This window comes from Lethenteron reissneri, chromosome 3, assembly GCF_015708825.2.
Source record: "Lethenteron reissneri isolate LAM-NWPU_2019-01 chromosome 3, ASM1570882v1, whole genome shotgun sequence".
NCBI classification, from domain to species: domain Eukaryota; kingdom Metazoa; phylum Chordata; class Hyperoartia; order Petromyzontiformes; family Petromyzontidae; genus Lethenteron; species Lethenteron reissneri.
Window position 1 is genome coordinate 4669687 of NC_083781.1, and position 112335 is coordinate 4782021.

At 49.1% G+C, this 112335-nt stretch overlaps 2 protein-coding genes across 3 annotated transcripts; both read left to right on the forward strand.

Moving 5' to 3' along the window:
* Positions 1–562: 562 nt before the first annotated feature.
* On the forward strand, positions 563–74584 carry LOC133345297 (uncharacterized). Of its 2 annotated transcripts, none has more exons than XM_061555945.1 (46): positions 563–1031; positions 4362–4965; positions 8211–8659; positions 11996–12124; positions 12813–13010; positions 14604–14765; positions 16196–16441; positions 16776–16953; positions 18393–18568; positions 19520–19648; positions 20418–20602; positions 22941–23152; positions 23784–24008; positions 25659–25765; positions 27724–27945; positions 28206–28344; positions 28893–29175; positions 30247–30394; positions 32957–33137; positions 33863–34082; positions 34549–34675; positions 37028–37147; positions 38128–38287; positions 39757–39869; positions 40434–40587; positions 40870–41112; positions 43141–43359; positions 44261–44439; positions 45339–45543; positions 48365–48507; positions 49171–49355; positions 50483–50751; positions 51886–52114; positions 52445–52649; positions 53970–54096; positions 54928–54993; positions 60781–60951; positions 61123–61400; positions 62641–62819; positions 65767–65860; positions 67058–67166; positions 67999–68127; positions 68681–68926; positions 69323–69539; positions 70476–70978; positions 71262–74584. In XM_061555945.1, exons 2-46 carry the CDS (start codon positions 4371–4373, stop codon positions 71513–71515), a joined length of 9108 nt encoding a protein of 3035 aa, XP_061411929.1. In that variant the 5' UTR covers positions 563–1031; positions 4362–4370; the 3' UTR covers positions 71516–74584. The 2 variants fall into 2 exon arrangements, with proteins under 2 accessions (XP_061411929.1, XP_061411920.1); XM_061555936.1 differs by having other exon boundaries at positions 563–973.
* Positions 74585–87860: 13276 nt separating this feature from the next.
* On the forward strand, positions 87861–90580 carry LOC133347804 (uncharacterized). The gene is made up of 5 exons (XM_061560430.1): positions 87861–87947; positions 88365–88425; positions 89589–89706; positions 90011–90198; positions 90450–90580. The coding sequence occupies exons 1-5, from the start codon at positions 87861–87863 to the stop codon at positions 90578–90580; spliced, it is 585 nt and encodes a 194-aa protein (XP_061416414.1).
* Positions 90581–112335: the final 21755 nt, after the last annotated feature.

The following is a 112335-nucleotide window of genomic DNA, read 5'->3' on the forward strand; positions in this document are numbered from 1 at the left end:
GGGGGGGGGGCGTGATGGTGGTGGAGGGGGGGGGCGTGATGGTGGTGGAGGGGGGGGGGGGCGTGATGGTGGTGGAGGGGGGGGGGGCGTGATGGTGGTGGAGGGGGGGGGGCGTGATGGTGGTGGAGGGGGGGGGCGTGATGGTGGTGGAGGAGGGGGGGCGTGATGGTGGTGGAGGGGGGGGGGCGTGATGGTGGTGGAGGGGGGGGGGCGTGATGGTGGTGGAGGGGGGGGGGGCGTGATGGTGGTGGAGGGGGGGGGGCGTGATGGTGGTGGAGGGGGGGGGGCGTGATGGTGGTGGAGGGGGGGGGCGTGATGGTGGTGGAGGGGGGGGGCGTGATGGTGGTGGAGGGGGGGGCGTGATGGTGGTGGAGGGGGGGGGGCGTGATGGTGGTGGAGGGGGGGGGGCGTGATGGTGGTGGAGGGGGGGGGGGGCGTGATGGTGGTGGGGGGGAGGGGTGGAGGGTGGGGGGGGCGTGATGGTGGGGTGATGGTGGTGGGGGGGCGTGATGGTGGGGGGAGGGGAGGGGTGGAGGGTGGGGGGGGCGTGAGTCTTCCCGGAAGCCGCTCGCTGCTCTGAGCTGGCCACGTGCGTCACTGCTGCTCAAAACATTTCGCCCGGCTTGGGTTTCGCCGTGCTGCGTGCGCGGCTGGTTGGGGAAGCCGTCTGCCTATTTAAACTCGTTCTCCCTCGCTCGCCTCACTCGTGACCACACGGAAGAGGAGGAGGAGCAGTAATAAAAGGCTCGCCAGCCTTGGCTTTGGGTGGAAGGGAGTTGTTTTAACACCTCGGCATTGTCAAGTTGCTGACGGCGCCCTCGTTCTTTGGTGGTTTGGAGGCTTCTCCCTCCCCTCCTCCTTGTGTGGCGCAGAGGGATTTTGACTGTCGAGACGAGGAGGAGGAGGAAGAAGAGGAAGACGCGAGAGAGAGAGAGACAGAGAGAGAGACAGAGAGAGAGATTGGCCTGCCATGGTTCGTACCCTCCGCCGCCGCCGTCACCGTCACCACCGCCTTTTGTTTGGAGATTGAGGTTGTTGTTTTTGTTGTGTCGTGACTTTAAAAAAAATGGTTGGTTATAGTTGTGTGTGAGCAACTGGTGGAGAAAAATAACGAACAGAAAAAGCACCTCGGTGCATTTCATTAACACCGCTGGTTTAAAATAAAAACTAAGGCGACGTTTCGGGCAATGGCCCTTTCGTCGTAGCGCTTAAAGAGGGAAGGCAGAACGAAGGGCCATGGCCCGAAACGTCGCCTATTTTTCCTCCTTTAAGGCCAGAGTGTTATTGACAAACGTGTTGAGTTGTTTGTTTGATGTTGTTGCCTGCATCGTTCGGTACTTATCGATGCTTCCTTTCAAACCGGAACGACCCGAAAATTATTTTTTTGGCACACGTCACACGCCATCTCGTCGTAATGTTGCCATTACACATTTTGTTCTCAACGTTTTAGGATGAGAAGTCGGAAGGATATTTATAACTAATGTTTGAAAATGTGTTATAATTAGTTTTATACACTTATCGGACGTGGGTTGCAATGTGCGATGCGCGGTTTGGTGCCCTGGGACTTGCAAATCCACAGGTCGCAAGTTTGCGTGAGATCCTCTCTGCGTTTAACAAAGATAACTAAAAATATTCGAAGTTCTCACCACCTCTTGCGAAACGTAGAAAAGAGTAGGCCAAACACCCCCCCCCCCCCCCTCGAGAGAGAGAGAGAGACACAAGCTTTTACTGGTAGGAACCTCCTGGTTACACCAGCCCACAGGGGATTATTGTGTCCGTCCGTCGTGCATCTAAAATGGGAGGGGTGGGGCTGGATGGAGAGGGGAGGGGCTGGGTGGGGAGAGTGGGGAGGGGCTGGGTAGGGTGGGGCTGGGTGGGGAGGGGCTGGTCACCCCGTGGTGCCCTTATAAAACTCAACGTTTAACCTACTCACGCCGGCTTGTGCCCGCCCTCAGTCGGGCATATTTGTGGAATACACCACGCCACCGTTGACCCTGCAGGCCATTGACCGAGCAACCCAACGTTCCTACCAGCTCCCTCCGCAGGAATGTGTTCTCGAGCTGACCAACAACAGTGGCGTGAGAAATGCTCTAAGAGTAAAATTAGTTTTTTTTTATCTCTTATACAAATGATCATCAATCGCTATCGATTACCTCCTTCGTTATCACCGACTCGCCGCGTTTCGTGAGGCCGTCATCCTGCCAGTTGATTGATCAAAGCGCCGCGGATCGATTGATGCAAAGACGATTTGTAAACATAGCAACGTTAAATTTCGATTTAAAGCTTTCGTGACTGCAAGGATTCATCTTCTTGGTTCTTTCGGTAAAGTCACGTAGAAGGGAAGTAATAAAATAATAAAAATAATGTTTTATTTTTATTATTTAATGACTTCCCTTCTACGTGACTTTTATTTTTATTATTTTATTACTTCCCTTCTACGTGACTTTACCGAAAGAACCAAGAAGACATAGCAACGTTGTTGAGTGTCACGGCGGGATTGTTTGACCATACTTCACCACGCTGGCACACCTGCCAACCCCATACGGTTTATCCCTATTATTGTACAGGGGAATTGAGTGGGGAGGGGAAATGTCTTAGTTTGTGTTCTCCCTTGTGATGGGACTTTGTAGAATGAACGTTGAGATGTATAAGGGCACGGGGTGACCAATAAGGTTTGAATTGGTCTGTAATAAGATTGGCACTGATAAGGGATTGACAGGTATGATTATAGACAGATACCCATAGCTATACATAGAGACCCACAGAGATACATAGAGACCCATAGAGATACATAAAGACCCACAGAGACCCATAGAGATACATAGAGACCCACAGAGATACATAGATAATGCATAGCTGTCAACCCATATGGTTTACCCCCTATTCTTGTACCGGGAAGTTTAGTTTTCAGGTCCATACTGTGTACAGCCGTTTCAAAACGGGCACAACAAAACACATTTGTGTGTGTTTCTCCCTTGTGATGTAACTTTGTGGGATGAACCTTGAGATTTAAAGGACACAGGGTGACCAATAAGGTCTGAATTGATTTGAAGCTTTCGTGACTGCAGGAATCCATACTCTTTGGTTCTTTCGGTAAAGTCACGTAGATATAAAATAAATCACGACGTTTCGGGCGCAACACAAGCGTCCATCATCAGGTGGGAAAGCGTGGCCTGCTGCTGAGGCAGACTATTTTAAAAGGTTTGAAATGAGTAGCCCAAGGGTCATAAAGAAGTGGCCGGGGATTGTGATGTCAATGTGAGAAATTAGCGTGTAACTGTAAGATAGGAGAGCGGCCTCCTGGACGAGGGCACGGAAGTGGCTATGTTAATGTGAGAGATTAGCATGGTAATGTGAAATCTAAGAGTGGTGCAATCCAAAGGCATGAGTGAAACCCAACGGGTGCAATCCAAAGGGCATGTGAGTAAGAGAGTGCAATCCAAAGGCATGAGAGTGCAATGCAAAGGACATGTGAGCATGAGAGATCTAAGAGAGAGGCATAGAGAGAGAGACACACACACATAGAGTTGGAAATAACAGCTGTTATTTCGTCTAGGGGGCCGTTTTGATTTGCACCACTCTTCGATTTCACGTTAACATGATAATTTCTCACATTAACATCACTAGCCCCGGCCACTTCTTTATGACCCTTGGGTTACACCCATTTCAAACCTTTTTCAAACAGTCTGCCTCAGCAGCAGACCATGCTTTCCCACCTGATGACAGACGCTTGTGTTGCGCCCGAAACGTCGTGATTTATTTTATTTTATACCTAGGTGACTTTACCGAAATACCCAAAGAGTAAGGTCTGAATTGGTCTGCAATAAGGTAGGCAACTAATAAGCGGTTGACAGGTATGTGATGGTCAGTGCGAGTTGGTAACGGCAGGTGTAGGGGTTGGGTGGCGCACCATACCACAGGTGTTTGTCTTGATCCTGGTACAGATTTTACGCAATGCATACCACGTCGATATCGAGAGAGATCGGCTGTCTCGGGAACTTGCGGAAGTTTAAAACCAGAAGCAGGTGGATGGCTTCACTATTCTGGCAAATCGCCCATGCCTGAACAGAATTCCTGTTTGCACAACAACTGCGCATGGATAAAGTAGGCCAATTACCCTCTAGAGAGCTCGATTTAAACGTTCAGTAGTGGAAGTCCTTCCATCAACAGTGACGTGAGGAATATACATTGGAGGGCTGCATCTTTGCCACATTCAATTGCGTTTGCGTGACCACACAGTTGGATACTTTTGCACGGGGACCGAGAACCCCCTTGTTTGCTCTCGCACTCCGCTCAAGACGGATCCAAGAGGTAATCGTGTGTGTGCGTGCACCATTTGCGCTGTCGTCTTTTGTACATAGGCCACCATCATGGACGACGACTGGAGGCAGAAGGTGCTGACCCTGCTGACGGAGATGCCCGAGGGCTGCACAGTGGGCGAACTGTGCACGCACTACACGCAGCGCTACCACCTCAGCCTCGCTCCCAAGAAGCACGGCTTCATCAACACAAAGAACATGCTGAAGTCTTTGGGGGGCCACATCGACCACAGTTGTCTCACCAAAGGGGTCGCTAAACTGAGCGGGATGCCGCCGTCCGCGGCACAACAAGATGAGGGTCCTCCTCCCAAAGCAAGATGGAGGCAATTGGAGGACGGAAGCGACGACCATCGGCGAGAGGGCGCGGAATTTCAACGGCGAGGAGGATCGTCGTTCGAGGTGGAGTCGTCGCTTCCCGTCGCGGAAGGGGCGAGCAGAGGCAACCCGCGCTCGACCCCGCAGGGTTCGATGGTGGACATCGGCCCTGCAGGAGCCGTGCAGATGCGTTGCCAGCAGAGTCCGGCGGGGCTCGCACTAGGAGGGACACTGGCAGCGGCGGTGCAGCAGCAGCCGCAGCAGCAGCCACCTCTCATAGGTGACGGTGTGTCACCCTGGGTGAAGAAGTTGATCGACACACAGATTCCAGGTATTGGGATGTTGCAATGGGTTGTCATATACATATACCATACGTACCGAATTTTGTTTTGGATTGCTCAACGTGTAAAATTGAGATGGACGTTTTTTAAACACTTGTTTGTTTGAGAATGGATGCGTTGTCTTGGATGTAAGATAAAACTTGTTTTTCGTGCAGTTAAATCATGGTTCGGCACTCGAGAGGAAACCGTTTGAGATAATATTTTGCTGTTGAAATAATGGGCAAGGTATTTTTCAAATCGCTCGGCACCTGTGCCCAACCGGCAGTGTAAGAGTGTAGTAACAGTGAGGTGATAGGCAGGTCGTGTGTGGGTGGGTGGGTTAAATTGTGGGCACTACCACCTCTTAAAAGATGCATGACCAGTATGGAAAATTATGGTAAAATATCCTCTCGAGGGGGCTAGTTAGAATGCCTTCTGGTGGAGGCCTTTCCAACAGCAGTGGCGTGGGCAAGAAATTGCAGGGTCTGCATCTTTGCGTTTCGTTATATTGGCCTTGATCAGTTCTATCCAGAGTTTGATTGTCACCGCAACCGCTAGACCCGTGAACCTCCGGTGTGTTGAGAAAGTCAGGTTGCCAGATAAAAGAGTAAAAAACCAATTATCATATTTTGCTACTGGCAAAGTAGGTTACAATGGTGTAAATGCTTACCCCGAGCTCTCATACTCTGATGGTGCATTGTCTTTGAGTTGTGCGCCTTTTGGCGTCATCTGGTCCAACACCATGTGAGACTAGGCTCTAAGAAAAGCTGTCTCGGGTGTGGACGAATCAATTTCAAGGACAGTGCATACATTATCGGAGTTGTGTTTTTTTGCATTCCGACCGCAGGTATTGTGGTCAATGCAAACATGACTCCTTGTAAAAAAAAGGTGTCAGTTTTGTTGCCAGATAAAAAGGTAAAAATACAATTAATCAAAGTTAGGTTGGTTGAACAAACTCTTTGGGGAAGATGCTACCACTGCTCTTTTTGACCACTCGATGAGGTGTCTCTTACCCAGCACCAGTTATAACATTTAAATTTATAGTTGCTACTATTTTTGTCCTTCCAAGTGCGGTGTGTTTTTTTCTTGTGGCTGTTTTGCATATTCACTACGAATATATTGTGCTGTACCTGTACTCTTCGAAAGTCGGGGGGGCTTTGCAGTTCGAAAGAAAACTAATTTATGTAGAAAATAATTTCTTTAGAACTGCTTTTTGTGCTTAGTTTTACCTTCCCCCTCCCTGCACCTCCAATGAGCACGGTTGGCTGCGTACGGTGCGAAAGAAGTTCAATATAAGTGCGATCTATATATAAAAGGGAAATTTGTGAATATGTGTATCTGTTCGAAATGTTTAGCATACTTCCCGACATGCAACAAACTTGAAATTTAGCGTGTGGGTACTTTCCAGACTGTACACAAAAATTATAAAAATAGACTTTTGTATTTTTGGGGGGGGGGGCACAATAATGGATATATTTTGCATGGCAAGTGAGCTGTGACGTCACATCTGTGATGTCACCCGCATGCGGAAGCGTCACGCAGTGTGCCTGCTGATGTCACGCATACCTCCCCCCCCCAACCCTCTGCGAGTAAAGTGCCATACAAATGTGTTGCAGGTCTAAGGTCTTCTTCGCACAGAATTGGTTTATTATTTGACTCGTTTACTGCCGTACGCACCCTGAAAGTTGTGTGTGTCTGCAGCAAGCGCGTGTATGTGTACCAATGGACACGCGCGTGTGTGTGGGGGGAGCGGTAGTGTAGTGGTTAGCATGCTGCGCTACGAATCCGGCGACCCGAGTTCGATTCCCGTTCACGGCCACCACCGGTGACAATTATTTAAACCGGTCCTGGGCCTCCCCTAGGTCGACTCAGCCTCAAACGAGTAATTGGCGTGGTGTGTGAACATCGCCACTGAGGAGACAAAGGCGGCCGGCCGTGGTGAATCCAAGTCCCGGACGAAGCTGGGTAGTAAAGCTCGTACTGTATAAATTTTGGCGGCCGTAGCTCGCTATTACATGACAAGTACTGCACGGCAAGTCCTCGCTTCCCGCGTGTTCATACTATAACGCGTTTTCACTATAACGCGGTTTCTTTAATTTAGGGAATGCTTTTCGCACAGCGCGGAAAGCGCACCGTGAGAACGCGCTTTCTGAGCGGTCGACGACGAACTACTTTCTTGAGCTGCGCGGTTGAGCGAGATGATAGGGTAACGTGGCGGCGTCCCCTCTGTCCCCCCCCATCTTACTGTGCGTGACATTATTTATTAGGAAAATAGTTTTTGCTTCACGCGGCACTTTTCAGAAACGCATCTACCGCGTTAAACGAGGACCTGCTGTACAGGTGCTGTGCACACTGTATTGACCCTGGAGAAATCCGAAGCGCTATCAAGCTCTTCACAGATGTCCAGTAAGGGGCGGTGGGGGTCAACAAGTGACACAGCTTGTCCGTGGAGTAGATCGTGAGGGTGCCAACGTTGCCTACGCAACGCCGCTCTCCCTCTGGCTCTGCCTGCCTCGCTCTGTACACGTGAGGTGCAAATTTGTCGCAAGCACTGTACGTGTTGTGTTACTGTTCACCCTCAGCTAAGTTTAAATAATACAGTATAACATTCATTTATTCGTTAATATTTGCACTTTTAAAAATATGTTTACGTTCATCATTATTAAAGGTGAGTTAAATAATACTACACAATGTGGTCATTAATTTTTACGTACAGTTGATGTGTTTAAACGTAATTGTAGTTTATGCCCCGAGCTCTTTTCTCCTCATGAGCTTTTGAGTGATATACACGGAATTTATATTCTCGCCCTTTTACAGAATGTATCCCCGCGAATATATGAAGGGTTTGCCGTATACCATCTCAGGCTTTTGCCACGCACCGCTGCGGCCATCTCCCAGGAGTTGAATTCGGTGATCAACTCGTCTAGTGCTCGCCAGAGGTCGTAACCGGGTACCCGATACCCGTACCCTACCCGATACCCGGCTACCCGTACCCGGCCGGGTACGGGTAGCCGTTTGCGACCTTGGTGCGGCCGGGTACGGGTACGGGTAGGCCGTGAGTCACCGGTGAGTAACCGTTTGTCTGAATTTAGGGTAAGGTACGGGTACCCATTTGCGACCCTGGTGCGGCCGGGTATGGGTAAGGAATCAAAACCCGTTTGCGACCTCTGGTGCTCGCACTCGTATACAGCTTGCCCTGAAGTCTGCTAAACTCACCACCCGTGCTTTCTTTTCTACCTATTTTTTTTAAATGCAGCAATGGCTGCTGCCGCCACCGCTTCCTCACAAGAATGGCCGTCCATCCTGCGCATGAGCAAAAGTGAACTCAAGGAAATGCAGAGCAAGCAGAACTCGCCCGTGAAGAACGTCGATTCGCAGTGTGGTGCTGCGTCTCAGCAGCTGCCGACTGCACAATTGGGTGCCATGGCCCAACCGCAGAATCGAGAGCAGCTGCTGGCCACGCCGGAAATAAAAGAGGTGGTACAAAAGAAACCCAAGAAAATCCTAAGCGCGGCCGAGAAGCAAGATGCGGACAGGTACCACGCCAGCATGCGACAGGTCCACCATGGCGTGATGCAGGGGAGCCCCAGAGTGGATCCAGGCAGGAGGCCAACTAGGCACATGAGCGTGGAGCGCGTGAACGAGATCGCCGCTGACTGCATCAAGACGCTCGGAGAGACTGAGCAGCATGTGTCGCCAGAGAAGGTGAGAAGCCTCCCACTTTTGTCGTGAAATCGAAAAGCGAATTCCTGCTCAAATGAACAGAGATACGGTGCTCATTTCTTTTTTTAAATCCTTTATATTAAGTTCACTTGCTTGCTTGCGTGCTTACGACCGTGCAAATCTTTCGGTCGTTTTTTAACCCACTTCCCGTGATCCAATCGAGCTGACATTTTGCACACAGACTCGTTGTGCGTGACTGTATTTTCGTGAACATTTTTTCCAAAATTTTACACTTTATAGGAAAAAATAAATTATATTTAATTACCAATTGCTTAATGGTGGCAGGCAATCATCTGACCCATAGGTGGCAGCCATCTCAAGCCAGAGGACGAGAGGACTCTAGCCGCCACGCATATAAAGGATTTATAGTGAAAAACTTTGTTTTTACGGGTAAATTTTTTACTATCCTGAACCGGTCATGGAAATTCCACATTCCTATGATGGGGGGGTTGGGGAGGGGTTGAGTCTCTGCATAGGACAACCACTGTTAGTTCTTTCGGTAAAGTCACGTAGAAGGGAGATAATAAAATAATAAAAATAAAACATAATAAAATAATTTCACGACTGTTTCGGCCACAACGCAAGCAGCCGTCCTCAGGTGAAGAGCAGGTCTGTCGGAAAGACAGCGTCTGAAGTCTTTCTGACAGACCTGTTCTTCACCTGAGGACGGCTGCTTGCGTTGTGGCCGAAACGTCGTGAATTATTTTATTATGTTTTATTTGTATTATTTTATTAGTTCCCTTCTACGTGACTTTACCGAAAGAACCAAGAAGATGAATCCCTGCAGTCACGAAAGCTTTAAATCGAAATTTAACCACTGTTATCTTCCCCACAAAGTTTTATCGATAAGGGAAATGATTAGCTGATACTATTTTCTACTAGGTGATACAATTCGATACCCTAATATTTCTAATGACATGACAATTTTTACGATGTTAGTTTGCCATAACTTTAAATGGTATATCATCATTTTATATATTTTTTGTGCTATGCTGGCCAGCCAGCCAAAGATTACGTAAACCGCATTTCAGTCAACTTAAGTGTGCCATAAGTATTTAATGATTACAATCTATAGTTCTTATAACACACATGCTGCCAAAAGTTCTAGAAACAATAACATGAATTTAATGTACCTCAAAATAACTGCTGTTCTATTAATTACTCCGATAATCTATAGTGAAGCACTCATTTTATGGGCGACAGCTATTTATGTACAACCTTAATTCTTGCACTTTTGTTAATCGTTAACATTTCGGTCAGGAATGATATACTTTTAAGATATTTTATCAAGCTACGATAGTTTGCAAAACAGACGATGGAAAACTTGTGGATGTTTTATTTTGCGGTATGTGGATATGTGCCACTGAAACCGCAAGAACTCAATAATGATGACTCGTGTTGAGTATTTAATCTGCAAGCAATGAGCCCATCACAGGTTCGGAAATGTTAGAATGGAAGCAATTAAATTAATTAAAAAATTTTGCTCTGCCATTTGATTTTAAATTACGACTCTTCAAAGGGCTTTGGTTGTAATAACCAATGTTTGAATTTGTTTAAACGACCTGTATTCTCTTACAACATGCTCTACATTCCTAGGCATTAAATGTGTACTAAAGATTCAGATTAATTGTAAATCTAATGGGACCACTTTAATCGATGTCCGTTAATATTTGTAGGCATGGTAAGGTTTCGAGACACACTTGGCGATGTGAATGAGATGGGGCTGCGTGAAATGCAGTCCGTGTTCTTCCTCGTCCATTTGTCTTCATTCCAACGTCAACATTTGATCTGCCTGTCTCTGTCATTAAGGCCACTTGGCCACAGTATCTCTTAGTTCTTGCAAGCTAAGCTGGAGTCATTCTCTTTTCGACATATGTCCCACCCAATTCTGTAATAATGTTCCAGTTTCTCTATATGTTTTAAATATAGATTTAAATCAATATATTAAAATATATATTTATTTCCACAAATCTGGTTGCCGGCTGATGAGGCTGGTTGTAATTACTGTCGAAATGTCGTACTCAGATTGTAAATGTTGTGGCTTTGCTCTCTAACACACAACCGGTGTGCTGTACTGGTAACGAATTGGCACGTTCTGTTTAAGTGACAAACCTTACTAATTGGCTGTGTCGGGTGGTGGTGGGTTTAACGACACATTTATATATTTACACGCTCTAACCCAAAAAACCTGTATTATGAAAACATATATTTATTTTTCCCCTATCGCTTTTTGGACAGTTTCCAATCTCTAACGTCTTTCAAATTGTTCCGATGTACAGTGCTACATTTCAAATTATTTTTGCAACGGGTTGTTTAAAATATATTTAAATGGTGTAGATGCATGTTTAAACTCGCTTACAAACCGCATTCAGCATTTTCTTCTTGAAGTCATCTGTAACCACAATTGGTACATCGATGCACTACCCATTTGATTATGGTTTGTTGACCTTCATTTATCAATTTAAATGTTATTGAGTGTGCCAAATCCTAAAGTGCGGTCTTTGAGTAGACCTTATTTATTTTATATTCACATCTGATTTGCCTGTGCACATGAATGTAATCCGGTTAGACTCTCTTCGTGGTGTAGATCACATGGCTTGTATAGCAACCATAAACAAACACAAGAACCCGTAGTCCGGGTGACTCTCAATCCATGACTCACTATGCCAGTGGCCGAGGTTTCACTCTGGACTCTCTAGCCTGTGTGGCATGAATAAAACGCACCTGTAAATATCCTAGATAAGTTTGACCTGACATTATTGCATAACAATTTCCCCACCTCCATGGGATGTTTATCCTCCAATGTGTACCTGGCTTTGACCTGAATTATATAAAAGTGTGGCTCTGCAACTGCTTGGTCACACCACCGCTGGTGGAAGGACCTTCATGAGAGCGAACTTTACGAGTACTGTATTTGGTCTACTTTTCCATGTTGACCAGATGTGTTGGAAGAGCTGGCCGACACCCACACTTTGCTGCATCACACGCAACTTTCCGCATCAGCTAACTGTGGTGTACCCATTTTGCAACCTCTGGTCTGTGAGTTCAGTATACTAACTATTAACAGCATGGCAGCTTCCTAATTTGCTTGTGTGACAATTAACCTGTGTCATTATCTCCTGTGATTTACTGCCATGTCAACACAGCCTGAAATAAGTATTGGCGGGAGGGAAGGAAATGATTACTCACCCACCTGCACCTGCCTTGTACTCCAAAACACCTAAGGGCCTTACTACCGCTGTGAGAAATTGACGGGCGTAGACTGCTGCATGGCGATGATGTATTCACGTCATCTCTGCTGTGTTTCTCTTTTGCTAGGTGATTCAATTGGTGTGCCAACACCTCCAGGTGCAGTTCCTGAAGGACGTGGGCATTCGGGACATGTTCGTTTTGCCTGTGATGAATGAGTTTGTCCGAACACACAGGGAAGTCAACCTGTTCATTGAGGTGCGTTTCCCATGTTTATTTCACTCGATTGGTCGTCTGTTTGCTAGGTCATGCTGCGCCCAGAGGTCACCCAATCAGTTTTTTGACCGTAACATTACAGTCACTTGGGTTTGGTGATCCATTCAACAGGGAAAACTATTTGTAAGAAACGTGAACGTACGAACGTGGCAACGTGATAATTGAATAACAGTAGCATGAACATGAGCGGACTCCAAGGAAAGAAGTACAACACCAAGTGCGGCTTCAAACTTGTGTCGGAGTGATTCGCATCGTCACCGCCGGTGATTCGATGAATTGTTGTAATTGGGAGTTGCGGCTCTAGTGGCTACAAGGGGATGTGAACCCATTACTTAATGTATACGAATCTAAAAACATGAACTGTATTACAGAAGTGTTTTATGCTTCCCATCGGCCGCACAGCCTTTTGGGAGTGCATCTTAGCACCATTGCTTCTCCCGCGCCGTACGTGCAAAAGAAGTTCAACATTCTCTGGACCGGTGTTGACATTCATTGTCTCATGAGCAGGCCCAAGCGTTCTCCAACCAATGCTGGTGGACTGCCTGATGTTTAGAGGCAAGGACCTTCTCTGCTAGATATGGGTCCTTGGCTATAAGACTACTGAGCCATCAAATTTAAGTGTAAACATCACCCTGAGTTTGTATTTTTTTTGGTGGGGTGGGCTTTGCAGGCCTTCGAGAAAGTGCGATGCATCAGCACGCTGTACGAGCTGGGCCAGTGTTTGGCCGCCCTGAAGGAAAAGCAGTTCTTTCGCGAGATCGGCCTGGGACCGCTGTGCCGCCACCCTCTGGTGCAGCGCCTCTTCAAAGTGCCACACTCACTCCGCGATGAGGACATCTACGAGATCACCACCGTGGATATCCTCCAGGTCTTGCCCACTTAACCCTTTTCCATCGTTTTTTTTTTCAAACTTATTTTGTTAATGATTTGAGAGCCCTGCAGTGGTGTAACGGTTAGCAAACTGGAGTTGCCAATCCTGAGGCTGCCAAATTCAATTCCATCTTCCGGAACAGTAGTTGAAATAATTGGCAAGTTTGTCAAATCCCTATGCCTGTGTCCACCCCGCAGTTTAAATGGATTGACGGAAGGTATGCATTCGATCGGCAAGTCTTGTGTGGTGGGGTAAAGTGTGGGTATGTCCACCTCTTCTAATAGGTGGTAGGAGTTTTCAGGCCTGAGAGAAAGCCCCCGCCCCATCACACAAGCCCCCCCCCCCTGCCCCACCATCACCAGCCCCCCCCCTCCCCGGCACGAACCACCACCAGCCCCCACTGGCCCGACCACCACCAGCCCCCCCTGCCCCACCACCATCCTGCCCCACCAACCGCCCCCCCCCCCCCCCCCGCGCCACCACCACCAGCTCCCTGCTGGCACGAACCACCACAAGCCCCCCCCCCCCGCGCCACCACTACCAGCCCCCCGCTGGCATGAACCACCACTAGCCCCCGCTGGCCCCACCACCACCAGCCCCCCCACCCCACCACAACCAGCCCCCCGCCCCACCACCACCAGCCCCCCCTCCGCCCCACCACCACCAGCCCCCCTCCCCCCGCCTCACTACCACCAGCCTGCCCCACCACCACCACCGGCCCCACCAACACCATCCCCCCCCCCCCCCACCAGCCCACCCCCTCGCATGCAATTGCAGGGCTGCACAACCTACAACCTATATGATTTGCGTTGGCAGCAGTGCACAAGCACAATTAAAGTCCCAACACATTTGTCGGTAACACTGTGGCCCAAAAATTTCACGTGCTAATAGACAATCTTCGGACAATTGCCCTGCTTGATAGAACATAAGCCACGGAAATCTAGTGGGTAATAAGCAGTTGGAGGCTACACTTTACACCATGGGGCTGGGTATGATTTCTTAACATGTTTTTTGATCGTTTTTTTTTTATTTTGCATATAAATGGTTACCTAAAAGCTGTTGAGAAACGGTAATCGCTGTGAAGTGCAGTCTCCAATTCTTATTGTCCACTCAATTGTTCTGGCCTTTCTATGCAATATGAAGAAGGGTCATTGCCCAAAACGTCGCTTATTGTATTTTTTTCCCCTTTTAAGGCTGCAGTGCTACTGACACATGCATTTTTTGTCTATTAAATTATATGAAAGCTCGGCAAGTCATTCCTTGCAGATGTAAGCAGAAGCCATACGCGCCCACCCCAACCACCCCTGTCGCGACTCAATCGATTATCGCGATTGAGTGCTCGTGAATCAACTCAAGATTCAACGCCTTTTTAAAAACGTGGTGAATGCAGCAGGCTCTAGTGGCTGGAGTGGGGGTGGGTGTTGGAACATGTGAACCAATTTCATGCAACGTATACGAATCGAAAACATCGATTCTTATGCACGCGATCCGGTGTGCATATCGCGAGCTTGAGGATGAATAATCAAGTCCGAATCGTTGCTCCCCGAGCATGCGCTCTGCGTAACGTGCTCATGTTGTTGTTTGCGGCAGAGTTTGAGGACTTTCATGGCCAAGAGCCGCAGCTCCCGAGGCAAAGGAGTGACGGCACGTTTGGAGATGCCGGACTTCCTGAAGCATCTCATGGAACAGTACGGGGCTCCGGATATTTACGATCTGGGCATCCGAATCACAAGCATGCCCCTGGGAATTTCCGTACGTGCCGTGCCTGCTGTGTACGAGCGTGTGTGTGTGTGTATGCATTGCGTCGCTTGTTGACTGCGTGAATTGTATTATTCAGTGCGTGAAGTACGTATAAATGCGTTCTGGAATTGTTGACGCACAGCCAAAGCATACGTGGCGCTGTGTTCCGACCTGAGAGTGACACTGCATGCCTTTTACCACTCCCCCCCCCCCACCTTGCATTTGCCTTACACGGCCACAATGCTGAGATATCATCAGTTGCTCAGGCACAGAAGTTTTACACCGCGTCTCCCTCTCAAGTGAATAGGGTGTATCTTTTTTCATGCAGTCTGAGACAGACTTACTACAGGACTTAAGTTTTGTGAGTGCAGTGCTGTGACATGAGCATTGAAGTAACTGCTCGTGTAAGTATATGTTAATATATATCGTATTGAAGGCTGAGGCCTATTTTAATGTCCCGCTTCTTCCAGAAATCTACTTTCCTGAGTGGTTGTGCATTTGTCGCTTGTTTCAGAGATTCGCGATTCGAGCCCAGGAGTCGCCCTAGTTAATACTGTGGGTGTATTAACCAAAACTGCATTTCCATATGCTTCACAAATAATGTAAAAAATATCCCGTGATGTTATTCATAAATGAGGACATTTGTGCCGGTGTCACCATCGAAATGAGCAAATCTAAACAAATACTCAGAAATTCTGGGATTAAAAGGGTAAAAACCTACTACTATATTTTGCCACTGGGCAAAGAGATCTCATAGTGTAAATGCTTACCCCGAGCTCTCAATACTCTGATATTGCACTGTGTTTGAGTTGTACGCCTTCTGGTGTCATCTGGTCCAACACCAATGGGGACTAGGCTCTAAAGAAAGCCGTCTCGGGTGTGGACCAATCAACTTCAAGGACAGTGCATATCATTATCATTATCAGAGTTGCTTCTTTTTGTTTGCATTTTTGACTACTTGTGTTGTGGTTATTGCAAACATGATGCCTTGAATAAAGGTGTCAGTTTTGTACCAGTTGAAAAGGGTAAAAACCTACTACTATGTTGAACTTCTTTCGCACTGTAAGTAGCCAACCGTGCTAATCAGAAGTGTGGGGAAGGGCAACAAACTGAACACAAGATGCAGTTCTAAAGAAATGAGTTTTCAATTTATTTAAAAGTGCATAGCTCCAGTGGCTTCCTAATATCAGAAGGAAGTGCATTCCAGTTGGCCACAGAATTGCATCTGAAATCGAGTGGTGTGCTGACTTTGTTGGCTCGCCACAAGCCACTGCTGCTAGGATGATCCACCAACCCATCTCTCGATTGCAATCGTGCATTGCCAGCACACCGCGCATTCGCCGTTGAACCACTCGTCCATCATGTGTTCCATCATTGCAACTACAGCACTGCCCTGCGCACCTGTGGCCACCACAGTTGCTCACATTGTGTTGTTTGTTTAGGTGATCGGCAAGGCCCAGAAAGGCGAGCGGGAGGTGATGGACCGTGGGCTGGCTCGCATCGAGACTGACATCAAGCAGGAGGTGGAGGGCCGGCTACACAAGATCAAGAAACACTTGATGGAGTCGTTCCCCTTGCCAGGGACGAGCGCCGATCTCCGCCGACAGTTCACGACACAGCCGGCGGCCGAGATTGTGCTGCAGGTCTTCCAGAACGCCGAGGACATCTTTGTGAATAAGCTGAAGAAGGTGGGGGCAGTGGCATTCGGACATAAAACAAATTTACCGTGCGAGAAAAATAATGTATCTGCTTAGATTTTTCATAATACATTTGTCCTTGGAATTATTTAATGGGTGATAATCGCCATGCGTTTCAAGTCTGTGGATACTTCCACCAGTATCAAAAGACTTTCTCTACCACTGAATTAACACTCTCATCTATAATATTTAGGGTCATCGCTTTTACAAAATTCAGTCACACGATGAAATCGGTAGGACATCTATGCATGCATCACCCTCTATTTGTCCCAAGAGTGTGATATGGCTGCACGTGGTTTGGGTCCTTTGTTGTCTCCACCGACAGTGTGTGCAGGACTTCCTGCGGCAGGTGAAAGGGGACACGCTGGCCCGGAAGCTGTTTCAGTTGGCCCTGTGCTGTGGCTCGCTCGAGACTCCTCGTGACCTCGTGGTCAAGGAGAAACCGGCCGCGTTTCTCGGCAACATCAGCACTCCCGACACCAGACCGCCGCCTCCTCCGGAGAGTAAGGAGACAAATTTGCATATATAATAGACTCTCGATTATCCACGCTAATGACAGGGAGGATGGCTGCAGATAATAAAATATCTCGGATGATCCAAAAATATCTATTTTCTGCGGATCTCTATGCCAAAAACTAATGATCGACCGATCAATGCACGTGCTTGGTGATAAAACTTTCCTGCTCCTGAGCAGAAGATTCGGCCCTCCTAAGTGGATAGCAGAGCCATGCCAATCGCCATCAATCAAACTCCACCCACTGTTGTAAAGATATGCAACTACTGTACTGTTGAGGGTGATCATGTAGATTTCAGATTCACTGGAGCACATACTTGTTCAGTTTAAGCATGTGACTTGTAACAAACATTTCCAAGAATAACAATGTATAGCTATCTTTAGATTGTTAATTTGGGCTGAAGGGAATATCCATGAGTTATTAATAAGTCAATCTCAGGTGCGTGGTTGTGTGGGACAAGGTGATGCAGCGCTGGGCTGCAAGTGGGCATTAGTTCAGCGTATGACGCATTGATTTGTCAAATTGATGTCGAGATGGCACGGGTGGCTGAGAGTGATTGTTAGCGCTGAGCTGGAAACGGCTGAGACCTGGGGTTCGAATCCGGGTAACTGCCTTTGATAAAACTTGCTTTTGTCAAGTGCAGCCAGTTGATTATCTCAGCCCGGGCATTAATGACTGTAAAAAACACCCAAAACATAAAAAATAAATGGCTGTGCACTCAATATGACCAAGTCCAATATCGGCTCAACTTTCATGCGATGGACATTACTCTGATGTTCAGAGTGAGATGGAATGTGCTTCCCTTTACTGTGTGGACCAGAGGTCACTAGAAGCGATGTCAGAGATAGCTTTGTGATGTTCTCTTCTGTGGGCCATTCTCCAATACGACAGGTTCCGCTGCTCTGTGAGAGATCTGAGTGGATCCTCCGTCTCATGACACGATATCTAAAGCACAATCTGAATAAAATGTAGTTTCTTGTATTGTACATAAGGGGTCAGACCACGGAGGACCTTCAGAATGCTGAGTGTGAACTTGAAATTTATCCTGGACTGGTTTGGGGGATAGTTGAACAATTGAAATATTGGGGCGATATTGTCTTGCATGTGGGAGTGAGTGAGAAGTCTTCCAGCAGATTTTTGAGTCCATAATCGAGATTTTTGGGTTAGATCACGTAAATATGCACTTAATAATACGCGTTAATATGCACTTCATGCGACCTAACCAAAAAAAAAATCTCTATTGCGAATAATATTGGTTGCAAAGGCCTAAGTATTAAACAGTTTTTTTGTCATCTGGAGTGTGATGATGAAACTTATCGGGAGGCCGTAGATGAGACGGGGGAGGGGAGTGGCAGTTGTCGAGCCTATTTGAGTGAGTTACAACATCGTTGTCTTCTCTACAATGGTATTGCTCCTCTCCTTCGCAGAGGCGGTAGCCGAGCAGCTGGTCCGTCTGCTGAGCCACGCAAGTAAGATGGCAGAGCCCCTGGGCCTGCCCGCGCTGTCACGCGTGGAGAAGCAGCTTGCCGAGCACTTTGACTCGCGCGACCTCCCCAGCCTGGGCCTCGGCTCCTTCTTGGACATCCTGCATCGCAACACCCAGGTGCGTACGTGGCGTGCGTGAGCCCACCCGCCTCCAGCTGGTAAGAGGCAGTACAGCAAGTAGGTGTGCGACACTGCTTGTGCGAAGTTTGAGTCTACTTGCCGCCTCCGAGTGGCGCGCAAACTTAAGTTCGTTTCCAAAATTGTGCGCGCTAATATTAGTTTAATATTATTAACTTAAAACTCGTTTGTCGATAACTCGAATATGTTGAATCACTGCCAATGCAGAGCACATACACGTTTCAAGTAAGTTGCATGGGTTTTCTCTTGTCACTCTTAAACATATATAGGAATTTGGCAAACATCCCAGAAATAGGTATTGAAAATTCGCCTTTAAAAGTGAGCGTACAGCAGTAACATTAAGGAAAAATATATCAAAACACAAAATATGCGAAGTGACCAAGTGGCTCGGAGAGCAAAGGCAATAATGAGGTTCTGGACTTGAATCTGGATTTTGACCGCTTGGGATGAAACCGAGGTCTCAAGTCTAGCAAGTCGATCGTCCGAGCCCAGTCACCAGCGACTGCACAAAACATCAATCTTATTAAACTTGGGTTTTGCACTTTATTTTCCTAATTCCAGCTCTGAGAATAATAATTTTAGCTTGACTCTCGTGCGCCGCACAATCTCATAGCAATCTCATAGCTAATGTGAAAGCATTGGCTCCTATTGTGTAAAAGATACAAGGCCACCCAGAGCATTTTAATGAGACATGGTTTGCATGGCTATGCAAGATTTCCGAATGGATTATCGTCTCTTGACATTTTGAAAACAAAAATTGAGAACGGATTTGGTTTTAATATTCAAACTTAAATCTCTAATATTTTATCAGTTTTCGTGCACTGCATTGTGAGAAGCAGCTCCATGCGTATCGTTCAGCATTAAGCCGGTGTTTGCCTTGCGATCGCCTCGGTGTCAACCAACCGATGTTGATTTGTTGTGTCTGTGGCAGCTGTTGGAGGAGACTGGGGTTGTGATCTCTGCCCTGGGCGGATCTGGAGCCACGGCGGGAAGCTTCTGCCCCAAGCGCGACGAGCTGCTGGAGTTCATCCGCCAGTGCGGCAGCCTCGACACCGCAGCGGTGAGACGCGAGCCACTACAGGGCCCACCGGGGCGGCTCGGAGATGGGGATCAGGATTTGTAGATATAGGGCGCTCGCTGAAATAAACTCGGCAACTCAAAGCGCCGTACAGCAACGTCTCATCTCAACCATTCCATTGCCCTGCGGCAGTCTAGCCTCCCCAATGGCAGCTGTTCCTGTTTGGCACGTGGTGCGTGCACTAGCGGCCTGTGAATGGACATATCTGCCATTAGGCAGCGATGTTCGATTTTCTTACGTGGTTTTCCCCGATAAAGTAATGTTCAAGTATTTTATCGGATTTGGCAAATTTGGAACATGATCCGGTTACACGTGGCCAATTCTTTTTTTAAATACAGTGTCACGGGATTATTATAATACATTGTGAAACAGACCACTTTGTTCATGGCAAAATTAACCAGGGCAGATCCTGAGTTTGAACCGAGAACCACCACTCGGCCATCTTTCCATAAATTCGTGCAGTCACATTGACGCTTTTCACGTCGTACGCAATGGACCCTTCATTATTAGCACCACCTCTGGCCCTGTTTGGCCCCTAGACCATTTTGAAAAGTCTTGTAAGGGCGGCGTATTACAGTTTGATTTTATATCGGCACGGCAAATAGCCAGTGGAAAACCACCCGTTCCGTGGGGGGCCTTCGCGCTGACACGGATCGGATACGCCAGCGGAAAAGGGCTGCTAGAAACTCGGCCGCCTCCAAACGAAAGAGAGAGGGTTCCAGGTCTCTGTTGTTTGCCGTGTGCTCTGCAGCTGCCGGCCGTGGACTGCGCTGTGGGGCAGCACTACGGCGTGCATTCCTGCCGCAACCTTGGGCACGGCCCCGTGGCCAACCTGGTGAAACTGGTGCAGAAAGCCAAGCCCGGTGGCAGCGGCGGCGGCGGTGTCCATCGGTGCGCCGTCTTGTACGAGACGGCGCTGTGTGCTCGCGACTCGAGGTTTGGCAGCCCCTTCCAAAGTGCCCCCCTCCTCACCCCTCTGCTCACCTTGTGAACTGCCTGACTGCCACGGGTCGCTGCTCAAAATTGTTGGGAGTTGGCGACAGACACTTAGGGTTCTTTAGTTTTTCACATCAAAGGCTCAGTGAACCACACCAATATGTCATTGGGAATGGAATTGGGGAGCCAAACTGAAGATTGTGTGTGTAACACCCCTTGCGCAATCCACTGCCTGATGAAGGCCTCGCCACGTTGCTTTGGTCATGGGGATTGTTGTTGCAGGGGGTGGGGATTAGGCTCAGCACTGGTTCAGATATCAATTACTGACGTTAGCCATGGCAGGAATCGGATCGCCTCGTTTGTATCGCAGTGCACCAAACATTGCAGCAATGCTTCAGAAAGAATTCTGAAGTTGCTTCGTATTGCACACAGTTTAAATAAGCCTTCATCAATTAATGCCGCCTTAATACAGGAGATATATTTTGATTTTATATTTTACTGTACATGCTTAGATCGTAATAAAGAGTTGTGCTAGTTAGTAGTAACAGCGCGATACATCGGTGAAATCGATTCATATTTATTAAGCTGACAATTCATGTATTGAATTGCACGTGTAAGTATCAACTTTTTTTAATTTTTATCCCTTTTTATTTTCATAGTTTCATGTTACCACTGCAGACAGTCGACATTCTCAGTGTAAGTTCAAAAGAACTGACAAACACCTTGTGAAAGACCCAACGCAGAAGATCCCTGGCTTTGATCTTCCACGAAGCTCATGGTCCACCCTTAAACCGCATTCGCACAAACCATGGCAGATGTGGATACCTGATGCACAAATAAAACATTAAAAACTCTCCAGTGTGCGACTGGTCATCCAGAACAGATCATACAATGTGAAACGGCGCAATGCCCCGATCCACAAATACGAAGGAGACATCACAACGATGCACTCCGCTCGCTCCTCCTGGCTTTACCACCTCAATGTGAAATTGTTGTTGTTGCTCTGCATCTACATCAGTCATACGAAAGAAGAAGAGAAGTAGCAAAAATTTACATTCACAACAATCATCTCTCGTCCATGACGGAAGTGGTGCATTGATTCCTTTTGACCAGGCAAATGCTGAACTGTGTGTGACAGAAAAATAAATGTTTCCTTCTTCAGTCACTCTCAACTGCGCCCGTATTGTTTAGAGACCTCAACAATGTACCTTGCCACCAACATAGGTCCCGATCCCCCTTTTGGGATGACGGTTGTCACCATCTTATAATAACGCAGTCGTCCAGAATAAACACCTCATTAGATACCCACACATTGCACCTCCTGGCTTTGACATTCCTCCATCAACCTCATCATAACAGCGACAAGCCAATGCTCACATCTCTTTCATAAATAGAAAATTAAGTCAAGCCACAGTGCGATTTAAGACTATGCAACCCAAGATACGCATGATATAGTAACCCACTGTAGTCTGTCTTCAACGGAGTAGGAATAGTAAACCTGCACAAAGTTTATTCTGAAGCCCTCTCGTTGTGACCAGCAGACCTCGGACATTGGCATCTGGCTCCTGAACATGTTGCCCTTATGCACAAGAATCGAATAGCTCAGGGGTTGCTAACCTGCGGCTCCCGGTGCCGCATGCGGCTCTTTAAAGGCTGTTCTTTGGGTCTTTCGGTAAAGCCACGTAGATAGAAAAATAATAAAAATATCACGACGTTTCGATCGCAACACAAGCAATTGTCATCAGGTGGAAAAAATATATAGCGGGAGAGTTGCTGAAGCAGGATGTTATATCGGTTTGAGATGGGTTTAGCCCAAGGGTAAGTGGGCGGGGCTAGAGATGGAATTTGCACGTAAATGTAAGATCGGAGAGCTGATGCACCTCCACGACTACGCAGCTGTGGAGGTGGCCATTGTAGCCCCACCCACTTACCCTTGGGCTAAACCCCTCTCAAATCTATATAACATCCTGCCTCAGCAGCTCTCCCGCTATATATATATTTCCACCTGATGAGGATTGCTTGTGTTGCGATCAAAACGTCATGATATTTTTATTATTTTTCTATCTACGTGGCTTGACCGAAAGACCCAAAGAATATGAATTCCTGCAGTCATGAAAGCTTTAAGTCTTTAAAGACTGGTGATGTTATTAAGGACCACTGTATCACAATCACCACAGTGCATTGCGCCTCTTGAAATGTTGAGTTATTTTCCAAATTCGATGAAAATGTATCTTGTTGTTGGTTGCCGACTCCTGGAATAGCTGCACTCCCATAACCATTGCTCTTGTAGGTGCTGCTCCTGATTTTGTTATCAATGGGTGTCACTCCATCCCTTCAGACAGGACTTCCTGTTGGAACGTGTCACAGTGGGCCTACAAGGCGACGTAGGGGAGGAGCAGGCCCTGCGTTGCCTGCTCGGTGCGCCTCTCCTGGAGGACCTGGCCACGTGGTCACACTGGGAGCTGCTCTTTGAGCCTCAGCTCGGAGCTCTCAAGAAGTTCATCGAGAGGGGCTACTCGGGAAAAGTGGCCCAGCTGCTGGCCAAGAGTGGTATGTGTTTTTCCCAGGGCTTCGTTTCAGGCCGAGGTCTGTCTGGGCCGGCAATATGGTTGCCACCGATTGAGGCTCAAACAAAGTTGGACATCTGTAATCTTCTCAGTAGCCTAGTGACTAGGCCTGTTCAGCCATTAGTGTTCACCTATGATGTGACACAAGTGTTCACTGGTGCTGGCTCGTTTATCTAACATTACAGACCATGATACAGCACGTGACCTCTTTAGTGTTTTATCTAATATCTCTTTTCAACTGACCAACTGAGCTGCATCATAGCTGTGTCGAGCCAGCCCAGTGTGTATTTACACTGCAGAAGCCATATTACGCCGATGAGATGGCAGGAAATGAATGACAAGTCAAGGCATGGGCAGATGACCTGATCACGTCCTTTTACTGACTAATTTCATGCACAATTAATGTCTTTCGCCCCCGTCATTGGTTTGGCTCCGAACCAGATTCCGATGTCTTGTGAGGCCAGCGTAGCACGGTTTGGTTTCAGCTCAGCTCAGCAATGGGCCAGCGAAAAACCACCCCCATACCATGAGCACCTCCACCCTGGCACAGCTCTGATATGCCAGTGTAAAATGGGATCCTATGTCCTCTTGCGTGCACCGCACTGTCCACAAAGGTTTCTCCGAGCTCCTCGTCCTGGAGATGAAACCAGGGCTCCTGCTCCGCCTCGACCCCGACCCCTCCCCCGACAAGTTCGACGAGGCCGCCCTCCGCCACGACCCCGTGGTCGTCGCCGGGCAGCTGGTCTCCATGGTGACAGCCGATGGACTGGGACATGCCCCCCTGGCCCTGCTAGCCAATCGGATGGAATCTGTCCTTGCGTCTATGGCGGTGGGCAGAGGTGAGCTTTAAACAATAGTTTTTTTGTAAGTATGCATAATAATAGCTTTCATGTTGATTGCATACCTATGGGGCTCACTACGTTGTTTAAGACTATGTCCTGGACCTGTGTTACATACTCGAGTAAACAAGTCCGACTGCTGATGAGGCCCTGATCGTCAAAACTGGTCCAGAGTTTCCCTGCTGAAACAAATTCTGCTGGTTAATATCGATCTGAAATACCAACAGGCTGATGGACTGCAACATGTGTTTCCTTATGTGGAAATACATAACAGAGTTCTGCTTGTATATGATAAATGTAATGGATTTATGTTTAATATAAATATATCAATGTGCCTAATCGAGAGTTTTCAATCGCTGCGTATGACCTCTTCCCTGGCATATGGATCAGGAACAAACGTTGAATGAAACAAACGTTTTAAAGTTCATAGCGAAGTATGGAGAGGTCCATGCTGGAAATTACATTTATGAACAGTGAGGAACATATGGATCGGAGAACAATCGCAAGTTAAGAGACCTCACGTTCATTTTTATTAAAAGTAAGTGGGCTTGGGTAGGACACGGCACCAAAATAGATGATGGCCGGTTGAGACTAACGAAGGATTGGCAGCCGAAGGAGGGATCACTCCCGAGAGGTCGTGTGCCAAAGAGATGGAGCGCCGAGATCGGCTCGTGGGCAGGAGTCGCATGGATTGTTGCATCGTGTGGCTGTGATGTACGGTGACGACTCGGGGAGGCCTTCATCCAGCAGTGGATTGATCGCGGCTGATGATGACGGATTTTATGCGGCCATCTGGAACGTTCGTCCTTCCGATATTAGGAAGCCACTGGAGCTATGCACTTTTAAATCTAGATTGAAAACTAATTTATTTTGAAGTGCTTTTTGTGTTTAGTTTGTTGTCCTTCCCCCGCACCTCCGATTAGCACGGTTGACTGCGTAATATGGGCAAGATGTTCAACATACACACACGTGTGATTAGATCTCTATGAATGCGATTAGAGATCGGGTTATAATCCAACACAGTGTTGCCGTCTTTCTGCTCTGTGCCTCACGATAATTATCTCTGGAGGCTGCAGGAATTAATATTCTTGGGTCTTTCGGTAAAGTCACATAGATAGGTTCAAAGAAAATAACAAAAAACTACGACGTTTCAATCGCAACACAAGCGGTCATCTCCAGGAAAAAGGGGGTTAGCTTCCAAGGCAAACTGTTTGTAAGGGTTTGAAATGGGCGTAGCCCAAATGTCAGCAGCCAATGATAATGTAAGTTGTGGGCAGCCAACCCGACGGTGATTGGTTTTCCACCAATCAAGAGGCTGCCAGGTGAAAATTATCATGTTAATGGGAGATTAGCATGTTAATGGGAGATCGCAGAGCCGCAACGCACGGGTCGGCGCGCGAAGTGGCTGTGTTAGTGTGAACCCTGTGAAAGTGCAAGTTTGAAATGGGCGTAAAGCACAACGAGCATCGGAAGGTGGTACTATGGGAACATCACAGCCAGTAATGACTTAAACTGGTTGATAGCGTCCTTCCAATGATTGCTCAGTTTGTACCCATATTCTCAGTCAAGATTTAGGCTGCGGGAATCTTGAGTACAGGGGATAATTTTGGTTAAATTTGAGCATCGTGCCAATGCCTGGTGCGTGTGCAGAGTCCAGCATGGAGGATGAGGAGTCGTCGGGCAAGCTGGCCGCGAGGTTCGTCTTGGACTGCCTGTGCCGCATTCCTCTCCGCTTGTGCAAGGCTTTGGCTCCACAGGTGAGGATGAGCTTCATCATCATCCCCATTTTCATCACTTCCCCATTGGCCTCCAAAATCTTTACATCGTATATTTTCTGTAATTGTTCTTGAGTTATTGATTCACCTAAATGGCGGCACTTTCCCATGCGTTGTTACAAGAGATGTGGTTTTTTTTCGTGTGGAGGTCAAACCGAGATGGTAATTTTTCTGTTTATTCTTAGAGCCAGAATTTTTTCCAAAACCAACGATTTAAAAATATCTTTTTTTTATTTTGGTCACCGAGCAAAAACCATGAACTCACGACACTTGAAAGTCTGGTTTAACGAAACCCCAGGATCTTAGCATAGGTGACCTCCACTGATACAGATTTAATAATTTTAATTATGCAATTTATCACGCACACAATATGTCAGGACATCTGAGGTGCGGAGCCAAACTCGGTGTTTCGCTCGAAAGCCAGGCAAGAGAGATGAGGCCTTCAAGTGTCTCTTAGAAGTTGGTGTAGATTGAACTCTGGTGCTGCTGCTAGTGCTGCTCTTTTTGATACTGCACATATGCAGTGGGATAGCATTCAGATGGCGGGGGCTGCCACAGAGAAACGAAGGCCGGTCCTGGTCCTTGGTGTAGAGAGGAGAAGGAGGTTGCGAGTCGCTTCTACTGCCGCTGCAGAGAGTTCTACCATGAGCTGCAATGCAGGCTGACAGAAGAGCGAAGATATGCCGTGGACGATCGGAAGTAGAAGTGCGGCGGCAAAGGCAGGCGATCTAGTAGCTGACCCTGCTAAGGAGTGGAGAGATAGGGGTTGTTGTACGTTACACATTTCACTGCCAAACGTATTGTACAGAAGAGATTGGAACATTAAAATAACTTTGGATTTGTTCGGTAATGTTTTAGACAAACTATTCAGTACGTAGAGAAGGCCTATAGGAATGTGTAGGCTGTTACGGCATGCCAGGAAATAATGTCTGAATACTTAAAAACTTGTCTAATACAACACGGGCCTGTGTGTGGTTTGAAGCAAGCAAAGACACCAGAGTGGTTTTAGGTAAGGAGCCTGTTGAACAGGGGGTTTTATTACAGTCACCTACATAAGTCCATTGTCAAGCTGGACCGTGTTTTCACTAAAACCGTAGATATTGTAACTACAGCCAAATTCCCAATGTTTACACCACTGCACAGAGACAGCTCTGCCCCTGCTGGTCATCATCAACTCCATTCGGCAGTACACTGTCACCAGATTGTTTCCTACGACACGCTCCCCGCAGTTTAGTGTTGCCACTCAGCCACACACCCAGCTTCCCAACCATACACCCACGTTCAACTGATTTCTGGTCAATGTATGTAACTTGTCACAGATTTTTAATTTAAAGCTTTCGTGACTGCAGGGAAATAATAATAAAAATAAAACAATTAAATTCTCACGACGTTTCGATTGCAACACAAGCAATAATCATACCTGATGATGATTGCTTGTGTTGCAATCGAAACGTCGTGAGAATTTAATTGTTTTATTTGTATTGTTTTATTATTTCCCTTCTACGTGACTTTACCGAAAGAACCAAGAATATTGTCACTGATTGTCAACCAGTGCTGCAGGAAGAGATTATTAATTCAGCTGGTAAGACCCAAGTGAGCCAAGTAGGCCTGTTACAAAAATAACCACATCCCAAGACCATAGGCAGTGGTGGCAATTACAGTACCTTGCAGGATGGAGTAAATGTGTAAACTATTGTGAGCAAAAACATTTTTTTTTTACATGAAACCCACGAGAATTTACTGAAAACATGGTAAGTAAATAAATAGTGCCTGAAACAAATCAATGTCACTCTAGATGGAAATGTCATGGTCACAATAGCCTTTGTGCTATAAGAATGGCACACGTACCACACGTCCTAATTGACGTGTTACTTGCTCCGAGCGTCCACCAGGCTTACCGAGCGGGGGTCGTTGTTCCTTCTGCGCATTTGCGCCCGCAGGTGCTGCTGGAGCCTTGCGGCCGCGCCCTGGGCCAGACGCGCTCCCGGGAGCTCTTGGGGCGCGTCGCCACGGACCCGCGTGACCGCCTCCGCCTGCAGCAGCTGGGCCTGTTGCTCGGCATCACCGAGTGGAGCCGCGAGCTGCAGCGCCGAATGCAGGCGGAGCCCCACGCAGCGCCACGCGCGCCGCTCCGTCCCGTCGCGATGCGTGCTCTAAACGAGGTGGGCGCGTCTGGCGTGTGTGCGGGGGTGCGTGTATGTCGATGCGCGCCCGTGTGTGTGTGCACGTCGCGGCCCTTCTATCGCTCCAGCTGCCGGACGACGAGCGCCGCCTCCCACGCTGTTGCTGGTCGCCGGGGGGGGTATCTCGCCACGCTTGTGTATGAGCAAATATAATGTGGCACACACTTGGAAAACAATGTTATTTAAAATGTGTAAAATAATCTCGCTTTATTTTGTTATTTTTGTCTTTCATTTGTCAGGCATTCAAATCTGCTGCTGCTGCTGCTTCAGACTCTGACCTGACCAATGGCAGTGAGGAGGAGGAGGAGAGCGGATCCGTGGAGTCCGAGTCCAAGTCAGATTCTGAGTCCGAGGATGAAGAGACCTCCGACTCGTCCGGTAGCTATGACCCTGATACAGCCGCACTCAGGGGGCAGCAGTGGTGCTCACAGAGCTCGTGCATCACTTGCATCAGTGCACCGCATCAAAAAGATGTACTGGGTGGAAGAGTCGTGCTTTCACAAGAGGTGAAATCAGGTCCCCGTGTGTAAAGAGCTCATTGTCTGAACCCCCCAAACCAATGACTCCACCTGACTTTCCCTCCCTCCCCTCCCTCCTTTTTTGAGTGATTTTATGGATTGTTGTGATTTGATTCAGGAGTCGATTCTTATTTTCGTCTCGTTTGTATTGTTGCTCATTGTTTCCCCATCTCCTTGCACCGTTATGTTTGTCATCATTACCGTAAGTGTAACATATCATTTGAATATGATTTGCATAAACCGGAACCTATGTATTCTCAAAAGGACTCCTCAATGGACGTATAATAAGCATAAAGTTTATATTTAAATGCATGGATTGATGTGTAATTGCATGCCTGCTGCTCAGACCATGGTTGTTGATGATTGATGATGATGACGACATTGTAACCGAATGAAACTGAAATCCAGGGGATGAAGAGGAGGATTGTCAGAAGTTCGCCCTTGCGCCTTCGACCTACGAGGAGGTGGAGGAGAAGACTGACGAGGTGGAGGAGAAGAAAGACGAGGTGGTGGAGGAGGTCGCCTCGGACGTAGTGGCCGACGTGGACGGAGCAGCCGCGTCCGAGGGTGAGGGGACAGCCGAGGCGACGAACGCCGACGGAGACGTGGAGGAGGGGGAGGAGGCGCCACTCGCGGAGGAGATCCCCCCAACGGTGGAGGATCCGTGCAGAGCCATCGTGGAGGACATCCGGTGAGGAGCTGCCTCCACGCCAGCGCGCATCGCAACCGAACAAGCCGTACACTCGGCAGTAGGACCGGCCAAACAATTCAGTGTGAAAAAGGTTTCTTGAGACTCACAATGGTTTTTCCTGGGTAAGTAATTGGCGGTATTACTACAGTCCACATTATGATGATGATGATATGCGTCATGTGATTTGTGGCTTAGTTAACGTAGCTGGACAGTGCACTGCGCTTTTGCAGAGGATCAAGTACATATGCTGAACTTCTTTTGCACCGTATGTGGTAATTAGAGGTGCGGGGGAAGGACAACAAATTAAACACAAAAATCAGTTAATGAGTAATGTCAATAAACAGACAAAAATCTCTTCATTGCTACATCTGAATGGGGTCCATTTCTTAAGTGGATGGTTTTTGCCGATCACATTTCGGCCAAAAAATCCCACAGACACGATCTCTGCTAATGGTCAGATGTATCCGGATGATCCAAAAGCACCTCAGAAAATGACGTGGCAAATATGATGTCGCTTCTGTGCTTCTGACAATAGTGGGGTTACCATGACATCGGGTGACGTCTCTTGTTAGCAGACGCGGTAAATGGTCCCACAGTTAAAATAATTCGAAATTGTTCTGTAGTTGTCCTTAAAAATCTTGAAATCTGAAAAGGTGGCATGAGAAACATCCCTCGTATGAGTATTCAGGATGGGTTTCTGATATAAAAACTAGGGTCTTGAAATCTTTATCAAAAATGTTGTATCCTTTTTAGATTTTAGGATAATTAAAAATTACTATTGGCAGGAAAAGCGCGGAAACGTCGCCGCATTAATGACGCACATTATTATGATTATTAATATAGTGACGTCATTAATAATGTCACTTCCAGTTATTTGATTAATCCGAAATATTATGTATTTCACCAAAACGTTGTAATTTGGGCCATATTTTTTCCCACAGCCCGGAAGCTCCCGGCAGCCATTAATAGCAAGTATATCCACCGTATATCGTAGGCCATGCAATTAGGACGTTTTTGCTAATGGGGGAACGCATCCCTGGGCACTTGCCTGTCTTTCCCGGCGGAGTGCAGGAGGCACGAGTTCGGGATCGGCGTCGAGTTGAGCGAGGACGCAGCACGGCTCATGGAGGTACAGCAGAGCCGCATCGGGCGCAGCCTCGAGCGCCTGTCCTCGGAGCTCTACAGCAAAGACACGCACTTCGTCCTGGAGCTCGTGCAGGCAAGACGCTCTGCCTGCGCTCTTGCAAACCAGCACACACACCAACAACACACACCAACAACAACGACCGTCATTCTCCGCTAAGTGGCTGTGACGTCACTACGGTGCTTGTGCCAGGCTATGTGCACCTTGAGACCACGTGAAGTGTCGAACGTCGAACGCCCGCTGGCAGGAGGTCACGGGACAGACCCAGCAGGTGCCACGGGTCGACTGACTGAGATGACCAAGATGACTGGCTGATGCACCACTTGTGCCCCCAACTGTGCCAACTTTACTGTGCTTTAACCACCCGGCGCTCCACTCGTTGTGAGCGTCGCTCCTCCGCCCTCCGTTGTTGTTGGAGGGCGACTGCCTCCAACTGCCCAGCAGCAGCAGCGTCCTTCACGAGCGTCCTCCACAGCCGATCTTGACACTGCTGGTATCAGTCATGGCAAGTCCACTCAGCTCCACGTCCTCCTGTACCACGTTACTCCATCTCTTCTCTAGCCCGTGCCACGCCCATTTAGCCCCCTCTATCCAGCCGAACAAAATCTGTTTAGGCATCCGGTGGCTGAGCATGCTGGCTACATAACCCAGCCAATGGAGCCTTGCCTGTCTGAGGAGCTCACCGATGGGACTTTGTCCAGATCTTTCAAAGATTTGTGAGCTCCTCACACAATCCAGGCTGGTTAAACCCTGGATTGATCATAGGCAGGCCAGCCTAAATTTTTCTAACCGGCAAAGATGTTCCATTTGGGGGGGTCCACGTTTCGCAAGCGTAGAGAAGGGAGGGCATGATCCTCACTGAGAAGACCCAAAGCTTCGTGTGGAGCGACAGACCAGATAGCTTCCACACAGCATTACGCAAGCGATGAAAAGATATTGCTGCTCGACTGATTTGGAGTGAGACCTCTGCTGCCAAACCGGAGCCGGTCATGAGCACACTGCCCAGGTATGGGAAACTCTCCACTCTCTCCACAACTGCCCCATCAGCGATTGGGAGTTATGGGGGTGGAGTGTCCGATGGTACAAAATACCAGGCAGGTGCTTAGTTTTGGTGGGGCTGATGGTAAAGCCCCACCTCTTAGTGGCACACTCCAGTTTCAGCAGTAGCGTCTCTAACTCCTCAGAATGAGCAGCAATTACCAAATCATCGGCACACATAACTTGGTTGACCAATAGGGAGCCATCCCTTGACCGCACTTGGGCAGCGATCAGCCTCCCATTATATCTGTACCAAATGGAAATTCCCCCAGTACAGCTATTGGAAGCTTCACGAACTACGTGGTCAAAATAGATGTTAAATAATGTGGGAGCCAGAGGACAACCCTGTAGCACCCCAAGGTGTACAGGGAATGGCTCTGACTCCCGGCCACGTTGTTTTACCCGGGCCCGCTCACCATCATGAAGGTCCTTAATGATCGTGAGCAGAGGGTCAGGGACTCCGAAAGTACGAAGAACCAACCCAGGGCCTAGGCCTTTTGATGGTATCATAGGCCTTGACCAGGTCAATAAAGCAGAGATGTAGGTCTTTTTGGAATTCCCTACACCTCTGCTGTAGCAGACGGACAGAAAATATGGCATCTGTGCAAGACCACCCTTTCCTGTACACATACACACACGCACACGTATGAGTGTGCTTTCATTACCTTCCCCAATCCGCACTGATCATCTGTGGTGAAGTATGGTCAAACAACCACCAAAACTGATGCGGTGTGGGGGGAGGACTTCACCTCGCAGGGCATTGACGAAGGGCTGTCCTCGTTTTTATCATACTGTGAGCTAAAGAGGAAATCTATCATCAATTTCTGAATACTATAGATTTTTTTTGTATATACTTTGGCTCTTGCCAAGTGTATTCTGTCATGGACTTCCATCTTCCAGACCCTCTCATGTTATGTAAAAAAAGTATCGCACTTAGCGAGCACAGGCTCAAAGGTCCAAAATGCCAAGCGGCGAGTAACACGTGGCACTGTTCATGGTGTTTATCGAAGGGAGTCGATATGTTTCTTAAATTAAGCAAGGTTATTCTTGTAAAAACTTGTCGAAAAGAGACAATGGGAGGGAAAATTGCACTGTGGAGCAGTGCGAGGGAAGAAGCAAAAAGAGAAGTGTTGTGACCAGCAGTGTGGTGGTGGTTAAATAAGCACAGAGGAGATGAACTAAGTCTTCAATATTGTTGGAGGAATCGATGATTGAAGTTCACATGAACCATAACCATGGCAGGAGCAATAGAATAGTGAGCGGGGGGTGACTGACCGCCCGTGAGCGAGTGACTGAAGAGTGAATCGGTGATAGATGGATCATCGATAAACCTGACAGCTTTACGTATCCACCTTGGAAATGTTAGATGACTTTTTCCTGCTTTGAGATGTTCCTCGAATTTCTGTTGTCGTTATCGTGGCCTCGCATGCGCATTCATTTGGGCGCCGTTGTGGCGAGATGTTAACGAGTATTTGCCTGCTATAGATTTCCACGTGATAATTCACTTCATTTAGTTGTCATTTATGGTCACGTTGCTTCTGAGAAAGAGCAATGTAGCTTAGTGGGCCTTTACCTAGTGAAATTGTTCTTAAATTTCAGAACGCAGACGACAACAGCTATCCGAGCGGGCCAGACGCGCAGCCACCGAGCCTCCTCTTCGTGGTGGAGAACGACCGCGTGACGCTGCTTAACAACGAGGTTGGCTTCAGCGAGCGCAACGTGCGCTACATCTGCGACATTGGCAAGAGCACCAAGGGCAAGCACAAGTACGGCTATATCGGTAAGCCCCCCCCCCCTCTCCCTCCGGTGTCAATGGCGCCAGGTCGTGCCGACGTTAACGGTGCCATCGCCCTCTCGATCGCTCACGCCGTCGCGCGCTTCGAATTCCGCGCGGCATGAGAATGCGTTGATTGTGATTTCTTTAGTGGGGAGCGGCAGTGCATTGGTCTGCATGCACATCGCTCCGGCCCCCGAACACCCGAGTCCAATTACTGCTCGCGGCCAACATCGGCGATGTATTTCTGAGCTGCTCTTGTGCCCTCCCATAGGTTTGCTCGGCCTTAAATGCGTACCTGGTCCAGTGTGTAAATATCAGCGCTCAGGAGATAAAGGCAGCCTGATGTGCTGTTGGCTACCCGCCTCTTCGTGTGCCATGCCGACCTTAATAGGAGCTTGCTAACAAACATTTGCTCCAAAAGTCAACAAAGACTATATGGAGTATCTTTGTTTTTTTCTTTCTACAAATGATGACAATGAGGTGGTACAGTGGTACATTGGTGAGCATGCTTGCTGCTTTCTGAACCTAGCAACCCGCTTTTGATTCCAAACCGGGGATAACTAATGTCAGTGGTGAGCGATGTCAGAGTCCATCCTGACACGTACACAGCCGTCACGCGTGCGAATGCGATCACCGTTAACTGTCTCGACTGTTCCTCTCCCATTCGCCTGCCCTCTGACCCATTCAGCTGTCGTGTGCACTCTTCTTCCACACCGCCGCGAGTACAGGGCAGAAGGGCATAGGATTCAAGTCGGTGTTCAAGGTCACGGACAGGCCCGAGATCCACTCCAACGGCTTCCACCTTCGCTTCGACCGGCGCAGTGGCCCCATGGGCCTCATCCTGCCGCACTGGGTGGACGAAGGGCGGGCCGAGGTGGGAGAGGGTGAGGAGGAGGTGGGCTGCCGGCGGCCTCTGGACCTCACTGGGGTGCCTGGCGAGGAGGACAGGTGGGTGGCTGCTGGCGCTGTGGGCACAGGGAATAAAAGGGTGACGTGACATGCTTCCCTAACGTTTGCCAAGTACCTTGGGGAAGTTTTATAGCAACCGTCCCTGGCGACAAGATTTGTTGACCTCTGCACGCCTTGCGGATTGTGGAGGTCATTTTACCATACTTCACCACGCTAGTCAGTGCGGGTTTGTGAAGGCAGGGAGCATGCACGGGGGGGGGGGGGCGGGGAGGATAGTGGTACAGTACAACTATGGATTTTTCTACACTGCCCTCTACTGTCCATAACCTCTGCAGCCATAACCACCTGTCTGTTTTATGGATGGGCGGGTGACCCATCCAAGTATTATCCAGGCTCAACCCTGCTTTAGCATCCGAGATTGGGCGCATCCTGGGTGCGTTGGTCATGGGCGACAGTTGATTTGCTGGGAGAGCCACGCGTGACCACGAGCATTGCGTCTCCGCAGTTGGATGACCCGCATCGTTCTGCCTCTCAAGTCGGAAAGCCACCAGACAAGGAACCTGTTCCGTGACGTGCACCCCTCCCTGCTGCTCTTCCTGCACCGGCTGCGGGTCATCACCATAGTCAACAAGGTGACATCGCACGATTGCCACGACGCAGCACCGGGACCGGGCCCCTTGATGCTTTGTTATCCTCTCGCTCAACCACCCAGATCCGATTCACCCACCCCAACCACCGCTGGCCAGGTTAACTATTGCCTGCCGCTCGCGACTCGCTTCTGGGTGTCTCTCTCATGCATTGTTAGAGGACGCATCTTGTCTCACACACACACACACACACCAACTGAATGCACACCATCCCATTCCTCCGCACCTCACAAACACAAGCCATCTCCACATATAAACTAAATGAAAGAATTGTTTTTATTTTACCAGGTAAGGCCTAATGAGCTATGTAGCTCTTTTTCAGAAGCGACCTGGCCACAAATGATAGCTCAACAAAGTGGCTTATCACGTGGAAATTTATAGCAGTCAAATACTCTAAACGCGTGTTTGTTTATAAATGTGGAGGGAAGAACCCGGTAGACGTGTAGAAAAATCCACGCGACCACGCTGAGAACATGCAATCTCCAAATATAAACCACGTACCCACACCACCATGCCAGGACAGATAGCCCACTCGGCCAGTCAAAGGGCGTCAACAATCAGAGCCAGCAATGCACAGGTTTAGTTGAAGGATCGCTTGTTTGTTGCGTTTCAAATTGTGTCAAGTATCCGCTTGTTTGCTGGTTCATGAATCGTCGTGTTGGTATAATGTCAACATTTTAAACTATAACCCACCAACACTCGACGGAGCCAATCAAATCAAGTTGTCATGTCGGCAAAAATTTGCCAATTCACTTAGTTTTTTTAGCAAATCGGGGGAATGTTAAAAAGTAAGTACAATTTGACTATTCAGATTCCAGCCTTGTAGCCCTATGATACAGGCGGTTTTTGAAGTAAAATTACATACATTTAAAAAATAATATAACACGCAAATCTTCTCGAAGGGTTTGTTGTCGCTGTAGTGTATTAGTTTACACAATGGTGCAAGGTTCTCTACTCCCCCTCCCCGCGCCCCTCTGTGCACTCAGCAGCGTGAATGGGTTCACCGCATATAGTCGATCGCCAGGTTGCGTGCGGTGGGATAAAGCGCTCCGACTCTTTCAAAACATCTGGCCAGCGTGGACGAGTCGGCCAAATACCCGCTAGAGGGGCTCTAGAGAAGTGTTTCTCAACCGGGAGGGTACGTGGATCCCTCGGGGTTCGTGGCAATTGTCTCGGGGGGGGGAGGGGTACGTGAAGTAATTTATAATTGTGTGAAATGATATCATACATTAGAGTTATTGGTGAATAATCATGTATGAATCTGCCAATATAAAATAACTACGATAATATTTAAATCCATATAGTAACCTTAATTGATATAAAAATCCTTTCTAAACTCATTGATCGTAAACAATGCGGGTTTCCAAGAGTAACCAGCGAGCGCGAACAAAAGACGTCCGTTGATTCGATTTTTATATCCTTTATATTAAGTTTGCTTGCTTGCTTAGGACCGTGCAAATCTTTCGGTCGTTTTTTAACCCACTTCCCATGATCCAATCGAGCTGACATTTTCCACACAGACTCGTTGTGCGTGACAATTAATGTTCGTGAAATTTTTTTTCCAAAATTTTCCACTTTTTAGAAAAAAAAAAATCTCATATTTAATTTAAAATACCAATGTGAAAAAATGAAACTCTTACTCAAGAAAAACAGAAATGAATAATAAAATAAAACCGATGCCACGCGCATATAAAGGATTTATAGTGAAAAACTTTGTTTTTACGGGTTACTTTTTTTTATTCTCTTGCAATTACTAGCTAGTTAGGATACCTCACAAAATGGACAATTGGTTTCTCAGAGCCATGTTGGGTCAGGCAAGGGCACGTACGGTTGGAACAAAATTCAACAAGGGGGGGTACACCACTGGAACCTCCTTTGCCAGTAGCAAAATATGATAATTGGTTGTTTACCCTTTTATCTGGCAACAAAACTGACACCTTTTTTATATATGATAACCAATTATCATATTTTGCTACTGGCAAAGGAGGTTCCAATGGTGTAAATGCTTACCCTGAGCTCTCACTCTGATGGTGCATTGTCTTTGAGTTGTGCGCCTTTTGGTGTCATCTGGTCCAACACCATGTGAGACTAGGCTCTAAGAAAACCTGTCTGGGGTGTCAGTTTTGTTGCCAGATGATAAAAGGGTAAAAAACCAATGATCAAGGGGGATACAGTCTCCAAAAAAGTTTGGAAAACCACCGCTCTAGATTATCCCTCAAACTGCCAACAGTGGAGCGACCAAGCGATTTTGTAGCCGCGCCTTCTCCCTATGTATTTATTTGTGTAAAGTACACGTGACCCGTCGTTGCTTCGCCGCCGTGTGCTCGCGAGCTGCAGGTGGATGGCAGCGTGCAGTTCATGCAGCAGAGGGAGCTTGGGGACGGCGTGGTGGAGATCGAGCACTCGACGGGCTGCGACAGATGGCTGCTCGTCAAAAAAACGCTCAACGCCGCCAAGGTGCCGTCTACGCTTCCCGCTCGCGTGCCGTTTGCGTGCTCCGTGTCAATGTACATGTCTATATCTATGTTGAACTTCTTTCGCGCTACTTTTTGGTTCTTTCCGTAAAGTCGCGTAGAAAGAAAATAAATTAAATAATGGAATGCGACGTTTAGATTGCAACACAAGCAATCATTATCAGGTACGAATGAATGAAAAAACAAAGCTAGTGAACTTAGAAATATAATGCAATACAACACAGAGAGTCAGCTAACATAACAGCCAAACACCCTACCTGGTTGATTATGTTCTTCCAAAGATTGCTAAATTTGAGAGAGAGACAAAACAGAACAGGAGACACATAGACAAACACATAAGCAGAGAGAGACAACACAGAAACACACAGCGAGACACACACATAGGCACACAGAGAAACAACGCCTCTGTGTCGAGGCCTTAAATAGAGAGAGAGGGGGGCAGAGAGAGAGGGGGGGGTGGAGAAATTAACATGTCAATGAGAGATTTGGAGCTTTCGTGACTGCAGGAATTACTAGAGAGACAACACAGAGACACACAGAGAGAGCGAAAACAAACTTAATAAAGCAAAATAGTACAATTTGGAAATGTAATGTTCTTTCGCGCTGTATGTCGCCTACCATGCTAATCGGGGGTGTGGAGGAAGGACAACACGCAAGCTCTAGTAGCGGCGCAAGACCTACAATTACACCGGCACTCTTTTATCTTGGCGAATTCTTATGAAATGCATTTGTGCGCTGGCGTGTGTCAGTCATTGCGCAGTGCTGGCCTTCTTAGGCGCTCGCTAACAGCACTTGTGTAAAATATCAGCGTGGAGGAGACAAAGGTGGCCAAGAATGGTGCCGGCCTCCCACTACCTCATGTGCCACGGCGGCTTTTAATAAGTGCTCACGAACAGCACTTGCCCCAACAGTCGGTTATAGGCTAGTAATCCTTTGCCTTTGTTGCCACGTGTGCTCCGTCAGATGAAGGAGAACGTGGAAGCCACGGAGCTGGCGTTGGCGTTCCCTCTGGAGCAGGCGGAGCCGGGCGAGCGCTCGGGGGGATTGCCATCACTCCTGGACAAGCAGCCCGTGTTCGCCTTCCTGCCGCTCCGCAGCTACGGTTTCCGCTTCATCATTCAGGGTGCGTTGCCCGACTACGCTCGCCCTGCATCCACCTCGCCAAAAATTAGATGGACAAACGCATTCGTAACACCTCCTCCTTTTTCATCCGAACCATTTCATCATTCGCTTCCTCTCACCTCCTGTTCACTTGCTCCTCCATTCACATGCTGATGCTTGAAGCCAATGCTTAAAAAAAAACCTGTAATCGAATTCCATGGCTCTGGGTTTGTAGAGCAGTGAACTTCCCACTGCACTGGCACTCCGGCATTATGCACACGTACGCTGTAGCACACCAAGAAGATCAGCCCACACGGGATGTTGGTGGTTGTGAGCGTTCTTGCTTCATCAAATCTCAGTTGGCCCCTACGTGACTCTGCTAGTTTATTTTTATTCAAATTTAGAGGTGAGACGTGGTTGAAATCGGTTGCTTTGAACGTGTTGGTCTCTTCGGGAAGCCAGCCTACGTGTGCCTCCTTACATAAAAGTGGTGAGGCTTAAAATTCCAGCAATTGTTGACCCAATTTTTGGATTAAAGCTATGCAAGCGTTTAACGAAGAATTTTTAAAAAAGTAGGTAAAAAAACGAGCTTTTAAATGCACACACTTTTATTTGCACTTAGAATTTAAAAATACATTATTTTTATCCCAGAATTAATCAGATTTGATGTCTTCAATAAAAAATGGGAGGCTTCCTTTCGAATTGTCACATGAGATGAGTCTGTGTGTAAATATTTTACCTCGTTAGGCTTGGTAAGGACGAAGATATTAACCATCAAAGATTTCAAAGAATATATAAAATGCGGGAAGTTCAATAAAAGTGTAAAAAAATCGCACGCATCCATGAATTCTTTGACCCTTTTCAATCTGCGCTTGAAATATTTAATGAGCAAGAGGGAACTATGCGTTCCGGGCCATCGTTCGACATGTGACGCAGTGGGCTGACATCGCGCATAAACGGCGTCATCCTTGGAGCGCTAGTGTTGGATCCGTTTCGGGCAACCCTTTCATCAATGCAGCCCATTTACCCTCGGGCAACACGACTTTACATGAGCAATGAATTGACATTCAATCATCTTTACGAGACAGTCTGTGTGCCCCCAGTACAGGCACAAAGGGGTACGGGCAGAACTGATGCGTTAATGCTTTCAACATAAGTTGGAGAGAGTTGAGCCTTTCAAGGAATTCGACAATGCTTTCCCACCTGTGACTGCTCCCGATATGACTTGAGAGAATGTAGGTTTTGCTTGCTGGCCACACACACGAATAATGTGTTTGGTATTATCTCATGGAAAACATAATAAATTGCACAAGGGCCAGGGTCATGCCCCATTCATTCTGAACGTTTGAACCAAACTGACCCAAGTTCACACACGAGAGCAGAGAGGTTGGCTGCAGGGTGACGTACGCGAAGAACGCGTCGCTGTGAAAGAGTTATAAGGTTCCCCTTCGTACCTTCTTGCTCTCTCTCCCACCCCCTCCTTCCGGTCAGGTGATTTTGAAGTGCCGTCGTCACGCGAGGACGTGGACCGAGACAGCGCGTGGAACCAGTGGCTGCGCTCCGAGATCCCGGGGCTTTTCCTGCAGGCCCTGCACGCGTTTACCGTGAGTCGGCGCAGATGTGGCCTTGCGACTGGGGCAGCCACCTGTCCGCGTTTGACCCCCGGACAATGTTCGGGTGGCAGCAGGAATTGATTTGTGCCGAGATCTCGTACCCCCGGGTATGGCTGTGGTTGAATTTTATCACTGTGAACTGCACAGTTTTAACAATAGACCTGGGCTCGGTGAGAAATGTGCCTGGGTTTGCTCTGTCGTAGAAATGGTAGCAGCTGTACTTGGGGCATGGGCACGTTTATTTGTGCTCAGACTCCATTTACACCGATAGTCACGTGCTCGTCTCGTGTGGGGAGTGGTGGTATAGCGGTTAGCACGCGCTGCGCTACGAAGCCGGCGACCTGAGTTCGATTTTCGCTCATGGCCAACACCGGCGACGATTATCTGAACCGGTTCTGGTCCTCCCCTAGGTCGACTCGGCCTCATATAAGTACCTGGTGCGGTGTGTAAACATGCCCTCATGTGCTGTGTCGGCCTTCATAGGTGCTCGCTAACAGCACTTGCCCCAACAGTCTGTTACGTCTATATCGGGTATCTTTGTCTTTGTGTTTGCAGCACCACTCGAGCCTGGACATACTGGAGGGCCTGTCTCAGCTGCTGCGCTTTGTGCCGCTTCCCGACGAGATCCTCGATTTCTTCCGTCCTGTTGTGAAGCAGATCCTCCAGCAGCTCAAGGCTACGCCCTGCCTGCCCATCCAGGGGCCGTCTGGTAACCTTCACCTCTGCAGCCCTTCCGTTACCGCGAGGTCACAAAGCTGTCCGGTGCTCCGATGTGTCGCATCGTTTCATTCCATCATCTGCTGGGAGTCTCTTCAACAGCTGAAGACTTCGGCACGTGTAGCAAAATGTCAAACATCGTGCTGAACAACACGGGGTGCAACCCGAAAATGCGTCTAACCGTAACAATGTTTAACCCCATTAGTGGGTCTGACTATAATCGCCTTGGCCCCAACGTCACCCCCAACCCCTCCGCGCGCGTTCACTCTCCCAGGCGAGCCGCTGGAGTTCCGCCCTCCGTCGGAGACGACGGTGGCACGGGACGAGCTGGTGCGCGAGGTCGTGTCGCCCGCGCTGCTGGCGCAGCACCTGGGCCTGGCGTACCTTCACCCGGCGGTGGCGCGCGGCGCCCTGAGCCCCGCGCTCGCGCGCGAGCTGGGCGTGCACACGCTGAGCGCGGACGACGTACTCGCGGTGGCACGCGCCATCCTGCGGGAAGCGGACGCTGCCAGGAAGGGTGAGTACGGCATCGGCGGTCTCTATGTACACTGAACTTCTTTCGCACCGTACATAGCCAACCGTGCTAATTGGAGGTGCGGGGAGAAAGACAACAAACTAAATGTAAAGAGCAGTTTGAAATAAGTTAGTTTTCAATCTAGATTTAATGGCTTCCTAATTTCGGAAGGAAGAGTGTTCCAGACGGCCGCAGAAGCGCATCTGAACGTGCGTGATGCGGTGACCATCTTTATTCAATGGCTAGCCAAAAGCCGTTGCGAGGATGAGTTCGCATGATGGTTTATGCTCCTTGACGAGATCGGCAAGGTGTTGCGGTTCATTTGTGGCAAGCACTTGGTGCGTATTGAGTGCGGTGCTCGCCACCGTTCTTCTTTCGCTGGCGCATTCAGAGCTGTTGCCGCGTCGATCCCGGTGCACCGCGGGACCAGAGCCGTGCCGCTGACGTCACTCGCAATGAACGGGTCGAGTCGCCTGTAGATGACGCGGTGACGCTGCATCCTCGCAGTGTTACTGGCTGATGTCACATGCATAGAACGCGTCATCAGCCTTGCCTGGTCCTAAGCTAGATTCAGATGTTTTGGTTCTGGCTCCGAACAGCAAACATAGCCAGTGGAACACCAGCTGTACCATGAGGGCTTTTGCGCTGACATGGTTTAGATGCGCCTGTGGAAAAGAAGTGGTAGCTGGGGAAGAGAATTCTGAACAGCAGAATGCAACAAAGTGGAAGGGGCAACCGACATCGCCTCGTGTGGGGGTTGAGTTGTGGGTTTCACCAAGAAGCCGAGATGCAATTTCCAAATTATCAATTTTAACGAGAGCTGTCGAATGTCACCTCTCTGGCAGCAGCAGGGGCAGTGATTATTCTTGGGCAGACAGTTCTCAAAATTATAAGTCCCTCGCCTCCTTGTCACTATGCATACATAGCCTAATCCAGCCTATGTTGGGCATGCTATACCAAAGGCAATAATAAAAAAAAATAAACTTGTAATGCGCCTCTCAGTCTACGCTCACTCTTGATAAGAGAGAATGAGTTGGAGGCGCTAGGAACCATCGGCAAGCGGGAAGGCAACCAAGCGGTGAGCTGGTGCCAACAATTCCCCAAGCTCTGCAGTTCTTTAGATGTTTCAGCCAATGAATGAGTGCTAACATGTGGTTGGAAACCGGAGCACTCAGAGAAAACCCACATGTGCGAGGGGGCGATGCTTTCCCGTAAAGACACACGAGTGGAGGCCACACTGTGGCCATCTGGCGAGCCCAGGGGTACAGCTCCACACTTAAAAAGTGCTGGATTACAGGTGTGCGCCACCGCCGCCCAGATAAGTTGGCAAAACTCAGCATTGCTCTGCCTGGGTTATATACATCATATATATTCAGCTATCGGCATTATATGATGTAAAATAAAATAATTGGCGTGTGATGTTCAAACATTAACCACACATACTTGTGTATGTTTTGCCACAAGTACTTGTGTATGTTTTGCCACAAGTATGTGCAGTTAATGCAGACTTGATTCCTTCCAAAAGGTACCTATTTGGTGTTTGGAACATCTTAATACCTGTATTCATTGGATCTTTCGTTAAAGTCATGTAGATAGGTTCAAAGAAGATAACAAAAATGATTTTTAAAACTACGAAGTTTTGATCGCAACACAAGCGTTCGTCATCAGGAAGAAAAAAGAGGGAGCCCCCATATTTTTTTTTTCCTGTGTTGCGATCGAAACTTTGTAGTTTTTTAGTTTTTTTTTTTTATTGTTTTTTATTATTTTTTTTGAACCTATCTACGTGACTTACCGAAAGACCCAAAGAATATGAATTCCTGCAGTCACAAAAGCTTTTAGTCAAAATTTTAATGCTTCTTTTATTGCCAGAAAGGGTAAAACCTATTCATAATTTTTAAATACTGGAAGAAAGATCCCATAGATATTGCCGTGTGATTTGATGGAGGCGCTGTTGATCTGACTGCACGGTGCTGCTGCTGCTGCTGTTGTTGCTGTCGCTGCGTGCCATGTGCGCCACCGTCTCCTCCGCAGCCCTCCCGCTGGACGAGGTGGCGCGTCTGCTGGTCTGCGTCTACCGCTGCCTGGAGCAGCAAGCGGACGGCGAGGAGGAGACCCACGCTGCACTGCGCTCCCTTCCCATCATCCCCCTGGCCGATGGGCGCATGGTGGCGTTGGCCGACCAGGAGGTGTTTTTCCCTCCCGGGTGGCAGGAGGGTGCAGCTGCCAACCAAAAGAAAGTCCAGATGCACGGTCAGTTGACTTCATTATAAAGTGACAGTCTTGTTACATTGGTTCTTTGGGATATATAAAGACAGAGGCCTTTTTGTGTTTAGTTTGTTGTCCTTCCGATTAGCATGGTTGGCGACGTCTGGTGCGAAAGAAGTTCAACATACTTATCAGACTGTTGGGGCAAGTGTTGTTCGCGAGCACCTAGAAAGGCCGGCATGGCACACGAGGGGGTGGGTGGCCAGCACCATGCCTGGCTGCCTCTGTTTCCCCAGTGGCGATGTTTACACATCGCCCTAATTTGAGGCTGAGTCAACCTAGGGGAGGCCCAGGACCGATTCAGATGATTGTCACAGGTGTTGGCTGTGAGCGGGAATCGAACTCTGGTCACCGGCTTCTTAGCTCAGCACAATAACTGTTACACTACTGCTGTATACTGTATATACATACATATGACAATACGGCAGTCAAGTTTTAATTGCAAGCCTTACACGAATATGGATGCCACCATCATATCATGGTTAGTTCCTTGGACTTGCAATTCAGAGGTCTCGGTTCAATTCCATCCCCCCGGTGCGGCAGTTGAAACAATGGGACAAGGTTCTTAAATCCCCACCCACTGCCACCAATAAACGCCCAGCGGTGTGAACGGCCGTACCACAGTTAGTCAAACGGCAGGTCACGTGTGGCGGGGTAAAGTGTGGCCTTCATGGAAGAGTAGGCCAAATACCCTCTTAGACGGGATCTCTAGGGTTCCTTCTCGTTGAGGCCCTTCCAGCAGCAGGTAGAATATTTTAACAAATAAAATTTAGAAATTCCCGTGGCATTTAGGTTTTCCTGCACCGCACTTCTCGGCATGCCCGAGTCTCTCGTGCAGCCCTCACATTCTCCTCCCCCCCCACTTCTCTCCCTCCTCACCGTGCAGGCGTTGAGCTGCTGAAGGTGGACCTGTGCGTGCTGCACCCGGACCTACTGTGCTGCGTCGACGCGCTGTGCTCCTCGCAGCTCGTGCGTCTTCTCGAGCGACTGCACGTGCGGCGCGTGACGCCCGCCCAGGTCATCGCTCGCCATGTCAAGCCAATCCTGGAAAGCGGTGCTTGGAAGGTATTGTGCGCCGGTTGGAAGGAGAATTGTTTTTGTTAGTCGAAAGAAAGATTCTGATTCTGTCATCATCATCATCATCATCACTTGGGCGGTGGTGGATTCGCATGCCTGTAATCCAGTGCTGTAGAGGCGAGGGTGGTGGATCGTGTAAATCAGGGGTCGGCAACCAAAATAACAAGAAGAGCCATTTCTTTCCAATTCGGTACAAAATTCAGTATTTCAAGAGCCGCAATGCATACTGTACATACGTACATATCGTCAAGAAGCAGCCCGTAAAGAGCCACATGCGGCTCCGGAGCCGTAGGTTGCCGACCCCTGGTGTAAATAATATGAATCGCCCTTCTCGTGGGCGTCGATGAGGTGCCATACCCCGACTTGCCAGGAGAAGGCGGCATGGCAAATTTGGATCCTACCCGCCCACGTGTAGGTTTTCTCCGGGTGCTCCGGTTTCCTCCCAAATGCAAACACTTTTTCATTGGCCGATACCCCCTTCATATATAGAGGACCGCAGAGCTTGGGCAGTTGTTGGCACTGGCTCATCACGTGGCTACCTTTCTGCTTATTGTCTGGTTGCTCGCTCCTCTGAGTCGTTCACTCTCTTCGAGAGTGAGCGAATGCTGCGGCAGGTTAAAAGTTTAAATAAGAATTCGTCGGTGATTTTCAGCCCGGGGGGGAGCGGTGACGTGACCGAGCGGTTGCACATTTGCCCCTTGTCACAGAGGTTCACGGTCCAGCGGCTGCCCAGGGGTGCATCAACAGTGGAAGTTCAAGATCCTGTGACATTGTTTGAAAATTAGTAGGCCATGCGTGGCATCGGCAAGGTCCAAATGCGCTCCATTCGATAAATTACCTGCTATCTTCATTTGTGTCTGTGTGACCCCCCCCCCCCCTGTGTACAGGACAAGCCAAATGAGGTGGTGATCAGCTACCTGGCGTATGTGAAGGCGCAGTGCGAGCACGACGCGTCCGTCTGCAACCTGTCGGAGCTGCGCGCCACGCTGCCGGTGCTCACCTCGAGCGGCGCCTTTGTGCGGCCGGTGGACACCAGCGTGTACTTCTCCACGTTCTATGGGAACAAGTTGGACCTGCCCACCAACCTGCCAGGTGGCTATTGCAATAGAACAAGGGGGAGGGTGCTCCGCCGAGGGGAATGGGGTGAATTTGGGATGCGCCTCGCAGTATACGCTCATTCTCGGTGGGAGAGAATGACTTGGAGGTGCGAGGAACCGCAGGCAAGCGGTGAGCTGACGCCAACGATTTCCCAACCTCTGCAATTCCCCATGTTTTAAAATGATTCAGCCAACGAATGAGTGCTAGCATTTGGTAGGAAACCGGAGCACCCAGAGAGGTGTTCCGGCTCGTCGAAAGTAAGCGATAGGCCCACTCCCACCATCTACAACATCTCACGTCCAAGAATGAGGCTTACTGCAGCCTTCGCTCGGAGGTTCGGAGAGCCGTGTGGCGCTGCAAGGATGAGTGGTGGTCGCGAGTTGCTGAATAAATGGAAACTGCCTTGGTAGCATGCGATAATAAATAACTTTTTAACATCATAAAAAAGTTACTTGCAGCACCACACATATCGCCATCATTGAGGGAAAGAACGGCAATCCGATCTCCGACTCCCAAGAACAGGTTCGCAGGTTTGCTTAACATTTTTGTGAGGTCTTGGGTCAGGGGAAACCCCTCAGCTCAACAACATAATAGGGCAATGTGGGTTTGACCCTGCTGGGAGGAAGTATAGCCGCTCCTTGTGAGTGGTTGGCTGATGTGCCATCTGTTGAGAGTGCGAAGGGAAATCCAGAGCTTGAAACCAGGGCAAGCGCCGGGGAGACATAACCTCTCTAGTGAGCTGCAGACTTCCAAGATGCCCTAGTGGGGTCCCCATTTTTAAAAAGGGGCACTGCACTGATAGCAACAACTACAGGGGCATCTCCCTCTTCAGTGTTCTGGGGAAGGTCCTCCCAAGAATTATTCAACATCACCTTGCCAGACATACCGAGGAGAAGCTTGCAGAGTCCCAATGTGGTTTCAGAACTTCAGCAGTGTGCTGATGACCAGCTCCAGTTTGGCAACTGAGGTCTAAGTCCGAATCAGTCGAGCGGCATCTTTTGATTAACTGCATAACGCTGTGTAAAAGATACCGGTCTGTCACGCCATACTAGGTGTTCTTGGCCACAGTTATGCCCTCCCTTCTCGATGCTTGCATATGTGTAATACCGTTGACGACTCTTGACGCCGGAGTTGGAGGCACACGGGTTTATTTCACAGCACAACAGTGGGCATATAACACTCGAGGGGGTATCGGCCCCCTCACCCGGCTAGCTGGGAATACACACGCTAGCTACCCTAGCCTGCCTCTTAGTCCTCCACTAACGGGCTAGGGGAGGCTATCTGGCCCGACACTGGTAAGTCGGGCCCAGTACCCGGAGTCCCAAACCTGCTCTGACAAGAGCACCGGCTCTGGCTCTCGGAACCACGCCGCTGGCTCGATCCTGTTCGGCCCTGATAAGGACGTCGAACTAGGGGAGTCCAGGGCTCTAGCTAAGATGTCTTCAGTCTTCTCGTTAGCTTAACATTTCCCCCCGAACCCTCTGACACATCCCCTTTTATACTCAACCCCCGCTGAAGGGGTGGGGCCCCGGGCTGCCCGGTGCGGACGTCGTTGAGAGCACCCCCTCGTGCACTCACGTAGCCCCGCCCACTGTGTTTGTTTCCCATAAGCTGCCATGCATAACGGCTCTCTCTCTAACACCCCTACATCTGCGCCGGTTTGACACATGCAGGCTAGCCTGCCTACGATCCATCCTGGATTTAACCAGGATGGATTGTGTAAGGAGCTCACAGATCCTTGAAAGATCTGAACAGTCCCATCAGTGAGCTCCGCTGGCAAGCGAGGCTGCATTGGCTGGGTCATGTAGCCGAGCATGCCCATCCACCGCATTCCCAAGCAGCTTCTATTCGGCTGGATAGATGGGGATACACGGGCATGGCACGGGTTAGAAAAGAGATAGACTGGGGTGATACAGAAGGATGTGGAACTCATTGGATTTGCCAATCACTAGTATTGGCAGTGTCAAGATTGGCCTCTGGGGAAGGTTTGTGAAGGATGCTGCTGGGGAGTTGGAGGCAGTCGCCATCCTGCAACAACAGAGAGCAGCGAAACCACGCTCGCAACAATGAGCATATAAACGGTTAGCTAAAACGCAGAAAGTTGGCACAGTGTGGAGCACAGTTGGTGCATCTGCCGGTCATCTCAGGTCAACCCATGACACATGGGTCTGTTCTGTGAGCTCCTGCCAGCTGGCCTTTGACACTTCACATGGCCTCAAAGTGCACCTAGCGTGCCACAAGCGCTGTGGTGACGTTACCACCACTTAGTGGAGAATGGCAGTTGTCTTCACGAATTTGTCTACACCTGCATGATTTTTATATCACGGTTGTTTAGCCCATGCCCAAAATTCCAAGCAGCCAGCAGCAAACAGTTGTTATAGATAAGAGATAATACGCATCTTGAATTGAGCAAGGTTATTATAAAAATTGCAATAAATGAAATGGTGATGAGAGGAGGGAATTCCAAAGTGGGGCAGTGCGAGGGAAGAAGCAGAAGGATAATTATTGTGACCTGCAGTGTGGTGGTGGGTGGGTGAGTGAGAGGGCGAACGAATGGATGAGTGAGTGGTTGGTTGTCTTGCCGTGACTTGTGGTGTGATGGTTTAACCCGGGAATCGATGAGATAAAATTCGTGGATGAATTGATGAGTGAAATTCGTGGATTATTAAAACCATGCTTGGAGAAATAGAAGAGTAATGAAGAGGCGACTGCATATGTCTTTTTTTCTCATTTTGCCCATGCGAGATTCTGGGTTAATCATCTTTTATACGTGTGTGTATGTATGTGTGTGCGTGATGTCTGTGCGTGCATGCAGGTGCCGACTGGCTGCTGGTGCACCCCGTGTACATGCAGGGACAGTCGGACGTGAACAGCTGGAGAGACTTCCTGGGAAGGCTGGGTGTGCGCGACCTTCCGATTGTGCGCAAGGAGCGGAGGTCGTACAGCCAGCAGGATCTGGTGGGCAGTGTGTCTGTGGCACGCATGGGGCATGTAGTCAACCATTGATGGGGTATTTTTAGTGAAGCCTTTTTTGGTGAGCAGTACTACAACATCAAAACTAAACAAAATATTAATTGGATTTAGTTTGATGTCCTAAATTGGGCTCGGCAGGTACTTTACATTTTTTTGTATGAGGATTTTCTCCCAAAATATGACTAAATTAGTTTTTTTTGACATTTATTGTGCCAATTTATACGTAGCACACATATTCAAGAAGCCAAGTCGGGTGACAGGGTTCCGTTTTGAAGATGTTTGATGCACTATGAAGAGAAATGTCGCGTTTCTAATTGAAAAGTTCTTAACCCCGGTGAGCGAATACGGTCGTTAAGATTGGAGCGGTAAATGTTTGTACGCACGACAACTTATTTTGTTTGACTCCGTCAGATCATTACGTGGCCTAGCCCAAATAAACATTCTCAATGTTTTCTTTTTCTTCTTCACCGTTCGGTTTTGCATCTCATGTGACGAAAAGTGACCACGTGTTGGAGGAAGAAACCCAATGAGGCTTCCGGTCACGAGATGTCATTCACGATTGTAGCTCACGAGTTTTCATTAATGATTGTAGCTCACTAGGTTTCATTAATAATTGCCCCAACTGACCCCCGCGGCTCCCGTTCGCAGGACGCGTCACCGTGGGCCGGCGTGACGGCGACGCTGCCCCCCGTGGCGGACGGACACTACACCGTGGAGGACTGGGTCTGCGCCGAGCTGCACGCGCTGCTCACCGCCTCCCAGCTCGGAAACGCGCGCACCGACACGCAGCGCCGGCTGCTCCTCTGCCTGCTCGATGGCGAGTGGGACAAGGGGTGAGCGGAGCCCCGCGGAGGCAGCAGCGAAGGCGGCGGTGGTGGTAGCGATGAGGTAGCGTAGCGGTCGGCGCGCTGCGCTATGAACCGAGCAACTTAAGTTCGATTTCCGCTCGTGTCCAACACGAGCGGCGATTATCTGAACCGTTCCTGGGTCTTCTCTAGGTCTACTCGGCCTAAAATGAGTACCTGGTGCACTTTGTAAAATCATTGCTGGCCTTCATAAGTGCTCGCTAACACTACTTGCCCCAATAGTCTGTTAAGGCGATACAGCAGATCTTTGTCTTTGATGGTGGTGTTGGTGGTGACAAGGCATGATGGGTAAGCAGGGCCGTGTGGCAGTGGTGATGATGGTGTTGATGGTCATGGTCGAATAAATCGATCGAATACTGTATTTATAATGCGCCATATTCAGAAAAAAGTTGAAGTTGAAGGGCAGAAGGCACTGAGAAGGTTGAACTAAGTTTTGCGAAACAGAAGAGAAATAAATGTTTTTAGTACAGTCTTGAAAACATCACTGAGTGAACTTCAGTTGGCAGACTGCTACAAACCACCGGGGCTGCTGTCTGAAGCTCGGTGGATCTCGAGTGGACACAGAGCAGCAGGTTCATAGCAGATGAGCATAGGATTGGTGATGGTACATTCGAGTGGATGGCATTGTAATTGGTTAACCTTTGCTATGTAAGTGAGTACCTCGACCTTGAACTGGACTTTCTTATGCACTGGTAAGCAGTGCAGCTCCTTCAAAAGATTTAAAGAGCTCGCGAGATGTGCGGCCAGGCAAGCGAATCTGGCGAGGAGGGCATTTTTGTGATGCCGGTGGCAGTGGTGATAGTGGAGGGTGGTTGGTGGTGGTAGTGATGACATGAATGATGGGTGGTTAATGAACACGTTTCAATACCACGCGTCCCGAGCAGCATGTGCAAGTGCAGTCTTTTTTAACTGCAGCAAATTGTTGTAAATACACCACGTCCCTAACGCGCATCGGCACTTTGATGAAAAGACATTGACGCTAGAGGATCGGCTGCGCACGCCAAATCTTCTGCCCGCAGTTCGGCAGGACCCTCGCGTTACGATCTCCGGCTCTCCTGCCTCCCCCCCCCCCCTCCACCGTGCGTGCGCGCTAGCTCGCGCTACTCGCAGTACAAGACTGCACGCGTGCTCGACTCGGGCGGGCGGCCACTCAAGGAGGTGGACTCGTCCTTCCTCATCTACCTGACGACGCTGCCGTGGCTGCCAGCTGAGGCGGCCGGGCCGTCCAGCTCCACGTCGCCCTCGTTCGGCCGGGCCCGCGACCTCTACCTGCGCGCCAACAACCTGCGGCGTCTGCTCGGGCGCCACGCCGCATACGTCGCCGTGGAGATGTCGGCGAACAGCACGTTGGCCGGCGACCTCGGTGAGCGTGAGGGCACGGGGGGGAGAGCAGAGAGCACAGCGGGGCAGGGAGATATGTGTGCAGAGCATGGGTGGGAGAGGCAGATGGGAAGAGGAGAGAGGGGCGCAAGAATGGGAGTGGAGATGGGATGGCAGGAAACGGAGGGTACGGATGGGAGAGGAGATGGAGACAGGGAAGGAGATGAGGGATAAAGAGGAGGAAATCTGGGCGGAGAGGAATTCTCTCGGTGTTAAGGGTCAGAGATGGCTGTGTCTTCTCTCATGCAGGAACATTTGAAAAATGTGCAGCTCGACTCTGAAAGTTCACTTTTGAAAAAGGTCTAAATACTCGCTGGGATTTTTCAATGATATTTAATGACAATTCAGAATCAATATCAGTTTAACACGTAGGCTTTCGTGACCAATATCATCCATAATAGAAGTTTTTGGGTTAAATCACGTAAATATGTCGTTAAAACCCGCCACCACCCGACACAGCCAACTAGTAAGGGTTGTCACGTAAACAGAACATGCCGATTCGTCACGAGTACAGCACACCGGTGTGTTGGAGAGCTAAGCCACAACATTTACAAACTGAGAACGACGTATCGCCGGTAATTACAACTAGCTTCATCAGGCGACAGCCACATTTGTGGAGAAGTCTTACTGTTGGTAGGGCTATTATAATCAACTCAATAGACAGGAAGGACAAGTTCAAAGGGCTCGCATAATGCACATGCATATTGTACGTTGCCTCAGAAATCCCCCCCCCCCACATTGTGCAAGAGCACAGAAGGGTGGTCAACACATCTACGCCTCTATATAAGGAACGAAACAGTAAGACTTTTCCACAAATCTGACTGTCGCCTGATGAAGCTAGTTGTAATTACTGGTGAAACGTCGTACTCGGATTGTAAATGTTGTGGCTTGGCTCTCCACACCGGTGTGCTGTACTAGTGACGAATTGGCCACGTTCTGTTCACGTGACAACCCTTACTAGTTGGCTGTGTCGGGTGGTGACGGGTTTTAATGACACACATATTTACGCGATCTAACCCAAAGTTCTGTATTATAGAATCAATATCGTTAGATGTATGTGTATTGAATGCTTCTTTTGCATCCCCGTCTCCTCGCCCCCCGTTCTGCGTTGCCACAGGCGTCCGTATGTTGCTGAATGCGCAGGAGTTAGTGAAGCACCTGAAGCGTTGGTGCAGCGGGGGTGCGGTTGAGGAGGAGGGGGTCTCCACGGAGAGCGGAGTGCCCTTCTGCACCTCGCCGGAGCACATCCACGCCGTGTACGAGTACCTGCAGGCGGAGTGCTCCAACCAGCAGCTGCAGGACTTGTTCCGGCACTACCCCGCCGTGTTTGTGCCCGACGCGACTCGGTATGGTCCCGGTCGCTCACGCTCTCTTTCACGGCCGCTCAGTCACTTGCAGGCGCTCGTAGTCGTGGTCACAGTTGCTCATTCACTGATGGTTACTTACGCTCGTCGCTCACAGTCAGTCACTCGCAGTCGCTCACAGGATTATTAGGCATTCACGATCATGAGTGATTTTCCATGGCTTAGGTGAGGCCTTCATCCTGGAGAGGATTGACTATGGCGTTGGAAAACAATGAAAACACTCGCGTTGTTACGAGCCTCGACGCGCGTAAGCCCGTGTCGTAGTGCGGGAGCTCCCGCGAGCCCTGACGCTCGCACCCCTTGTGCCGGCAGGAGGCAGCATTCGGAATCTGGGGAGAGCAGGGGGAACGACGGCGGGGACGGCGCCGTGCAGGGCTGCTTCCGCTACCTGCACGAGGTGTGCTGGGCCGACCCCACCCGGCTGTTTCTGCGCTACGCGTCGCTGCAGCACGAGGCGCCGCCGCAGCTCCAGCTCTTTTACGGCCGTTGGACCAACATGGCCGATTTGTTCCAGCAGGTAACGTGGGCTGCCGGGAAGCCATTTTTTTTTTACTGAAACTATTTTTTTTCCAGGTATTGCCTACTGAGTTATGTAGATTTTTTTCAGAAGCGATCTTGACCACAAATGACAGCTCAACGAAGTGGCTTATCACGTGGACATGTATAGCAGCCAAATACTCTGGATGCGCGTTTCTAAATGTGGAGGGAAAAACCGGAGGACCCGGAGAAAAATCCAAACAACCACAGGGAGAGAATATGCAAACTCCAAAAATACAGGTGTTACGGTCGGGATCTAACTCACGACTTCCTGTATATGAGGCGAGGTGGTTAACATCATGATCCCCAACATCTATGTTAAAATCTATGTTGTGTGTGTAGGTGCCTATACAGTCCTGGGCTTATCGAGTTTGACTGAGCGTTAAAATGAGTACCTAGTGCAGTGTAAAAACAGCACTGGGGAGAAAAAGTTAGCCGGGTGTCCGTATTAGCCATCCACCCCCTCGTGTGCAATGCCGACTTTCATAGGTGCTCGCGAACACCACTCACCTCCAGAAGTCTTCATATCTGAACCACTCCTCGGCCTACCCGAGCTCGACTCGACTTTAAAATTATTAACCAGTGCAGGGGGTAAAACATGTGCACTGGGGAGACAAAGGCGGGCACACCATTCCCCCGTGGCACCGTATTAGCCTTCATGGGTGCTACTCACTTACAGCACTTGCGCCCCAACAATCTGTTAAGGCTGTACGGGTGGGTGGGTGGGCGGGGATCTTTTTTACACACTTTTATTTAGCTCACTTTGTCTTTTGTATCCTCAAAAAAGAAATCTTGTAACTCAATTTTTACACACTTCCCAATGTGCTATCGACTGCAAACTTCGTATAGCTATGTCTTACTGATGACAACACGATATTCTATCATAAAAATCCAAAACATATATTTGAAAACTTTTTACACGTTTTATTTAACTTACTGTATGTGTTGTCGTATCCAAAAATCTTGTAACTCAATTTCAACCGTATTCCCAATGTCGTATCGACTTAAAACTTCGTATAGCTATGTAATACTGATGACACTACTATATTCTATCATTAAAAATTAAATATATATTTTTAAGCGATCTTTTTAACGGCTCTAATTGTCCACGCTCAACTGACGTTGCCTGTAAATCACCACGGCAAGCCTCGGGGAGCCATGCCCAGGGGCGTGGGATGTGGAAGGAGGGGAGGGGCGATGGGGGAAGGGGGCAGGGGGAGGGGCAGCTCAGACAGTACATTTCATTAAAGCGTGTTTTTTTAAAAAGTATTTCTAAATATTGTATTCTTTGCGAGTGCAGACCCTGAAGGTGTCTGCGACGCCCAAGATGAAGCAGTACGCCGACCTGCTGTGCCTCGTGTGCGAGGGCTGCACTCTGCCAAACGCCGAAGTTCTGCAAGACGTCTCCTTGCTCTACGCCACGCTAGGTGAGGCGCCACCACGCTCTGACTCAATGCTTAAACTATTAAACTATTTGTATTTGACCAGGTAAGGCCTACTGAACTAATATAGCTTCTTTTTGAGAAGCGACCTGGCCACAAATGATAGCTCAACGAGAAGTGGTTTATCGCGTGGACATTTATAGCATCCAAATACTCTAAATGCATGTTGATAATTCTAAATGCGGAGGGAAAAACCGGAGGACCCAGAGAAAAATCCACTCGACACTGGAAGAACATGCAAACTCTAAATATACAGGCGTCAGGGTCGGGATCATGACTGCGTGCCGCCACCCTTCTTGCTACGGGTTTGGTTAAGGCAGCAGCGCATAGCTCTGGGGGTGTAGAAATATGGTACAGCAATGGATGATGCTGCCCTGTACTCTGCTGGCCGAATTATTGTATGGTCAACTGGTAAAGCTCATATTATTAGTTGTTTTTTCACATTGCCCAATGCTTGTTATGGTGTGACTGAATGTCACATTACTGTGGTCCTCTCCATAGTAATGTGGAATTTACACCACTGGCTGCGGACTGCCAGTGTGCGTGAGGACATATGTATTTATTTAACCGCATGCTGAAAATTGCAATTCGTGCAGGGCGCGTGTAGCCTGGTTAACGGATTTTTTGGGGCAATTTTTTTTTCCCCAAAAGAATTAATATTTATGTCCCGTGTTGCCGGCTTATTAAAGATGGCCCTAATTGAAGCAGCACCACGCTCGCGCTGGACTCCTTTACACGTACGAGAGACCAGGAGCAGTGAGACCTCTGACGCGTTGTGTTTGTTGTTGCTTTTGCCGTGTGTTGTTTGTGGTGCAGCCGAGAAATGCGTGCTCTCCCCTCGGACCATGGAAGTCAACCCCGACTACTGCAACAACCTCAAAGGTCAGAGTCGCTTCGGTACTCCGTACGTCCCACAATCATATTATCCCCATCTAATTCAGCTCTTACTGTTAAACGTGATTTAATGGAATAATACAAAATTAAAATTTCAAAAAAATCTAACCGCAACATTTTAATGAAAGGGGAGAGATGATTCTGTGTGGTTTGGGGGGCCCTGCTCAGAAGGAGGCAGCTGTCATCCTGGGAAATCTCTTAAGTCGTCCTGGGACATTAAAAGTCCCGGTTTTTGTCATTTGCATAATAATATTAAATTATTAAATAGATATTATTAAGTCACATGTTCTCCCCTCTTCCGTTATTCTGAAATACTGTTCTAAAAACGGTATGTCTCAGTTATATTATTATCTTCTTGTTTCTTTCGGTAAAGTCACGTAGAAGGGAAGTAATCAAAAATAATAAAAACAAAACATAATAAAACAATTCTCACGACGTTTCGGCTACAACGCAAGCAGCCGTCTTCAGGTGAAGAATGAGACACTACCAAACTAGGAGCTTATATATAAGCTGCATTGGGGGTTGAGGAGCGCCTTAACAAAAAGAATGTGCATGTGAAGAGGGATTTAGCATATTCATGGAAAATGCGTAGGCGTTGGGCGGGGGGGTGTCAAAGTCATATTATGCCCATGCATTATGCAGGATCAGCAGCAACCAAGGGGGGTGCAGGGATTAGCAGTAACAAAGGAAAGGAATGTTAATGATATGTAGCTGCAGTTACTCAACAACCACGTAGAAAACTAAAGTATAAACTACATAAAAAACTAAAGTATAAACTGCATCGCACCATCAGTATACTTACTATACTCTATAATAAGCTGAGTTACTAACAGCAAGTAATACATTACAATTTTACCTCGTAAAAATTCTATAATATGCTTCCATCTAAACCTTATTCTCTTACATCACACGAGCATATACCGTACTATATACTGCCATAGATAAACCCAACATTAAATTATATACTGTATTGCTGTAAACCAACCTATATCTTATACATTTAATATCACACTATGTATTATTCTACACACCCTAATGTGTATCGAAATGGTTTATTACGTCTTTCCAATGATTGCTGAGCCAGAATCCATCTTCTCGGTTAAAGTTGTCTCTGTGTTTGTATATGTGGATCGCCTCATGAACGAATCTCTCATGATAGCCAGATGGCTTGCAGAGAACCTCTGTCTTGGAGAAGTCAATATCATGTGAGCCCACTGAGTTGTAACAGTGATCTGCCACGGCTGAGGTGTTAGTCCTACCGTGTTTCAGGTCAGCTTTATGTTCACGGATGCGGTCCGAGACATGTCGTTTGGTTTCCCCAATGTAACTGCTACCACAGAGGCAACTTAGTTTGTAGACGCCAGGGTACTGTATGTCTGGAACCACATCTTTTACAGACGGTACCAGATCACGGATTTTATGTACTGTGTTGAATCGGACCTGGATCTTGTGTTTAATCAGGATTTTGGAGATCTTTTTTGTGACCCCAGCAATGTAGGGTAAGGTGATGGTCTTGAAAGGCTCCTCAACAGGATCCTTCTTGATGGTTGGAGTGATGGCTTTGCGGATTGTATAGTCGGAGTAACCATTTGCCTTAAGAGCTTGGCGTACGTGTTTGAGTTCACTGGAAATGTGTTCATGGTCGGAGATGCATTGGGCTCTATGATATAGAGTCTTGATGAGGGAATTCTTCTGAGATGGATGGTGGTGGGAATCCGGTTTTAGATAAGCATCCGTGTGGGTGGCTTTCCTGTAGACAGAGTGGCTCATTGAACCATCAAGTCTCCTTTTGATTAGGACATCCAAAAAGGGTAGCTTGCCATCATTTTCGACTTCCATGGTGAATCTGATGGCTGGGTGTATGGAATTGATGTGGTCGAGAAATTGGTCTAGAGCAGGCCGGCCATGTGGCCAGATGACAAAAGTGTCGTCTACGTACCTCTTCCATAAGGTCGGGCGTAGAGTGGCAGTCTGGATGGCGTCCGTCTCAAATTTCTCCATGAAGATGTTGGCTACAACCGGAGATAGGGGGGAGCCCATTGGGGTGCCCTCAATTTGCTTGTAGAAGGTTCCATTCCAGGTGAAGTATGTATTGGTTAAGCAGTGTCTCACCAGGGGGGGTACCCCAGCATTCAGTCCTTGATGAACCAAGTCTTCAATGATTGCGATGGTGTCAGGCACAGGTACCTTGTTCACCAAGGTACCTGTGCCTGACACCATCGCAATCATTGAAGACTTGGTTCATCAAGGACTGAATGCTGGGGTACCCCCCCTGGTGAGACACTGCTTAACCAATACATACTTCACCTGGAATGGAACCTTCTACAAGCAAATTGAGGGCACCCCAATGGGCTCCCCCCTATCTCCGGTTGTAGCCAACATCTTCATGGAGAAATTTGAGACGGACGCCATCCAGACTGCCACTCTACGCCCGACCTTATGGAAGAGGTACGTAGACGACACTTTTGTCATCTGGCCACATGGCCGGCCTGCTCTAGACCAATTTCTCGACCACATCAATTCCATACACCCAGCCATCAGATTCACCATGGAAGTCGAAAATGATGGCAAGCTACCCTTTTTGGATGTCCTAATCAAAAGGAGACTTGATGGTTCAATGAGCCACTCTGTCTACAGGAAAGCCACCCACACGGATGCTTATCTAAAACCGGATTCCCACCACCATCCATCTCAGAAGAATTCCCTCATCAAGACTCTATATCATAGAGCCCAATGCATCTCCGACCATGAACACATTTCCAGTGAACTCAAACACGTACGCCAAGCTCTTAAGGCAAATGGTTACTCCGACTATACAATCCGCAAAGCCATCACTCCAACCATCAAGAAGGATCCTGTTGAGGAGCCTTTCAAGACCATCACCTTACCCTACATTGCTGGGGTCACAAAAAAGATCTCCAAAATCCTGATTAAACACAAGATCCAGGTCCGATTCAACACAGTACATAAAATCCGTGATCTGGTACCGTCTGTAAAAGATGTGGTTCCAGACATACAGTACCCTGGCGTCTACAAACTAAGTTGCCTCTGTGGTAGCAGTTACATTGGGGAAACCAAACGACATGTCTCGGACCGCATCCGTGAACATAAAGCTGACCTGAAACACGGTAGGACTAACACCTCAGCCGTGGCAGATCACTGTTACAACTCAGTGGGCTCACATGATATTGACTTCTCCAAGACAGAGGTTCTCTGCAAGCCATCTGGCTATCATGAGAGATTCGTTCATGAGGCGATCCACATATACAAACACAGAGACAACTTTAACCGAGAAGATGGATTCTGGCTCAGCAATCATTGGAAAGACGTAATAAACCATTTCGATACACATTAGGGTGTGTAGAATAATACATAGTGTGATATTAAATGTATAAGATATAGGTTGGTTTACAGCAATACAGTATATAATTTAATGTTGGGTTTATCTATGGCAGTATATAGTACGGTATATGCTCGTGTGATGTAAGAGAATAAGGTTTAGATGGAAGCATATTATAGAATTTTTACGAGGTAAAATTGTAATGTATTACTTGCTGTTAGTAACTCAGCTTATTATAGAGTATAGTAAGTATACTGATGGTGCGATGCAGTTTATACTTTAGTTTTTTATGTAGTTTATACTTTAGTTTTCTACGTGGTTGTTGAGTAACTGCAGCTACATATCATTAACATTCCTTTCCTTTGTTACTGCTAATCCCTGCACCCCCCTTGGTTGCTGCTGATCCTGCATAATGCATGGGCATAATATGACTTTGACACCCCCCCGCCCAACGCCTACGCATTTTCCATGAATATGCTAAATCCCTCTTCACATGCACATTCTTTTTGTTAAGGCGCTCCTCAACCCCCAATGCAGCTTATATATAAGCTCCTAGTTTGGTAGTGTCTCATTCTTCACCTGAAGACGGCTGCTTGCGTTGTAGCCGAAACGTCGTGAGAATTGTTTTATTATGTTTTGTTTTTATTATTTTTGATTACTTCCCTTCTACGTGACTTTACCGAAAGAAACAAGAAGATGAATCCCTGCAGTCACGAAAGCTTTAAATCAAAATTATATTATTATGTTTACATCCTTTGGACGTGACTGTCCCAGCCAGCCAGCAAAACTTTTTTTTTATAGAGCTCTGTCTTTCTGCCTATCTCTTGAGTTCTGGACTTCATCACGATATATTATGTATCTCACCCACTTCCCTCCCCCTTATACAGGTGTTTTTTTGGGCTAGGTCGTTAAACCTGCCACCACCCGACACAACAAATTAGTAAGGTTTGTCACGTAAACAGAACGTGCCAATTCGTTTCTAGTACAGCACACCAGTTGTGTGTTGCAGAGCAAATCCACAACATTTACAATCCGAGTACCGTAAAAGCCTACGTGTTAATCTTCCATCCCCATCTCTCCTTGTATCTCTCACCTTTCACCCTCAATCTCTCGTTATTCCCACCTCGACCTTTCCCGTCTCAATCTCTCTTGCCTCTCCGTAATCCTCCCTCCCATTACTCGTCGTTTTCCCTCGCTCTGCTCTTTCGGTTTTTCTCTCTTTCCTCTCCGTTTGATACCCTTTCACTCTTTCACTTGCCCCTCTCCGTTCCTCTCAGTCTCCTCCTCCGTCCTCCTTGTCCTTCCTGCACATCCCCTCCTCGATCCATACCTATCAACCCCTTAGCAGTGCCCAACTTATCACAGACCAATTCAGACCTTATTGGTCACCCTGTGCCCTTATAAATCTCAACGTCCATCCTACAAAGTTCCATCACAAGGAAGAAACACAAACAAATAGACAAAACATTTTTTTTGCCCGTATTGAAACGGCTGTATGCACCGTATGGGCCTGATAACTCAATTCCCCTGTGCAAGGATACGGGTAAACTGTATGGGTTGACAGGTATGTCTATCTTCCTATCCCCCGCTATCTCCTCTATCGCATGTGCGCTGGGTCCACGGTCGGGATGGGGGGGGGGGGGAAGCGTGCCGTTAGTTCGATGCACAAACCTGGCTCAATACCGTGGGATCCGGGTGACTTCGCCACCGTGCAAGCATATTCGGCTGTGCGCGAGCCAGAAATGCAGGCGGGAATCCATCCTGCGAAGTTTTTTTATAATATAATATGACTAGCTTTACTACCGCTTCGCCCGGGACTTGGATTCTTATCTTGGATTAATACACGGCCTATGCGGAGGGTTGGGGGGGGGGGGGTGCGTGACGTCAGCAGGTACACTGCGTAACGCTTCCGCATGCGGGTGACGTGACAGAGATGTGATGTCACCGCTCACTTGGCATGCAAAATACATACATTTCAAGTTTGTTGCATGTCGGGAAGTATGCTAAACATTTCGAACAGACGCACATATTCACAAATTTCCCTTTTTATATAGATTATTGTTGCACTTGTTTACCCAGCAAAGCCTCTTGAGTCTCAAGATGTTTGTCAGGAGGGTCCTGCCAAGTTTTTAAATTTTGGGCAAATTTGTTCATGACACCGATTCGCAATGGCTTCCTACTCTCAGAATGAAGTCACCAGATCTTGAACTTCCGCTGTGAAGCAGGCGGCACGTATTTTCTCAGTTAATACACCGACAATATTAACCAGGGCGGCCTGCCGGATACGAGTCAGGAACCTCTGCAACAGGCGGCTAATATGCCACCGCTCGACCTTGTCACCGGCCGAAGGGATGACAGCCCTACCTGGGGCGGGGCCTGGTGTTGATGCGGTGTCTGCTCCTCCCTCACCCCGCCGCCCCCCACCCCCTCTGCAGCCACGCTCTCCAAGGAGCGTATCTTCCCCACCAAGCGCAACCGCTGGGTGTCGCTGGAGAGCCGGCCCCTCGTTGCCGATGACCGCAACCTGGAGGCCCTCTTCCGGGACGAGGAGAAGGTTTGCTTCCTCAGCCTTCCCGACGTCGGTGCCAGTCAGAGGAACAAACAACGTGAGTGCCGTTCACCGCTCGCTTGGCCTCCCCTTTCGCTCGTTTGTACGAAACATGTTATTGACTCGTGTTGTCTGTGCAGTTTTTTGCTGGCCGCTTGGCATTTCAAGCCTTTTTTGGCCCTCTGTGAGGAAAACCAGGAGGAAAGTTTGTTGTTGGGTTGTTTCACAGCCGACAGGTTGCACATGCGGACAGTCAAGGTGAACCCTGACATGAGGGACCTCTTCCTGCGGATCTGCGACGTGGGCCAGCTCTCCGGCTGCGTGAGGACGCGCCTCGAGACCGAGAATTACCGCCCGTGCGCACCGCTGCGGCTGCTGGTGGGGCACCTCGTGCCGCACGTCCAGGCCTTCCTGATGTCGCGCGGCGACGCCTTCCGCCACGTGTACGACGAGCTGACGCTGCAGCGGAACATCGCCGCCACGCTCAAGACGATGAACTTCATCCAGGTAGGGATAGGGGGAGTGAGCGAGCGCGCATGTGCGCGTGCGCCATCAAATCGACGCGTCCGTTCGTTTTCCAAGTGTGGGCTTTCCGGGTTGTGCCTCTCGAGTTTTTTCAGGCACTACTTGCTGTGGGCATGTTCAGCAGTTAAATTAGCTTCAGCAATTGAATTAACCTCAGGAGTTGAATTAACTCCTGAAGGTGGCCCCAAAATCAGTCGCGCGTGGTGAAAGCATTGGTGCGTGGTGAAAGCTTAAGGGAATAAATACTCAACGCGCACGGCCCAATCAGGAAAACTACGCTGCGTCGGTACAATTGGTATTCGCGCCATCCTTATGGCTCAAGATGATTATAGTCTGCAGTAGTTTCATAGTACAGGAAGTCCTTGCTGATATGTGGCTTCACCCAATTAGGTAATTTGCGAGAAATTATCAAAGTTGTAAAATGTGAACCGTGACGCTGTCAGCACGCGTGGCCTCCTCTTGAGGAGTGGGTGTGGCATTGGCGAGGTGGCCTCTGGTGGCTCAAGAAGGCACTCGCATGCACCTCCGATTAGTACGGTGCGAAAGAAGTTAAACATGCATACACACCATTGTTTATATTATTTTACCGACGCACGGACCAATATTTGATTCATTATGACAACCCCCTTCGTCTGTGCACTCAAAACTCATCGTGTTGTTGTGGAGGATTTTGGGTTAAAGCATATTTAAGCAAGTACTCCCGTCTATCTCCAGATGTTTATTTGTTTCATATAATTATCTCATTGGCTTATTGCTCTTCAAGAGCAATACTATCCAGCAGCATTTGTTTTATCATCATGCTCAATAAACATGTAATTATCATATTTATAACCTTCTCAAGTTATACACAAATGTGTTCGTGGAATTTGCATGAAAAGAGTATTATTTCAAAACCTACGTGGTAAAGTCACGTAGTTATTGGAGCAAACAACACAAAAAAAACTGTGGTTGTGAAGTATGTAGTGGTGAAGTATGGTCACACAACCGCCATGCTCGACAATGCTGTGTGGGGAGGCCTTCATCCAGCAGTGAATTGACAAACTGTATAAAACAATATCTGTGTAATTCTACAAATGTAATCATCACATGGACACCCCATAGATTGAAAACTCATTTCTTTAGAACTGCTTTTTGTGTTTAGTTTGTTGTCCTACCCTCGCACCTCCGATTAGCACGGTTGGCTACGTACGGTGTGAAAGAAGTTCTCCTCCGCCTTCCACAGGTGGGAAAGCTGTACGTGCTGCACACTCTCACGCTCCCGGGCGGCCCTGACGGCTCAGACGGCTCGCTGCTCGTGCGGACGGTGGAGGCGTCGTGCCGCCTGCAGGACACCGGGGACCTCTGCATCCAGAAGGACCACGTGCAGGACAACGCCGTGCGCGAGCTCGTCGACATTTTCAAGTGAGGAACCGCGTTTGCTCCTTCGCCGTCTATGGCGGCTGCCTGCGCCGTCGTTTATCGATTCCCCTTTTCGACTGGCGAATTCGAGCTGAGCGAGCACGGGAGTCTCATCGCACCGTTGGTTTTTCCACTGGCAGTATACTTTGCCAAGGCAGAACCACACTGCGATTTGATGGCACAAGACATCTCAAACTAAACTAAAAATGTATTTTACCAGGTAAGGCTCACTTAGCTCTAGCTTGTTTTCAGAAGCTTAACAAAGTGGCTTATGTGGATATTTACAGCAGCCAGTTACTCTAAGCGCATGTTTTTAAATGTGGAAGGAAAAACCGGAGGACCTGAAGAAAAATCCATGCGACCACAGGGAGAATATGGAAACTCCCAATATACAGTCGTCAGGGTTGGGATCGAACCCACGACCTCCTGTATACCAAGCGAGGTAGTTAACATCTCACCACCGTGGCGCCCGAGATAGATCTGAATCTAGATCTGAATCTAGATCTGAATCTATCTCGAGGCGAAGCAGGGCCAGGAGTGGGGATGGTGACACGTGTTCACTGCCTCTGCCTTCAGTTGGTACAGTGTGAGGACATGACGTCGTATTAACACAAACACACCTTCCTCTTTGCAGTCACCATAGGTAGCAAGGTAATTGTTGAGAGGCTGTGGATCAGTGGTAGGCAACCTACGGCCCACGGCCCCCTCGTGGTGGCCTGGTCTCAGTGTGTCCAGGATGATGTGTGGGGGGGGCCACGATTAGTGCACAAGTACCATGTCAAGCTTGCGGCCCACTCAGGCGAAGGAGGGCTGCCCATGTGGCCCACTAACTAGCCTAGGTTGTCCATTCCTGCTGTAGATGTGACGACCTGGGCAGTGCACTTATATTTGTCTTCTGATGTCTCCCTCTGATTAACGCTCGGTATCTTCACTTTGTCGTCTGCATAACAATGTGTTGGGCGCTGCACGGCCTGTCATTCCACATGGCCACAGTCATGCTCTCTCTCTCCTCACTTCATTAACGACTGCAAAAGCTACTTACGTTTAGTAGGGTCGGCCTAGAATCCATCTCGGGCATATCCGCATTGCAATGAATATGAGGGCAATTTTCTATTGTGTGGGCTACATGTCCAACATGCCCAGACCTAGTTAGTGACAGTTGACATCGAGGAGCCTTCATGTACACAACGTGGGTTTGAGAAGTCATGGACGGATATGGTACGGGAGGGTCTGCGACAGAGCCTCCTTGCCGATTGGCCGGTGCCAGTGGGGTTGGGATCTTCTTCTGTAGGGGAGGCCCATGTGGCTTCTATTGAGCAGCTGGTGGTGCTTGTGTTCCAGCACCAGCAGCAACACTGTGTGTGCGAAGGAGCGTCGCTCACTCCGAGCAGCACGTCGGGTGGCAAACGCATTCATTCCACTTTGTTAATCCGTTGCACTTGAGATCTGTGCTCTGACCATCTCCCACAGCCACCTTTTTACCAATCCAAATGTTAACGTGGTCAGGCACAAACCCCATGGTGAAATTTACTTGGCATGTAGTAGTGACTGGCATCCTATTTTGCTTGTGTGTTGTATTTTTATTATGTTTACTACTTACATGGCCGTCATGGGCTTGGTTCTTCACACCTACAGGAACTGTTGGTACCTTAATTCTGTTGGCCGTGCCTTGATCAAATGCTGAACTTGAGATTGGTTCCTAGAAGTCGTCTAAAATCAGGAGGGGCGAGGGACTTGCGTTGCTCTGCTCCCTATGGAACCCTATTCCAAGTCACATGATCTGAGAGCTGAGCTATGTTAACACATTTCCAGCGAAACGTCGAGCGAGCAAAATTGTCAACATTTTGCTCCATTTTCAGCATTCCTCCTCCGGTTTGCTGAAATGTTTTTTTTTTCCAAATTTTGGCATGAGTCAAATTGGTTTTATGGGCTTCGTTGGGTGATGGAGCTTTACAGTTCTATTTTACATTTCAGTTTCATTTATTAGGTATAGCCCTGCGAGCCATTCGGCTCTTGAATCGGGAGCAACCGCAACAAACAAAAAACTAAAATATGAACAAGAAAACATCTTAAAGTGACTATGCGCAAACAGAAAAATCCAGGAAAAAACAGCAAAAACTTCCAGAAAAAGCAATACCAACGCTGTGTGCAAAAATCCCAGTGGGATGCAAGTCAAACAACAACAACCACAAGACAACTTAGATTAAAGCCATCGGTCTAACTCCGTACTACAACAAACAAACATGGCCAAACCAAAACACTTTTTGAAATCACCAAAATAAAGCCATAAAAGCAATGTAACAGTGATCATAGGAACTGTGACCGAAATTTCACAATTAACGACATAAACAACATGTACCACCAAACCCTGTAGCCATAGCTGGCTGCATGAGTCAACATTTTTCTCCATTTTCTCCAAACATCACACTGACACGATGATCTAACCCAAACGAAAACAATTATGAATCTTAATGTATTTTGTGAAAGCCTACGTCTAAAAACAAATGTTTGCTTGTTATCTTTATTTTAGAATCTGGGTTGATTGTACGATCGCTTTGAGCTTTAAGTGTAAAGCACCGACGAGATGCTCTTGTGCGTGAAGGGCGTGGTATAAAAGCGACATCGTTGTCTGTATTCTTGGTTCTTTCGGTAAAGTCACGTAGAAGGGAAACAATAAAATAATAAAAATATAAAACAATAAAATTATCACGACATTTCGACTGCAACACAAGCAATCATCATGAGGTGTGAAAAACACAGCAAGAAAATTAGAAAAAAGTAGCGGTTTTTTCGTCTAAAATCAGGAAGGGCGAAACGTCGTGAGAATTTTATTGTTTTATATTTTTATTATTTTATTGTTTCCCTTCTACCGGGACTTGACCGAAAGAACCAAGAATATGAATCCCTGCAGTCACGAAAGCTTTAAATCAAAATCGTTGTCTGTGTTTAGGGAGCTGGCTCGGTTGTTCAGCTGCGAGGACAAAGATTGTCAGCGGGACCTCGAGAACTTCCTCCACAAACTCTCGACCACCATGAACAACCAGGTTGGTCGCCAAAACATTTTAAATGCTTTGGGGGGGGAGAGGGCGGCGTAGGGATAGCCCGCTTATACCTCACAACGATCAACCCACTCAACAACGCAACCGAGTACGACCGAGTGGCAGACGTTTTACACTGATTGGGTTTTTTAAAGTAATGTCAGAGCCAATTTTGATTTTTGGAAATGTACCTAATTTTACGTTGATTTCCATTTGTGCGGGATTTTCAATAGCTTCTGCAACGTGGTTATTTTTGTGCTGATTTTTGTTTGCTTCATTGCCATTAATTTATTTCATGTTATTGCTTTTTGACGTCTTCGTGACCCAGGCAATTCTATAAAACGAAAATTAAACCTTGAGTTTGAACTAAAAATTGTTCCTGCACTCTTGAAGGCCTCCCTACAGCCTGCTTGCTTTAAGACCTGAGAATTGTCATGTTATTCGTATCCAAACTGAATTCTAAACTCTCAAGCAGTCAGGCTTCGGATGTGGATGTCGAACAAACGCCCGCTTCTTCAATAAGTGACTTCTTTGATTATTCGGATAACAATTATGCTCCTCTGTATCGATCAATCAAAGCCTTGACATTGTTGACCATAATAACAGATGGCCAGCATGTGGCATTAGCACTGAAGTGGTGGCTATTTCATAGATTACTTGAGGGAAATAAAACCTCAAAGGATCCAGCAGATACCTCTATGGTCTCTAACAGTCCTCCTGTGCTCATTTACCGTTTATAGATATGCGAGCTAGAAAGTGAGCCCAGATTCAATCTTTATGCTGATACGATACTTTTCAATATCTTTGTCACTTTCCCCAATTGTTATCCGGATTGTCCTGTCGGAGCCGTGCCTCGGGGAGACAAGAATCCCATGTGGATCTCGCGCAGAGCAGTGCGCAAAACTGCTGAGATCGCTCTGAGCGACCTCTGATTCACAAACTGGAGGCAGCACTTTTCCAGCTGCACTGCTGCAGAGAGCTGCGTTTGTCGCACGACGGTTGACATATTGTTAATGATCGTGCGATGGGTGTCGGTCATGTCAATTCAATGTTCTGACCTCTGTGCCACTGGGCCACCTTTGCTGATGATGCGATCCTCCCTACGACTGCCACTTCTGTGAATGCCCCAATACATCGTTTATCTCCTGCTGGCTACCCAAGCCTTAATCGGCCCAATTGCTGTGCGTGTCTGTGCTTGCGCAGTCCCCCAACAACCTACGCAGGTTTCTAGCCGGCGAAGGCGTTGAAGATTTGCCCGAGGATGAGCCCAGGTGGATGGTGCCAAAACCGGCCGTGGAGGAGAATCTGCCAGGTGCGGTCCCCTTGCTCACCACCACACTCACCACACACCTCACCAACCACACTCATCTCACAAACTGCACGCACTCAATGCACCCACTGCACTCAACGGGCCAACCTCACTCGCCTCACTCACTACCCCAATCATATTCACCACCCCAATCACACTCACCTGACCAACTGCACTCAACACACCAATGCCACTCGCCACACTCACCACACTCATCTCATCCACTGGACCAACCTCACTCATCTCACCAATCAAACTCATCTCAACCACTGCATTCACCAGACCACAACCACACTCATCTCGCCAGCCACACTCGCCACACCAACTGTACTCCTCTCACTCACAAATCACACCCATCAGGCACATTCGTGGCCAGTAGATGGCAGCATGGGGAAAGTAGGTTCCTGAGAAATAAAAAAAATACAATACAGTATTGTATGATTATTTTTATTCTCTTATAGGAGTGAGATCTCAGGTAAGCCAAATTGCTCCCACAAACACATTATTTGGTGAGGAATTGACCAGAAATCCCAAACAGAGGCTCCTGTGGATGAAGTCACGTCCTCGTTTCCCTGCTCAACCGAGCGTGGTTCGAGTTGCGATCTTATCCAGTTGCTCTTCAGCAATTTAAGTAGATTGTCAGCAAATAGGAACAATTGAAGCGCTTGACAATCCACTTGAATATCCGCTTGCCAGAGGCTCAATAATTCAGTCCCTCAGTTCGCTTGATCTTCCCTCCTCTCGTTCAGGACAATGGACTACTGTGGGTCCTCAAGCTTTCCAGGAAACCCCTCATTGTGACCTCACTTCTCTGGGGTTTGATTTCTCACCGCAGCGCCCAAGCGCCCGGAGCCTAAACCCAGAGAGGTGGTCGCAGCGCCCAAGGAAGAGACGGACGAGGGCCCCAGCTTGACCTGCTGGCCACCCCGCGCCAGCATGGCCCTCAACACCAACTCGGCGCCAAGTACGTGAGACACGCAGAGAGAGACATTGAGCGAGACAGAGAGATGTGAATTTCCTTCCTTTGCCATCACAAAAGTACAACCGGCGTGTGATGTTGCGTTACGTTACCAACACGTGTGTAAATGGTAGAGTGGTGGCTCGGTGGTTAGGGCACGGTACCGTGAAACCCGTCGAATTGAGTTTAATTCCCGGCCACGGCTAACATAAGTTATCTGGTTTCTTCTCAAAGATAAAAAAAAAAATACAAAACTATCACAATGTTGAAAACTTGACCACACATTTTTCACTTGGATTTCCACATAGAACCATTACCCCCCCGACTGTGAAAACTTGACAGGGCCCTCCTGAAAAACAGTTTTGAGACTCACGCAGTGAGGCTTTGCTGAGTAAATAAACGCAATAATAAATAATACCCTCAATTTAGGAAAACTTTAAATACAGCGAACGTGTCCCTGTTGTACATCGCGTCTTTTTTCTCTGCCTGCTGGGCGCCACTTGACTTGCAGCAGGGAATATGTCGGGTGCTAACTCTGTTTGTCCTTTCCCTTCGCCAGCGTGCGCTCGCAAGACACTAATGGAGAACATCGAAAAGATGTTCCCTTCACCGCAAACGGAGCACACGCCGCAGGAGCACACAGAGCGCCACCTCACGTCGCAGGGCGGGGAGCCTGGGGGCGCCTTGCCACACCTGCCCGGCGCCGCACCGCAGGGCTCCAACCCGGCACACGGACAGAGGTCGGGGAGCGGCCCCTCGCGCGAAGAGGGAGACGTTCACCCGCATGGGCCCTCTGCTGCCGCCGGTACAGCCACCGGCACGGGTCCTCGTTGATCTTAGCGGCGCGGTTTAGATGATACGCGGCAAAATGTTGTATATTCCACAAATGAGAGATTGCGTCCATCACGGCTGATCCGCAGATAATCAGGCCCAGATATAAAATTTTGGTTGGTCCAAAAAAAGTTATTTTAGAAAGATTCGAAAACCGTCATCATGTCCACTGGCCTATCCTGCCAAAAATTACGTCACATGGCACTGTCAGCATTGTTGGAAGAACGTAAATGATCCGAATGTCAACAATTTACATAAATTATCCTTAAAATCTGAAATCCCAAATGCTTAAATCTAAACCTCATTCTGCAATCACTTGTAGCCGCTGGGCTCTGTTGCTGATGGTTACGCCCGCCACCTTTTTTCTTAGATGGCCAGGCACAGCTGAAGCGACCCGCGTCGTTGAGCGCAGACGGCCGCTCCAGTGACGAGCCCAAGGACCCAGAGGGTTCGCAGTCCACGAGCCGGGGGGCCACTCGGTCCCCGTCCGCTCTCTCCGACTCGGAAGCCGGGGCCCAGCGGCGCCCTGCAGGCTCCGCGGGCCCTCCCCAGCACCCGCCGCAGCGCGTGGACGGCGCTCCGTCTGGGTGAGGGCCGCCCCGCCGGGCGCAACCGCTCTGTCCTTGCGTACGGTGGCAGCAAATGCGTTTGTGAGACGATGGTCAATGTCGAGGCCTCCTGGCCACGACGAAGAAGGCTTCAGGAGAGAGAGTTGGTGTGGTTGTGTCCTTCCGTTGAAGGAGCAACAGACTACGGTGGTTTATACTCTTAGGTTTTTTCGGTAAAGTCACGTAAAATTAATTATAATTTTATTTCTATTATTATTTCTATCATTTCTATTATTTTTATTATTTATTTTTACCTACGTGACTTTACCAAAAAAAACTAAGAGTATGAATCCTTGCAGTCACGAAAGCTTCAAATCTACGGTGGTTTACTTGTGTGGTCCGTAGCTTGGGTTGTATGGCCACGATCGCACTCCTGTGGCTCGTCTGTACTTTTCCATTTATGAAGTTGTGTGCGTCGGCCTGGTGGTTTTCTGATGCGGTTGATGGGTGGGGATAGTAGACTTTTTGCGGCCCACCTGTTACGTGTTTTCTTGAATGCAATGAATACCGTCATCAAGGCGAAATGGACATCGTTAATTCAAGTATAGCTCAGAGGCAAACACGCATTTTGCTGTTCAACCAGTTTCTATTTGACACCAACGGTTGGGATCCTCAAGCTGCAGTTTGCACGTCTGCGGCCATCTGGAATGCTCTTCCTTCCGATATAAGGAAGCCACTGGTTCTATACACTTTTTAAAATCTAGATTGAAAACTCAATTCTTTCAAACTGTTTTTGCGTTTGGTTTGTTGTCCTACCCCCGCACCTCCGATTAGCACAGTTGGCTACGTACGGTCTGAAAGAAGTTCAGCATACAACACTACCAGTAGCCGTAAAGCTTTTACCCACAATTCTACAGCTATTCTAAATCTACGTTAAATCCTCACCACGTGACAATTCCCGCCACCCTCTCGCAGCTCCACAGATGGCGGTGCCCGGCAGAGGGGCGAGGAGGAGGCCACCCGGGGAGGAATCGGCCCCGACGGCGACACCACTGCCCCCGTCGCCGTTGTCGCGACGCTCCCACGGCCCTGGAGCCGTTTCGACCCCGAGCGCCGTCCGCCGCCGCTGGCGCTCGGCGTCCCCGTGTGGGAGCACGGCCGCTGGCCGCTGGACGGCGGTGCCGGCGAGGAGCTGGCGCTCTCCTCCGAGATGCTGCCCGACCAGCTGGTGCTGCCGCCGGAGCACGCCGGCGAGAGCGCTCGAGCCGTAGGACGCTGGGGGGAGCAGCTGGTGCTCGCCTTCCTGCTGGCCTGGAAGGACGACCAGAACGCCTGCCCTCGGCCCACAGCCGTGGAGTGGACGAGCGAGCACGGGCAGAGCGATCTGCCGTACGACTTCGTCGTGCACATGAGCGGCGGTGAGGAGGAGGGGCTCCCCGACGAGCACCGCGCCAACGGTGGCGCCGCCAACGCGGGAGGTGGGTAGATTGAAGCCGCTCGTTGCAACTCCACGTTTCCGTGCCAGGGACCTTTGTTTATCAGAAAACCCGGCAGGTGGGCGCGATGGCCACCAATGTCACCAGACGAGAGTGCCGGCGGTCGGTGGAAGGGGTGATCCCGATTCCCAGACCGTGGCCCAGCGGCAGAGCAAACGTCGCACTTTCCAAAGGTCCACCTTTACCTGTCACACTTGCACCCGTGTTCTGCTCTATTTCTCCATTGACCACCGGCCACCCCCTTCCCCCCCCGCAATGTCCGCAGACGTCGTCTGCAAAGATGCCGCCAGCAGCAGAGAGAGAATTATCTACGTGGAGGTGAAGAGCTCGCTGCTGGCGGAGAAGATGCTGTGGGAGATTTCGCCGAAGGAGATGGACCTGGCGCTGAGCCTGGCCGAGCGCTACCACCTGTATCGAGTGTGCAACGCCGGCGACTCGGCAGCCGTGCGCCTGCACCGCGTCACCAACCTGGCGCAGCGCCTGCACCGCAAGCAGCTCAAGCTCTTCCTCTTCGTGTGACGTCGGCACACGGCGCCTCTCCACTTTTATGTTGTGCGCTGTCTGTATGTGTGTGCGTGCGTGCGTGCGTGTCTGGCGTGTTTTCAGGTTGTCACCGCGTGCTGTTTCGGCACGAGATCCTGACGTTTCGCTCCCACGTGCCTGGGGAGCTTCGCCACAGGAGATCGACGTCGCTCCGAGTTCCCAAACACGTGCAGCGAAATGTCGGAGGTCGTGCCGAACAACGTGCGGCGCAGCCCATAAACACGTTGGAGAGCAGCGTAGCACAACCGCACAAACCTAGACATTCGTAGGTGTGTGTAGGTGCTTGCTCGCAGTATACTGCCCCAACAGTCTGTACGGCTGTATGCAAACACTTTGGCTGTTTTGTGCAGAGCTGGCCACTGCTGCTTTATGATCACTGATGTCCATCCATATAATTCCATCTTAGCCAATGATGCAGGCCGACAGATGTTTGGACAGTCAACTTAAAAAAAAAATCTTATCTTTGTTGGGAAGGCCCACACTACCACGCGTTGTATTTAATGCGTTTAAATTCAACGTGTGGAAGTGCTTTAAAAACTTTGTACGACCAATTTTAGAATTTTTTTTTTGGGGAAGACCAAATATTACTACATTTTGGAATCGACAAATGGCAGTAAAAGTAAAAAACATTCTAAAGGGGCATTACTTGTTACTTTTTGAAGTTTGTAATCTTTTTACCATGTTCAGGTAAAACAACCCAATATATTACACTTTTAATACAATTTTTACATTGTTGAATTTTTACACGAACATTTCAATGGGCAATTAATACTGTATTTTAAACAATGTTTTAATGTTATTATAGATGCTTTGTTTGGGGCAGTCTTGCTTGCCAAGTAGTAGCATCAGTGAGTTTCTAGGAGCAGCAGGACAGAATGTTACATTCCAAGGCCCTATCTCAAGATGAGCCGTTACAAAGGTCAGTTCAAAAATTTCCAATTTTTACAAAGCACAGATTAACACTTTTAGGGATAGGCTCTTTTTAACAAAAGCTGGAATAAACTTTTTCCATTAGTCTCTTCTGGAAATGGTCCAGTATACTCCATTGTTCAACTCTTTTAAAGTTTAACGTTTTAGGACTTTTTAAAGTGATATTTCCAAGAGTAAAATATAAATATTACAGTGTACATTCCCCGTTACTAATTCCCACTGACAAAATCCGTTGCACACCTTTTTTCCCTCATTTTGGTGAAAATTTTCAGTTTCTATACCAACCAATTTGTAAAGTATTTAACTGTGCTAACAAAAATTGACGTCGCCGTCCAGAGGCAACACTGAATGTTTCTATGCTCCCCGCACATTACAAACCATTGTTTTGCGATGTACTTGAATTTTAGTCTTTTGGCAGGTCACGTGTGGTGGGGCAAAGTGTAGGTACGCCCGCCTCTTCTAAGTCCACCTGGCCAGCGTGAAAGAGCAGGCCAGATATCTTGTAGAGGGGCTCCCAAGTGCTCCGACTCGGGAGGCCCTTCTGCCGGAACTCCAATTTCAGAACTGCAACTTTGCCTTTGACCTTTTTTCACTCTGGTAACAAAAACGGTTTCCTCTCTCAGAAATGTACATTGGACACACCACTCCGGCAAGAGGCATGCAGCTCTGTCCAGGGCAATGCGGTAGAGATAAGAACGGAGCTCTTGAACTCAAGAACGGAGATATTTAGTTGATGGATGCTGGTAAAGCACTGGGAAGGAACAACACATTCCTACAGCTGTGTGTGCTTGGTCTTGGTAACAGGACCAAGGTAACAGATGCGGTTGATTAAGACTTTTGGGCTTAGTATCCAGATTGCGTTGTTGGCATTGTGAGATCACAAAACCCCTTTTCAGAGGATGGTAATAGTGAGCAGTGCACAATGCGGTGGTGTCAGGGAGGCCCCTTCATCAGCGCCACGTGATGGACCTTGATGCCTCGTAAAGAGAGTCATGTGACATCGGCTAAATAATTAAGACTTCAGAGATTAATATAACAAATATGGGAGGTGGTAACCAAGTTTACTTGTGAGTGTTTTATCGTGCTGGTTTTTGTTGATTCGGCTAAAACCATGGACTTGACATTTGAAAGATCATTCAATGGGTGACTGTCCACATTTCAACCCAGGAAGGAAGTGGTCCTGGATTATTGCTCTGAAATGTACATTTGCCTGATCTGTTCTGATATTCTAAACAATGTTTTGTTTATGTATAGCGAAAACACAAGACTCATCGTTAAATGCTGTACTTCAATGAGGGCTACACATTTAATCTGATAAAGAGTGGTATGCTTAATTGTACATGATAAACATTGATTTATATATACGCTTGTGTAACATAGGTAATACATTTTCAGCATTTTTTTACTACTTTTGTAATCTAAAAAAATTTGGCATTTACCATGTACAAGTTTGTTGAGTGGCAATGTTATGTTTTAGTCGTGAAAAACGTTGCTTGTTTTACCCTTTTATCGTTTAATTTGGCATCGTGAAAATGTAATGGATTCGTTTAAAACAGTTTAAACATTTTAAAAGGAAAAATGGATCCACATCAGTTTTTTTTCTCAATTTGACATTACAATATTTTAACATTTAAACTTTCAGGTTTTGTTTCTCTCGCGTGCTTTACTAATGTACGTGTGCAATATGGGAAATATTAAATTGGGATGCAGTATTTTAAAAGACGTTTAAACGAACCATTAAAAAAAATGACCAAGTGACTGCTGGAAAAAGAGATAGCTGAAGAATTGATGATACCGCTGGGGAAAAAGTCGTAAAATGTTTATGCGGCAAGAACGTCGGTGAATCCTTGCTGTGCTTGTTTGTTGTTGTTGCACTGATGGGAAACTGTTTAATAATAATTCCATTTTAGACTGTCACAATGGGTTTCCTTTGTCGGGCAGGTTTCAGGGCAGGTGCAAATCTTCAAGGAAGGATTTATGATCTCTGCAGAATCTTAACATGTTCTTAAGGATCATTTGTGTAACTAAAAATACCCGTTTGGGTGAAATTTTACTGCGTTATCAAAAAACAATGACATTCCTCTGAATTGTGCGAATAAACATCGTTTCAATGTTTCTGTAAATGTCCATTCTTTTTCTCAAACAATGGTCCAAGTTTATTGAATCTCACTCCCTCCGACCTCCAAGAAGTATAAATGTGTGCGCCGCAGCCGCTCCAGTCGGTCACCGGCAGGTTGCCTGTGAGAAAGGTCTGAGAGGTAACTCTGAAACAATTTTATTGTATTGTCTGAACATATTTAGTTGACCGAATCTTGTGAGTTGCATATTAATGGAAACAGTGGCAAAGCCTTAACAAGTTCAGGAACGGCGCACAGCCGTCGTGGCCTTTATCCAGGTTACTGAAGAGGAAATGTGATGCATCCATCATAGCTGTGGTAGTGCAGTATTCCTCTAAAACCAGACTGTTTACTGTGCAGGAAATTGAGTTTTTATGTAACAGTTTATAATTTTAATTATTTTTCCCAAATATTTTAGCAACTGGTAAAAGAATAGAGATTGGTCTTGAGTTCAAGCTTTCGTGACTGCAGGAATCCATACTCTTTGGTTCTTTCGGTAAAGCCACGTAGGTAGAAAAAATAATAGATCATGACGTTTCGATCGCAACGAAAGCAATCGTCATCAGGCCGAACGGAGGGAAGCTGCTGATGTTACGATGGGCATAGGGGCCGTCCATAAATGACGTCACGCACCTGGGGGGTGGGGGGTTTGAGAAATGTGACATCACATCAAAATACGCAACTTTAAATAAATATAGACAACACATTCTACTGAATTGAATAGACTTAAATAAATGTTTTCAGAGTGCAGCGGCACATTAGGCACTACAATGACAAAAGTTTAAAGCGATTTGAAGCATGTTTTATTTTGGAGGGGGGGGGGGCAAAGCTTTGTGACGTCATTTTTGAGAGGGGTCTGATTGTGACGATGGGGGGGGGGGGTCAAAATCGCGTGACGTCATTTATGGACGGCCCCAGAGTCATACACAAAGTGGGTGAGAAATTTTCATGTAAATGTGATTAGCATGTCAATGTAAGCTCCGTGGTGCGCCGTCACATCGAGGACTGCATGTAAATGTAAGATCAGAAAAAGGTCGGAAAAACCACAGCCACATCGGAGCAAGCAAACGACGGTGGCTGTGTTAGTGAATGTAACTCAGTTGCAAATAACTGCTGATATAGGCAGGTAGGAAGGGAACATCAGAGCCAGTTATAACTTCAACTGGTTAATAACGTCCTTCCAATGATTGCTCAGTTTGTACCCATCTTCTCGGTTGAAATTGTGTCTGTGTTTATATATCTAGATGGCTTCATGAGCGAATTTTTGATGGTAGCCCGAAGGTTCGCAGAGCACCTTGGTCTCGGAAAAAACAATGTGTGAGCCCACCGCATTCAAGCAGTGATCAGCCACGGCAGAGGTATTGGTCCTCCCTTGTTTGAGATCTGCCTTGTGTTCACGAACATGGTCTGAGACATGTCGCTTAGTTTCCCCAATGTAACTCCTGCCGCAGACACAACTTAGCTTGTAGACACCGGGGTATTGCATGTCAGGGATCACATCTTTCACAGATGGGATCAGATCACGAATTTTGCGTACTAAAATCGGTACTAGCTCAAGGGTTACTTTCATCAATTACCCCCTTCAAATATCGGATGGGAATTACTTTGAGATAAAATCAGCATCTTAACACGTGAACAGAACTGCTCCTCAGCAACAATATTCACCCAAAATAACTTTTTTTATTGATTGTAATATTTTTAACAATAGTCAACGATTTAGTGTTTTAATACGAGCAGACAACAAGCATCTTTACCAATCCAGGAAATACACATTATTTTAAGCCAGCTTCCCCACTTCTGTGCATTCGTCAGACACGAAATTAATCTGCCTATGCCTGTCCTTAGGCCCAAATAACTTTCATCGCCCTGTAACTCGTGTAATACATCACATTTAGCCACACACAGAGATTACAAATGAATATAAATGTATGCAGTTGCCCCCCCCCCACCCCCAATTTTAGTCCAAAATGTAAAATGTGTGCGTATATGTGACTTTGGTTTAAGGGGCCGTCCATAAATGACGTCACGCACCTAGGGGGGGGGGGTCAGACATTTGTGACGGGGGGGGGGGTGAGAAATGTGACATCACATCAAAATGCGCAACTTTAAATATAGACACGTTCTACTTAATGAAATAGACTTTTTAATAAATGTTTTCTCCTACAACATCAGAGTGCAGCGCCACATTAAATACGCACAACAATGACAATAATTTAAAGCGATTTGAAGCATGTTTTATTTGGGGGGGGGGGGGCAGAGCTTTGTGACGTCATATTTGAGGGGGGGGTCTGACTTTTTGTGACGCCGTGTGACGAAGGGGGGGGGGGGGGGTAAAAAATCGTCAAAAAACGCGTGACGTCATTTATGGACGGCCCCTAAAGAGAAAAAATAGCAAATTATATCCCCCAGAATATATGAAGGGAGCAGGGAGATTTCGTTTAAATTAAAGATTGTTTTCACATCCCGCATAATGATTGGCTCATACAATGGACCCGTACACTTTAACGCACACGCGCAGATCTTCTATGTTATAAAATAGTATGCCCTAATTTACGACGAGACTGGACGTGTATGGAAAAAGAGCTTCATTGCTCATCGGATTGCTGCAGTGTAAATAAATAAATATTCATGATTCTGGGACCATGTGACGAGCCTCTGACGTCAGACCAACTGCCGTGACGTCACGACCGCGTGATCGGGGCTCAGTCGTGAGTCTCGTGCCGAGTGGATGCGCTTCTTGAGTGGCGGCTCCCCCTGCAGGCGAATTTCGACACCATTTACAACAATTTCACTATTTGAGATTTCGACAAACAATTATTCCTGCTTCCCAGGCGAGTTGATGGTGGTTGATGGTAGACTGTGTTGAGTGAAGTGGTGGTGATTTTGATGGTTCTGATGGAAATGGTGGATGTTATTCCCTGATGATGATGGGTGTTTAGCTGATGCTGTTTATTCTGATCGTGATGATGGTGGTGGGAATCGTATTATACCTTGTGACGAAGGAGTGATTTTGATAGTGGTGATAGTTTTGGGGGTGATAAAAATTAAGGTGATGATAGTGATGTTGGTCGTGATGATGATCGTGAAGATGCTAGTGGTGATGATTATATTGATAACAAAAAAGTACAAATGTTAGCCCCCCGAATTTAGGAAGTCAGAGACATTGTATTTTATGGAGCTCTTTTCCATCCCACATAATTGGCCCAGACAATGGACCTGTGTTGTTTGCATAGTATACAATGTACATGTATAGTTTGATACGCAAACATATCTATGCTATAACATGTACGGGCCTATTGTATGACATATTGCATAATAACGCTGTGCAGCTAGTTAATGTGTTTTAACTAACATTACAAAAGGCTACGTGAGGCAGCCCCGTTTGTTTGGGACGTCACAGTGGGTCGTGGGCTGGTCACGTGGTCTCACTACGAGACGTTTGTGACAAGCCTCTGACGTCAGACCAATTGCCCTGACGTCACGGTTGCGTCATCGGGGCTCATTCGCGAGTCCTCTCGTGCCGAGTGGACTGCGCGTCTCGAGTCGCAGCTCCCCCTGCAGGCGATCTCCGATACTTTTACAATAACCTCAATATTTGAGATTTATACCAAAATATATACCTGCCTCCCAGGTGAGTGATAGCGGTGATAGTAGAATGATGGTTGTGTTGAGTGTAGTGGTGGTGATTATGATGGTGCTGATGGTGGTGGATGCTATTCCTTGATCATGATGGGTGTTTAAGTGATGGTGATGCTGGCGATTTTGATCGTGATGGTGGTGGGGATGGTATCCCTTGTGACGAAGGAGTGAGTTTGATACTGGTGATAGTTTTGTGGGTGGTAAAAAAAATGATGTGATGATAGTGAGTGATATTGGTCGTGATGATGATGGTGAAGATGGTAGTCGTGATGGTTATAGTGATAACATTAAAAACAGTCCAAATGATAGCCTCCCTAATTTCGGAAATCAGGGAAATAATCTTTTATGCAGCTCTTTCACATCCCACATGATTTGCTCAAACAATGTAGCTGTGCTCTTTGGTTCTTTCGGTAAAGTCACGTAGGTGAAAATAAAATAAAAATAAATAACTAAATCACGACGTTTCGGAGGCAACACAAGCTTCCGTCATCAGGTGGGACAACCCCAGCAAAAATGTTTTACTGTCGTGAGCAAAGAGAGCTGTATGTGACAAGCGATTATATAGGGTAAGAGCCAGGGAGGAGGGATGCAGGGGGGGGGGGGTGTGAAGTCGGGCGCTTAGCCCCGAGGTAATTAGGATATTATCATATTAATCACACCATTGTAAGGATGTTATTAAGGATGTTATTAACCAGGTAAAAATTTAATTGCTTTTATATCTTGCTTCAATATTCGCATTTCCAGTTTCTACAGCACGCTACACCCCCCCCCCCCCCCCAGGCCCACGCCGGCATGGTACCTCACCAGCCGTTACCTACCGCACACTAGAAGGATGTTAATATGATAATATCCTAAATACCTCGGGGCTACAGTAAATAACGACAACAGCTTAAACTCCCGACTCCACACGCCGCACCTTCCCGTATCCTTCTTCCCTGGCTCATACCCTATATAATCGCTTGTCGCATACAGCTCTCTTCCCGCCACTACAGTAACAAAAAATTGCTGTGGTTGTCCCACCTGATGACAGAAGCTTGTGTGGCCTTCGAAACGTCGTGATTTAGTTATTTTATTTTCACCTACGCGAATTTACCGAAAGAGCCAAAGGGCATGGAGCCTTGCAGTCACAAAAACTTCAAATCTAGAATGTACCTGTGTTGCATGCATAGTACACAATGGACATGTATAGTTTGACACGCAAACATATCTATGCTATAACATGTACGGCCTATTGTATACATATTGCATAATAACGCTGTGCAGCTAGTTAATGTGTTTTAATAACATTAGAAAAGGCCACGCGAGGCAGCACCGTTTGTTTGGGACGTCACAGTGGGCCGTGGGCTGGTCACGTGGTCTCGCTACGAGACGTTTGTGACAAGCCTCTGACGTCAGACCAATTGCCCTGACGTCACGGTTGCGTCATCGGGGCTCATTCGCGAGTCCTCTCGTGCCGAGTGGATGCGCGTCTCGAGTCGCAGCTCCCCCTGCAGGCGATCTCCGATACTTTCACAATAACTTCTCTACTTGATATTTCGACAACAATTATCCCTGCCTTCCAGGTGAGTGATGGTGGTGATGGTAGAATGATGGTGCTGGCTGTGTTAAGTGGAATGGTGGTGATTATGATGATGTTGATCAAAGTGGGAGATGTTATTCCCTAATGATGATGGGTAAGTGAAGGTGATTCTGGTGATTCTGATCGTGATGGTGTTGGGGATGGTATTCCTTTGATGATGTTGAAGTGATCGTACAGATTATATTGGTGACTGCAGTGGTGGTTATATAGTTTCGTGGCGGCAGTGGTGATGGTTGTAACTGTGGTGGGAGTAGTGATGAGTATGGCTTGATTAGCAGAAGTGGAGGTAGAAATAATATTAAGAATAGGTCTTGCCCTTTCTGACAATAAAACAGGTGTTACGATGTTCACAGACCAAATATAATCGTTTTGCAAGGAATCATGTTTGAATCATATTTGCAAGGACTAAAAAAAGGTTTCTATTTGGTGTTTGAACATCTTAACACCTGTTTAATTGCCAAAAATGATAACATCTATTCTTATTTTTTCATACTTTGATACTGGAAAAAAGGTCCAAAGAATTAATATTGATGTGTCAAAGAAGTGATTTTGATGGTGGAGATAGTTTCCGGGGTGATACAAATTAAAGTGATGATAGTGAGTGATGTTGGTCGTGATGATGGTGATAGTGATGGTGGTGATAGTGATGATTGTGAAGATTGTGTTATTGATGGGGATAGGTGAAATGGTCGATGGTGATAGAGATGATGATAGTAATGTAGTAATGATGGTGATGTGATGATACAGCGCCCCCTGGCTAGCTCTGTCTTGCAGAAGAGAGACGGTGAATCTCAACAGTTAAATGAAGGGCTACTGAAGCAGGATGGCGTTTGGAAAGATGTGCGGTGTGGCAGAGAAGCCCGTGGCGATGGCTACGCACGTGGACACCGACATGGACACCGATGTAGACATGGATGTGGATACCGACGAGGACATCAACACCGAGGTGGACATCGACACCGAGGTGGACATCAACACCGACGAGGACATCGACACCGACGTTGACACCGAAGTGGACACTGAAGAGGACACCGGCGCCCTAGTGAAGGTAAATGTTTGCCCCGAGAAAAACACGAACACGAACTCACGTGGCAGGCTCTGCCTCGCAGTACAGAGGACATGAGCTCAGCCCCGCGTAGCCTTAACAGACTGTAGGGGCGAGTGCTGTTAGTGAGCACCTACGAAGACCGGCACGGCACACGAGGGGGTTGGTGGCCAGCATCACGCCCGGCCACCTTTGTCTCCCTAGTGGCGATGTTTACGCACCGGGTACTCATTTGAAGCTGAGTCGACCTAGGGGAGGTCCAGGACTGGTTCGGATAATCGTCACTGGTGTTGGTGGCCGTGAGGGGGAATCGAACCCGTGCCCATGGGTTCGTAGTGCAGCGCATTGACCGCTACACAGATATCTGCTATGAGACGTGATGAACGAGGTTCAGACTGGTGGATGGCTCCCCCTTAAACACCTTACGTGATCTCACATTAGCTCTGAGTCAATACTGATTGAGATTGCACACCATGGGAAAACGCCACAATGTGTCGCATAGAACTGGCGACTGGTCTATTGGATCACGAGATTTGGCATTCATTTTCTACTGCCTCTTCGTACCGCACTCACCCATCGACTTGCCCATAGTGCACACCTAAACGTGATCACGTCGACACGACTAACGGTTCATCTTGTGTGTGTGTGTGTGCGTCTGTGTAATGAGCAAACTACACAGTGGGATGAAGCGGTGGTCTTCCCAGAGGCGGGGATATTCTGCTCCAACAAAGGTTCGACTCCACACAAATCAGTATCACCGGCGCTCCTGAATTGCAGCCACAATCGTGCCTAAAACAAAACAAAGATCGCCCGTGAAGCCTTAACATATTGGTGGGGGGAGTTTTGTAGTGAGCACCTATGAAGTTTGACACGGCACACGAGGGGGTGGGTGGTGCTGGGTGGCCAGCACCATGCCCGGTCGAATTTATGTCCCAAGTGGCGATGTTTATACACTGCACTCGGTACTCATTTGAGGCTGAGTCGACCTAGGGGAGGCCCAGGACCGGTTGAGACAATCGTCACTGGTGTAGAACGTAAGCGAGAAAGGAACCCGGATCGCCTGGGTTCATTGCGCAGTGAGCTAACCACTGCACCACCGCTCCCCACAATAATCCTGCCGAACACACACACCCACAACCAGAATGCACATCACATTGTATCATAATAGTTCTACACTACAAGAGGACAGACTTAAATGATGTTATACTGCTCTTGCTTCAGTAATTCTAACGACTGCGCTTGTGTGTGTGTGCTTGGCACGTACACGAGTGTCTGTGTGTGCGAGCAGATATTCGTGATAAATTTGGGCTGGTGATGGGGACATACGAGTGGAATGAAGCATCGACGTTCGAGCGCGTCTACTACTACAAGACGACTTCCACTGCACGTGGCCCCAACAATGAGGGCTATGACAACGAAAAAAACCACTACGTCATGGTGCGTCCCTCCGATACGGTCCCTGCACATTCCAACCAGGCCACGTGCCACTGCAAAGGACAGCACCACGACACAAAGCCAACAATGTGCTTACTTAATGGCAATACCCCGACTGCACACAGCAATCGTGCTTACTTAACGACATTACCACTACTGCACACAGTAATCGTGCGTAATTAGGTTATCCCTACGCAGAGTAAATGTGCTTACTTGCCGATTGGATGAGGATGTTAGATTGCTCAGGAAAGATATGTTGTCCGTGTCACAAGCACTGAGCCAGACCCTTTGTAGGGTCACGTGCGATCAAACCAGATTTATTGTACGCGAGCACCGACCGAAATAGCGTGCGACGAGTCGTGACCTCCGTGATCTTCCTCCAGATCACAGGCGAGCACCTCGCCTACAGGTACGAGGTGCTCGCCCGACTTGGGGTTGGAAGCTACGGCCAGGTCTTCCGCTGCATCGACCACAAGAGCAAGGAAGAGGTGGCCATCAAGATGCTGCGGCACGAGTCGTGGTAAGATGGCGTGACGACGACGGCGGCGACCGCGTTGTCCTCGTGAAGGGGAACGCTTTGTCAGTCGGGCGACGGGTAGCGGAGGCGATGCTCCCCCTACTCGTGGGGAAACAAAAACAAAAGTGGGCATTTCCTGTGCGAGTTTTGACACGAATATTAACACAATATACACCTTACACTTCCTCAGTGGGCTTTCGCCTATTAGGATTAGGATTGTTTTTTTTTATTTACATGTGTTAGGGTAATTTGTTTACCTTTCTTGTACTTTGCACTGCTATCGTATTTTTGTATTGTTTGTTGTTGTAACGTTCTCACCCGCCCCGACTGCACGTCTGTGAAAAAGTGATTTGTGAGCTCATCACATTCCTCCAGTATAAATAAATATTCTCATCCTGACATGTCATTCATTGTAAGTATGTAATGTTGAACGTCTTTCGCACCTTATGTAACCGACCATGCTAATCGGAGGTGCAGAGGAAGGGCAACAAACTAAATACAGTTTAACACGTAGGCTTTCGCGACCAATGTTATTCATAATCAACGTTTTTGGGTTTAGATCGCGTTATTTATAAATGTGTCGTAACCCTCCACCACCCGACACGGCCAATCAGTAAAAATGTGTCACGTTGACAAAGACAAATAGTTCACTGCTTTAGCCCACCGGTGTGTTGAAGCCACAACATTTACAATTTGAGTACGACGTTTCGCTGGTAATTGCAACCAGCATCATCGGGCAATTCGCCAGAATGGTGAGGCTCTGCTGTGTCTCCCGTTCTTATATAGAGCAGCAGCAGGGTGACGTCATCATTAACTCATTAACTCATCAGGTGCAAAGATTTGAGGGGGGAGTTATTGTAATTATATACAATAATTATCAGCGAAACGTCATATTCAAATTGTAAATGTTGTGGCTTCAACACACCGGTGGGCTAAAGCAGTGAACTATTTGTCTTTGTCAACGTGACACATTTTTACTGATTGGCCGTGTCGGGTGGTGGAGGGTTACGACACATTTATAAATAACGCGATCTAAACCCAAAAACGTTGATTATAAACTAAATACAAACAGTGTGTTTACGGTGTGTTTAATGATTCCCTCAGCCAGTGGAATTCACACTCTTGGCTTAGGACCACTCATGGAGGGTGAATGAGCATTGCCTCCGCCCCTGCGTGTTGCGATGCTCAGAGCGAGGTGACAACTCTCATTCCGTGCGTTCTCCCCCCCCCCCCCTGACAGCATCAACAAGAAGAGACAGCAGCTGGAGTTGGAGATCATGAAGATCCTGCAGATGCAAGGGGGACCCTGACAACAACAACATCGTCACCCTCCTGGACAACTTCACCTTCCGGGGACACAACTGCGTCGTCCTGGAGCTCATCAGGTGAGTGTCATGGCGTCCGATGAACACCGATCCAAAGACAAAGATTAACCGGTATAGCCTGAGAAGATTGTTGGGGCAAGTGATGTTAGCAAGTAGCACCTATGAAGACGGGCAAGGCACACGAGGGGGTGGGTGGCCAGCACCACGCCCGGCAGCCTTTGTCTCCCCAGTGGCGATGTTTACACACCGCACCAGGTACTCATTTGAGGCTGAGTCGACCTAGGGGAGGCCAAGGACTGGTTCAAATAATCGTCATTGGTCTTGGCCGTGAGCGGGAATCGTGGAGCAATGCGCTAAACGCTGCACCACCGCTCCCCCAAACACCGATGCATCCGTGTGTTCATACACATGAATCGTTTGGATGTAGAATAAATGTCCGTAGGCTTTCAGAATGCCCTAGAATAGAGGACCGACCGAAATTCGGTTTCGGTTTCGGCACCGAAAGTTGGCAAATGGCCTCTTTTAGCATACTTTCGGTTTCAGGCCGAAAGTACATTTTTTACTTTCGGTCTGGTTTCGGTTTTGGCCGAAACTGATATTGACTTTCGGTCGTCATTCGTCAACCGAAGATCTATTTTTAGAAAATAACGCTAGTGCTACGTCTATCACTCTGCCTATCGGCCGGTCAGTCGGCACTAGGCAATCCTATGCGATAGGCTACAAACACACACACACATGTCAGTAGCATCAGCTTGTGAGTGAGGTTACAGCCACAACCATGGTCTGCTAATGTATATACGACCGGTCAACAGACGGCAGCCTGCATCTCCATCCGTGGGTGGAGTCTCTTTGGCAGGGCAACAACAAAGTGTCTCTGTTGTCTGTACCCAGCCGCCTGCCCGCCTTGGCTTATGTGTTGCGTTCGCTTCAGTCTACACGTGTGTTGATACCGAGATTCCAAGTCTGACAATTAGAGGCCGACCGAAATTCGGTTTCGGTTTCGGCGCCTAAAGTTGTAAAATGGCCTCATTCGGCATAGTTTCTGTTTCGGCCGAAGCCAAAAAGTTAACTTTCGATTTACTTTCGGTTTCGGCCGAAACTAATTTTTTTACTTTCGGTCTAATTTCGTTTTTGGCCGAAAGTCAATTTTTTACTTTCGGTCTAATTTCGTTTTCGGCCCAAACCAGAAATTCAGCTTCGGTCGGCCTCTACCCAACAATTATTGCCTTTCTACGCGGCTCCATGGTCAGACATAACTGTTTATAATGCCTTCCTGCCTCATTGACTATATTTTGAGTTGAGCGGCAACCCTGTATGTTAACTACGTGCGGCTTTGCCTCAGTCAAGCACGTGTGCTCCCGTTCAAGGGGCCAATCAGGGAATGTGTAACAAGCAGAAAGAAACTGTAACCATTCACGTTTTGTGCCGTCACGCAGCGGAGACTTCCTCCAAAAGCTGGACGAGACCTATGGCTTATACATGACGGAAATGAAGCCGTATGTGCGCTCCATACTGCGGGCCTTGGCAAAGCTGAAGGAGATGCACATCATTCACGCGGATCTGAAGCCGGTGAGTGAACTAATCAGCCTGCTGCGTCTTTTGTCCGTCTGTATGGAGTTAGTGCCTCAGTTCGTGCAGTTGTAGAAAATGAGAACTCTCTTGTAAACCTTAGTAACAGGATTTCGAGATATCCAGTGACTTATTCTACACCGAAACAACAGTCATGCCACGACTTGCTATTTCATAAATACAGAGAGCCAAAACTTGCATAGAAATACAACTTTTCATATGGATCTCTGTTTGCTCTCAACAACCAACGCTCCACGGAACATTTAAGATTTTCTAATGTGCGTTAAACAACAACGACCACTGCCCTAAGCAACAATTCCGAATGCCAAAGCTAAATTATGGGCGTAGCAGTGGTGCGGTAGTTCGCAATCTGCACTTAGAAGTCAATGATCAGAGTTCGATTTCTGGCCACGGCTAAAACCAGGGTTTGGGTGATATTTGAACCGGTCCTGGCTCCCATTGCCTTCAACAGCTGGCCCTGAGCAGCATGGTGAGGTATGGGCATATAACTCCCTTGACCAACACGGCATGGGGTAGGGAGATCTTCAACCATTATTACATTCACAAAGGTCAGTAAGTGTTCAACAAAAATGAGTACAGGAAATCTTTGAGTAAATCGCCATGAACCAGTTCAACAAGACGCAATCTCACCGACACACCACTCTGTCCTTTTTGCAGGCAAACATCTTGGTCAAAGACCACATCAGTGGCAATATCAGGCTCACGGATTTTGGCTTGAGCATCAGCGAGATCTGCCCAAGTGAGTGATGTAGCTGCCCTGTGTGTGTGTACGTGTGTAGCAGCGTGTGTTTGTATGTGCGTGTCACAGTGTTTGTGGGGAGCGGTGGTGAAACGGTTAGCACGCTGCACTATGAGCCTGTTAAAGCTATATGGGGGGTCTTTGTCTTCGTGCTGTGGTGGCGTGGTGGTTAGCACCGCTTAAACAAAGTATGGTAGTGACACTCATACCCTTCAAACGTTACATTTCGTCAATCATTTGGCCAGGATTTCAACTCTCAACCTCACAGTGGTGATTAGGGTAGTTGTCACACAATAAAAGTTGTTACTCACCGCAGAGAACTCTCGCGACACGACAACTGCACTCTATGATAGCTGGCACCAGTGTAATGAAAATAATTAACATTTGTAAGTGCGACCCAGCTGATATACGCATTTACGTGGGCGATCTTTGTCATTGTGCATATTTTGAGTGCCATACGTGACTGCGTGTGTGTACCCTCATCTATTCTGCACTTCACAAGTGAATAACGTGCAAGTGCCACGTTGTTTGGTCACCTGTCTGTCCGTGTGCTGCTAGGAGCTTGGTGTCTTGGAACGAGGTGGTACATGCCCCCAGAAATGTACTTTGGGCTCCTGGTCACGTGCAGCGCGGATATGTGGTCACTCGGATGTGTGGTGGCTGAGATGCTCTCCGGGAAACTGCTCTTCAAGAAAAGCTTGGAAGACCACATCGGCTATCTCATCCAGGTATCTGACGCGTAGGAAAACACCATTGCATAAAAATCCAGTTGGTTATAAGGTCCTGCTGTTGAGCTACAAGGCTGTCAGTGGGTTAGCCCCACAATACTTACAGTAGCTGATCCACTCATGTACACCAATGATGTCCTTGATATCTTCTACTCCTTAGTTTTCTGAGGTCAAGTCTCAATTTCTGGGGGCGACTTGGCTTTTTGCCAGTGAAGCTCCAAGACTATGGAACGTGTTGGCCTCTGATAACAAGACAGAATTTTTTAAGTGATTTAAATCTCGCCATGAAAACTCACCTCGATAAAATGGCCTATTCCCCATAGTTTTGGTCGTCTAATTTCCTAGTTTTGGTCGTGTAATTTCCCTGCTTTCCATACACGGGGCGCATTGGGATCCTCGGATGAAATGCGGCTTACAAATATTAATTATTATAATATATACATACTGATGAATTCTATCATTTTTATTGTAACAAACCTCGAGCCCGATACGGCACCACCAAAACGGGCATAATATTTCCCATGGGACAGTTCCAACTGCGCCATTTAAAGGATGAGGGGGGTTTAATTTGAATTTTAATCAACAATGAAGTCCACAATAAACAACAACAACAGCAGTAGGGGGTTGGTTATGACTGATGGTGCACGACGATCAACTCGCGTACAGATCCACTATGCGATGGCTCATGCGACAAAGCTGGTTACGTGCAGTGCTGTTGTCATCCTCTGGGCCTTTCACTGGTCAAAAAATGTCGCTCAGCTGCCGGTACACGGGAGAGGAGTGGACGTGTTCACTGCATGATCACAGACCATTTGCATGAGTAAAGAAGGAAAGAGAGATTTCGGGTTCATCGGTAATACCAGAGAATCAGAGCGTCAGGCTGATGCCCTTCGCAATGATTAATATTGTTATGATTATTGTGGTTTATTGTTAATCCATGAGGCTTTCAAAGCCTGTTGGAGAGCAACGAAGCCGCACGTAGTAGCCACGTCGTCAATTAAAGACCAAATATGTATGTATCGCCTGATGATAGAGATACATATCTGCAAACAGTATGTACAAGAGCAGTCAAAGTTTATTGTTCGTCGACGTTTCAAAGAGACAAAGTGCAGCGTATGTACGCTCTGTTCACTCGGGCGACGAACCTCATCCAACTCATCCCTCTTGTGATCTTGGTTTCAGATGTTGGGGCTCCCACCCAAAGCCATGATTGACGCCTCGATCCACAACATCATCTCCTTTGGTGAGTGGACAGGGGGGGTGGTGAGGTGGTGGTGGTGATGGTGTTGGGGCTCGTAGCTGTTGCGGCTGCTGTCACTGCCCGGAGAGTCGAGGCCGTGCAGCCGCGTGTCTCGTGCTCTGTGCTCGAATAGAAAGACATGGAAACTGATTCGCGTCATTTAAAAATGAACTGTGCTTTATTTGGGTTTAAAAGTCACAACGGTCTTGGCAACGTACTTGTCAGTACGTGTTGAATTAGTGCGACAGTAAGGAGTCTTATGAAAAAAATACTTTAAACGGAACGGTTATGTTTAGGTAGCACAGTATATTTGGAAAACCCCAGGGGATTTGCAATCCAACAAAGGACGTGTGCATTAATTACATGGAATTCTGGCCATCAAATTTTTAATAAAGATGAGTGGCCGCTTTTTTATATTTCAGCATGACTTAGCACAATTTTAAAAAGATTGTGTGCCAGATGCAACGGTATACTAAATCATAATAGAGCAGTTCTACCATAGTATTAAACAAGCATGAAGAACAACCCTCCACACAAACTGTTGGTCTTTGATTGAGAAATCTATTACGCTTAAAAGCACGCTTGTACAACAAATTACCATCCTCTCCAAATGATGCAAATAAAAATATAATACTAAAATAAACATCAAGGTGTCTCCTTGCTCAAGCAAGTATCAGGAGGTTCTCGTCTCCTTCGGTGGCCCAGAGTTGAGAATGGGAATTTCACGCTTAAGAGTAGGCCTCGGTAAGGTAAAAATTTAAATGTAAAAAGCAACGAGCCTACCTTTACCCTACCTTTACCCTACCTTTACCCTACCCCCTACAAATTACTCGATTACAGGGTAATTACTGGGGTACTACACATGAAAAAGGTTTATAACGGTAAATGCTAGGTAGAGCGCTTTATACATAGAGAATACTCTCGATTCCAATTTTACAATCTTTCTTTGAACTCACTCTGTCTGTTGTTTTTGTCGTTGTTGTTGTCCTTGTTGTATCCTCAAATCTTGTAACTCAATTTTAACCCACTTCCCAATGTGGTGTCGACTGCCAACAGGGAATCATATTCGCAAACATCGCAATTGGAGGGTTAAGGACCGCCGCCGCGTTGTACTCATCGCCACAACTAACTCAGTGTCTCTCTCTTTTTGTCTCTCCGATAAACAGACGAAAAGAATCGCCCCGTCGTCAACGGGAAACGGATCGTCCCGTGCTCCGTGTCTTTGAAGACAGTTCTGGGAACCCGCAATCGAAAGTTGATCAATTTTCTCCGCGGGTGCCTTCAGTAAGAGACTTGTTACTCTTGTCTACATTTCACCTCGTACAAAGACTTAAATATAAATCACTTTGAGTCTACCATCAACATTACTGGAAACGATCTTAGACCTCACGTGTCATTTGGGCTAGGACTGCAAGGTTTTGTGTCACACCGGGGCATCGTTTCTTCATCTCGTAGCTTTTTAAAATAAATATCGTTTCTGACAAAAGTGTTGATGATAGAATTGCGCATTTCACCCCAGCCCATGATTCAATGAAGCGATTTTAGAATGCAACAGGCAACTGACTCCCACCATTTGCCTTCTTGACAGGTGGGATCCCCAACGTCGCCTCACACCCACGGAGGCCCTCAACCACCCATTTTTGCGGGGCGGCAGGGCCAAGCCACCGCAAGCGAACTTCCCGCCTTGCCCAGCCACGGACACGGAGCCGGTGGCGGCTTGCAGCCTCTCGGCAGACCCCCGTCTCAGCCAGGGAGATTGCCAAGTCCCTGCTGCAAGCGAGCAGACTCCGGAGTCGGCTTGGTCAAATCAGAATACTGCAGTCTCAGTTTATGGGAGCAAGTGGGCTTCAAACTCGGATTGGGGAATGCAGTCGGAGTGGGGAGTGGAGTCGGTGGGTGACTGTGCGGTAACACGCCTGACTGAAAAACTCTTCAATCAATGTGACAGCACCAATGACGTCATCGTTGAAGAGGAAATTGAGCCGATGGAGGCCTGCATCCTCCCGGAAATCCCCTGTCTCAGCCAGGGAGATTGCCAAGTCACTACTGCAAGCGAGCAGACTCCGGAGGCCACTTGGACAAATCAGAATACTGCAGGCTCAGTTGCTGGGAGCGAGTGGGCTTCAAACTCGGAGTGGGGAGTGGAGTCGGTGGGTGACTGTGCCGTAACACGCCTGTCTGAAAAATTCCCCAATCAAAGTGGTGGCACCAATGACGGCATCGCGGAGGAGGAGGAGATGGAGTCGGCCACGAGACAAGAGTGAGTCTCCACGCAGAAGTGCACCTTGAGGAAAATGTGTATTGAGGAGGTTATTCAGTGAAAGTGTTCTCCGATATAAATGTAGCATTCCGCCACTGGCCGTAGTGAGAGATGTGTGGTATCCTCCGACCTCGCATTTGAGCGGCCGGACACATCTGAGGTGCACTACAGCAACCAGTGTAAGCACAGCCGAGAATGCATGATGGGGCAGACGGTGGCATACTGAATGCGCGCAGGTGTGTACGTTGAAATAATTTTGCATCCGTACGTAGCCGACCGTGATAATCGTAGCCGACCGTGCTAACGATGGCGCGTGCGTCCGTTTGCCAGGCGGGGCCCTGCTCTCCAACCAGGCAACAACCACGAGGAGCATGCCGTCGACAAGACTGGGCCAAGGGCGTCACACAGGCCTGGACGGAGATTCTCCCGCCTGAGGCGGAATATTCGGGGGCTTCTGCGATTCATTCGGGAGCGCTGTTTCTGTTCCCGTGACGATACTGCTGAATAAATCCTGTCATGCGACTTGGGCCCTCCCTGCCCTGTGTACATATTTTTCAATGTTACTGTCGTTTTTATCTCACTTCTTTCTGGTCCAATGACTCCAAAACTCACGGTTTAAACTGAAGATCCCAGTGGTCCTCAAAAATATTTACGGGGACTCTTCAACTTAGAAAGTCTCAGAGATACGAACAAACCTGTCCATATTCCAGTTGCCTGTTTGGACTGAGATTCATAAGTTCAACCGCCACGCAATAGATGGTGGTTGGTGGCATCTACATCTATACAACGTGAAGAACCAGTGGCCTCTACGTCTACAGGAGATTATACAACTCCTAAAGCCATTCCCCATGTTTAGTGTACACGCTGTACAACATGTTTAGAATCGACAGGAGTAAAGTTGGACTTACGAACAAATAGACTTATGAACAGACTTCTGGAACCTAACTCGTCCGTAAGTAGAAGAGTCCCTGTATATGGTGGTCACTCTGAACAACGCAGACCCAGCCTCCTTTTTACGATGTTTGGTCCATTAGGACGTTACCAGACGCATCTTTCTGTGCTAACAACCACACGATGCACATTAGACAAGTCACAACAGGTCACGTTTAATACTCCAAACTTGTCTGGAGTAATTCGCATACGGCAGACATTTCTGCACATTTGCAGAATTACATGTCTATGGGAAAGGAACCATGTGTATTGCATTACAAGGGGTGCTTGGTCGTGTGTGGATGCAGGTTGGCAGAGCCACTGATTAATCAGAATATTTTTTTATCCTGGAGAAATCCGATGAGCTATGAAGCTCTTTTCACATATGTCCAGTAGGGGCAGGTCAGCGAGGTTTGTACAAAAACGATATGAGAGGCAAGATGTAGAAAATGTAAGCATGTTGCTAAAAATACAAAGTACATTCCTGCCGATTTGTCAACAGATGCAAGCTTTGGCAAGCCAGCAACACAACAACAACAGCACCAGACCACGACAAGACAACGCACAGTCCCTCAATTACATTGCAAATTAAAATCGAGCGTTCAATGCGCGATATTTGAAACAACGTTACTAAATGGCAATATTCCCCTCGAATACCGAATGAACGAGGCTAAGACGCTTGCAGTAATGTTCAAATATGTGTAGTAAGTAGAGGAGGAGACGATGTCGAAGTTGAGACACACTGTTTATTAACTCCGGGACAGATACAATAGTTGAAGGGGTATCGGCCCCTTCACCCGTACTATGGGAAACCCACCCTAGTACTAAGCCCTCTGTCCTGTCCCCCAGTCCTCCTCTACTGGGCTACGGGAGGCTGACTGATCTGGCCCTGGCAAGCACAGATCTCGGCACCAGCTAACCAGCCTTGCCCTGATAAGGGCAGCGGTCTGGAAGCTCTTGGGCCGCGCCACTGGCTTACCCGGCTCGGCCCTTATAAGGACGGCGAGACCGGGGAGTCCCAGGGCCTAATCTCCGAGTCTTGGATCTTCACTGGTCAGCTTCGTGTCGAACTGAACTCGAGCTCTTTGGGTTCCACCTTTTATAGGGATCGCCTCCGAGGGCTGGGGGCGTGGGCAATAACTGATGCGGACGTCGGTGTGACCCCCCGTGTATGTGAGTGCCGACAGCCCTGTGTTTGTTGTCCGCCGTTTCTCCCGTAATAACCCCTACATCACCCCCCCCTGTACAGCTCGCAGGCGTCCCGGCTGCAACAATCCCTCAACCCCCAAGAATAAAGATTAACACCGTCAATACACGTGTGCCTCGTAACAGTAACAATAACAAGAACAAGCGTAACATCAACCGATGGTTCCCTAAAAAAAAAAACCCCACCCGGAACCGCAACACATATACAGAACGGTATAACAGCACATGCAATCAGCATATCGCGATCACACGCGTACATTGAAGCACAATAGCAAGCAAATCTGCAGGCGACCAACACACCATCAATCCCGTCGTAACTTTTCAACCACAACACAGTTATTCCCTCTCATGCAACGACCGCATCGCACACAGCACCTCGCAGCACAATACAGCCCAAAAAAAACATTTTTTTTTTTTTTTTTTCAATTAAGCCCATCGCGCACGGTGACCCTCGAGATGGTACAGCACAGGATACCCGACGCTCCCACGTTAATAATTAACTTTACCATCAAGATAACAACTCCACGCAGCAGCGCACACACTCCCTTTGAAACTCAGCAACCACAGCAGACTCTCCGTCCATTCCCAACACACGCACACACTTACATGGACAGCAAGCAACAAGCAGATAGCGTGGTCATCGTTATTACACACACATACAACCATTAAAAAAAAACATATATACAATGAGCGGGTTCCGCAGCAACGGAACACGCGCGGAAAGCTAATCATAACAACCGGCGCGTTTTGGCGCGAGTCCGTGCAGCGGGCCCGTCACAAGGGGCCGGCTTGGTAGAGTCGGTGGCAGGTGTCGCATCAGCAGGTGCCTGGTCGTCCGGTTTCCCGGACGTGCCAGCGCCGCCCCCCACGGGGGAGGCTGGCAGCCAAGAGGGCTTCAGTCCTGGGGCTCCTGAAGACGGGACAGTCATTAGTGGATCAGAGGCTGGCATCGATCCCGCCCCCCCGGAGTCAGAGGACTCCCCACATGTTCGGCCATTTACGTGGGAGGAAGCGTGCGGAGCAAAACATGGCTTTAACCGTGAAGGGTGCACAAACCACCGACGCTTCCCCCACTTAATGCGCACACATTGAGGCCGCACAACCTGCACAATTTCAACGGGGCCCCTCCATGGTCGCAACAACTTAGCCGAGGTGGCCAATGGCACCTGGGGGCAGTGCAACCATGCTCGGTCGCCCGGGTGCCATTCGTGCGTGTGAGTCCGGCGCGACCGCAATCTCTCGTTTTGTTTCTGGCGAGAGTCAGAGTTTTGCATGGCCGCCTGCCGTGCCTCCGCCAAGCGAAGGATGTTAAATTTAACATGGTCGGCGATTTTCGACTTAGCATGAGGCGCGGCAATCGTCAGCTGAGTCGCGACAGGCGGGTCAACCTCGCGACCATACATCAAAAAAAATGGCGAGAACCCGGTCGCCGCGTGAGGAGCCATCCTGTATGCCGCCAGGACTCCCCCGATCCGTAGATCCCAATCGTTTTGGGACTCAGATACCTGGTGGGATAGCATGGACGTAAGAGTCCTATGCAAGCGTTCCACCATCCCATCCGTTTGTGGATGGTAAGGCGAGGTACGAACTTTCTTTGTACCCAGAAGGCCACATACCTCGTGTAAAAGGGTACTAGTGAAATTCTTTCCCTGATCGGTCAACAACCATTCCGGAGTGCCCTTGTCGAGGACGTAGCCCTGAACAAAAGCCTCCGCAACGGCCGCTGCGGACTGGTTGGCGAGGGGCCAAGCCATTGGCCATCGCGTGAAATATTCCACGCCAACCAGCAGGTACTTATTACCCCTCGGCGTGGAAGGAAACGGTCCCAAAATATCAAGGGCGACCAGCTCGTTAACCCGGGTGACCGAAATGGACTGGAGCGGTGGACTGGCTCCCTTCGCCGGCGGCTTCCGTTGTGCACACTGGGTACAGGACCGCAGCAGATCGTCCACGTCTCTTGCCATGCCCGGCCAAAAGTAGTTAAGCTGGAGCATGGCAAGTGTTTTGAGGGTACCCAGGTGCAGGAGCCGTTCATGAGCAGCCCATACAGCCCTACCCCTCAACGTGGAAGGCACCACCAGCCTGTGACGGCGGATCGTCCCGTCCCAATGCATGAGTAAGCCCTGGCACCACCCCCATGAGTCAACGCCCGACTTCCCTTGACCTGATCCTTCCGCGCGACGTCGTAGCGCCAGGAGGGTCGCATCCTCCATTTGGAGGCGACCCCACTCAGCACTCGACAAGCCAAGTAGGGAATCACTCCCACCCTCCGAAATAGGACCAGCGTCCGAAGGAGTATCAACTGCGGCCGCAAGAACCCGATCCTGGCCGTCACTTGCCGATTTGCAACGGCCCGAACCCAAGAAACAAGTGCAATCCGGGGCGATTGGCAGGCGTGATAGGGCATCGGCATTGGTGTGGCGAATCCCCTTCCGGTAAGTTGTCTCAAAATCGAAATCCTGCATGATCTCGAGCCATCGGGACAACTGCCCCGATGGCTGGTTAATTCGTAGGGCATACTGCAACGCTGCATGATCTGTACGGACGGTGAAATGCCGGCCGTACAGATATGGCCGGTACTGTTGGATAAAGAACACGATAGCCAACAGTTCGCGGTGGGTGACGCAGTACCGCTGCTCGGCCGGGGACAGTACTCTACTACCATAAGCCACAACGCGCTCCACGCCATCCACAATTTGTGACAGCACGCCTCCAATCCCGGTATTGCTTGCGTCCGTGTCGAGCACGAACGGCATGGAAAAATCGGGGTAGCTTAACGGCGGGGCCCCCACCAGGGCATCCCGAAGAGAGACAAAAGCGGCGTTCTCCACCGGCCCCCAATGAAATTTGACCCCTTTTGACGTCAAGGCATGTAGTGGCTTAGCGATGGGAGCAAAGTCCGCAACAAACCGGCGGTAATATGAAGCAAAGCCGATGAAGCTTCTAACCTCCCCCACCGAGGTGGGAATAGGCCAGGAGCTGACACAACGCGTTTTGGCGGGATCGGTTGAGATACCTGACCGGCCGACGATGTGACCCAAATATTTAACAGATTCGCGCAGCAAATGGCACTTTTGTGGCTTGAATTTCAAATTAGCAGCGCGCATCTTGAGAAAGACGGCCCGAAGCCTATCAAGGTGTTCCTCGAACGTCTTACTGAATACGATAACGTCATCCAGGTAAATCAAACACACCTCCCATTGCAAGCCAGCGAGGACCAATTCCATCAGGCGCTGGAACGTCGCGGGAGCAGAGTGTAATCCCATGGGTAAGCGATTGAATTGGAAGAGGCCGTGCGGCGTTCGGAAAGCTGTTTTGGGCCTAGATTCGTCGTCCAAGGGAAGTTGCCAAAATCCTGAGAGCAAATCCAAAGTGGAAAAGAATCGCGATCCCGCGAGGGCATCCAGCGATTCGTCCATTTGAGGAAGCGGATAAGCATCGGCCACCGAGATCTTATTTAATCGCCGGAAATCAACGCAGAACCTTAGGGACCCGTCGTGCTTTTTAACCAACACTATGGGTGCACCCCAAGGGCTGGTCGAGGGAGAAATGATGTCCGATTTCAACATGTCATCTACAGCCGATTTGACCTGATCCTTTTCGGCGGGACTTAACCGAAAAGGATTTTGGCGGATGGGAGCGTTGTCACCGGTGTCAATATGGTGGCGTAGCAATTTGGTACATCCGATATCGTATTTGTGTTTACTGAAGACGTCGGAAAATTCTCGCAATAAGGCGCGTAATCTAGCACGTTGTGCGTCGGACAGGTCAGGTGACTCAGCACACAACGCATCCAGCCAACCCTCGTCAGCGTCTGAGGCTAATCGCGTTTGAGAATCGGTGGCCACCTGGCCAATGATCGGCGTTTCCGCAGGTACCGGAACCGCATGTGCGAACACGGTACCTTGCGAAACCACTGCCGTCCGTGTCCCGACATTGAGGACCGCGATAAACGGGTCCCCATCCCCTTTAACAATAGTCTGGGCCGTCACCAGATCTGGCCCACTCACCCCGGCTCTAGATGGTCCCAAAATAACGCCCCGGTCAGAGACCCCTTTATCGAACGGTCGACGCAAGCGCAGGGGTACCAACATCTGTGCCCCAGGGGGTACACGCACCGTCCGAGCAACAAGCGCCTGTACCGTAGCACAGGCAACACGCAAGGCAGGGGTGGCAGGTAGGAACGTCATACGTCGGCCCGATGGAAGCTCGATGCATTGCTGGTCAATCAGAATTTTGATGGGCAATTTGGCCAAAAAGTCTGTCCCCAACAGGCACGGAATAGCCAGCGAGGAGGAGACGAACACCGGGCCAGATAGTTTAATGTCCCCTATCGAAATTTGCGCTCGAATTTGACCGATAATACCCAACGAGCCCCCATTCGCAGCGTAAAACGGTATATCGACAGGGAGCAACGGGCGACTCTGAACGGGCAGGATATTATAAATCAAATCTGAAATGATAGTTGCCGAAGCTCCCGTATCGACCAATAGCCGTACCTCCACCCCGTCAATATGCCCCGCGACAACGGACGACCCCGCCGATGCAGCCACAACTCGGTGAGCCAACTCGGACCATTGGCCCGGTTGGAGCGCCCTCCCCGACATGCCGCGACCCGACGCACCAGCACCCAAACCCCGAGAATCGTGTGTCGGACCTTGTGATAGGAAAGTGGGTGTGTGTGCAGGCCGAACATGTGGGGTGCCATGACTTGCCCGAGGATGTTGCGAAGGCTTGTGAGGAGGGCCGTCCGCAGCTCCAGGTCTCGCACCGCGCTGTCGAGGAGCCCGGCATCCGGACGCCACGTGGCCCCGGAGGCCACAATTATAGCAGACGACGAGCGTTCCAGAGGACTTGGGCTGGTCTCGGTGGCTCGGAACGTCCCGAGCCGGTCGCTCGGCAGATCGCCATCCTGCAGAACGATCCGCAGCGAAGGCTCCCTCCATTCCGGAAGAGGTCGCCGCCACGGTGTGTCGTGCATCTGCTTTGTTCGCCTTCCTCCGCTGGGAGATGAGATTGGCGTGAATGTGCCTTGCAGCCCGCAGTGATGACATATCCGCATCGTCCTGCGCTAAGATGGTGAAGTTCAAATCGTCAGCCAGCAGCAAAATTTTCTCGGCCACCATCGCATCGATCCCCTCTTCATCCATACGCGGGAAAGCGTCCTTCGCCAATGACAGCAGGGCCGTGCGATAAGCGAGTGGCGATTCCTTGTCACCCTTCTGCCGTTCATAGAAGAGCTGGCGACAATCGGAGGGCGGCCCATAAACGGTGGCCAGCAGCTGCAGCGCCGACTGAATGGTGGAGCGAGCCGACTTGGGTGCAGCAGTGAGGGTGCCCAGGGCGTCGCCGTCCAGTAACGCCGGGAGAGCACACAGCGCCTCGTTGTCCGACCAGCCTGCCATCTCTTGGTGGGCCAAGAACCGGCGCTGGAACCCCCCCCCAATCGCCGTCGCTTGCAACAAATACCTGCAGGGCCGGCAGGCGTTGCTGGAATGTCGGCTCCGTCTCCGATCCTCTTGCAGCATCCGTAGCGCGTCCCCGTACTGTATGAGTAATGACGGACTCTAATGGGTGTCGCGCCGTCAGTGACGTGTTGGTCAGGGCTTGGTCGGTGCTGGCGTCCGCTGGTGGTGACGTTGCAACCCCTGATAGGCCGCCACCGCGACCCGCCTCCGCCGATGACGTGGCGGCTGCTGGCTGGGCACCGTCCCCCGCGTGACGAGCTGGGACTCCTCCCTCCGCCCCTACTGTCTTCGTGGCGGGAATTTCGAGTCGCCCCGCTGTTGTAAAGGCGGGAGTTTCTGGCGGGCGTTGTCCATCTTCCCGCCGCGTCGCTCCTCCCGGCCCCAGGCGAGTTATTTGTTCCAGCATAGCGGCCGCTGCATATGTAATAAAGGACTCGACCACGATGTCTGGCTTGGTGTCCTTTATTCGGTTCTTCTCTCTTAACCCGCACGGCTGTCCTTCTATAAGACTCTATACTGACACTGATACTGCTCTCCTGCAGTTTCTCCCCTCGTCGTTCTCTCAGCCTCTCTCTCCTCTCGTCGCTCTCGTAGCCTCTTCCTCACACACAGCCTCGCCGGCTGTGTTCCCCGCAGCTCCTCGTCCGCCTTCTCTCCAGCCGCCCCACCGCTGTCTTCTCTCGCAGCTCCGCTGGCTGCCCCCTTAGCTGGCCACCGCTGGCCGCCGCTGCCACCCCTTGGCTTTGCCCACGTGGCCTTACTCTGGTCCAGTCCCACTCGTTCTGCCTTCCTCTTCCGGTCTCCTCCCTTAAGAACCTTAACCTTTCCTCCCACGTCACCTAACTCCACCTCTCCGTGACGTCACATCCGGGAGGTCGCCCGCGCCCGCATTACACCACCCTCCCCCGTGGAGAAAACCCAGCCGACCTCGGCTGAACAACACCAACAGTAATGCGGGCGAACCCGAGCGTAACACACCAAAGGACACCAAGCATGCAATATAACAGTAAGAACAATCAACACAACTCAACAATCAATAACGTAGCAGAAGCAGGCAATAAATACACAGTAAGAACAATACAACATAACAATCAACGAAACACAAGGGATTTAGAGCGTGTGCGGGTCGCCGGCCCGTCCCGGACGGTCGGCGGCCCATCCGCGGAACGGGAACGTGATTGAGGTTGAGGAGCGACAGGGTGAAATCCCCCTGTCGCTGTTGGAAGTCCACCAACGTCCCGTGTCCTTGAAGGATCAGTCTTGGGCTTGTCCCGCGGATGCGTCTGCAGCGGGGTCGGAAGGGCTGCAGGGCTCGAAGGACCCGCAGATCTGGCAGGCACCCTCCGAGCAGAGCGCCTCGTCCCCTCCGGTGTCAAGGCCGGCCTGCCTGGAACAGGTACGACAGGCGCTCTAGCAAGATCAATGGACGCAGGCGGGGGAGAGTCGGCAGCAACAGACCCCGGCAAGGCAACATTGGGAGATGATGCATCATGTAGGGGAGCAACATACGGTTTCAAGCGCGACGTGTGAACAAACCAGCGGCGAGAACCAATTTGAACACGCGCCGACTGAGGATTAGGAACCTCAATGAGGCGGACAGGCCCTCGCCAAGGTTTGTGAAATTTGGGAGAGGTACCCGGCCGCACCTGCGGGCAATGGAGCCAGGCCAGGTCCCCAACCTTCCAGGGGCACTCCCCTTTGGAACGCCGTGCGTACCTCTCATTTCGGGCCTGAGCTTTGGCCGTAGCCACACGGGCACTCTCCCGCGCCTCCGAGACCCGGCGAACAGTGTCCCGAATGTAGTCAGGAAGCGGTTTACAAGGTCCCCTCACACCGGTTCCCATCTGCACATCCATTGGCGGCACGTTTTCCCGACCATACATAAGGTAAAATGGCGAATAACCCGTAGCCGCATGAGGAGTCATCCTGTACGCCGAAAGCACCCCCGGGATGTGCAGGTCCCAATCCGATTGTTGCTCACTCACCGTGTGGCACAGCATGGCAGACAATGTCCGGTTTAGCCGCTCAACCATACCATCCGTTTGCGGATGGTATGGGGATGTCCGGACCTTCTTAGTCCCTAGGCCCGCGCATACTTCCGCCAATAATTTCGAAGAAAAATTTCGGCCCTGATCCGTAAGGAGTCTCTCCGGCGCACCCTTGTCCATAACATATCCGAACAAAAAGGCGTCGGTAATGGCCGCGGCCGATTGATCGGGCAACGGCCAGGCCATCGGCCAACGGGAGAGGTACTCAACCCCGACCAGCAAATATTTATTACCCCTCGCCGAAGGTGGGAAAGGTCCCAAAATGTCCAGTGCCACCAATTCATTGACCCGAGACACCCGAATTGACTGTAAGGGTGGCACATAAGGATGTTTAGGAGGCTTACGCCGGGCACAGTCAGGGCACGCGCGGACGTGCCCCACGACATCCGTCGACATGCCGTGCCAAAAATAATGACGTTGCAACGTCAACAAGGTCTTCTGCACACCCAGATGTAACAGCGCGTCACAATGGAGAGTTCTAATCAACTCGTATCGGAGGGACGCAGGCACCACTAGACGCCAGTGTTCCTGGAGACTTTCCCTCCACATAAGCAGACCATCTCGGACCGCGGTTTCCGGCGCACCCTCCGTAACCGGACCCCCAACCTCCACTTTGGATCGCTTCCGCAAGGACACTAACGACTCATCCATCATTTGCTCCCTTATCCAAACAGACCGTGGCAGATTCAAAACCCCATCAGTCGGCCCCGGTTCCACAGTAGCATCCGACTTCTCCACAGCCAATACCACCGGCTGAGGGGGGGGTAGGCTGGGCGCACATCTCTGCGTCCCCGACGCACATTTGCAAGGGGAGCGCTGCGGCAACCTAGAAAGTGCGTCTGCGTTCGCATGGCGCACCCCTTTACGATGGTGAATTTGAAATGAAAATTCTTGCAGCGTGTCCAACCAACGCGACAGCTGGCCGGAAGGTTGATCCATTTTAAGGGCATATTGCAAGGCCGCATGATCCGTACGTACGATAAAGGAACGGCCGTACAGGTACGGTCGAAACTGACGTAGGAAAAAAACAACGGCTAAGAGTTCCCTGCGAGTGACACAGTAGCGTGTTTCCGCGGGCGACAGGACCCGGCTACCATACGCAACGACGCGCTCTACGCCCCCTTTAGACTGAGACAACACCGCGCCAATACCTGTGTCGCTCGCATCCGTATCAAGAATGAACGGTTGATTGAAATCCGGATAATCCAATGTTGGGGCGGTAGCCAACAGATTACGCAGACTCTGAAAGGCCGCCTCTTCCGGCGGTCCCCACGCAAACTTACGTCCCTTACCCGTAAGGAGGTGCAAGGGCCTCGCGATGGTCGCAAAATTCGGTACAAATCTTCGATAATACGAGGCAAATCCCAGAAAGCGACGTACATCCCCCACGGTGACCGGAGTCGGCCAATCTCGGACGCACGCCGTTTTTTCCGGGTCCGTAGACACCCCCTCAGCACTCACGATGTGCCCCAAATAACGGACGGACCGTTGCAGTAGGTGACATTTCTTTGGTTTAAATTTCAAGTTCGCGGAGCGCATCCTCGCGAACACCGTCTCCAGCCGCCTTAAATGTTCATCAAATGTGCGGCTGAAGACGATGATATCGTCCAAATATATGAGACATGTCTCCCACTGCAACCCCGTCAAAACGAGTTCCATGAGCCTTTGAAATGTGGCAGGGGCCGCATTCAGCCCCATCGGAAGGCAGTTAAATTGAAACAACCCCTGCGGCGTACGGAATGCGGTCTTCTCCCGTGAGGGCTCGTCAAGGGGAAGCTGCCAAAATCCCGAAGAGAGGTCCAGTGTAGAGAAATACTTAGCCCCCGACAATGCGTCGAGGGAGTCGTCCATACGCGGCAGGGGATACGCATCTGCCACCGATATCTTATTCAATTTTCGAAAGTCAACACAGAATCGCAATTTGCCATCCTTTTTCTTAACCAAAACCACAGGCGCGCCCCATGGGCTGTTCGACGGCGATATAATATCCGCAGCCAACATATCCTCCACTGCCCCCCGAACGTGTTCTCGCTCGGCCGGACTCATTCGGTGCGAATTCAACCGAATAGGGGCAGCGTCGCCTGTAGCAATGTGATGGTGAAGCAATGAGGTGCGTCCCAAATCCAAATCATTGGAGCTAAACACATCGGAATACGTCAATAACAATTTATGAAGCGCACCCCGTTGATCCACAGACAGGGAAGAATTTCCGTCACATAAGCTAGCAATCCAGCGGTCATCCGAAGCCACAGGCTCGGAAACACCAGCAACCACTCCCTGGCTATGCGAACAATCGTGAGCCGTAAATGCCGTGGTGGCATGTGCCACAACCGTGCCGGCTGGGACACAGACATTTTCCGTACCCGCATTGAGCACCTGCAAAAACGGTAATTGATCTGGCCGGACGATGGTCTGCGCTCCGACCAGCGCCGATCCGGCCGTTATCGAGGCTGAAGGTGACAACAAGATCCCAACCGCTCCCAGCCGACCAGGCAGGGGCTTCCGATACCGCAGGGGAATAAGCATCTGTGAACCAGGTGGAATATCAACAGATGCCACGGATAGCGCCTGCACTTGTACGGCCGAAGCAGGTCGCCCCCAGGGCGACGGCAGAAACGAAATTTGACGGCCACCCGGCAGTTCAATACAATTCTCATTAATTTTGATCAAAATAGGCATCTTAGCCAGAAAATCAGTGCCCAATAAACAGGGAACTGCCAAGGATCTTGAAATCAACACAACGCCCGAGGCCGACACATCCCCAATAGATATTTTAGCGTCCACCTGGCCCACGATGCCCATACTACCCCCGTTCGCAGCGACGCACGACCCGTAAACCGGACGCACGGCCCCGGGTGGGATGCCTAACAGATGAAAAATGACATCCGAAATAATAGTCGCGGACGCCCCGGAATCGACCAAAATGCGCACGTCCACCCCTTGTATAGACCCCGGCACGGTGGACGAACCCGTAGCGGCCGCAACAACCCTCCGTGCCAATTTGCGCCACTGCGTCACAGAGCGACAAGGCCCCGTCGAAGGTCCCTCTTTAACAACAACACTATGACCGCACAACGAAGGTGATGGGTGAGGTGTAAAGCCTTGCCGGGTGTCTGGTGCGTGCCGACTTGCCTGTTTCGGTGGATCCTTGGGCGGCTTGGCCGGTAATGAGGCCTCCTGTTGTGGCGGACCCGGGATGCGGGCCCAGCAGTCCTTCGCGTAGTGGCCCTTCCGTCCGCAGCGGAAGCAATCGGCGTCGTTGCGCCGAAGCGCAGGCCTTGCATCGCGCCGCCCGCGTATCGGCGGTGCAGCACGAGAGGCCGGTCCACCGCGGCCTGACCATGGCACCGAGGCGGCCGTCAGCTCCTGAGGGCCCCGCTCATCCGGCACGTATACCGACTTCGTAGGGTCCCAACCCAGAGCGCCACCCTCCGCGACGGGCCCCCCTGTCCACGCCGTGACCTGTTTCCATCGTCGTAGGTTGAATTGTGCATCCAGACATTTCGCCGCCGCCCGGGAGGTGAGCTTCTCATGCCCGCACACCGGCATGGGAATCCCAAGATCCCGCGACAGCTCGAGCATCTTGCCCAAGATGAGAGGCTCGAGCAGGTCAGGTGTTGTATCTGGATACGCGGCCATAGCCAAATCAAGCACTGCACCCCTGTACGCCACAGGCGACTCCTCGGGCGCTCGTTGTCGTTGAGCGAATCGCCGATGCGCGTCGTCAGGTGGCTCGTAGGCGTCGGCCATTTCTTGAAAAACTCCATATAATGTCCTCTTCTTCTCGGCCTTAATGGAGCGAAAAAAACGAACAGATTCGTCGTCCAGAAGAGTCGGCAACACTTCCAAGGCCTCAGCATCGGTCCATCTCGCAGAACGGACCGCCGCTAAAAATCTGCAGGCGAAAGCGCTCCAGTCGCCCCCAATGGCGAATTCCTTGACCGTGGTGAGATGGCGACTCCGACTTCGCTTCACTCCGCCCTCCGCCGATGGTTCCTCCGGAGGCAAATTCAAAATGGCGTCGAATCGCGGCGTGGTCAAGATGGCGGATTCCCGCCGCGGCACGCGCAAGATGGCGGCCTCCTGCCGCGTGGCCCATGGCGCCGGGAGTGAAGAACCCGTGGCGGCCTGTGGAGCACTCTCCGCTCTCTCCGTCGCCGTGCTTGGGGTGACGAGATGACACAATTGGCCCAGGGCGTCCTTGAGAGTCTCCAGTTGCTCAGCCACCTGCAGCCATCGCCGATCAGCGTCTGATGGTGTCGGCGGCCCTGACACTGTGGCTACATCTTCCACTCCCGTCCCCGCACTCGTTTCAGCAGGGCTCTCCTCCACCACCCTGGCAGGATCCATGTTTGGAGGGAAGTCTTCGTCTTCGGACGAAGAAGCCGATGCCGGCGCTGGAACATTTTTCTTTCTCACTTGTTTCGACATGCCGTTGCACTTCCGACACCAATGTAATAAAGGACTCGACCACGATGTCTGGCTTGGTGTCCTTTATTCGGTTCTTCTCTCTTAACCCGCACGGCTGTCCTTCTATAAGACTCTATACTGACACTGATACTGCTCTCCTGCAGTTTCTCCCCTCGTCGTTCTCTCAGCCTCTCTCTCCTCTCGTCGCTCTCGTAGCCTCTTCCTCACACACAGCCTCGCCGGCTGTGTTCCCCGCAGCTCCTCGTCCGCCTTCTCTCCAGCCGCCCCACCGCTGTCTTCTCTCGCAGCTCCGCTGGCTGCCCCCTTAGCTGGCCACCGCTGGCCGCCGCTGCCACCCCTTGGCTTTGCCCACGTGGCCTTACTCTGGTCCAGTCCCACTCGTTCTGCCTTCCTCTTCCGGTCTCCTCCCTTAAGAACCTTAACCTTTCCTCCCACGTCACCTAACTCCACCTCTCCGTGACGTCACATCCGGGAGGTCGCCCGCGCCCGCATTACACATACAAGAGCTCCGCCAGCCGCGAGTGAGCCAACGCCAACTCGTCAGTCGACGTCCCGGCCCTCTCCGACGACCCCGCCGATGTCGGAGCTGGCAGCTGTTGTGCAGGTACGTCGGCGGCGATGTCTTGCACTGCCCCTCCCTCGTCGTCATCCTCTCCTGGGTCTTGGGCACGAGTCTTCCGTCTCGTATCCATGCTTGGACCACTTCCAACACCAGATGTAGTAAGTAGAGGAGGAGACGATGTCGAAGTTGAGACACACTGTTTATTAACTCCGGGACAGATACAATAGTTGAAGGGGTATCGGCCCCTTCACCCGTACTATGGGAAACCCACCCTAGTACTAAGCCCTCTGTCCTGTCCCCCAGTCCTCCTCTACTGGGCTACGGGAAGCTGACTGATCTGGCCCTGGCAAGCACAGATCTCGGCACCAGCTAACCAGCCTTGCCCTGATAAGGGCAGCGGTCTGGAAGCTCTTGGGCCGCGCCACTGGCTTACCCGGCTCGGCCCTTATAAGGACGGCGAGACCGGGGAGTCCCAGGGCCTAATCTCCGAGTCTTGGATCTTCACTGGTCAGCTTCGTGTCGAACTGAACTCGAGCTCTTTGGGTTCCACCTTTTATAGGGATCGCCTCCGAGGGCTGGGGGCGTGGGCAATAACTGATGCGGACGTCGGTGTGACCCCCCGTGTATGTGAGTGCCGACAGCCCTGTGTTTGTTGTCCGCCGTTTCTCCCGTAATAACCCCTACATATGCATCGCAAGCCATTCAGAAGTGGAAGGCCTCACGTGACCACAAGGCACCACGGTAGCGAGATGTTAATAACCTCGCCTGGTACACAGGAGGTCGTGGGTTCCATCCCAACCCTGACGCATGCTGTATATTTTGAGGTTGCATGTCTCTCCCCATTAGTGATGGGGCTGGAGGAGGTGTGGTGGATATGACGATGTGGAAGCTGTGTCAGTGATTAGGTGTGTGCTTGAAGAGAAGATTACATGGGGAGCGGTGCCGAAGTGGTTAGCGCACTGTGCGACGGTTGACGAGTATCTGAACCGATATCGGTCCTCTCCTAGGTCTAATCCGCCTTAAAATGAGTATCCGGTTCGGTGAATGGGAAGAGACAAAGGCGGCCGGGCGTGGTGCTGGCCACCCATCCCATCGAGTGCCTTTGCCAGACCTTTTTAGGTGCTCGCTCTCAGCACCAACAGTCTGTTGATGGTTATAGAGGGGGGGTGTTAGAGAGGGGTGTGTGACTGATGGGGGGTGAGTATATTTGTTAGGGCGCCACGGTGGCTGGGAGATGTTAACTACCTCGTCTGGTATACAGGAGGTCGTGGGTTCGATCCCGACCCTGACGCCCGCTGTATATTTGGCTGATATAAATGTCCACGTGACGATAAGCCACTTCGTTGAGCTATCATTTGTGATGGTCAGGTCTCTTCTGAAAAACTGCTTTTATGCTCAGTGGGCTTTACCTGGTAAAATAAAAATCGTTTGTCGTTTAGTAAATAAATGAAGTATATAAGTTCCATACTCTTTGGTTCTTTCGGTAAAGTCACGTAGGTATAAAATAACATAAATCACGGCGTTTCGGCCGCAACACAAGCGTCCATCATCAGGTGGGAAAGCATGGTCTGCTGCTGAGGCAGACTCTTTTAAAAGGTTTGAAATGGGTGTAGCTCAAGGGTTATACAGAAGTGGCAGGGGCTAGTGATGGTAATGTGAGAAATTAGCATGTAACTGTAAGATAGGAGAGCGGCCTCCTAGACGAAGGCACGGAAGTGGCTCTGTTAATGTGAGAGATTAGCATGATGTCAGTGTGAGAAATTAGCATGTAACTAGAAAAGTAGGAGAAGAAGAGCGGCCTCCTCGACGAGGGAGTGCAACCCAACGGGTGTAATCTGCAGGGCCTGTGAGTATGAGAGTGCAATCCAAAAGACATGTGAGCATGAAAGTGCAATCCGAAGGCATGCGAGTGCAATGCAACGGACATGTGAGCATGAGAGATCTAAGAGAAAGACATAGAGAGAGAGACACAGAGAGTCGAAATAACAGCTGATATATGCAGGTTGGATGGAAACATCATAGTCATTTAAGACTTTACCTAGTTATTAATGTCCTTCCAATGGTTGCTCAGTTTGTACCCATCTTCTTGGTTGAAGTTGTGTCTGTGTTTATATATCTGGATGGCTTCATGAACAAATCTCTGAAGGTAGCCGGTAGGTTTGCAGAGTACCTCCGTATTGAAAACATCTATTTCGTGTGAGCCCACAGGGTTAATGATCGGCAACAGCAGAGGTATTGGTCCTACCGTGTTTCAGATCTCCCTTGTGTTCACGGACGCGGTCCGACACATGTCGTTTCGTTTCCCCAATGTAACTGCTGACGCAACCACAGTTCAGTTTGTAGACACCAGGGTAATTGCATGTCAGGAATCACATCTTTTACAGATGGGATTAAATCATGGATTTTTGTGTACTGTATTGAAACAAATTTGGATCTTGTGTTTATTTAAGATTTTGGAAATATTTATGGTAACCCCTGCTATGTATGGTAATGTGATGGTTTTGGTTGGATTCTCAGAAGGTTGTCTCCGTATGGCTGGGGAGACAGCTTTGCGGATTGTACGGTCCCAGAATCCGTTCATCCTGAGGGCTTGGTGTACGTGCTCCAACTCACTGGCTAGGTGGTGCTGGTCGGAGATGCAATGGGCCCTATGGTGTAGTGTTTTGATGAGGGAATTCTTCTGGGCTGGATGGTGGTGGGAGTCAGGCTTTAGATAGGCATCCGTGTGGGTGGCTTTCCTGTAGACCGAATGTCCCAACGAGCCATCAGGTCTCTTCTCAAGCTACCATGCCTGGATGTTTTGATCGAGAAGAGACCCTTACTAAACATCTGTGAAAAAGAGCTTGATAGCGCTTCGGATTTCTCCAGGGTCAATACAGAATTTGATTCTGAGTACAGTGTGCACAGCACCTATACAGCAAGTCCTCGTTTAACGCAGTAGGTTAGTTCCTGAAATGTGCCGCATTAAGAGAAAATTATTTCCCCCATAAATACCCGTATTTTCCCGCATATAACCCGCGGGGTATACCACTTTTTACAAACAAAACAAGACCCTGCGGGGTATATGGAGGTGCGGGCGATCCCAAAAATATTTTACACGTGTGACATGTCATAACTCGTTTAATGTTTTCATGGTAGGACTATCCACTATACAACACTTACCTTTGACTAAAGCACTGCTGAATAAACCACTCACACTAAAATTGCACATGTTATCACGTTTAAAATTATTCGAATTGTTTGTACAATGAAACGACAATGTTTGAAGTGGATGCACTTTGTTTACCGTAATACTTTCAGTGGCTGTAGGGGGGTGCAAAAGTTTCAGCTGAGGCTCTGGATCGCACAATGGAAAGGGCCTTAACAAGCGTCTACCAGACGCGGAATCATAATTGCTGAGTCCCTTCATTGCGGGACTCATTCAGCAGTGGAGTGACATGGGCTTCAGGTATCCACGTGTAGACGGGCAACAAACACTGAGGCCACCTGGCGATAAATGTTTGCCGGTGCACATTGGGACCGGCTCACACGTCACTGGCCCCAGGCAGCCCCCAGCCACTGGTGTGCAACGCAGCGAAGGGAATCTCCCACCAATGAGAACCACGCACAACCCAGGGTGCAGTCCTATAACTTGGACTCGCAAACACAACAAAACCCGTAGCTGTCAACCCACACGGTTTACCCGTATTCTGTTGGGGGAAAGTGAGTTTTCAGGTCCATACGGCACACAGCCGTTTCAAAACGGGCAACATTTGTGTTAAGTCTATTTGTGTGTGCTTCTCCCTTGTGATGGGACTTTGTAGGATGAACGTTGAGATTTATAAGGGGCACGGGGTGACCAACAAGGTCTGAATTGGTCTGTGATAAGGGGTTGCCAGCTATGCAAACCCCACACAATACAAAACGCCAAGCGGCCAGCAACAACAAAAAATAAAACATAACTGTCCAATGAGTAATTAGATCATTAAGATCATAGAAACACGTTCCTTAAATTGAGCAAGTTTATTGTTGCAAGAGTTTGGGAAAACAGGAAGACCGGGTGGGGATTCCAGAGTGGAGCAGTGCAAAATGATAAAGCTGAAAAGAAGAGTGAGGTGACCTGCATGGTGGTGAGCGGGTGGTTGATTAATGGGTGAGTGTTTGAGTAAACGAGTGGAGGAGTGTACAATAGGGTGATTGAGTCAGTGACTGGATGCGTGGGTGACTGGATGAGTGGGTGACTGGATGAGTGGATGAGTGGTTGACTGGATGAGTGGGTGAATGGATGAGTGGGTGAGTGAATGCGTGGGTGATTGAATGGGTGACTGGATGAGTGGGTGACTGGATGAGTGGTTGACTGGATGAGTGGATGATAGGGTGATTTAATTAGTGACGAGATGAGTGTGTGATAGGGTGATTGAGTGAGTGACTAGCTTATTATGTGATTGAATTAGTGACGAGATGAGTGTGTGATAGGGTGATTCAGATGCGTGGGTGACTGGATGAGTGGGTGATAGGATGAGTGAGCGACTGAATGCGTGGGCGACTGGATGAGTGGGTGATAGGATGAGTGGATGACTGGATGCGTGGGTGACTGGATGAGTGTGTGATCAGGTGATTGGATGAGTGACTGGATGAGTGGGTGACCGAGTTGTTTAGTTGAGTGCGTTGTTGTGAACTGCAGTGAGGCGCGGTGGTTGAACGCGGAGTGGATGAGACGAAGCGGTCAAAGTGTCTGGTAGACCGAGTCTCTTAACGTGGGTGGAGGGGGGAATCAACGAGGTGAAGTTCACTGCAACATTCACCACGGTGGTGGTAGTAGTCGCAGCGAAAAAAAGAGTGATACTGGTGCACGTGGAAAGACATTAATTATAGGGCTGAATGAAGGGCGATGCGAGGATTCGAGGTGGTGAGGAGGCGAAGAGGAGGGTAGAGGAGGTGAGGTGGTGAGGAGGTGAGGTGGTGACGTGGCGTAGTGAGGTGAGGTGGCATGGTGAGGAGGTGTAGAGGAGGGTGCCCCGCTCTTGGCGTTGATCTTGGTGAACACGTGTCCGCGCCCCATCTCGTAGCTCTGCCCGGCGCTGATGCAGCCTCCACCGGCCGCAGCGCCCAGCGGCCTCGCCGAGTCCGTGCCCAGCTCCGCTCTGAGCAAGCTCTCCATTGCGTGCCGTCTGCTCGCAGCGACAAACACAACGAACACGTTCCTTCGGAGTGGGCAGGTAGGAACTTGGTTGGACAGCGCATTCGTGCACAACAGCCAGACAACTCATACCTGGTGGGCAGTGGAACCTGTTGTTCCTACCTGTATAAAAGATAACTTGACTTGAGATAGCCAGGCAGCCAGCCAGGTAGCCAGCCCCCTTAACTATCGGCCCCTCCCCCTTGCTTAGGCCCCTCCCATTACCCCCTGCCCCTCAGGCCCCTTTCATTACTCCCCCCTTCCTTAGGCCCCTCCCCTGACCCTCCTCCCTTAGGCACCTCCCCTCTCCGTACCTGGCAGTAGGTCTCCACCAATCAAAGAGCTGTGTGTATTATATATTTATTTATGCACGACAGACAGACAGTCAGACAGACAATAAATCCCTGGTGGGCAGTGTGGAACATTGTTCCTACCTGTATAAACTCCCCCCTTCCCCCCCCACAGAGCTTTATAGCTCTTATCAGAAGCGACCTGGCCACAAATGACAGCTCAACTTAGTGGCTTATCATGTGGACATTTATAGCAGCCAAGTACTCTTCTAAACTCACGTTTCTACATGTGGAGGGGAAAGCCGAAGGACCAGGAGAAGAATCTATGCGACCACGGGGGAAATAAAAATGTACAAATACAGAGCAGGCGTCAGGGTCGTGATGGAACCTGCACGCTGCTGTAGGCCTGGCGAGGTAGTTAACATCTCGCCACCGCGGCGCCCCTGATTAAAAGCTTAGCCGTGTCCAGCAAGGTTATTGACGCACAAAACTCGACTCACGGCACCACAAGTGATGTATTAAACAAATAAAACAACAATAAAGTAGAGAGGCGCTACTTACATTGAACAATGTTGTTGTTAACTTTAAAAGGAGCGCGCTTCTCGGGATTGGAGTCCAGGGTTCGCGTTCTCCTCTGCGATTGGTCAGCGCAGGCGTCACTCAGGGTGAGTCGCCACGCCCCCTTTGTTGTTGCACGCGGCCCCTCCTCAGACTTACGGGTTAGGCCACGCCCCACGGACATGCTCCGCCCACTGTCGGGCAAGCCACGCCCCCACGTGTCAGGCCAAGCTCACCGCAGGGTTACAGCCCCACGTCCACAATATTAATATTTATCTATACACTGGAGGAGGAGGAATCCTATGAGCTATTAAGATTTTTTTTCACAGTTATCTAGTAAGGGCTGGTCAGAACGTTACAAAAACAAGACAAAATAACACCATAGGAGTGCACACAGAAATGTAAACAAATCACTGAAATACTGTATATAAAAATAAAATACAATTTTATTAATCTGATCCTGCGTATCGCCTTCACATTAGCGAGCAGCGTCTATGAAGGCCGGAACGTCACACGACGGGGTGGTGGGTGGACATCACGAGTAGCGATGTCTACACACCGCTACAGGTTCAGATAATCTTCACTGATGGTGTTGGTGACCGTGAGCTGGAATCGATCTCGAGTCGCCGGGTTCGGATGGACAGCCTCCCAGTTTAAGGCCGACTCGTTTACATCTCGCCAAGGATCGCTGCGCTGAACAAAATTGTTCGCGTTGTAATTTGAAGTTTCAAATAACAAATATCACGGGCGCAGGAAGTGTGGATATTTGTAAGTGGGATTTTCTGAAGTTGAGGGCTGTCTGTGCTGTACGACTATGAATGAAAAAAACTGAACTGGAAAGCTCGTGGAAAGATATTAGTGCAGATAAGTCTGTAAGAAGCCGTTTGCAGGCTTTTTGGCACTAAAGACCCGATCTCGCAGTGAATGTGGTGCACATGAAGATGCAGACTGCTCGGAATGCACCTCTATTAAACATCTAACTGTCTTCTTGGTTCTTTCGGT

Bases quoted from the DNA above. Each gene is read 5' to 3' on its own strand.
- LOC133345297 (XM_061555936.1), top strand. The intron at 52,650-53,969 runs GTAACGTGGGCT...TTGCGAGTGCAG, and splicing joins TGGCCGATTTGTTCCAGCAG to ACCCTGAAGGTGTCTGCGAC. The intron at 60,952-61,122 runs GTGAGTGCCGTT...GTTGTTTCACAG, and splicing joins CAGTCAGAGGAACAAACAAC to CCGACAGGTTGCACATGCGG.
- LOC133347804 (XM_061560430.1), top strand. From the start codon at position 87,861: ATGGCTCATGCGACAAAGCTGGTTACGTGCAGTGCTGTTGTCATCCTC. The intron at 87,948-88,364 runs GTACACGGGAGA...TCTTGGTTTCAG, and splicing joins AAAATGTCGCTCAGCTGCCG to ATGTTGGGGCTCCCACCCAA. The intron at 88,426-89,588 runs GTGAGTGGACAG...TCCGATAAACAG, and splicing joins CCACAACATCATCTCCTTTG to ACGAAAAGAATCGCCCCGTC.